Raw genomic sequence first — 111,391 nt, 5'->3', positions numbered from 1 at the left:
AGCTATTTCAAATCCTAAAAGATGCTGTGAAAGTGCTGCACTCAATATGCCGGCAAATCTGGAAAACTCAGTAGTGGCCACAGGACTGGAAAAGGTCAGTTTTCATTCCAATCCCAAAGAAAGGCAATGCCAAAGAATGATCAAACCACCTCGCAAGTGCACTCATCTCACACGCTAGCAAAGTAATGCTCAAAATTCTCCAAGCCAGGCTTCAACAGCACACGAACCGTGAACATCCAGATGTTCAAGCTGGTTTTAGAAAAGGCAGAGGAACCAGAGATCAAATTGCCAACATCCCTTAGATATCGAAAAAGCAAAAGAGTTCCAGGAAAACATCTGCTTTATTGTCTATGCCAAAGCCTTTAACTGTGTAGATCACAACAAACTGTTGAAAAGTCTTCAAGAGATGGTAATACCAGACCACCTGACCTGCCTCCTGAGAAATCTGTATGCAGGTCAAGAAGCAACAGTTAGAACTGGACATGGAACAACAGACTGGATCCAAATCAGGAAAGGAATACGTCAAGGCTATATATTGTCACACTGCTCACTTCACTTATATGCAGAGTACATCATGCAAAATGCTGGGCTGGATGAAGCACAAGCTGGAATCAAGATTGCCAGGCGAAATATCAATAACCTCAGATATGAAGATGGCACCACCCTTATGGCAAAGTAAAGAAGAACTAAAGAGCCTCTTGATGAAAGTGAAAGAGGAGTGTGAAAAAGTTGGCTTAAAGTTCAACATTCAGAAAACTAAGATCATGGCATCTGGTCCTATCCCTTCATGGCAAATAGATCGGGAAACAGTGGAAACAGCGACAGACTTTATTTTTCTGGGCTCCAAAATCACTGCAGATGGTGACTGCAGCCATGCCATGAAATTAAAACACGCTTGCTCCTTGGAAGAAAAGTTATGACCAACCTAGACAGCATATTAAAAAGCAGAGACATTACTTTGTCAACAAAGGTCCGTCTAGTCAAAGCTATTGTTTTTCTTACTAGTCATGTGTGGATGTGAGAGTTGGACTATAAAGAAAGCTGAGTGTTGAAGAATTGATGCTTTTGAACTGTGGTGTTGGAGAAGACTCTTGAGAGTCCCTTGGACTGAAAGGAGATCCAACCAGTCCACCCTAAAGGAAATCAGTCCTGAATATTCACTGGAAGGACTAATGCTGAAGCTGAAACCGCAATACTTTGGCCATCTGCTGCGAAGAACCGACTCACTGGAAAAGACCCTGATGCTGGGAAAGACTGAAGGTGGGAGGAGAGGGGGACGACAGAAGATGAGATGGTTGGATGGCATCACCAATGTGATGTACATGAGTTTGAATAGGCTCCGGGAATTGGTAATGGACAGGGAAGCCTGGTGTGCTGCAATCCATTGGGTCGCAAAGAGTAGGACACAACTGAGCAACTCAACTGAACTGAACTATGCACCATACAATTAACATAATTTCAAGGATGCTTATAGACTGACCATTTCCTAACAGCTCACTGTATCATTCTATGTGACTGTCTGTTAATAAAACCATGGCAGATTAGTAGTCCTCGTTCCTGAGCACTGTCCCACCACTGACTACAACATGAGAAACAGAGACAATGCTGGGCTGGAAATCCAACTGAATCTGTGCTCTGATATTTTTACTGTTGCCTTTTAATCTTCTATCTACGAAGCTGAATACTGTGATAACCATACACTCAATTTCCCCTTAAAATGAGTTTTTCCTTTGAATGTTTCCATGATTGTTGAATTTGACAACCTTAGCTGACTACAACGTTGTGCTAATGAGGTCAAAGTTGGTCTTCCATTCAATTCCCACATAGTCCAATTAATTTTGATCTGTTCTATTACCAAGGTCCCAACCTAACCATATTGCCTGAGTAACAAATAGGTGTAGTTCGTGAAAAGGAGGACCAAGGAATAATAAATAGCCATCCATCATTCTTTTGAAAAGTAACTTTCATTTTTATATGGAGATTTGTGCCTGGGAACTTGGGTTCATCTGCATATGTGTGCTATATTTAATAGCTCATCATTTGTAAAGAGTGAAGATGGACTCAGAGTCTCTTAATGCCAAGGGGAAGTGACCCGTCCCTTTCACAAACTGGCATCAATGGAGTAAAGCTCAAAACATAAACAATACAGAGAGATGGATGTACCTCAGTAAACCACATCCCTTTTTATTCATAGATGGATTTTACATCTTTCCTATTACACAAGACAAATTTTAATTTTAGCCTGGCTACATGTTTCCCATTATATCTTTAATGTCTTCAACTGGTCCATGCTTAGGAAATAGAATTCTTTTCATCCTAGCTTATATAAAAACATAATTAAATATGGTGTCAACTATGTAGGAGTGACTTTAAGAATGGTACATAATAGCTTTTCCTAAAAGTGGTACTTAAATTGTGAAGATTTATAATTAATTCTACATGGTACACAGGTGAACACTTCTCATTTTGATAATGAAGCACTTGTATCATTATAATTAGACAGATGCAACCTAAAACATCAAACTTAATTTCCCAGGTGTTATTGTTATGATGAAGTTTAAAATAAATATTAACAAAATTACTACAGAAATATTGCAAAAATATCTTGAAGCTGGCATGTGAATGTCTGAAATTTGGGAAAGGAATATATATCATAGTCTCAAAACTAAAGCTCTGAAATAAAAGTGATGATATTGGAAAATATGTATTTTGAAATTGCATTCCTATTTTTTTTAAAAGAAAAAGTTGATCTCAGGAACACCAACTGATTTTTACTTATTATTTTGCATGCAAAGCCACTTCTCTTTTTACCTATATGCTACCAAATCAGCTCACCTCAGAATGCACACAAAACGCAAAGGAATCAATGGTGTAAGTGGAAAGAATTTCCACCATGTTTTCTTTCCAACAAACAATAATCTGCATGAAATCACCCTCAGAAGGGCTCTTAAATGTCAAAGGTGCACCCCCTAGCTACAGTTCTGGTCCACACTCAGGTATCAGTAAGCAACCAAACTTCCACCTCATAGGCTCTGCCTCATAAAACCCCAAGTATCTGCACAATGAGAACACCCCAGGTGCTCTGCCACAAAGGGAGCCTGTAATAAGTGGCCAAAAGCCATCATGTGGCTTAACTCTCTATTTTCACACCGTGCTATTAGCTTAACATTTCAGGCAGAAGAGAGATGTGAAAATGCCTCAAGATAGATAAAGTCTCAGCCTCTTGGAGAAATTCAAGAGGACTGTGCAGTGGAAAGCGATGAGTAAGGGAAGATGGCGCTCCACATGGAGGCAGGGACAGAATCATGCTTGTCCTGGAGGTTACTGCAATGTGGTTAGATTTTAATCTCGGTCCAGTAGGAAGTCACAGAAGAGTTTTGAGCAGGAGAATGAAATGATCCTATTCTGATACACAAATTTCTTTCTGACTATTGGAGGAGGAGGAAGGCCAGAGGGGCAGAGGAGAGATTGGTCAAAGGCTGTTACATTCACTCAATGGTAAGTGATAGTGGCCTGGAATCAAGTGGTAGCAACAGAGATGGAGAGAAGTGGATGACAGTGTAGGGAGAATGCAGGCTGAGTTCTAGGCTTTCAGTGGGTTTTATAGAATTGATTGCATGGCCATTAAAGACTCAGTTTGGAAAATATGTTTAAGATACAATGAGATGCATAAATGGAAAGGATCAGTAGGCAGGTAGCTGGACATAAAAGTCTGGAGCTCAGAAGAGAGATTTGAGTTAAGACATAAATTTGGGATTTATCAGCATATATATATATATATATATATATATAGCATTTTCAGCCATGAAACTGAATCAAACAATGTAGGAAGAGAGTACAGACAGATAATAAAAGAAGATCCAGGGTAAAGCAACATAAACAGAGCAGATAGAGGAGAAGGTGAAAGTTGCTCATCATGTCAACTCTGCAACCCCATGGACTGTAGCCTGCCAGGCTCCTCTGTCAATGGGATTCTCCAGGCAAGAATACTGGAATGGATAGCTGTTCCCTCCTCTAGGGGATCTTCCCAACCCAGGGATCAAACCCAAGTCTCTCATATTGTGGGCAGATTCTTTAAAGTCTGAGTCACCAGGGAAGCCCAAGAATACTGGAGAGGGTAGCCTATCCCTTCTCCAGGGGATCACCCAACCCGGGAATCAAACCAGGGTCTTCTGCATGGCAGACGGATTCTTTACCAGCTGAGCTACCAGGGAAGCCCAGATAGAGGGGAAATAGGCGGCAAAGACAGAAGCACAACCAGAGAGGTGTAGTGAAAACCAGGAAAGCCCAGGATCATAGAAGCCAGAAGAGTGTCAATAGGAGGAAATGGTGAGCAAGACCAAGCGCCTCTACAGGAGAAGTAAGATGAGGGGGAGATGTTGCTGAAACAGTCTCTGAGCCCTGAACAAGAGCAGTTTCAGTCAAACAGCAAGGGGTGGAGACAGATTGGAGAAGGGCAAAGAACAAAAAGAAGATGAGGTAGGGAACACAGAGTATATAGACAGTTCTTTTTAAACATTTATTTATGTAATGGAGCTGAGAGGGGGGAAAGTGCAGTCAAGAGAGGTTTTTGTTGCTTCCTTTTGCGTTTTAGGATAGGTTGGCGGCATGGATTGGGAGATGTTGGTGCTGCCTCCATCTCCCCAGTGTGTTCATTTTCACTTTCTGTATCTGGTCCACTCTAACAAGCATCCAGTTCATCTACAAGCAGACAAACCTTCCAAGAGGAAACACAAGACCCATTAATAAATATCTGCTTATTCTCCCCCACCTTGATGTTTCTTCTTCGGGGCAATTATTTGGTTAATTAGAAGGCATTTCAATTTTGGTTTTTACAGATTGCATTAACTTATATTTAAAAACAGTTTACTTACTATCAGAAAATTTTCTCATCAAAATAGTGTCTTCCCACCACATTTTAGGTTCTAAATAGACCAAGGAATTAAGAAATGATTAATAAAGCCTTTGTTTTACACAAATGCACCATTTTAGTTTGTCAGGACCATTGTAACAAAGTACTATAAATTGGGTCTCTAGAATACTGGAGTGGGTAGCCTTTCCCTTCTCCAGAGGATCTTCCCAACCCAGGGATTGAACCCAGGTCTCCTGCATTGCAGATGGATTCTTTACCAGCTGAGCCACAGGGAAGCCCAAGAATACTGGAGTGGGTAGCCTACCCCTTCTCCAGTAGATCTTCCCAACCCAGGAATCAAACCAGGGTCTGCTGCATTGCAGACTGGTTCTTTACCAACTGAGCTATGAGAGAAGCCCGAATTCCATCAAATACTTTGATAATTTCTTTGTTCAAAAAACAAAGTGAATTCTCCAACAGAGCCACATTGCTTTGAAGCAGGAAACATGGGAGGAGGATGGAGCCTGACAGCGTGAGAGAGGGAAAAGGGAGAAGTCAAGAAGCTGGATGTCAACATGGCTTTTTGCCAAGAACTGGTCCTATGAGAGCTTCCAGAGGCAAGAATCTCAAAGGGACTTTTCAGATCTAATATTTATTGTTGATCATTTTCTAGGCTGCATGTTATCTCCCTTTGTTACCTCAAACCTTCAGTAAAAGTCCACACACACAGGCTTGGGTCCGTGGAACTGGGCTCCTCAGGTGGCGCTGGTGGTAAAGAACACACCCGCCAATGCTGGAGACGTAAGAGATGCAGGTTCAATCCCTGGATGGTGACAATCACCTAGAGAAGGGCACGGCAACCCACCCCAGTATTCTTGCCTGGAGAATTCCAAGGACATAGGAGCCGATGGGCTACAGTCCATGGGGTTGCAAAGAGTCAGACACAACTGAAGCAACTTGAGGTGTCCAGCATGTGACAAAAGAATGTAGAAAACTGACAGCCTCACAAAGATAAGATATCAGATTGGGGGCAGGGAGGGGTGAGAGTTTAGTGAAAACAGATGATTAACCAGAGGTGACCAAACACAGCGTAAATGTCACCAAAAGACTCTGAACATACTGGGAAGGATGAAGTGATTCCTTCCATTCCTTAGTGAGGGTTCATGCCACTTTTATCTAAAATCTGAAAGCAAGCTGGAGGACTCTGGGGACATCTAGGCAGCTGACACTTGACTTACCTAAGTGTCCAGTTTCCGGCACCTAATAGGACCTGAATACATCTTGGTGGTGGTTGTTTTTAATTTAACAATCCTGCAGAAATACAGAATGGGAAAAACCTCCCTTACAAGTAGTTTACATGAAAAAGATTAAGGGATTTTCGTTGCTGAAAAGATCAATATTAGTCAACAATGTTCCCCAAGAAAATAATGAAATCTTGAGCTGCATTAATAGAAGCAGAGTTTCCAGAAGCAGGGAAGTGTTACCTTCGTTGAATATTCCTGAGTCAACTCATTTTTACGTTCAGTTCCAGACCCTTAGAAAAGACATCGACAAAAGGGAATAAATACAGATGGGGACAACAAGGAAGGGATAAATCTGGGAGTCATTCAAATATGAAATAAGTAAAGATATTTTTGTATGCTAACCTTAAAAAAGAAGTCTTAGAAGATACGTAACATTTTTTCAAATATTTGTAGAATTCTCATATAGAAAGGCAAAGGTAGGCAAAATAACAGTCCCCCAAAGAGTCTACATCCTGATAATCCCTGTGAATATGTTGCCTTCCATGGCAAGAGGGACTTTGCAGATGTGATTCAGTTTAGTTCAGTTTAGTCGCTCAGTCATGTCCAGCTCTTTGCGACCCCATGAACCACACACAGCACGCCAGGCCTCCCTATCCATCACCAACTCCCAGAGTCCACCCAAACCCATGTCCATTGAGTCGGTGATGCCATCCAGCCATCTCATCCTCTGTCATTCCCTTCTCCTCCTGCCCTCAATCTTTCCCAGCATCAGGGTCTTTTCAAATGAGTCAGCTCTTCACATCAGGCAGCTGAAGTATTGGAGTTTCAGCTTCAGCATCAGTCCTTCCAAAGAACATTCAGGACTGATTTCCTTTAGGATGGACTGGTTGGATCTCCTTGCAGACCAGGGGACTCTCAAGAGCCTTCTCCAACACCACAGTTCAAAAGCATCAGTTCTTCGACACTCAGCTTTCTTTATAGTCCAACTCTCACATCCGTACATGACCACTGGAAAAACCATAGCCTTGACTAGTTGGACCTTTGTGGACAAAGTATTGTCTCTGCTTTTTAATATGCTGTCTAGGTTGGTCATAACTTTCCTTCCAAGGAGTAAGCGTCTTTTAATTTCATGGCTGCAATCACCATCTGCAGTGATTTTGGAGCCCCCAAAAATAAAGTCAGCTACTATTTCCCGATCTATTTACCATGAAGTGATGGGACCGGATGCCATGATCTTAGTTTTTGGAATGTTGAACTTTAAGCCAATTTTTTCACTCTTCTCTTTCACTTTCATCAAGAGGCTCTTTAGTTCTTCTTCACTTTCTGCCATAAGGGTGGTTCCATCTTCATATCTGAGATTATTGATATTCCTCCCAGCAATCTTGATTCCAGCTTGTGCTTCTTCCAGGCCAGCGTGTCTCATGATGTACTTTGCATATAAGTTAAATAAGCAGGGTGACAATATATAGCCTTGATGTACTCCTGTTCTTATTTGGAACCAGTCTGTTGTTCCATGTCCAGTCTGTTGGAACCAGTCTGTTGCTTCCTGATCTGCATACAGGTTTCTCAAGAGGCAGGTCAGGAGGTCTGCTTTTCCCATCTCTTTCAGAATTTTCCACAGTTTATTGTGATCCACACAGTCAAAGGCTTTGGCATAGTCAATAAAGCAGAAATAAATGTTTTTCTGGATCTCTCTTGCTTTTTCGATGATACAGAGGATGTTGGCAATTTGATCTCTGGTTCCTCTGCCTTTTCTAAATACAACTTGAACATCTGGAAGTTCATGGTTCACATATTGCTGAAGCCTGGCTTGGAGAATTTTAAGCATCACTTACTAGCATGTGAGATGAGCAACTGTGCAGTAGTTTGAGCATTCTTTGACATTGCCTTTCCTTGGGATTAGAATGAAAACTGACCTTTTCCAGTCCTGTGGCCACTGCTGAGTTTTCCAGATTTGCTGGCATATTGAGTGCAGCACTTTCACAGCATCATCTTTCAGGATTTGAAATAGCTCAACTGGAATTCCATCACCTCCACTAGCTTTGTTCGTAGTGATGCTTCCTAAGGCCCACTTGACTTCACATTCCAGGATGTCTGGCTCTAGGTGAGTGATCACACCATCGTGATTATCTGGGTTGTGAAGATCTTTTTCGTATATTTCTTCTGTGTATTCTTGCCACCTTTTCTTAACATCTTTTGCTTCTGTTAGGTCCCTACCATTTCTGTCCTTTATTGAGCCTATCTTTGCATGAAATGTTCCCTTGGTATCTCTAATTTTCTTGAAGAGATCTCTAGTCTTTCCCATTCTATTATTTTCCTCTATTTCTTGGCATTGATCGCTGAGGAAGGCTTTCTTATCTCTCTTTGCTATTCTTTGGAACTCTGCATTCAAATGGGTATATCTTTCCTTTTCTTCTTTGTTTTTCACTTCCCTTCTTTTCACAGCTATTTGTAAGGCCTCCTCAGGCAACCATTTTGCTTTTTTGCATTTCTTTTTCTTGGGAATAGTCTTGATCCCTGTCTCCTGTACAATGTCACGAACCTCCGTCCATAGTTCATCAGGCTCTCTGTCTATCAAATCTAGTCCCTTAAATCTATTTCTCACTTCCACTGTATAGTCATAAGGAATTTGGTTTAGGTCATACCTGAATGGTCTAGTGGTTTTCTCCACTTTCAATTTCAGTCTGATTAAGGATCTTGAAATAGCTTATCCTGGATCATCCAAATGGCTCCAATGTCATCTCAAGAGTTCTTAAAAGGTGGAAGAGGGAAATACAAGATCAGAGTCAGAGAAGGAGAACTGACTATAAAAGCGGAGGTGGGGGTGAGGTGGGGCCATGAGCTAAGGAATGTGGGCAGGCTGTCCAAGCTAGAAAAGGCAAAGAAATGAATTCTGTCCCAGAGCCTCCAGAAGAAACACAGTTCTGCCAGCCCATTGTAGACTTCTGACTTCAGAACTGAAAAATGAGGAATTCATGTTGCTTTAAATCACTAAATTTGTGGTCATTTTCTTTTTTACAGCAACAATAAGAAACTCGAGAGTTAAATACTCTAAGTCGTAGTAAACAGCATAAAGAGTGCACATAGATGGCAGTCATAGAATACAATTTGTGTGTGTTAGTCACTCAGTCATGTCTGACACTTTGCAACCCCATGGACTGCCAGGCTCCTCTGTCCATGGGATTTTCCAGGCAAGAATAATGGAGTTGGGTAGCCATTTCCTTGTCCAGGGGATCTTCCTGACCCAGGGATCAAACCCAGATCTCCTGCTTTTGAGGCAGATTCTTTACCATCTGAGCCACCAGGGAAGGATTCAATGCAAAAATCCCAGTCTCAGAGCAACCAACAGAAGTAGAACAGGTTGAACTGTGTACTTGGACCTCAATCATCATCACTAAGTTCCCATGAGGCGGGGCAAACCCTGAGGGCCAGAAGGATGTGCCTACTCCAGCCAGGCATAAGAATGAGAAAGTAAGACAGAAAAACAGTGAATGAAAAAATTAACACAGTTCTGGAAAATGGAAGCAAATGGAGGAGTGGCCATTGGTATATCAGCTGATTCGTGTGACTGTGAGGTATCAGGAGGCTGGTGGATAAAACTCTGTACTTGTAAAAAAAAATTCTCAGTAGATACATAGAAAACTAAACAAACTAAGCTAAAAACATTTGTAAACATTTTTTTTAATTTAAGGAAATAATAATTTCAGAGGAAAATACTGTTCATGACAGGATACATCATCATAGTACATGACTAGTTCATTTAGGTAAACGATATCTACAAAGTCCTAGTTAATGACAACACCAAAATTTTGCTTCCCTGGTGGCTCAGCTGGTAAAGAATTCACCTGCAATTCAGGAGACATGGGTTTGGCCCCTGGATTGGGAAGGTCCCCTGGAGAAGGGAAAGGCTACACACTCCAGTATTCTGGCCTGGAGAATTCTGTGGACTATATAGTCCATGGGGTCACAAAGAGTCAGACATAACTGAGCAACTTTCACTTTCACTTTCAAATATTGATTTAACCAAAACTGTGATGAATACTGGGAAAGGAAGCATGGGGTGGTTTAAAAAAGTTAAGTCCTCAGCTACTATAAATGAAAGTCAAAAAATGATGTCTATGCAGATATATCCAAAAAAATCATAAATTATTACCATTGTGAAATTTTGAGGGAATCCTAGAAGAAATGATAAAGAGTTGAAAATGGTTGCTTGTGGGGAAGAAAATTGGGGTCATTTTTCATGTGTTTCTTTCTTTACAGAGTTGCAAAGTAGAAAAAGGGAACACATTTCCATTCTGGGATAATTTATAAGACAAGCATACCAATATGAATCAAACTATTTCTTCTGATAGTTTGCTAATCAATGGGCTGTGTTCTTAAATGTAAGAGACAAGCAATCAGAATAGACAGAAAACTGGCAGCTAATGCTCAAGAAATAGAAAAGAACACAAGAGCAGCATCAGGACAGCATATATACAAACATACAGGCATGCTGCAAACACACACACACGTCCACGCATAGAAGAGAAAGGGAATTGACTCTCTCGAGCTCTGCTGTCTGACCAAGGGGAATGTCATCCACATGCTGCTGCTGCTGCTAAGTCGCTTCAGTCGTGTCCGACTCTGTGCGACTCCATAGACAGCAGCCCACCAGGCTCCCCCGTCCCTGGGATTCTCCAGGCAAGAACACTGGAGTGGGTTGCCATTTCCTTCTCCAATGCATGAAAGTGAAAAGTGAAAGTGAAGTCGCTCAGTCCTGTCTGGCTCTTTGAGACCCTGTGGACTGCAGTCTACCAGGCTCCTCAGTCCATGGGATTCTCCAGGCAAGAGTACTGGAGTGGGGTGCCATTGCCTTCTCCTCATCTACATGCGTATTCCTTACAATTATCACAACAGTTCCCATGGGATTGCAACTATTCTGCCCATTTTACAGCCAAGGAAGCTAAGGTTAAACATAGCCCGGGGTCACATACTGAGAAGGGTACAGAGCTCAGACACACACCCTGGTCTGTCTGATTTCTGAGCCTTTGTCCCTCCCAATGTCCACCTCACTTACTGTACTAGCAGTGGAACCTGATCTCCCTTTGGGAGATCGGAAGGGCCAGGTTCAAATAAAATAGGGAGCAGTGTTACTGAGTAATACAAATATGACCACGATCAGGAGAATCAGAGCCAGGGTATGGTTGTGAAGAAACAGATTCAGATCCTTAGGGCAAAACTGGTAAAGGCCCGGGCAGTCAGAGGCTTCAGAGTTTACAAGGACCAGACAGGGCATCCCTACTGCCTCTGCAACTGGTGCGAAAAATGAGCTGGAGTAAAGATTAATGTCCTAACTGGACCCACATATATCAAGGAACAATAACCTAAAACTTAAAGCCAGAATCTGAGCTTCTAGTCCTAGGACCACTGACATACCATCAAGGAAAGAAGCATTAGTTTCCCAAGAATAGGGAAACAAAGGACCTCAGATCACACGCACATAGTAAATGAAATTCTCCACCCAAGGAAGCCAGTCCATTTCATCACTATAGATTTCCCTCTAAGATGGAAAGCATCCATTTATCATTCTCTAAGCCACTAAGAATGAGATGGTTGGATGGCATCACCGACTCAATGGACCTGAGTTTGAGCAAGCTCCCGGAGTTGGTGATGGACAGGAAGCCTGGAGTGCTGCAGTCCACGGGGTTGCAAAGTGTCAGACACAAATGAGCAACTGAACTGAACTGAAGTCACTATGTACATACAGCCCATGTATGTACTCTTCCCTGTGAAGTCTACAGCAATTGCTAATCTGTTTTCCACCAGAATCATCAGAGGTCTGAGGAGTCCCAGCAGGAAAAGGTAAGGTAGGGTATGAAATGACATTTTCAAAAAGGTGAGGGGAAGGGAGCCAGGAATTGAGAAGGAAGCAAAGGAGAAGAAAAGGAGAGACAAATAGGGGAAAAGATGGCACTGCTGAATGCAGAGGAAGAGAAACAGGAGAAAGAAATTCATCAATAGGCCAGCCATGGAAGACAATTTACATTCATGTGTCATTTGACTCTCAGCTCCTTTATTTTGATATAAAAGCTCCTTTTTATTTTGTGTTGAGATGACCTAATTCCTAATTTTGCACTAAAGTGACATTAAAAATTCCCTACTTACATAAGTCTACTAAAGATTTATACCAACACAACTTTATTATTTTGCAATAAATTACTTTTGTAATATAATTAAGGTTGGGTGCTTCTTTTTCTCAGATGTTCCATGTTTCATACGCAGTAGAGTCCTAAGGAAATAGTTTTACTCAACTGATTTTTGAAAGATAATAGACTCATCAAAGTTGAGGTATATAGGATTAATATCTATCCTGGATCATTGACCACTTTCTCTGTAATTCAACTTTGCAGGAAAATGCACCACTACCCAAACCAAGGGATTTGAATACCTCTTCCAATTTTAATAAGGCTCTTTAGGCAAAATGCTATAAAATAGAAAAGATTTTGGGTAAAGAAAAGAGAACTAGATTTTCACAGGTCCCAAGTTATACCCAAATCGGTCTTTGTAATGAATTTGGCATAAAGGGATATTTTTGCTATCATACCACTCCTTTTCTGGCACATAAGTGATATAGACAGATGGAAAAGTCACATGTAGTTTCAGTACAGGGATAGACATTTAAAACAAAAGCATACCTCTACGCTTTCCATTTTGGTTAAATCATCCATTTCTTACCTTAAGTCCCTAATTTAGATCTCTCAGAATGATTGATAATCTATTTTGTTTCTCTAAAAGCAGTTGATATTAGGAGGTTCAAATTTTAGTCTAGTTTCCCCACCTTGACAAAGTTGCCTTTCAATTCATGCTGTTGAAATGAACTAACATATATCACCCCAAAACAGTAGTAAAATATCGAAATCTGAAAGGTAACTATTCTGCAGATCTGGAAATTTTTTTTTTAAATGAAGAAAAATTTTAATATTGAAAAGCATACCTGTCAAAGTGAATTTACTGCAGATAAAGAAGACAAACAAATGTAACCTTTTAAGCTTTTCATGCCTTATTTCTATGAGGAAATTTTTTTAATTAAAGAAAATGGTCTAAAAAAAGTCAATTACAATTCAGCTGCTGTTGTCCTGATTCCATTCTTGGATAACTTCCCTTTGGGCAGCATAGTGACTGTTTTCCACTGGTTATTCATGTGCTATATTGATTGACACCCTGAACCAAGTTATTAGATCCTTTTTAAATACATGGCTTTCCTGTGGGGGAAAAATAACTTTTAGAGACAAGTAATGTGTTTTCTAAAGATAATATGTATGCTTCCCAGAGACCAAAATAAGCTTCCTATTGAAGACATGCATACAAAAACTCAGGAATGCAAGTTAGGCTTCAGAATCAGGTATAACTTCTTTTTGATAATTACACATAATAATAGTTGCCAAACTCAGCCTAACAATTATAAATGCCCTCTTTTAACTATTTGCTTCTCTATTCTAGAACACATCATAAGTGCTTCTGTAACTGTGCTTATGCCAAAGGAGCTAGTTTTTCTCCCATTATCTCTTCATGGATGTGCAAAGACTATATTTCACAGCCTTCCTTGTTTCTAGATATATCTAGGTAGTTAGATTTCATTCAATGAACAAGTTTCATACAACATTTTGGGGGACCATCCTTAAATGATAGATAATGCACATTCTTTAATTTTTTTTGTTTTTCCTTCCTTCTTCCTGCTAGCTCGAATATGGACATGATTGCTGGAGTCTGGAGCAGGTATTTTGAGCCAGCAGGTGATTTTGGTAATGGAAATACATATGAAAGAGCAACCACATAGAAGGTGCTGGATCCCGAAGAACTTTGTGAAACAGACTTACCATATTAACATTAAATCACTTATCTATAAAACCTTTCCCTATCCAAGAAATAAATTTTAGTTTTATTTAAGACACTATGGGCTCCGTGCTGGCTTAGATGGAAAAAAAAAAATCCGCCTGCAATGCCAGAGACCGCGGTTCGATCCCAGGGTTGGGAAGATCCCCTGGAGAAGGAAATAACTACTTACTCCAGTATTCTGGCCTGGAGAATTCCTTGGAAAGAGGAGCCTGGCAGGCTACAGTCCATGGGGTCGTAAAGAGTAGGACATGATTTAGTGACTTTCACTAAGACATTACGATTTGGGTCTCCGTCACTCTTAGTAAAATCTAATCCTAAGTAATAATGTCCAATGGCAATAGAGAATTAAGGAGACAAAGGATTTAACTATGAAGATCCCCAGAAGAAGGCAATGGCAACCCACTGCAGTATTCTTCCCTGGAGAATCCCATGGACAGAGGAGCCTGGCAGGCTACAGTCCATGGGGTCCCAAAGAGTCGGTAACAATTTAGTGACTAAACCTACCTACCTATGGTGCTTTAAATGTGCTTTTTTGAGAAGATGTGTATGCCTACAGCATTTAGAGAATGATAATGTAAGAGTAGCAAATACAATAGATTATATTGAGAGAGAGGGAGACTAACACATAGGAAAACTGAGATTCAGAAAGGTTATGTAATATACACAAGGTCACATGACCAGTAAGAGTACAACCAGGATGAAGGAGACTAGACCAAAGAAATGAAACCACCGGTTCAAATGGTCCACAGCACCACATCTGTCATAATCCTCAGAGAGGAGAATGCCATCCTCAGACACATCCCTATTCTGCAAATGGATACTGCAGTAAGCAGGTGGCACTGCTCTTTCCTCTGAAATCAAAATGATATTGCCTCTATGTGAGTTCCTACTAGTGCAGTAGAGTCTCCAACCCAGAAAGATATTCATAAAATACTACTGCTTACTTCTCGAAACTAGCCATTAGAAATAATTTCTCTCTGCCGTAGAACAAAAGTTAAACTCAAATTATTAAAATGCTGTGCATTTTGCAATTCACAAAGGGAATTCTTAGATAAATAACTAATTTCACACACAGTCACCTTAAAATGCTAACAAAACAGGTATGATCCTCATCTTAAAGATGCAAAAAATTAAACATCAAAGAAATTAAATGACTTAAGCAATACAAACATACTTATTAAAAGATAGGGTCAAAACTCAAAATGCATCCTTACACATTTATTATTCCTTCAAGTACATCGGTGGAGTTCCATGACTTTTGAAATCATTTCTTATCTCACTAATAAGTCCAAAGCAATGATCATGCATATTGATAACATACCTAGGACTAGATTCCCCAAAAACTAATCTCGATAGTTAATCAAGAAGTTCCGGAAGTTTCATTATCTCTTTCAGGTTAATAAGATGATAATCAATGCATCACAATTTCAAATAGCTTTAAATCAGTCCTGGGGATTAGCATTAATTCTGCATTCAGTCACCTTGGTTTATAACATAGGAGCGCAACTGAAAACATCTTGCAATCAATGAATATCCAAATTTGGGAAATAAAATATTAAACTCTAGACTTGTAGAAATTCTTGGGGGCATCATCTAGTACAACTCTCTCACCAATGGGAAAAGTTATCCTACAGTGTTAGGTTTGCTTAATTCATGCTACCGGTGACAATCAGGACAAGAATTGGAATCCAGATCTCTTGGGGCTAAGTCTTATGCTGCTTGAACCACAGCTTGCTACTGTTGTCACAAATATGTGACAAAACACATATTTGTCAAGCAAGTTGTTGACAGCAGATATTATTGCTGATATATTGTTGGAGATATATTGTTGGAGTAGATATTTTTCTTATACTAAGAGGATTTCTCAGATATGTTTTCTCTCTCTCAACTCCCATTTTTTCATATTTTCTTTCAATAAAGAGCTCTATTACTTAGGATGTGCTTCAATTTATAAAAATTAATGTTAAATGCAGCTAATGTTAAATAAGCAAGTAAGACTCATTTTAAATGGGATTGAAGCCAGAGAAAGGGCTCACTCTGTAGCCAGTCACAAGTTAACTACACAATTAACCACCATATTCACGACTCAACGATAATGAAAGAAAATGAAATGCTTAGATTTGGTAAGTCACTGTCAAGTTCACTTCAGCTGTCCCACCAAACATAAAATTCTGAGGTTATATGACTGACATTGTTTTACCTAGACAGTCCTTTCAGTATCCACAGGGAATGGGTTTCAGGACCCCTGAGGATATCAAAACCTGTAGATGCTCAAGTCTCTTACATAAACTAGCATAGTATTTATATATAACCTACACATGCCCTCCCTGTATATTTTATATCACCTTCAGATTACTTATGATACCTAATACAATGTCAATGCTATGTAAATAGCTGGCAGCACGTGTAGCAAATTCAAGTGTTCCTTTTGCTAACTTTCTGGAATTGTTTTTAAAATATTTTTTTGGTCTGCAGTTGGTTAAATCCAAGGATTCAAAATTTGCAGATATGGAGGGCCAACGGTATACATATAATTCACATGCATGCATGCTAAGTCACTTCAGTCATGTCCAATTCTTTGAGACCCTATGGACTGTAGCCTGCCAGACTCCTCTGTCCATGAGATTCTCCAGGTAAGAATACTGGAGTGGGTTGCCATGCCCTCCTCCCAGGGATCTTCCCAACCCAGGTATCGAACCTGCATCTATGTCTCCTGCATTGGCAGGTGGGTTCTTTACCACTGGCGCCACCTGGGAAGCCCACATATAATTCACACAGCTTACCAGTTAGGTGTTCTCTCTACTAATGACACTGAGTGTATGCATTCTTGCCATGTTACTGTGGGATTCCCAAGAAAGCACTCACTTCAATGGTTACATGAGATATTTGAATAAAGACAGGGCTTAACCCTTATACCCTCAAACTTCTCAGCCCCACTCCTGCCCTGATACCAGCAGCACCCCTGCCACTGGTGAAGTACACATTTTTAAACTGAGCTGTATATTTATTTATTTCAAATCTCTTTTTACACGACCATCATCTTATTCTTAAGTCCCCTATCTCAATCCTTCACACTGGCAATTAATTTGAAACACATTCAAACTGATGACTTGTAAAAAAACAAAACAAGTTGCTCTTTCTCCAGAGAAGTTAAGACTGAGAGTCAGTCAACAAATAAGAGAAATCAAGAAATATTAAGTCAAAAAGCACTTTTCTTATCAGCATTTAAATAGTACTGCAGGTCTCAATTTCAGAAGCAAATCCTGGGTTAGAGATGGAATACAGAAACTCATCAACGTCCAATGACAATAAAGCCGTAGGAGCAGTGGTTCAATTGATTAGGGAGAAACACGCAAGGGAATAGAGAAATGGTGCTAAGACAAAATTTCACTGCTTAAAGAACACACCAAGAAAAGGAAACCCTCAAGACACTGAGAAGAAGTAGCTAAGAGATCCATATAGACTACCAGATTTCTAGATTAAGGATCTGGAGGATGATTACATTATTAGTGAGATGTGGAAGACTGAAGAGGGTAATGAGGGGCGAGGGATTGGAAATCAATGATTGTGTTAGTCATGTTAAGTTGAAGATGCCTGTGATCCCTCCAAATAGAGATATCAAGAAGATAGTGTGAATATTTGAGTCTATAACCCAGAGAAGACTGGAGAGAAGATGCAAATGTGAAAAGTTCTAGCAAATGTGTTCTTTGAAGTCATGAAGTTGGGGGAGATCACCTTTAAGGGAAGTGCAAAAAAGAATGAAAGCTGAATCAAGTCCTGTAGATTTCCAACATTTAGAGACTGAGTCGAAAGGAAGGGCAAGTAAAGGAGATATAGACTGAATTACTAATGAGACAAAAAGAAAGCCATAAGAGTGTGAACCCATGGAAGCTAAGACATAAAAATGTTTCCAAAAGAAGAAATTGATCAGCTCTGCAGAATGCTGCTGGGCCATTGAGTGAGATGATAACAGAAACCTATACACTGAATTTGATCAATCTGAGTGAAGTGGTAGAGATGCAAGCCAGATCCCAGTGGCTTGAAAACTGATTAGAAGGTGAGAAAGGGTGAGAGCACATGTAAACTACTCTTTTTAACTTTTTATTTTAGAATACAGCTAATTAACAGTGCTATGATGATCTCAGGTGGACAGCAAAGGGACTCAGCCAAATATATACATGTATCCACTCTCCCCCAAACTCCCCTCCCACCGAGGCTGCCACGCCACATTAAGCAGAATTCCCTGAGCTATAGAGCAGGACTTTGTTGGTTATCCATTTTTAGTATAGCAGTGTTAAACTACTTTCAAAGAAACGCGGCCAGGGAGAGCAGCAGAGAAATGAGAGACGAGGGGGAGCCATAGGCCGAGAGTGGAGGGAGGTGTGAGGTTAGCGGGCTTTTTTCTTTAAGAAGAAAAACATCATAGCATGTTGTTATACTGATGAGAATAATCCAATAGAAGGAGAGATATTCACAGTGTGAAAGATAAAGGAAGTGCCGAAGTATTTTAAAAGACAAGAAGGAATGCGATCCCAAGCAAAACTGGAGGGACTGGATTTTGATGAAGGAATTGACTCTCTTTCCACATTTCTCTGAGGAAGAATGAGACGCAGGTTGTTTATAGATTTAGCAGTGAGAGGTCTCCAATGACTATAATTTTTCTCTGTGATCTACATGGAGAGGTCTTCTGCTGAGGACAGGGCAGGGAAGTGGGGAAGGGTCATGAGACCTCTGAGGAGCAAGTAGACAGATAAAATAGTCATCTCGTAGAGTAGAAAAGTAAACTTAGCAGTGTAACTAGGATAGCAATTGTTGATGTACATTAATATGCCTTTCTCTTTTGCATTTCTGTGGATGTGTGTCTCAGAGACATACATCTACAAGGGAGTTGGAGAGTAGATGGCAAGGGGCATGGAAGGGTGAAGATGAGGACAATTATAATAAGAACAGAAAGAAAGCAACCAATGTCCAGTTGAATCTCTAGCAATACCACAAGTTTGAAAACTAGACTTTATCAGGAGAAAAGGGATTTTCTAAGCTCCGTAAACTCTCAATAATGTATCAAAGGCAACCTGGCTGACTTGACCATCACCTTTACTATCAGCAGAGAAAAAAGTCCCTTCCACAGAGAAGCCCAGCCAACCCAGCCCCGCAGGGGTATGGAAAGGAGAAGAAGAAAAAGCAGAGCAAGATCTTCGTTGTTCCGCCCCCCCACACGGGATTTCAGTAGTGGCGGGTGCTGGAACATTCTGAAAGGTAGGCAAACACTGGTGAACACTACAAATGGCAGACTGCTTGTCCAAGCAGAGTCTGGTGACACAGGCCACAGGCACAAATCCCTCGTTTGTTTCAGCACCACGTCCGATTTGCACGGAACCAAGAGCACACACATAGCTCGTACTCAGTCGTACCCAGTCTCTAAGCTGTGTCTGACTCTTTGCAACTCCATGGGCTATAGCCCACTGGGCTCCTCTGTCCATGGGATTTCTCAGGCAAGAATCCTGGAGTGGGCTGCCATTTCTTTCTCCAGGAAATCTTCCGGACCCGGAGATCGAACCCACATCTCCTGCGTCCCCTGCATTGGCAGGCTGACTCTTTACCACTGAGCCTGGGAAGCCTCCACGTGTTGCTACTGGTTTCTCAAAGCTTATGTGAAATACATGTGGACATAAAGGTGCTGAGAGGGCTGGCTGGTCAGAGGAGACCTGGCACCATAGAGAAAGAACCCAAAGCACGAGATCTGGGCAATCAGATCATTGGCTAAGACAATAGGTTTCACAAACAGATGCACACACAATACCTCCAAAATGCCACAAGAGATCGATGTACCTCAGTGGATTCCATGCAAAAGGCCAAGGATCAATACAGATAAGACATCTCTCCTCCCTAGTAAAGACATCTCTCCTCTCGAGGTCCAGAGTTTGAGGCTGAGATGCCCTTGTCTTCCATCATAAAATCAACTTGGAATTATCTTGAAAAGGAACTAGAAGGCAAAGAGATTTGGAAGATCAAATACCCAATTGTTACCCAAAACAATGAAATCTGAAATTGAGATTCCATTGATTAAATTTTATATCAAGTTTATATATCCAAGTTTCCCCTAACTTACTATCTCATCTCCCCAACTTTGGCCTCTGCTACTAATTAAGTGAGACCTGGTAGGGGGACATCACATCAGTTACAGAAAACAAATAATCCTTTTTTTTTTTTTCAAATCAAAGCAACAGCACATAATATTTTGACCCAACAACAGCAGGAAAAAAATCAAAAATTTTCTGGATTGTGTTTGAACCCATTTGAAGTTTGCGATCAAGAATTTAAAATTGAATAAGTTAACTTCACCTTGTGAATATTTTTCCCCAGTGTTCAGCAAGAGGGGATGGTTGGGTTTAATCAGGGATGAGCTTTTGCCAGTTAAATGTAACGGGGAAAAAGAGGAGCAAGGGAGTTAAGGGCTTTAGCAAGAGAGCAATAATAATGATGGACCATGACATTTATGCTGGACAAGAAAAGAAATGAAGACGGGGATAGAGGGAGGGGGTGGAGACTAATGGATCGGGCGTGAAGGCTTGATGGATTGGAAGTCTCCATGACATTGAAGAATTGTTTCAGTGGGTGTACTTGAGCAACTGAGCTAGGAAAATAAGTGAAGTGGTGGGAGTCAGAGAATGGGATATTTAAAGATTTTAAAGGTGATGGTGACATCATTCACAATATCTTGTATGTGTACAGTGGCATACATAATTCATTTATTTAACTATCCTTGCCTACAGAGAAACGGAAATCTAATAAAGAGACTAAAATTTCAGAAAATTATTTACAACATTTAAGAGGAAAATCTACATTCAAGTACACTAGGGAAATGTAGAAACAACCATGTAAATCCAAATACTTAAATACTAAACAAATCTATCATTTCTTTTCAGTGATATAGGTCTTGTAAAAAACTAAATCACTATTTTTATCCATTTACTATGGTTAATTAGCTGATTACTTAGGGAGAGTTATTCTACTAGTTTGTTTACATTTTTAAAAAAATAGAACTGCTTTTGTTTTTCTATATTTTCAATTTAGATATCTTCATTGAACTAAGCCAAATTTAAAATTTTTAATCCAAAAAACTAGATTTAAGGATATCAAATTGCATCATTACATGTTCCTTCCACTTAAACGCAATGACCAAATATTTTAAATTTTCCCATCATATCAATTGACCAGCAAAAGTCAGTTTATCACAGAAAGAGAGATTAAGTCCCCCTCTGCAGTTAGGCTTTCTCTCTTTCGATATCCATTTCAGTTTCTGACAGTCTTTTCTATATCGCCACAAAATGCAAACATTTCATACTCATAAAAAGGAAATATTCTTACATTTCTCTATTTGAAGTCTGAGACATTCAGAAGCTGATCAAAAGAATTCTATATATCCACTGTTAAAAGTGAAAATTATATTTTGATGGCCAATTAAATCAACCTTTAAAATGAGCAAACCTTGTAAAGTAATTAGCCTCCAATAATAAAAATAAATGAAAAAAAAATAAAATAAAATGAGCAAACTTAATTTTAAAACGTATTCATATACTTCAAATTTTAAAATAATGTTTTAGTTTGAAATATGTAGTGAAATGATAACAACACTATCTTTTTAACTAACATTAAAACAAAGGGTCACCACGTTGGAGGACAAAGGCCTGATCTGGCCTTCTCAACTCTGCTAAGCCAGCACTGTCTTCAGAAATGATTTGAATTTGAATACGTTTCAGCAGGACAGGCCACTCTGAAATTCCCACAGTATTCCTTACTCTTTGTTTTCAACTGGTAACTTTGTTCCTTGCTGATAAATGATTTTTAATTGGCGACTTCTGGTCTATGTCATTCTCTGTTTTGTATAGAGTCAGTTTCAACTGTATTGTTCTTGCTTTCATTTTTAAAATACTAAGCGATCTTAGATTTTTAAATTTAAGCTGGCCGTTTTCATTTTAAAAGTGTCTAAAACGCTTCAGTCTCTGCTAGCAAGGGTTTGACCTGAACGCCTTCAGTAAAAATATGATTGCCAAGATTTGAGACGACAAGATAATTCATGAATGTCTTCCAGTTTCAACCACAAAGAAGTTAACCCATTTTTTTCTAACATTTGAAAACATATATATATATTATTTTCTTAGATTCCACTTCCTTGAGGCATCATTCAAACTTCACATGAGGTTCAGAATGTAGTAATTAGCAGTGGGCTGCTTACATTTGCCAATATATTTGTACAAACATATGTTGGACTCGGTTCTATATCAGCCACACATCAAAGAAGGGTGCTGAGGAGGAATTATTCTACCTCGGGGCTGGATTAGTGTCTCTGCCTGAAATAGGCCTCATTTAAGGGCATGGTTTGGGGGAAATTAAAGAACCTGCATGGCCTGAGTATTGGAGTGAATCCATTAACAAAAAGCTGTGCTGAATATTTCTGCCATTCTTTTTCCATTCCTGCTACTATGATCCTGGGGCAAGTTGTAACCTCTTTTATCTTCAGTTTGCCAATCTGCAAAAGGCAGACCATATAATTCTCTCACAAGCACCTCACAGAAGGCTGGGCATGGCAAGCATCCTTCTGTTAGGAAAGCCGGTGCTTCCTTCTGCTAATATCCTTTCTCAGGTATGCACAAGCCTTCTCAGCGCCTCTCCCCACACCCTCCACACCTCACCTTAAAAGATGAAAGCCCTGAGCTCCCAGTACAGCCCCGACAAGCACCAAAGACAGAAAAATCTCCCTAATCTCACCTCCCAAGAAAGGCTGGCTTTCTTTCCATTGCTGTGAATTTTAATAGCACTATTGCCAAAATGAGTTCATATATTTTACAGGAAAACTAAATAACTTTAATAACATTAGGGCTGACAACGTACAAAGTTCTGTCCGTGTTTCCCCAAATTCAATCCTCCACAACAACACTTTAGGGTACCTACGATTGTCTTCATTTTGCATAGGAGGCAACAGGATTAGATTAAGTTGATTTACCCAAGGTCACACCACTAAGGCACAAGGCCAAAATTTTAACTCAACTCTAACTCCAGAGCCAGGTGACTTAATTGTTCTACCAGAGCTCAGGATTGAGGAAGAATCAGCACAAACTCATCAAGAAGAGACTGTCGTCAGTCAATAAGGTGCTAGAGTCATTACTCCAAAGGTGGGGAAACCAAGTGTTACATTTTCAGAAATTTTGTGATAGTGATAGTAATTATTCAAATTTAAACTATAGGGACTTCCTGGTCCAGTGGTTAAGACTCTGCTTCCAATGCAGGTGCAGGTTCCATCCCTGGTCAGGGAACTAGACCACACATCAAGAAGAATATTTTTTTTATTTATATAAGTGTGTAATAAAATACATTATATTAAAAACAGTGGTAAGAAATATTCAAAACTGTTTAGATAACAAGTGGATCAATATAGCCTCAAAAAGACCTTCTAAGGGACAAGTAAGTCATACTCCAGAGAGACTGATGCTCATAAACCCTGGGAGTGCAAGTTTTAAAAGCCTAGGTTTCAGTTATCTATTGCTGCCCAGAAAACTATCTCAAAACCCAGTAGATTAAGCAATAATCATTTTATCATATCTCATAATTTTTTGAGTTAGGAAATCCAGCAGCTGAATGTAGGCTGGACAGTTTATCTACGCTACATATTGTCAATGGAAGTGGCAGGTGAGCTGTCCTGGAGGGTCCCAGACTTCACTCACCTCTTGCCCTTTCTGTCAAGTCTGGTGCCTTGGCAGAAAGGACTAGAAGGCTGAGCCTGGTTGGGACCATGGACTGGAGTGCTTAACACATGCCTCTCCACCACAGCTGTCTCAAGGTAGTTAAATTGCTTGTATGAAGTCCAAGACGCCCAGAAAAATTGTTCCAAGAGACAGAAAGTGAAGGGCCTGAAGCCTGGCCCCTGAAGCTGCTACAGCCTCTCCCTGTGGTAGGATAGCCACAGAGCATGCCCAAATTCAAGGGCAGGGGACCTAGACCTCACCAAGTGCCAGAGCAGAATCAAATAATTGCTACCACTTTTATTCTGGGCTTAGTCACTCAGTCGTGTCCAACTCTTTGTGACCCCATCAACTGGAGCCTGCCAGGTTCCTCGGTCCATGGGGATTCTCCAGGCAAGAATACTGGAGTGGGTTGCCATTTCCTTCTCCAGAGATCTTCCTGACCCAGGGGTTGAACCCAGGCCTCCCACATTGTAGGCAGATGCTTTACCATCTGAGCCATTTTATCTATCATGTTTTTTAAAAATTATTATTATTTAGAGATACTGCTTAAATATTTATAGGTGACATGATATGATATTGCAATGTAAGGAGAGTGGATCAAAATACAAATAAAATAATATTGGCCATGAGGTGATAATGTTGAAGCTGTATGATGGCTGAATGGGGACTTATGCTATTTATGTATGTTTGAACTTCTCTGTATTAAAAGAAAACCTGTTTCAATGTCCATCAAGCAAAAAGCATTAATCCAGTTGCAAACACCAAACACAAGAAAGACTTAGAGTGCTAAATACAGTTAAAAAGCCACTGCTTGGAGAAATGACTGATTCTAGGACTGGGGCAGAAAATATGCAAAATGAGCCTGGGGGATCTTATAGCACTAGGAAGTAAAGAAGTGCTCAAAACAGATGCAGAGGCAGGGGCATGTCAAAGGGACGCAGGAGCCCATGGAGAGAGTCCCCTATGGCCAAAGCTAGAAAATTTTAAGAAACAAAGTAAAGTAGTCTTAAATTATAACCCAGAGTTAAAAATAAATATCCATAAATCTATACTAACATAAATAAGTAAATAAATGGGGAGAACAAGTAAACCTTTCAGCAAAAGAATGACAAATAATATATGTAGATCCTCCATTCTCAAGGAGATGGAGCATAACTCCCAATTTCTGCATCATACTGCGACATGGATAAAGGCTATAAAACTCACCCCTAAACATCTGTAATTTCTTAGTCTGTGGTGACAACCTCCTTTAGATGAGATGTGTGTAGTGACTTCCTCCCAAACAATACAGTAAGGAAAAGCAGGGGGAGAGGAATTAGTAATTTTACCGTGGACAAACCTGACAAGCTACCTCAATCAAGTGTTTGAAGTTAACGTCGACACTGACAAATCATGTTGACAGTATGTATCCTTGATATAATGTGATGAAAATGGCACTTTTCTCTGTAATGGTCATCCCAAAACCTCATGGTCAGAATCTAATCATAAGAAAAAATTCAGACAAATTCCCACTGAGGAGCGTTCTACAAAATATCCTACCTCAAAATCGTCAAGGTCATCAAAAACAAGAAAAGTCTCAAAAACTGTCACAGCCAAGAGGAGTCTCAGGAGACGTGATGCTTAAATGTAATGTAGTATGCTGGATGGGATCCTGGAAAAAAGACAATTGGGTACCAATAAAAATTAAGAAAACCTAAATATAGTATAGAGTTTAGCTAATACTCCAATATTAATATTGGCTCATTAATTGAAACAAATATACCATAGTAATATAAGATATTAATAATAGATAAAACAGAATGTGGGGTATATGGGAATTTTCTATACCATGCTTACAATTTCCCTATAAATCTAAAACTATCCTAAAATAAAGTTTGCTTTAAAAAATTATAAACTTCCTCTGCAGCCTTGATGGAAATCTGACAAGATCTAGAGCTTTGAAGTAACTTCTCTAGTCCGTATGTTAGAAACTTGGAAGCAGCAACAGAAAACTGCACTTTAACCCACACTAGCCTACTGCCAAATCTGGTTATTGGATGAAAGAAGGTAACATCAAGAGAGAGGCATCACTTAATGAAAGAGCTAGCTTCTTTCTCTTCCTAATATGCTGCTTTATGAGGATGCATTTCTGCCCTGCAGCACAAAAAATAAAGAACCAAGATCTAATGCGGCCTAAAAGAACAGCGGACGTGCTGAGGGTGGTGTCAATTACAAACCAAAAAATATACAATGGGCATAAAGAAATGCATCTATCCTCCAAAAATATCAAAAGAGCAGGGAGTTTCATAGACTCCAAGAAAATCTGGATTGACAGCTTTCTCAGCATCCTGGAAAGAAATAATTTTGGGCAAGCATAAAGATTCATTTTAAAGTGATCTTAATAATGTCACCTATCTTCTCAAATAGGTCCATTTTGGAGTTTTCTCAGGTTCAGGAGAAGAGGTCAGGTAATATACCCATCTGTCCCCATAAGCAGTTCTCACACTCCAAACATATAAATGTGCCATGACTGTGAGGTCAGTTCTTCCTCTCATTCTTGCAGTTATGAACAGAAAAGGTCCTAGAAAATCAGAGCATTCTCCCTCCTTACTGTACATTTGATGAACAGCTGTAGGCATCCCTGCTGACCAACCAGTTGCGGTGTCTGGTCAAAATAAACCTGCCTTGTGAGCTGAAATTATTTTTGGCTACTATCAAGAGGAGCTCCAACTGCCAGTAGAGTCATCCCTTCAGTGGTCCAGGAGCAATCAACACCCAAGTCTAGTCCCAGGCTCACATCTCAAGGATCACACCTCTCAAGGGTGCCATAACCACTTGTATGTCCTACTTGTGCGTGACTCTTATGCACTCGAGAGCACTGCTCCTAACACCATTCATCTGCTGCAAAGGGAAGCCAAAGCTGGCCCACTGGCCCACTAGCCCTGAGGCTTGCACACCCACTAGGCTTGGAGTTTAAGGAGTTTTCAGGTTCTATCTGCACTGTACCACAGCATACATTAAGCTATAGAACTCACCCCAAAACCCTTGTAATTTCTCTTGGTTGGTGATGATAAATTCCCCCTAGTAAAATGCACCAAAAACCCCTATACATCAAATGTGTGAAAAATTAAATTCCTTATAGAATCAACCATCTATTATTAGTATCAATGGAGGAATGTAGTAACAGGTACTTTAAATGTCCTGTTCATAAGATTATATAAATTTTGTGAAATAAGCATGATTGTCTTTTAGTGACATATTAAAATAAGCTTTTTAGTGACACATTACAATAAGTTTTTATCATCTAAGTGTACATCCAATGAATTGTTCAGAAACAGAAGCATCTTGGTTTGACTGAAAGATGGTATCTCACTTTAAGAACCATATTTACTTTTCACCATGTTCAGAGAAGCCAGACTCTCCTTTGAGGTGAACCAGTCAAGAGTAATTCTGACTCATCAAAAATGGCCAGCCAGGCATTCACGGGAGGGGTGAGCCACCTTCCTTGAAAAACAAATAAAGCAAAAGCACACCCATAAATTTCAAACATAGCTTTAGCACCTACATTCAATTTGCTGTAGTTTAATTAAGTTGTACCAGCCAGCCATCTGCAGGCTTTAATAACTCGAGAGTCTAGTCCAGTGACCAAAGAAAGTCTCTTACAAAGTGGCATTTAATTGAGGGCCCCCAGGCCACTCAAGAATATATTGTCCCAGAAAACACTCATCTAGGCAGACATGAAATTAAATCTGGAGAAATGGTTTCTCAAAGGCAGGATGCAACAGGAACAAGGGGAAAAACTGGCAACCATAGGTACATAAGATTGACCACAGAGAATCTCCATTTACCACTTTGATGAAATCTTAATCATGCTTTATTTACTAAAGAGAGGCTAGATTGAGTATAAAATATAGAGATGTATCTAATTGACATTTTATAAGTATTTGTTTTAAAGCAATATAATAAGTGGGCCTCTATCTGCCAATTAATTGAATCAGTAAAAGAAATTTTACTAACCCAAATGAATGACTTTTCTTAAATCTAAACTTTTACATGAGTGACAATTAATTTTTAACTGATCTTCCAGAAATGTTTGTAGTATTTAAGAAAAAAGAAAGCTTTCAATCTTACCAAGAAAGTCGTCATTTAGACATTTATATTTCCTGTCTATAGTAACAACTTCAGTTATTTGGGGAAGACAGTTTTGCTGGTGGAGAAGCACAACTTTCTTACTTTTTCTCTGCTTTTGAGCATTGCATTTAGATAGTTCACACTCCTAAGGCAAGTGAAAAAAGATAGAGAAGATAGAATTCATACTAATGTTTTTTGATTCCTAAAATATTCATGCCATAACCTAAACCCTCTAAAAACTATCCCAAGTTACTTTAAAAGTAAGAAAAAAAGTCTTCTTAGTCTGTCCCAGTTATTTTCCTTTGAAGGTATATAATGTTTAAAACTAGGCTTAAAATATTTAAATGATGTATTTAATTATTGGTTTCTATTTTTATAAATGCTATGCACAGTTGCATTTTAAATATAGCCACTGATACTGTTTTTCAGTGCAAAATTCAATACTCTTAATTTCACAAACTTGTATATGTTTCATGACTATCTTTTTCTCATCATTGCAGTTGGAAGCTAGATAAAGTGAAATGATAGTTTCATTTTCAAAAAGTGGTCATCTTAGGCAAGATTTGTTTTATCCTTAAATGCTAAGACTATAAAATATGTGCTTCAACATACCAAAAATATTCTTAAAATCCTTCGCTCCTTGCAAAGTTAAAATAAACTCCTTAATGACAGTGACTCAAACATGAAATCTCTGGAGACAGGAGATAGGAAACAAGGAAAGACAGGAAGGAGTAGGGAAGGACACAAAAAAAGGTTGGAATGGGGAAGAAGAACAAACTTTCTCTACTTCATATTTCTGTATAGGTCCAAGACAGTCCTTAAACAAATGTTCAGCCAATAATACTGAAAAATGTGAGCTCCTCTTTTGCCATCTCCACTTCACATTCTTAAATCATTTAAAAATTCACCCCTATTATGAAAACAAACTAATCCTCATTTTCCCATCACAAAATCCTATACCACTTGAGTCTCAGATCTGCCTATGAAATGCTGAAAATAAGTATAAACCAAATTGCATTTGGAAGGTTTCTCCCAGACCCTAACTGCCTTCAACCCATGACATTTATGGGCCATGCAGAAAGCAGGAGTACCACATGGTTATAACTGACAGTCATCTGAGAAGCAAGCCAAAGATCTGAATTGTGGGACTTGGGCATTGTTCTTTTCACAAGTAAATCAAACGTCAGCAACCATTTTCAATTAAAAAAATTTCATCTTGGATTGTCAAGATGTGTCCCAGGTTTCAGTTGAGGGCAATTTTGAAATGGTTAGATTGTAGAACCATCAAATAATAACTTGGTAAATGGAGACACTGATGGATTTTTAGCTCATAAAATTCTCCCACAGATCAAACTGCAAAGAAGAAATCCTCAGGCAGGTGGACCAAGGTGTGCTCCATTAAAAGGTCAGCGATTGCCCTGAGCTACAACCAGCTAGTCGCAGGCTGGAGGGGAAGACAGTCCGCAACTTCAAGCAGTCTGGGCTCCCAGGGTCCTGGTAATTGATGATAAGGGTCTGAGGAAGAGGAAATGTCACTGGTTTGGGTTCAGATGACCTGGGATCCAGCTATGATTGGCCACCAAGACTCTGTGGATCCTTGGGTAAATCGTCTGTTGAATTTTCTCCTCTCTTACAAACTACTACTCATTTCTCTGTTGGAAGCCATATGTTCCAGCCTAATGAGGCTTTTTAAAAAATGTGCCACACCTGTGTTCCAAGGTCATAACAAACCTGCGTGTGTAAAAATGTCTTGCCAGCCTGCACACACTCATTTTTAAAACTCTAATTCAGGTAACTACATGTCTAACCTTTCAATTACCTCAGGACATTTCATGAATAGAGGTCATAAAATTTACATTGCAAAATTTCACTTAATAAATGTTTCCCAACAAATCTAACCTCTTGAAAAGCTTTCATGAAAGGTCACTAATCGACCAACAACCTTTGAAAAATTGTTCAGCGATTAGAATTGCATTTTTAATATAATCCAAACATGATTGTGGAGAAACACCTTCATTTCTGCTTAGCCCTCAGCACTAATTTGCCCATGTAATTTGTTCTTTTACAACCCCGAGAGACTGTATTTAAAAGGTTGTACTGACAATTTTTTAAAGTTGCTTAATTAAGTGAGTGAGATTTTTTTTTTCCTTGGGAAAAATCCTCAGCCCATATCCAGATCTTGTTTTAAACCATGGTATCTTAAGGATTCTTTCAAGGTGTTTGAAGTATTCTTAATAGTTACTCAACTGCTATAAAACCCAATTTCTATTCTTCTAATCTCTATAATCAAATCTTTACTTTCAGGACTTGCTATTAAGCCTCTATTTTAGGATTATCAAACCAGATATTCATCTTCTGTGACTTGTTACCGTCAATTTGAAGGTGGTGTGAAATTTACACATACTTACTGCAGATACGCTCCTTACTCAAGAATAAAACATGTTCTAGCATTCTTGTAATGTTACTGGGAAAGTACTTTGAAAGACTGAATACCTGGCAGATAACTTGGTGAATACAATGCACAAATGTGCACCACTAAGCTTACAGATCAGTTAAGTGTGGGATACATACACTAAGAATCGTAGGAGAACTGATTACACCAACATCAGTAAGATCCATCTTTGCATACTAGGACTAAAGTAGGAGCCACACATAAAGAAAAGCCTGAAGAAATCAAAGACAAGTTCAGGGGATAAATATAAAAACAACAGTTGTATGACAATGTGACTGTACTTAATGCCACTGAACTGTACACTTAAAAAACGGTTGCAATGGTAAATTTCATGTGTTTGACCACAAAATAATAACAATAATAATAACAGCAAATATATGTGTGCTTCCTGTCCCAAGTGCTTCCTGTGAATTATCCAGTTGCTTAATCTTCAAAGCAACTCTATGAGGAGACACTGGTATTATCTTCTGTTGAAGGAAACCCAAAGACCACAAAGATAAAATAACTTTTCCAAGAGCTAATAAAGTAACTTTTCCAAGTAGGTTCTCACAAAACGAGTATGTAATAAAAGCCTATTGAACCCAAGTATTCTGAATTTAGAGTCTGTGATTTTTAACTATATCCAATATGACCTCCAAGGTAGTTCAAATGGGCTTCCCAGGTAACTCAAATGATAAAGAATTTGCCTGCAATACCAGAGACCTGGACTCAGTCCCTGGATCAGGAAGATCCCCTGGAGAAGGTCATGGCAACCCACTTCAGTATTCTTGCCTGGAGAATTCCATGGACAGAAGAGCTTGGTGGGCTACAGTCCAGGTGGTCACAGAGTTGGACATGACTGAGTGACTACCACACAATATGACCTCCATAGATGTTAAGGAAAATGCTTATTTTTATAGGGAAAGAGGGGTCATACTGAAAAGCACAGCCACCTCAAAATTTTAGTCAAACAAAAAGACAACTGGCTAAGAGACATCAATAATGTGAAGTGGGAAGGAAAATAGCTATGCTTATTTATTCACCTAGGCAATAAATACTTGGCTGTCTACGAGAAGCCAGTTCCAGGCAGTGGGAATATTGTGTGAATGAGGACCTTGCATTCCTAGAGCTCACATCCTAGGCGAGTAGAGAGATGGTTAAAAAAAGTAAATAAATTAATAAGGCTATTTTGACTCTCAGCAATTGCTACGAGGAGGTATTAATACAACATTGATGGCAAGAAAGCAATTAATGTTAGAGAGAGTAGGGGGTAGTTCCTAAGCTTGGCACACTCAACCGCATAGTCCAGATAACTTTCTGTTGTGTCTTGGGAGTGGGAGGAAGGTGTGTGTGTGAGGGGTGTGGGAGAAGGGTGCTGTCCTATGCATTGTAGAATATTGGCAACATCCTAGTATCTTCCCATTAGATGGCAATACCACAAAATTTCCTCTCAAGTTATGACAAACAAAATGGCCCAATGTCCCTTGGGGAACAAAATCACCCAGTTAAGAACTATAGCCTTAAGGGATCATAGGAGGTCCTCTCTGAAGAGGTGATGTGTGACATGATAGGGACAGTCATGAAAGATCTAGAGGCTCAGCATCTGGGATCAAGGCAAAGGAATGATAATGGCAAACATTCTAAGGTGGAGAAAGGGATCAGAAAGAAGACTGCAGTGGCTGAAACATCGAGAGGTGTGCCAAGAGTGGTAGGAGGAGGTATCGTACAAGTATACAAAGGTCAGATCCTGGGAACCCCATAGGTAACTGAATCCTTTCAAAGGTTTTAGTTTATCAGGAAAAACTGGGGACAAGGAAGACTTTTTTAAATTCTAAGATAGATGATTAAAGAAAGCATTTTTAAAAAATTAAAAGAAAGTACTTTCCTATTTTCTTTGAATTTCTTTAAAATGTTTGGTTAGCATTTATCACAAACTAACACCTATCTGGCATGAAACTATCAGCTCTACAGCCAGTCATTTCTTCATTCACCATGCAAATATTTATTAAGCGCTACTAAGTTCCAGACACTGTTTTTTAGGCACTTGGATACATCATTGAACAACAAAACATCCTGCTCTCTTGGATCTTATATTCTAATTGGAGGAGACAGATAAATGACACAATGGAAAATGGTTATACAGTGTGATAGAAGATGATGAGTACTATGTACCAAAAAAAAATAAAGCAGGATAAAAGGATAAAAATCACAATGGAAACACATAGACAAGTCTTGGAGAATAAAAATACAATAAATTCATCATTTTCTTAGGCAAACAGCTAATACATTTCTAGAAATTTCCATTTATTCTTTCATTTTCACTGGACAATCTGCAAAATCAAATACTTTTTGTCTTCCACTCTCATGAATGGACTTGTAAACTGACTGAAAGACACCTGAAAATGTAAATAAAGCCCAACCACACACCTGTGGTGAAGCTCAGGGTACCCCAGAAGGGGTATCAAACTGTTTGACAATCAATAATACCTGAGGAAACTCTGAGTCATTTTTGCTTGGGGCCTCAAATATATGAATATATCACCACTAGCATGAATTCCAATCAAGATGGATGAAAAGAAGCATCCAAAAATCTGTCAACTAATAACTCAGTCAAGTAACCTGTAAATTTGTACAATGCCATCCCAGACCAGGGATAAATTTCTTTTTGTTTTACTACTGAAAAAATTAACCAAGTGAAAGCTAAAAATCAATGGCAATTTTGAGCGCAGATCATAGTAAATACACACTCCCTAGAGCTGACTTTCATCAAATGACATTTCAAATACTAAGATGGGAAGAAGTTAAAATTCCCTCTGTTAAGACTAAGATGAATGTATTCGTTTCTGATAGTGACTGTAAGAAATTACCATAGACTTGGTGGCTTAAAACAGCAGGAATTTATTTTCTTAGAGTTCTGGAAGCAAGAAGTCTAAAATAAATTTCACTGGGCTAAAATCAAGGTGCAGCAGGGCCACCTGGCCTCTGAAAGCTCTGGGGGAATCTGCTGCTCACCTCTTGCAGCTTCTGATGGTCGCCAGGATTCCATCATTCCATCCTAGTCTCTGCCTCAGTCTTCATATGACCTTCTCTTCTGTGTGTCTAATCTCCCTCTGCTTCTCTCATAAGAATATTTGTGATGGTGTTTAGGGCCCACTGAGATAATCCAGGATAATCTTCTCATTTCAAGACCCTTAACTAATCACATCTACAAAAACAATTTTTCCAAAAAGGTAACATTTACAGGTTCTAGGGATTAAGACGTGAATATCATTTGGGGTGACCATTTCAAAATTTACCACAATGAATAATGTTCTCTTACTTAGAGGTAAGGGGGAAACCAAATTAAAGCATTTGGGAAAAAATCCTGTTCTCATGTATGCACTACAATTCATCACCAAATATCTTTTAAGCAGTAAATGCTGTTCTGAATTTCAAGTATTTTCTATTCTTCCAAATTAATTGGAAATGTTAAATGTAAATGACAGCATATCAAATATTCCATGACATTAATAGGTTTAATCTTCACTGACTTGAAAAAAGTTACTACAGATTCCAGGTATGGTCTTTTAGTTAAAGGAGAAAATGATTACAACAAAATGAAATATTTCATTACTATAGAGATATGTTTTCTACTCCAGTACTCATAGAATTGGGTATCAATTCTGATCTTTCAGTACAAATCAGTATTTAAAACAAATAGCTTTAGGACTCTTTATTTTTTATATTAGTACTTCAAGTTTGCTAAGAAAACGAACTCCTAGTCCACACTCAAATGCTAAAATCACATGACAAGGAGTTGTGTTCCCCTTAGAACTGAGAAAGCCACATGAGATTACGCCTTCGCTAACAACAAGAGAAAAAAAACACAGATAACCTACAAAACCATAACTCTTCTTGAGCCCAGGAGAGAGCTAAATTCACAGTTACAAGACAATCAGATGAAGTGAATTTGAAAGTGATAAGCTCCTCTGAAGAGATATGGAATGCATGAACCATTTCATCTTTGGCAGAGTATAGGAGGAAAAAAGCATCTGTCAATGTAAATGTGGAAGAAAAACACAAATGTTTACAAATTTTTAAAGGTCAATGGTGTGCTAAAAGGATAATTTAAACTGCTTGGGAGATCCAGACCCAAAGAGCACACATTCATTCTCCAGCTCTTTTCCGTGTACCTCCATCCTCATAACAAAGATTGGAGCATAACGGAGGATATGAGAAAGCCCTTCTTGGGAGGGAAAGGCATGAAGTCCTACCGTATCTCAGATCCTTCTCCTATATGAAGCAAAAGCCTAAGGCTCTGAAAAAGGAATAGAAAAGCCACGCTCCCAGGCAAAGACCCTCTGCTTCTGGAGGAAGGCAGAAGAAAAGCCACCTTCTGTTTGAGAAGATAGAACACCACACACCTCCACTCCCAGGCAAAGGCATATGCTACTGATCAGATCTGATGGAAATCTGGATCTTCAAAGAAATGAAAAGAATCAAAACAGGAAGAATTGGGATAAATATAAAAACATTTTCCTTATTTTTATTCATTTTAAAAGATAATTGACTAAAGCAACATTATTCTAGAAGTTATAACATGAGCAGAAATAAAATTTACGACAATAGCACAAAGTATGGGAGGGAAGGAACAAATATATACCATTACAAGGCTCTTAACATTCCATGCGAAGCAGAAAATATTATGTAGAGATGCACTTTGGTAGGATGTCTATACAGTAAGCTTTAAAGCAATGTCTAAAACAAAAAAAAAGAGTATATGTAACAAGCCAATATTATTCATAGTTGTGTCAAAATAGAATCATTTAAAAAATCAATGCAAAAGAAAAGAGAAAAAAGAACAAACAGATAGAAACAATAAAACAAAGAGCAAGACAGTAGATTTAAATTCAGGCTTATTGATGACTGCATTAAATGTAAATACTCTACACATTACAAATAAAAGACAGAGATTGTCACATTTGGATTTTAAAAAGCAAGACCAAAAGATGTGCAATAAAAGAAGCATGCTTATTAAAAGTAAAAGAATGAGAAGAGCTATATAAACACTAATCAAAAGAATGCTGGGCCAGTTATACTCATGAGCCAAAGTAGATGCTGGTACAAGGAATATTACTAAGATAAAGGGGAGCTGTCAATAATGCTGAAAGGTTAAAATATACCAAGAAGAAATAGCAACACTGAATGTGCAGGCACTTAATTACAGAGCTTTAAATACACAGGCAAAAACTGATAGGACTGAAAGAAGAAATAGAAAAATCTACAAGTATGGTTAGGGATTTCAAAAATCCTCTCTCAGTAAGATTATAGAATTAGTAGAGAAAAAAATCAGTAAGAATTTAAAAAATTTGAACAATATCATCAACTAACCACTCAACAACAGTAGAAAACATATTTTTAAACCACAATAGATTATACTCTGGGCCTTAAAACAAATTTCTCAACCCATTTGAGAGAACTAAAATCATATAAAGTATGACCTTTAACCAAATGAAATATGACATGCAGATTTCAAGGCCATAGGGAGCTCTAAGAAAGGCTGATTTTCATCCATTCTGTCAGAAGGAGTTGAAAAAGCTTCCATGAAGGAAATAGCATCTGATGTACAATTTTGATAAGTTGGAGGGAGGTTGCTTCACACTGAGAAAAGAATGTGAACCAAAGAATGAGAACAGGAAAGTAAAGTCATGAAAGTGATTCCATTTTCATCGGGGAAATATAAGGTAAAATCATGATGCAAATGGGGGCTTTTTTTTTTTTTTTTTTTTTTGGCCTGACCTGTGGAATCAGGCTGAGTGAGTGGTACCTAATTCAATCAGAAGCTGGCAATCCTCAAGATAATATGAGCATGCATGTCACTTGCCAGCAGAGTAAGAGAGAAGACTGGAGTTGAAGAGGCTATTATAATAGTCTAGACAAGAAGCAGTAAATTTCTCAACATGAATACTAGCAGTAAAAAAGAAAATAAATACAGAATTTTGGTGTGACTATATAAATGTTGAAACTGATTTAATTGGCAAAAGTGGGGTGGTTGTGGGATGGGCAAGAATAAAAGGAGGTTCTCAAGAAACATGGTAGGGTTTTGATTTGGGACAACTTGGAGGATGGTGGTGCCATTAAAAAATTATTTTAAAAAGTTATATATAAACTTGTAGGAAAAGTCAGTGGAAAGAGATAAAGAGAAATGATGAGTTGGATTTCCAAGAAGAATTTTTACATGTTCCCAATTCATCCAAATAAAGGCTAGAGAGAGAAGAAATCATTGTGCAGCTGGAGATGAAGATGGGACTAGGAATCTGAATTTAAAGTCATCTACATAGAGGTGGGAGGAGAAGATACAAAGAAAGAAGGGAAAAACATCAGGAGTAGGACTTGGGTTTATCTACATTTAAGGAGAAAGATAATGAATTAACAATGAAGATAGGCAAGGACTGTCCATCACTAGGGATTTTCCATTTGACAAAAAGGTTTTATTATCATTACACTGTACACTCAAATGTGAGCTCTTCAACTATTGCTCTACCAAAACAACAATAAAAACTCATTTCCTTTGCTGCTATAGAACAGGCTATTAAGACATTATTATGATCCATTAATTCAGCTCCATGACATACTGAAAACATGGTCAGAATACATTCTACTTGAAAATTTTAAATCACTCTGCCACATATCTTCTTTACATATAAGTTTAGCAGAATGATATTTTCTTTTAAATATCACTTAAGATCACTCAATTATGAGAGCAGGAGAGGTCCCTTTAGTAATAGTGTTGTTGAATATTGGAATGAAAATCCTTGAGCTCCTTGTCTTATGAAATAAGTCATTTTGTGTGCATAAAATATAGTTCAACATTAAGCATTTTCTACAAAATGGGGGACAAATCCCAGAATAATCTTCGTACAAAGTTATTTTAGGTGCCTAATGCCTGTAAAATTATAGTTGTGCCTTGTCCTAAAGTTGAGAGTCTTTCAACATTTCATCATAAACCCCGTTTTTCAGGGGCTTATAAGGCAACTATAGAAATTTGCTTCGGGATGAAACTTGGAATACCCAATTTCAATCTGATCTTAGTTATAACCAGTTGAAATAAAGACAGAAAAGTTTGTGTTATCTCTCTCCACCTTTGGCTCTAGGCAATTTTCAGTTTAAAGAAATACTCTCAGGCATTTCCACTAATTTCTCATTTTTCAAAAATCTTCATCTTTGGAATTTTAAAAATACAGCAAAAAGGATAAAAAAGAAAATTTAATGAGTAATTAGTGTCTCAAGAGAAGGATAAAGAGTTACTGAATCTTTCACAGCCAACTCACCCTCCAAAATCCAGATAAGGTCAGCAGATACTGAAACTCATTACAACATAATGACATTTATTTTCAGTGAAGAGCTCTGAATGAATGAGAACAGAATACCTAATAGGCCTACAGCATAGAAAGATATGTGAAAATTTAACCATAAGCAGTTCTCCATATGATGTGGTGATACTAGAGTTTTTGATGTTAAAAAAAAAAAAAAAACACAGCAAAACACTACTCTGAAACAATAGCAGTAGCTTTTATCTCAAACATTTACTTGTTTCCTTACACATATAACAAATTGCCTTTCCCTAATGAGAAGATGTATGAAGTTAGTGGATAAAAAGATATTCAAACATAAATAATTGTAAATTATTGTTATAATATTAAGTGCTGGAGAAGGTATACAGAATAGGATGTTTTAACAACCTGAGAGTTAATCTATTTCCCTAGAAGCTACATAGCTATTTGACAAGATGAGGAACAGCAAACGTGGTCATTGTTTGCTTTGGCTTTTCCTATAGTCCTGTTAAACACAGCCCGGTCTTCAGAGCAATACTTCTTCATTTACGGATTGCCAAGTATCTCTCATCTTCTGCACACTCCACCATCACTGATCACACACACCATCACAGTACCACCTAACATAACATAAAGTGGTCCCCAGCTTCCCTGGTGGGTTAGAGGGTAAAGCCTCTGCCTGCAATGCAGGAGACCCGGGTTCAATCCCTGGGTCGGGAAGATCCCCTGTAGAAGGAAATGGCAACCCACTCCAGTATTCTTGCTTGGACAATCCCATGGACTGAGGATCCTGGTAGGCTACAGTCCATGGGGTAGCAAAGAGTCGGACACAACTGAGTGACTTCACTTCACTTCATGTCTAGCAAAGAGTAGGGCCTCAACATCCCCTCCTCCCCCATTTCCTTTGCATTTCTTCCCTACTCCCCATGGTCAAGGACATCCATGCCCTATAACTCATCTTCAAATTCTATGTGCACTTTTGACGGTCTTTCATAATACATCTGGGCCAGATCTGATAGTTTTAATGTCTAAATACAAGAAGGAGAATCGGGTTGAAAGCTAAGGTGTACAAACTGACAGGTAATAAGTTTGGCTGAAAGGTAACAAGACGAAAACGATTTCAAATTTTAATCTCCATTCTGCTACCCGCCAGCTGCTCCTAACCTGTCTGAGCCTGAGTTTTCTTATGTGCAAAATGAAAACATTGGATCAAGAGATTTCTGAGATCCTTTCTGGCTCTAGAGTCTTGAAATTCTTGTGGAAAGTATTCAGTCCAGTTAGGTAAATTTTGTTGTTGTTGTTATCAGGCCCAATTAAACTCACAGATAACAGTTTTCTCCCCCTCAAAAGTATTTTGCTGTTCTGACTAAACAGGATAATGTCTGGGAAAAATCAGACTTGCTACGGAAGTTCATTGATTGTACATTAGAGGACTCCCTTCCCAACAATAGACAGCTGACCATTTAACCATTGCCTGGCTGCAAGGCCAAATCCGTAGGAGAAAATAAGGACAGATCCTTGATGAAATCCCTCATTCTTATAGATTTGAAACTAACTCATTGGAAAACCCAGCGGCTTTTGTGGGTGAGCTGCGCATGTGAAATACAAGCTTGTTGAGAACTTAAACCAATATTCATAATTCAGTGTCAGCTAGATTCCCTTTCTTTCCCATCCCTCAGTGAAGTACTATCAAAGAAGAGTTATAAAGATGAGAGAAGGGAGGAAATGAACCTATGTACCTTTGAATTCATCTCCACTCACTGTGAAAATGTGCAAGGTATTTTAAAGCGCCAGAGTCTGAAGATGCTAAGAGAATTTGGCCACTCAATTTTCCTATCCCAGTAGCTATCCAATTAGAGTGCGGTAAAAATTAAAAGATGCATGGTAAAACAGATTCAAACCTTCCCCACCTTCAGAACTGGGTCAGACAGTACCACTGTCAGAATCTCTTTTCTCTCTAAAAAAGAACTGCTATTGGTAGCTCTAGGAACCATGGCCCCACTCCTATTCTACCAGATAACTGAGTTAAGTTGGGGCTGGGCTTTCACATCAGGGAGGAAAAATATGCCGTTCGTGCATGTATGCTAACTCACTTCAGTTGTGTCCGACTCTGTGCAACCCTATGGACTGTAGCCAGCCAGGCTCCTCTGTCCATGGAATCCTCCAGGTGTGAATACTGGAGTGGGTTGCCATGTCCTACTCCGGGGGATCTACCCGACCTGGAGATGGAACCAGCATGTCTTACATCTCCTGATTGACAGGTGGGTTCTTTACTACCAGAGCCACCTGGGACGCCCAAGGATATGCCACAAAGTGCGGCAGTAGCTCCAAGTAGGAGGAAAAAGCAAGGGAACCACAGAAACATGCAGGGATCAGGAACTTTGAGAAATCAGGGGCATCCGATTCCACAGGAACTCTGACTCTTCCCCTCGGCGGAGTCCCATTTTGGAGGCTCTGCAGTGTAAGCCAAGATCCCGGACAGTAATGCGCCTCTAGAGTACATGGTAATCCTTCTTTACTAAGCAGCTTTGAGGTCAGGAAGTATAATTTCAATTCTGCATCAGAGTACAGTACTGAACACACTCTAAGGATTGAAAACAGAGGGAATTTAGTGTCAGGAATTAATTACACAGGTGGAATTGCTGACAAATCAAACTGGAGAAAGTCAAACAACCCAGAAATTAGCAAAAAGCAGGAAGCCACCCCGTGAGCTGCAGGGACAAAAGAAGCAGGGGCCTGAGGAAGGTGTCACCCGGAGGAAGCTGGACTCACTGCAGCCCGTGCAACAGGGGCTGGAGTCTAAAGGCCGGCAGCCCCCCCCTGCAGAACATACCGGGTCTGCTCCCTTCCCCCGCCCTTCAGTCTCCCGCCACTGTCTCCTCTTATCTGGAGCCAGAAGGAAGAGAGTCTGAGACCTGGAGATGCAGAGCAGGGCTGAGGAAGGACGAGGAATAGATCTGAATCCGCAGCACAGGAGTCAAGCACCAGAACGGGGATTCTCATCCACTCATTAACATGCATATGGAGACTTCACTGACAGCCCAGTGGTTAAGACTCAGCACTGCCCGTGCAGGGGACACAGGTTCAATCTCTGGTCCGGGAACTAAGATGCCACTGACCTTGCAGCGTGGCCAAAAGATTTTTCAAAATGCATACAAAGTGAGCACCTGCTATGGGTCAGGGAATTCTCACTGGGGCAGATATAACTAATGCAGTAAGTCCCAAAGGAGCTAAGATGTTTTGGAAAGGACATATACGTAAGCACATAATTACAATCCTGTGTGTGAAAAGTGATAAGATACATGAGAACTCAGAGGAGGGAGTGGTGGTCAGGGAACAGTGCTCTTTATATTATAAATATGCTCTTTAATTCCCTCAGGAAATATGTTAAAATGGTGTATCTTGGATTGGAAACACAGACTCTGTATTCTTATCGCAGAATCTCTTCTCTTAAAAACCCATAAAAAGGTCCTATAGAAATTATCGTTGCTCTTTTTATTTCTTGCTCTCCATGATCAAATGACTTCTGTCATCTTTGAGGGATTTTGACTGCCTCTGGAAAATGATGGCTAGAGTAACCCAACCAAAATGAATATTGTGGTAAGGAGGCCATTGAGCTGGAAAGACACACAGCCAAAAGCGCTCTGGTAGACTGCGAGTCAAGTAGGGGCTGAGGGGAACGAGAACAAATTCAGCCTTTGCAAATGTAAGGAGATTTTCCAGTAAAGCGACAATAATTTAATTACAAAAATGCTTCTGATACTGCTACCCATGAAATCTTTTTTGGCAAAACAACTGACAGGATAAGTGGAGCCGGCTAAGTGATTACTGATAGGTTTGAATTAGAGCCAGATTAAAGGTACTATACTGGCTTTCCGTGTAGGGTGCTTGAAGCAGAAGCCAAACGTTCAAGACTGAACCCTCTCACTAGCATATAACCCAAGGCTACCCTGTTCTGTCAAGGCACATTAACAAGTTTTAAGTTAGCAGGCTGAACATCAACATTTTTGTCTCCTGATTTATTTACCATTAGGACAAAATATTAACATAGTCTGATTGATTTCTATGGCGAGAATCAAATGTTAACCGCAATCATACTAGATGACATAACTACGGAATAATCATTTCTAAAGAGCAAATCATACTCACCATAAAGAACCACAGGACCATTTCACTTCTTCATCGCCCCACAGTGCTTTGTATTTTATAGCCCAAGTCTTAACAGCACATGAAGGCTGATAAACACCTTGTGTTTAATAGCAGACTAAGAATGTAATCATCATTAAGTGATTTTTAAGCCTGGGTGTGGCTCCCTTTATATCAATTCATTCTTTTTTTTTTTTTTCCCACTGATGCTTTGTATTTTACTGGGAACCATCCAGGTTTTTATTTAAAACAGAAATGCAAGGAGCAGGGTGGGGGTTGGACTGAAGAAAAAGAAAAAAAAAAAAAAACCTACACAGTTTCTGTTCTGGACCATTAATTTTTCAGTCAGATCTAACTATCATTTAATTGGTTCCTGATGCTAAAACTTGGATTCCACTTTAAACGCTTGAAACTAGAGCATATAGAATAATTTGTTATGCTGAGCTATTCATCCCAAATGTCCAGGGAAAATAAACCAATCTCAAAATAAAACTGGGCTACCTTCTGTGATGACACAAAATTAATAGTACAGTCTAAGAAATAAACCTGGTGTCTGTTTGCCAAAAAAAAAAAAAAAATCATTAGCATGTCTATGATGAAGTAATATTTAATTCATATTAATGCTTAATGTAAAAGGAGTTCTGTTCATTGAAAAAGCAAAAATTCCGTGAACATAAATATTAGAAAGTAACCTAATTTAACAAGAATCAAAATCATTATTCAGATAAATCTGCTTTTTATTGGGTATGTAAATGGGTTTTTATTATGTCTTATTTCTTTTAAAAATCAATTAAAATTAGTTCTGGTAATATTTATTTCTGTACTTAATTTCTAGAGACAAATTTAAACTTCCAAAGATTTCAAGGCAGTCTGCATTATTACTTCACAACTTGAAATCTAAAAAGGAAAATACTTTATAGACATGACTTTTTTTAATATAAGAATGGAAATAAAGAATTATTGGATAACTTAATTTAACCAGAAAAGTGGCTTGGAAGATTTGCATTGTAAATAGGTTTCTGTTCGCAGCAAACAGAGTCAATTTGTAATCTGACTCAACTAACCAGCTCAGAAAAATAACCTCTGAACAGGAATTCCACACATGCAAATAAGCACCAGTGAAGATCCTTGTGAAATAACTGCTAGTTCAGCATGAACCCAATGCAATTTGGTAACCAGCTTCTGGAGAGATGCCCAATTAGGTAAATAATTCCTCTAGCCTGAATGCAGTCCTATAGGTGCTCAAATCTAAAATTCTTTGGTTTTTTTCAAGGGTAGGTTGTAGGTCCTCAGCTGCTGCTGATGTAATAATACTATTAATATGTTTTGTATCTTCAGTAATCATGTGCTAAATTGTTTCTGTCATGTCGGACTCTGCGACCCTATGGACTTGGACCTGCCAGGCTCCTCTGTCCATGGGATTCTCCAAGCAAGAATACTGGAGTGGGTTGCCATTTCCTTCTCGGTAATCATAGTCTTTTGTAAATCAAGAGCTCTTTTTACCCCTGAAATGAGGTTTAAAGACAATAGAACCAAGTCATTTTCTAGTGGCTGAAATGGCAAGAGAAAAAGGAGAATTGTGACACACAATTCATTTAATTTAGGGAAGGTAGGGCATAAAATGGAGAAGGAAATGGAAGCCCAATCCAGTATTCTTGTCTGGAGAATCCCATGGATGGAGGAGCCTGGCGGGCTGTCGTCCATAAGTTTGCAAAGAGTTGGACACGACTGAGGGGACTTAGCACACACACATGCACTCAGGGCATAAAGTTTGCTTATCTTCTGAAAATATTTTTGAAATATATTAATAAAATTCATCCTGTTGCTGTTTTAACTCTTATCCCTAACCAATACTTTCATCCAGATACAAAGCACTAACTAGAGATGCATTTTTACAATTTCTTTTCCTAATCTGCTCCTGATGAGTTATTTCCAGTTGTTTCTTTTCCATTACTTTTGAGTTGCAGTGTCAGAAGCATTTAACTGTGCCGGAAATTTTTATCAGTTTTGTAATTAGATTATCATTGCCTGAAAGCTGAATTTGTTGTCCTTCCCTGAGCCCCTTACTCATCTTGTAATCTATGAAGATACTTTTGGCTGTATGGTTTTCCAGCCTAATGACGTCCCCACCAACAAATCAGAATTTTTGAGTTGATTTAACTATCTTCCCTTAGTTTCCTTTCTAACATCAGTTTCTACTGGCAAAATGATGCCTCGGTGCCAAGAATTCATCATCTTTCCTCCCCCCAAAACTTCCACCTCCGGTGTTACTCAGCTCAAAGAGCAGTGCCAGGTCACAAGACAGAAAACCGGCTAGACGTGAAGACTCCTCTTGCTCCCTCAAGTTCCACATCACTCACCCACCCTGTCCAGTGGACCCCAAAAGTGCTGCAGGTTCATCTCCTCATTTTCACCGTTTGCTCATTGCCTTTGCGTCTTTGTAAATGTTTGCCTGGACTATTACAGTACTCCTTCACCATTTTACTTTATCCCCTCTCTTCCTTTCCCCTTCAACTCTAACCCTCCAATCAGGCAGGTTCCTCTACTTCAAAAAGTTATCACTGGCTCCAAACGCCTACAGTCTAAACTCCTTGGCAGACCTTACCAGACCATCCGGCCCACATCTCTCGCCAACCTCCATGTTTATTTCAATTTGCATTTTCCCAAACTTTTCATTTTCTTTTTACCTTTGAGTTTGCTGCTTCCTCTCCATGGAATATCTTTCCCATTTCACCCTGTAAAATCTTCCTAGAGAATTCCTTTCGATTCAGATTCTTCTACCTCTATAAGGAACCTCCCACCTCCAGCCCTGGCAGTAAGGCTCTGTCTGGTCTCCCTCCTGGGCACTATTGCACTCTCCCAAAGACATTCACCCACGGCCAGGAAATTAGCAATGGAGGGAAAGTTACACATTTCCTAAGCGGTAGGATTTTTTTTTTCTTATCAGTTTTTGAATTCCTAACATTTAACACAAGTTCTGAGAATCTGAAGAGAGGAGGGCAATGGAGGAAGGAAAGGAAGAAGAGAGAAAATGGAGGAAGAAGGAAGAAAAGAAAGTAGAAAGGAAGAAACAAAGAAAAGAGTCAGAGAGAGGGAGAAAACAACTTAAATACCCTTACTAGAATGAAGACTTTTAGCCAATTTAGATATCAACTACTAAAAAAATGGCACAGTAAAATGTCCAAAGCAGAAACTAACGTGACATTGTAAATCAACTACTCTCCAATAAATTAAAGAAAAAAAAAATACAAAGAAAAGAACATATCCTTTAGCCTACACTTGGAAGTTTGTGGATGAAGCCTGAAAAAGATCTAAAACATAGTACAGTCCTTTCTAACATAACTGAGTCATAAGTTGAGATTGGTTTCTGAAACCAAGAGTATCTAAAAGTAAAGAATATAATGAATGCCTGAACAGTGTTTGGGGGTGGATTTTCCTCCAAAATACACCCTAGAGATTGCAAAGGGAGAGAGAGGATAAAGCTTGACTAGATGTGATTGAAGCCAAAAAAATCACCTTTTCCCCCTTCAAAAGGCATCAGAGAAAGGAAAGGGGGGTTGTACATTAATGGAAAAATATCAACCACTCTGATTAAATGAAACATAGTTTTTACTCAGTCAAATTTCAGAAGGTCGGGGGAGGGACCGAAGGGTGTGTTTTTACTAATGATTAATCTCCCTTTCTCTGTGTTTTCCAACCTGGTGACACTGTTGAACTGGGTGAGGGGAGAGAAGAATTAAAGTCAGTTTTCTCTGATTCTACTAGAACATGACCCTTAATGAACATTTCCCTTGAATGTTCATTTTCATGTACCCACTGAGATCCCTGCTTGAAAGGGTTTTTCTTTTATGCCTTAGCACCTAAACATTCTTCTTTGACTTACGTGGAAGAATCATCATATAAAGGAAGTTACAGCACAACATTATTGTCCCCAAAGCTATTTATAATAGATAAGGCATCCTAAGTTTTGTCTGGTTAAAAAAAAAAAAGAATTCTTCTGAGATGATCATTTGTTAAAATATTTGAGAAATATAATGAATGTCTTTTTCTAAAGGAGTCTGCTCTTCCTATATGGTGGCCAAAAAAAAAAAAAAAAAAAAGCCTACAGACACAGCAGGAATAAATAATTCTCAGTGATTTATTTACAGAGCCTGAAGTGTATGGTTCTGAACAAGATATTTCCCAGAGCTGCAGCAGCAAGCTTGAGGCAACACCAGACCCGTTCCAAGTTCTCAAACTACTTTTCCACAGACATTTACCTCTGTTCTCCATGCTATATTTTCTGCTCCAAGGACAGCAACTTATTTCATCTACTTTTTTCCTCTAACACATATGCCTCTCCCATGATGCTAAACCTCTAAGGTCTCAACTGCAGCGATGTAGGTGAGACTGACTCAGTGCCGTTTAATCACCAGGCAGTCAAACATTCAAACAGTACCCCCTATTTTATCCCTGACATACTGCCTGTCCCAAATAAGCAATTTACCATCATTCACTCATTCATTCATTCATTCCATATCCACGGAATGAGAAACGACTGTGTTCCTGGTGCGGTGCTGAGTGTGTGTATGTGCTCAGTTGCTCAGCTGTTTTAGCCTCTTTGCAATCCCAGGGGCTATAGCCCACCAGGCTCCTCTGTCCATGGGATTTCCCAGGCAAGAATACTAGAATGGCTTGCCATTTCCTTCTCCAGGGGATCGTCCCGACCCAGGGTTCGAAACCACATCCCTTGCGTCTCCTGCCTTGGGTTCTTTATGGCTGAGTCATCAAGATACAAAGCTTAGCACCTGCTGCTCTTCAGTATGAACCCATAATGATGATACTAAGTAACCAGTGCTATAAAAGAGGGAAACAGAAAATAAGGATGCAGAGACAGAGGAGCAACCAACACTAGCTCCTTTCTTCAAAGGAAACAGAAGTTCGCCTTCAAAGGAAAGTAACTATACTTAACCCCAGAAGTAAGTGCCTATAATGCCGATATGCCATTGGATTAAAGTTTATCACTTTTTGAAGAGCTGGGTCTGTAAGATCTTCTTCCATAGACAAAACTAAGAGGTAACTTGAAGAAATTATCTAGACACCTGTTGATGGGGATCGGAAAGGAGGAAGATTACCTAGGAAAGAGAGTAAACATGTATGAATTATTGAGAGATGAGCTTACAGTGTCTGTGGAAATGTAGTCCAAGTTCACATCTGTAGTTGAGCATTAACAAAACACCTTCACCAGAGGCCAGCAAGAGCAAGTTCATGGAGACTCATTCTAACTTACGGTGACATAGGATTTAATGATTTTCAAAGGCACTTTCACCCATGTTATCACCATGCACCCAAGGGTTCCTCATCCAGTGAGTATATTGAGGCATTCACAGAAAATATTAACAAACCATCTAACCAGGAAGGTTGAGAATCAGAGAGTCCTACTAGTAAATAGCCCACCTAGATGAGTTCTCCAGTCTTCTGAGACCTGAATCCCCTTCCACCAAGACACAATTTCTTGCACTTCACTGTGTGCAGAAACAGAACACAGAGTGAAATCTTAGTACAGAAACAGGCTTTGTCGTCAGAACAATCAGGTAAACGTGCCCACATCATGTACATGTGATACCAATAAAATGTATTTCTTTTTTTTCTCATTAAACTTTTTTCCATTGTGTCTCAAATGCCCGCATGTGACACCTAGAGTTGATTCTTTACTGTACTAGACATCACCCTGAAAAAGAATAAACTTTGGAAAACGAAAGTAGGAGCAGAGCATCTTTGTTAAAAAGTAGAGATTCTGGAGGTCAGTACTTTCTACCACAGACTAAGAGAGACTCAGGGGATTATGTGGAGGAAAATAACAGTCTTGGAAGGGATTATGAAATCCACTCGAGACCAGAGATGTTTGCCTTGTAAATCTACTCATCATCTCCAGAAATCTGGGATGGCTTTCCCTTGGTTAGCAAGAGGAAAATATAGGTGTGGACTAGGACTCAACACTACCCACCACTGGACAGAAAGAGATGCCAACCCCAGGGGAAGTCTCTGGTGGGAATGAGGAGGGTGTGAGTAAGCTCAGCTCCACAGAAAGTGGTTGAATCTGGAACTGGACTATGAGGCTTGGGGGACACAGCAATGTGAGGACTACACCCCCTGTATTCCTGGTATATTGGCTGGGTTTTGTAGTAGACAGACCTAACCTAACCATGTCTCAAGTAAGACGGATGTTTACTTTTCTCTCAACTGTCAGTCCCAGTGATCCAGCAGGTGTGACAGGTCCCTGGCACCAGGAACCCAGGCTCCTTCTTGCCTGTTGCTCAGTCCTAGCTGCTCCACCTGCAGACCTCCCACCCCACTGCAGCCAGGAGAGAGAAAGAGGAGAAAAAGGCGTGGCCTCACCCTTTAAGCATAAATCTCCAAGTTGCACATGGCACTCTTGTTAATATCTTACTGGCTAGAACACTATCACTGGTGCACACCTAGTTGCCCAGAAAGCCCAGCTAATAATTCTGCTACTACTACAAAAACAAGGAAAGCAGATGTCGGAAGACAGCCAGCTTTTTCAGCGACGGATCCAGCCCTGGAGAGTCAGTTCTGACAGAGCTTCCCCCTTCATCCCCCAACTCAACTACAACTCTTTTCTCACACTTTGTTGTAATAATGAGGCTCTTGCTCCACATGAACTGCAACCCCATTTCTGAAGCACTCTGCTAGGAATGCTGCAAGCTCAGAAATTGCTTATGAAGACTCCTCCGGAGTGACCTAGCCTCATGAATATATTACTGATATTCTTCAAGCACTTGCTCTTAAGACAAGTGTTAAGAACTAAATAGTGATTAAAAGAAACATTACCTTTAATAAGTAAATATCATCCCATGAGAAATAGAAATGGTCTCTGCCCCCCATTAGAGAAATCATGCACTTTTGGGCATACTAAGAATTGTGTGTGTCACTTTAATACTTAGGAGATATGAAAAGATGATGAAACCGTCTTTTTTAGTGATAGTTTGAAAGCAATAGTTAAGAGCACATTTCTCAATTCTCTCTCCACTTACCTATCTCAAGCTGTCACTACATTAAGAAAGGGAGAGGACACTAAATCTGAGGTTGAAATGAATCATACCCAGTTCTAATCAAAATTGGGTTAAATGTATACAAGGAATTTATTTGGATTAATATTACTCACAGCAAAGATTCCAAGAAAGACATCCTACATGATGGGAAATTTGAGGTTCTCCCCACTGTCCAGAACATGTATACATACCATCCAGTAGCTATGTTACATTGTAAGGGCACTGTCAAACATCTTGTATATGGCAACATTAAATATGGGTCTGGAAGCCAGTTAGAAAATCCCTACACTGAGTTTGTTTGAGGGCTTAATAATATAAATTGCAAAAGAAGAGAGAGACTGCTCTACAATGTAACACACCACCAACAGCCATCCAGAAACATATTTCATCAACTGAGTAAGATCCCGTGGCAGGCCAAGTCCCATGGGTAAGCTGTAGCATCTGTAACATCTCCAGCTCTGGGAGAAAGATGACATTCTCTGAATCCTGGAGGAACTGTAATTTTCTCTGCGAACAAAAAGCATCATGCGAGAGCACAGGCCTTGTCAACTTTATTACCACTGCCAAACCCCACCATTTCTCTTCCCGCAAATGCCTATTCAATCACACACGAACATACCCTCACACAGAGAGAGCGATCACTATGAAGAGCATAATTTCTAATAGGAATAATTACATTGCTCATTGATAATTTCCAGAGTCAAATAATTAAGGCCATCTGATCAGTGGAGTGATGAGAATCTTTACCTTTTCACTGGAAGATGAAAAATGCATCTGTGGCAGAGAATGGAAGTTGTTTATTCTCAATATCCTTCTTCAGAATAAAACTCTGATTTTCACCTGGGCATATTTCCCCCCTCCCCTCCCGGCACCCCCTCCCCACCACCCCGCAAATAAAGATTATGTTTCCCAGCCTCCTTTCAGCTAGGTATGGCCATGGGACAAAGTTGTGCCTAGTAAGTGGTTAAATGGGACAGTTCCAGCAAACCTGCGGAAAGGACCTAAGATGGGACAGCTTTTGTCATCCTGCCTTCCCTCTTCCTACCTAGCAACATGGATATAATGACTGGAACTTCCACACACAGATGCCCCAAGCAGCCACCTTGGACCACAAGGTGGCTTTGAGAGAGGTTAAGAAGCTGCAACAAAGAAAATCCAGACTCAGTGACTTAGAAGGCAGATTACTTCTCTCTTGTGTAATGGATTGAGGTGAAGGCTTTGGCAATGGGCAGTTTTGCTCCAATCAGCCAAGGATTTGGGCTCACAGTGACTCTGTAATCTTTGTTGTGTGGCTTCCAAAGTCACTCTAGCTATCCCCATCCAGACAAAGGTGGAAGGGAGGAAGGTGGAAGGTCAGGATCAGAGACTCCCTCTTAGGTCGGTAAGGGGATAGCTTCTCCCTCTTCACTGGCAAGCACTACATCACATGGCCACATCCAGCCACAAGAGAGACCAGGAAATTTGGCATCTACCCAGAAAGCCACATCTCAGCTGCAATTCTATGACTATGGAAAAAAGAAGAGAAACCAATTTTAATGAACAGATGCCAGACTCTGGACAGAAGATAAGGCAGGATGATAGGGGTCTGGGCCCTGATGGCACTTTGAGGGTGCATACTCTATTAATGACATTTACTTTTCTCATATTTGAGAGAAAAATCCATTTTTATGTTGTTAAACTCTTCAGTTAATGGAACATATCATTCAGCTAAACAATTATGGAATTTAAACTATAAAGGATTACTCTAAATGACATTGGAGAGCAAGGCTGAATGGCTTTTTCTTATCTATTTTATTATTCTTCTTTTACTGTACAATATACCATGTGATTTCTCTGTAGTTGAAATATTAACAATATTGGTGAAAATATATATTTATTTCAAAAAGTAAAACAAATTTTAGACTTAGCAATTATCTCATAGATGCATGCGAGTGTGCTAAGTCACTTCAGTCGTGTCTGACTCTTTGCAATTCTATAGACTGTAGCCCACCAGGCTCCTCTGTCCATGGGATTCTCCAGGCAAGAATACTTGAGTGGGTTGCCATGCCCTCCTCCAAGGGATCTTCCTGACCCAGGGATCGAACCTGTGTCTCCTGCATTGGCTGGCAGGTTCTTTACCTCTAGCGCCACCTGGGAAGCCCCATCTCATGGAGGACACCTATTTAATCCAGTTAAATTAACATATCATCTACTCATTTCTCCATTTCTGAATTATTTTAAAAACAGAAAAAATCAACTTATCTAATTGATAAATTTTTCTATGAATTAAAAAAAATTGAAAGCAAGACATAGATTTCCCATGTGGAAACAATCATTATCTAATTTCAAGTGATATAGTTCATTTGGTAATGTATAACTTTTTTCTTGAGATTGGTAAAAACAGCATTCAAACCTAAGAGAATCTCCCACTATTTTGAAATAGTTTTTGGTTGAGTCTGGGGGTTTTTGCTTGTTTCTGAATTTTTGCAATTAATGATCTCTTACATATCTTGAGTAAGGTCTCTACGTTTGTCCTAACCATATTTTGTATAAAAAGTACACATAAAACGTTCATTTGTAGGCTCATGAGTCCTCAATAAGCAAAAACTCAGGAAATCAGATTCTCCTCAATGCCTCAGTCAGTATACTAACCCTTTTAAAGTGATTACAGCTGCATTTAGCACCTCTCACCACAGTGATATAAAATTGAGGTGACCTGGAAATTTGAGGTGACTTGTTAATTTCAATGAGATTTTTAGGTATGGGATCAAAAGACATAGGTTCTGGTCTTACTGACCAAAAAGCCATTCTGATCTCCAACATGTCCGTTAAATGCTATGAGTTCACTTATCTGATTTATTAAAGCAAACAATCAAATCAAAAAATCTCTATAATTTTCTTCTACTCTACCCATTGTTTTCCCAGTTCTAAAACTCTCCTGACTCTATGACTACAAGGCCAAACTTGTAGCAGGGACAGCAAATGGCCTAACCACATAATAAAAGTCCTTAGGAACATGGGAGTAGTCACATTAGTCAGAAATGGTTACACGATTGTGTAAGTCATGAGGCTGTGTTTTCTCATCCTCCATGACAACTTTTAGTAGCATTGATAGTTACCTTTACAGAGAGTTGATTATTTGCCAGGCACTGTGCCAAGTGAATTACATACAATATCTCAGTTAATCCTCCTGACAACTCCAGGAGGGCAGTGATATTATCCCCATTGCACAGATGAGGAATCAGAGGCTTAGAGCAATTAAATCATTTGCCAGAGCCACACAGAGCAGGCTCGAACCCAGGGCTGTGTGGCTCAGGCTCCCGCCCACAGGCTTCCCAGTGCTCTGAGAAGATGATAGCAGATCGGGTCTTCCTGACAAACAGTTCTCTTGACCCCACTCAGGAGCCTGACATTGAGTCACCCATATTTAATGATGCTATGAAGTCTCCATAGTAAACATTCTCTGTGTCCCTCCTGGCTCCATCCCCTTCCTTCTCCTAATAAGATGCAAACACTAATTGAGCACTTGCCACTGCTCTTTAAATAGATTGTCTCATTTCATCTTCACAACAATCTCTGGGATAACTAATTAAATAAAATGATCTCCTCCATTCTGCAGAAGAGGACACTGAGGTATAGACAAGTTAAGTACATTGTCGAAGAGACCCAGCTAATAAGAGAAAAATAAATGTTTGAATCTCGTTCTAATTCCAAAGTAAATAAAAATGTGTAAAGTCTGGTCACATCCTAAATTCACATGTATTGAACCTTTCCAATGTGTTGGGCCCTGTGCTCAAGCCTCTCATAAGCCATCACATTTAATCCTATAAGATAGGTGTTACTGGTGTTGATGTCATTCTTCAGATCAGAAAACCCAGGCAGTCTTGGTAAGTCATGAAAGAAAATACAGCAAAGGCTGAAGAGCATAATGGTCACAAGATCAGGCTTTTACATCAATCAGGCTGATGGTTAGAACAACTAGGTTGTGTATTTGCAAAACAGAAATAAAGACACAGAGGTAGAGAACAAACACATGGACGGCAAGGGGGAGAGGGGGCAGGATGAATTGGGAGGTTGGGATTGACACGTATACACTATTGATACTGTATATAAAACAGATAACTAATAAGAACTTACTTTATAGCACAGGGAACTCTACTTAATGCTCTGTGGGGACCTAAATGGGAAGGAAATCCAAAAAGGAGGGGATAAATGTACATGTATAGCTGATTCATTTTACTGTACAGTGCAAACTAACTCAAAGTTGTAAAGCAACTATACTCCCATAAAAGTTAATTTTTAAAAAAGGTTTCAAAAAAAAAATAACCACTAGGTTGAGTGCTTTCAACAAAATGACTTAATCACCCTCCGCCTCAGTTTCCTTTTGTGTGAAATAGGTGTATCATGAGGATTAAATGTGTTAATATATATGAAGTGTTTGAAACAGCCTCTGGCTGTGTTAATGTATGTGAAGTGTTTGAAACAGTGTTTGAAACAGACTGCTAAGGCAAGACAAATATAAGTTCAGACATTGCCCTGTAATACCAAAATTGCCTTCTCTGTGTGTGCCACAGTTGTGCCATTTGCAAAATATAAATAATAACAGCACCTACAAGGTATGTGAGTGAGTAGGTACATATTAGTGCAGCGCATGGCACATACATGTTCAATAAATGCTAGTTTTCATTGTTGTCATTATTATCATTTTGATCCTTCTCCTAGTCACATAAAACACTCTCCTCTGCCTCCTGAATAATCAAGCCAGTCCTGCCAGCATCCTTTGTCCTCAAAGGAGCAGAAGGGATGCCTTAGGTGGTCAGCAATTTAGCTCAGATGAGGGATGTGTGTAGGTCAAAGAATGCTTTTCCCTCAGAACTCATCCTAGAAGGCCAGCAGTGATTCTCAGTATCTGGGCATGAAGGATTCCCCTCACACCATGCAAATATGCACATAATTACACCCTGTCTTGAAATATTTTCTAAGAAAGCTCCTGAATTGCATAACCACAAAGCTGTTAGGGCAGCGGCTTGACACGCATTGTTTTGATAATTCTCCCAGCACCAGGATGGAGTCTGAGACTGACTGCTTGGTTGATTGATTGATAGAACAACCGGCCCTCCTAGCCTCTAAGCTGAGAGCCCTGGTCCCCAGAGTTGGGATTGCACGACGGTTCCACACTTGCAGAGCCTGACCATCTGAGTTTGAAGCCTGCATCTTGCGTTTTCTGGTTAGATGAACTTAGGCAGTTTACATCAGTTCTTTGTGTCTTAAAAAGTCTCTAAAAGAGACATCATAATAATCTCTGTCCTGAGGGTTAGTTGAATTAATCATGTAAGTGCCTAGTAAAGTATCTTGATATAGCAAAGCCCAGGTGGCACTAGCGGTTAAAAAAAAAAAAAAAAAAAAAAAAACCCACTTGCCAATGCAGGAGACATAGGTTCAATCCCTGGGTCCGGAAGATCCCCTGGGGGAGGGCACGGCAACCCACTCTAGTATTCTTGTCTGGAGAATCAGGCTACAGTCCATAAAGTTGCAGAGAGTGGGGCACCACTGAAACAACTTGGCACGTGTGCATAATAAATGCTCAATAAACATTAGCATTATTGACTGGCTAACTCAGCTAACTGAAAGTCGTCCGACTTGTCCAATCCCTTCACACCATACAGCGTGTTTCTGTTTGAATGTAGAACAGAAGAGCGTTTCCCTCCTTTCATGAGTAGGGCCTGTCCATCCAGCAGGGAGAAAGCGTCCCAGAGCAGCTGTGCCCTGCCCATCACGCCGGCAGCAAGTGTGTGCCAAGCGTACATACCTCCATGAATCATTCTGGCTGTTAAGAACCATTCACCAACATGACCTTCTCTTTTCTTCTGGAGCCATGCTAATAGGACTGTTTCACTTGCCACCCACACAAACATACACATGCAAAAAAAGAATTTGTTTAATCTTGTAACAATTACATCATTAGACTTGTCCTTGGGCACTAAGAAGAATATCTGTCCTTTCTTCCCTTTATTCTGTGAATAAACATTCACTGAGTGTCCCACTGTCTAGACACAGAGTTAGGCACTGCAGTGATAGCAATGAAAATTCAGTTTTAGATCAGAGTTTATAATCTGAGCAGATGGGGGATGGTTGTGTTGTTGAGGAGGTGGAATAGGGAGAGAAGTAAAAAGGCAAACATGGAATCGTGTGGTAAGTAATCTCTGAGTTTTAGGAGCGATGTCAGGGGTTGGGTTTTCCAAAATTAAGCAGCAAATCAAAAATCAGAGGTTCAAAGAAGGTGGCGTCCCAAGAGAAAGTAGCATCTAAGCTGAGACCTTAAGCAAAGGTATGTTAATTCTCATAATTATTTCATTTTGTGAGTGGAGAAACTGAGGCTGGAAGACACGAGCATAAGCTGTAAAAATGTTTGAGAGTCTTAGGAATAAAACATTATCCTGTAGATTTGGCGTTCCTTACCTCCACCATCACACCATGCTCCCTCCCTCCAAAAGATCTAAACATTTTAAGTTTATGAGTCTGACAACTTCAATGGCATTCCTTACCCAGGCTATAAAATTCTAGCCCTGCCACCACAGAGCTGTTTTTTTCTGAATTTCACAAACTTAGAGATAACACTGACTCTAGTTTTCTGGCCAGAAACAGTAATGGAGCCCAGGACCTCGGTTTATATTTGAAGGCTAACTTTACAACTGCAAAAAAAAAAAAAGCTGTTGCCTGTGAAATCCAGACTGGGTGAAGGAGGGGGTGGAGGGGCTTGAGGATAGAGGAAAGGAGTTTTCTCTGAGATTTCCTGCTTTGGGTAAGCTAGAATTTCTAATTATTTTGTAAAATCTTGGATTTCCTTTCCAAGTTGTTTTTGGAGGGTTTTGTTTGTACCAATACAAGAAAATATCATGTCATAGCATTACCTATATGGTAATAGAAATGCTCTATCTTTTCGAAACTACTTTGTGTAAAAATTGTAAGTAACTATGATGCAATAATTTCTCATTTAATACTTACTACTTAGAAAAAGTAAAGTGGTGGGATCTACATGTCAGCTTTACACAAAGGCATCAACACATAAGCTGCCTTATGAAATAATTTATAAAGTAAGACTATAAGTAAGATTTTTTCCCTAAATTTTACATGTATGCATACATCTATCTTCTTGGCTCTGATAATATTATACAAGTTTTCATTAACTAAGGAACTTTATATGCCATGGTAAAACGTGTTCAACCGAAATAGTCAATGATGTCCTTTGCCGAGCACATGGAGGCTACTGCTCTGACAACCAAATCCAGCTCATTTCCATTCTTACAATCATGTAATTTGACAAATGAGACATCCCTACTCCTACCCTAACTCATTTGATCAGATTGATCCTACCCTATCAGTCCTTGTGTATAACAAAACAGAAAAATTGTTATTAGAAGAGAGAAAGATGTATTTTGGCATAATTATCACCGGTAACCCGAGGCGTGCCAATGTTAAGTTAATAAAGGTTATTTATAAAGCATGAGGTACTACAGTACTGTTAGGAATAAATAAAACCCAGAACTTCCATTCCTAACTTCAGCTAACAACTCTTTCCCAACCAAAGAAAGAATTACCTCTGAAGTTCTGGAAAGGAAATAGTGTCAACAGGCTATATTTTGCACTCTTTATTGAAAGAATATTTGAGAAATGAAATGTGATAATAATCAGATGTTTACTCCAACAAGAAAGAATGCATTCATATCAACTTTTGCTTCCATCATCTGACTGTAAACACTCAATGCCTGTAAAGCTGAATCTAGGCCAAAGAAGGATGTAGGCCAAAGTGCACGGGTAATACAGACAGCTTGAGGCTAGAAAGTATGTTCCCTCAGGGTAATTCTTTTTATTTAGTACTTTGAACTTTAAGAAGTTTGTTTTAATTTGACCAACACTCATCAAGTGTCTTCTGCATTGAAGGCATTATCTTAGCAGCTTTGGTGTCAGTGGCCAGCAAGGAGATCAATGTCCTGCCCCTACCATTTTATTTAATCCTTGAAACAAACTCACAAGAGACAGATGTTATCCCTATTTTATAGTTAAGAAAAGTGACGTTTAATAGGATTAAATGATCTTCCAATGATCACAGATCCATTAGGCTGAGACAGTGGGAAAAAATCTGAACTTTGTCATTTGACTCCCACACCAGTGCCCCGTAAATAAATCACCCCCACCCCTAGGGGGTGCCCGCGAGTTCCTTTGTGGCCATTCTAGCTTTTCCTATTTACACCTACTGTCTGGAGGACAGCTCCAGCAGTCCGCCGACTGACCTTTGAACAAAAGGTTGAAAAAGAAGGTGGCTCAGAAACTAGAGATGAGGGTGGGGAGGAAGGGGGTGATGTAAACAAGTGTGAGTAAGACCCCAGTCTCAACCCTTCTCTTCACACCAGAATTCGGAAGGAACTGTCATTATTTGAAAGCTGCTGCTAATTGTGATATGAATGTAACACGTTTTGAAAATAAATTTGGCTTCCACCAAATTTTATAGTTGCTCCAAAAAAAGAAAAAATGTTTAGCTGGTTATGTGTAGAGTGCAAACATTACTCCTAGATTCAAAAATCATTGAATATTCCGGCAAAATCATCCAGTAACACACCCCAGCCTAGTGATTAATCTTTAGGCTGTGGTTTCCAGCACCAGCTGAACATTATCATCCCCTGAAGAGTTTCTAAACATTGCCATTTCCCTAGGACACACCCCAGACTAATCAAATCAGAAGGCCTGGGAATGGAGCTCCAACTTGAGCTTTGGTTCAAAGCTTTCCAGGTCATTCTGCTGTGCATCAGAGCTTGATAACCTCTGCCTTTCACTGGTTCTCAACAGGCCTCCGTCCTGGAGGCCAGCAGCAGCCACATTATCTGGGAACTAGTTAGAGATGCAGAGTCTCAGACCCTACCCCAGATCTACTGAAGCAAAAGCTCAGTGAAGGAGGCCGAGCAAGCTGTGTCTTGGAAGCTCGCAGGTGATTCTGGCACATGCTGGAGTTTGAGAACCATTGCCTAAGAATATTCTGTTAGTCCAAGAGTTAAGATGTATCTAGTTAAGTATCTAAAAGAGCTCCTAGAACAGACTTTTGGACTCAGTGGGAGAAGGCAAGGGTGGGATGATTAGAAAGAATAGCCTTGAAACATATACATTACACCATCAGTGCAAGCCCGATGGATGAAGCAGGGCATGCAAAGCCCGTGCTCTGGGACAACCTAGAGGGATACGGTGGGGAGGGAGGTGGGAGGGGGTTCAGGATGGGGGGAAAACACATGTATACACTATGGCAGCTTCATGTTGATGTATGGCAAAAACCATCACAATATTGCAAAGTAATTATCCCCTAATTAAAATAAATTAATTCAAAAATAAAAGAGCTTCTAAGCCATTTCATTTCCTAGCATTAGCAAAGCTACACCTTGAAAAACAAACTTCATATTAAAAAAATAATGTCACAGTAAATGAATAATGTCACAGTAAATAATGTCAAAAAATAATGTCAAAATAATGACAAAAAAATAATGTCACAGTAAATAAATTCAAAATAAAAGATACAGAAATTACCTTTATCATTTAATTCATCTTTTCCAAATTTCCCCCCTATTTTCCATGGATTTTTTTTTTCCCTTCTGTTTCTAGCGATCAAATGTTAAAGTTTTCTGAGTGTTGGCCTCATGTACATGAGTTGCCTTTTGCTTTAATTGCATGAGACACACGTGAGCACAGAAATATGAGTTACAGATTTACATGTATTAGTCTCTGCGAGAGAGCAGCATTCTCCAAGTAGCATGTAAGCCTCACGTGATGGTCCTGGGTGCCACAGGCAGGCATAAGTTGTTTACATTAGCAAATACATTTCAACAAAAACACATGTTGGCAGTTAGCACTCTCTCAGCTCCTCCTAACAGTCACTCTGTGGGGAGCTAGACTTTGTGAGAAGAATCTGAATTTGAAAAGTTTCCCTTTATATTTGGTTCCTAATGACCATCTGAAGATCTCAAAACATTTTGTTTATGTTAGCTTTTCAACCCTCTCTACAACTACAAGGCGTCAACGTGACCAATCCCAAAATCATAGAATAAAGTAAGAAACACTATTCGTAAGCCAACAAGAACAGCCCAAGTTGTGGCATAAGCAACATAAACAGTCCAGATGAGGGCAATTCTGAAGAGCCAAAGTGAAAGTGAAAATGAAAGTCACTCAGTTGTGTCCTACTCTTTGTGACCCCATGGACTATACAGTCCATGGAAGTCTCCAGGCCAGAGTACTGGAGTGCGTAGCCTTTCCCTTCTCCAGGGGATCTTCCCAACCCAGGGATCGAACCCAGGTCTCCTGCATTGCAGGCAGATTCTTTACCAGCTGAGCCACGAGGGAAGCCCCTGAAGAGCCGAGGGAGGTCATTAAAATGACACGAGCTAAAAACAAGCAAACAAGCCACCTCCAAGAGGAAGAATTAATACTCAGCCTGCAAGGCCAACCTGCTGGTACGAATTGGAAAGACTTTACATTGATCGGTAAACAGTTGACGCTCTGAGCCCGACAGGGTCATCTGCCCGCCCTGGGCACCTCTGACCCTGCCCCCAGCCCTCCTGCCCACCCATCTTCATCCTGCAGAGGCAGTGCCAGGCAGAGCAGGGAGCCCCTGGGCCCTGCTGACGCAAGCAGCAATCTCCTCCGACAGCCGTGCCCACGTCACAGACTCTGCTGAGCGTGTGGAATGTCACCCCTGCATCTGTCTAGGCATCAAAAAATGACTCCAGAGGGATGAAATAAAGTTCAGCTGACTCACCACATTACTACAGGGTTTACCATTTTAGCTTCACATCAATATATTTCTGTTCTGAAATGAAACATACACATTTTTAAAAAGCAAGGATAGATTCCTGTGGATGAGGCCCTATTTCTAACAGTGACTTTGGCCTTGGCAGCGTACACAGGGGTCATTGTGGTCACAGTTGCGGGCATGCTTGCATTGACAGTTCCTAGCCTTGCTTCTCTGGTTGCATGCCTCTCCTAACTAGAGACTATCGGGGCCCCCAGACTGCAGGTTCTTCTTCTTCCAGAGCAAGGATTTTAAAAGGCACGTAGTAGCTTGGAGGGGAGAGGGGAGACTCATAAAAATCACAAATTTTAGCATTTGAATGTGAAATCTTTCACAGTCCCTTTTTTCACCCTTATTTCAAAGCATCTGCTTTGGCTATATTGAAAGAAAGTTGCTCCCAAGGCAAGTGTATGTCTATCAATGAAGGGTGCTGCAGATTTGAAGCAGGGAGTATCCTCCTGATTGACTATTTCCATCCTTCTTTTCAAGTGTTTTTGACTAATCAAGAGAGGAAGGCTTGAGGAAGCTTGTAGCACCTTGCAGTCCAGCACTCCTGCCTGCCTATCTGAAGCAGGCTCAGACACAATCACAGCCTCTAAAGCCTTTTTTCAAGCCCCCACCTTTCAAACTTGTTTGTTCAGTTTTGCTGTTGTCTGATCCACACCCATCAATTCTCTGCAGCTCCGCGTTTTCATTCTCTGCCAGCTCCCTTACATGACGGCTTTATCAGTTTACCAGTTCTCTACTTCCTGTTCTGCCCTTGACCCCGGTGTCCCATGGCATCATGCCCTGCGACTTTGGGACAGTCACTCCCACACACCCAGCCCCAGGTCCCCGAAGTCCAGATGGGCAGAGCCCCACGTCCCACCCACTGTCCATGCCATTGTTTGCTGGCAGGGAGAAGAGCGGTTTTGTCCACATCAGGAGGACATTTTCGCAGGGGTGACCTGAAGATCATTCACTCACCACCACCTTGTCCTGACATTTAATCAGCTAACTACCTCTAAGCCCCAGCTCTTTACAAGTTACCTTCTCACTCTGGAATTAGCGCTTTACCAGGACTTAAATTATTCATAACATTAGTGGTGAGTCAGAATAAATATAAAAAAAAAAAGACATTTTAAAATCTTTGAAGAAAAAAAGGATTCAAATAAATATGAATACCTAGTTTGCACACTTTATATACTTTCTCAGGTAGCTGCTAATAAAGAATTTCTATTCAAAATAAGCCCCACAGGCATGTATCCTGTGGAAAGTTTCATTTCCCTTTTTCAGGTTATTCATTTTAAGAAACTCTTGAAAATGATATTAATTTAGTGTCCAAGACTTTGCTCTAGCCTTGAGTCCTCTCATCCAATTCTGATAAGGTTTACTATGTAAAGAGGATTAACTTTAACATTTAATTTAAGCACTCTAAGGATTATATTATCCATAAATGTCAGTAAATAAGTATTATCTTTATCCTTTGGTATACAAGATGTAACACTCTTGCACTGCATTTGTTTTTCAACAATTGGAAAGTTTACTGTGGGGTGGGACTTTTTAAGAAACTGGTGTGTGAGCAGCAATACAGGTCAAAGATCCATCTGGCCCTTAAGTGTCTTCATTTTCTCCCATTTACTCTAGCCTTATGTAACATCTGTTCTTTAGTTAATCAGCCCCACAGCAATATTGCTAATTCTTCCCCAAAGCAGACATCTTTGTCTTCAAACATATGTATTCAGATTTTAGTATTTCAAATACCTTCTTTATACAAAACCCTGCTAGTGAAAAAGAAACACTAAATTAGACCTACCTTTGTTGTTCTTTAGTTGCTAAGTCATGTCCAACTCTTTTGCAGCCCCATGGACTGTAGCCCGCCAGGCTCCTCTGTCCATGGGATTTTCCAGGCAAGAATACTGGAGTGGGTTGCCATTTCCTTCTCCAGGGGATCTTCCTGACCCAGGATCAAACCCGTGTCTCCTGCATGGCAGGCAGATTCTTTCCTCCTGAGCCACAAGGGAGGCCCAGATCTACCTTAGCAGCGGGAATATTCAGTCTAAACAACTGTACTTACCAGTGTGTTCTTTATGAGGTGAGCAGAAGTAACGCAGCTTAGATTAGGAGTAGACCTTCCTACTTGGTACCACTGTTTGCCAATTAGGACCAATTAGCTTTCACTTAATACTGACCACTGTTTGCCAATTAGGAAATTAGGAACGGGGCGGAAACCCCCAGGAAAATCCCGCCCGCAAAAATTTTGACCAATGAAATTGCTTTGCAAACGTGTAACCAATCCTCTTCCCACCCTATAAATTTGTGTAACAGCTTGGGCTCCGGGCTCTCTGACCCGCACCACTGCGTTGGTTGCGGGCGGAGAGTCCTGGCTCGAGTCAGTAATAAACTTCCCTTCCTGCGAGTTGCATTGTCTTGGAAGCCTTCTCTCTTCCCGCTCGGGGATTCGGACATCGGGCATAACATTCTTTACTACAGACATTTTCATCTGCCTTCTTCCTGGTTTTATCACCATTCCTGGATACTATAACTCTGCTAAGAACCAATTATAAATTCACCAACTTTAGTGCTCTGGAGAAATTACCTATACAATTCATTATCTCAGACCACTAGCCTAAATCTCACCTCTACGAAATTACCAACTCATTGAAAAGACCCTGATGCTGGGAAAGATTGAAGGCAAGAGAATGGAATGACAGAGGACGAGATGGTTGGATGGCATCACCAACTCAATGAACATGAGTTTGAGCAAACTCCAGGAGATAGTGAAGGACAGGGAAGCCTGGCGTGCTGCAGTCCATGGGGTCGCAAAGAGTTGGACATGACTGAGTGATTGAACAACTAAATTACAGTACAGAGAAAAGAAAGAAAACATTAGATTTCCAACATCACCCAAAGTTCTTACTTTGTCAAATATTTCATTTTGCGGTTATAGTACAATATTAACACCGGGCTTCTGCTTCACTTACAAAATGCTGGCAGAGCCTCCAGTGACCTTATGTAGAAACAGATCTACAAAATCAGATAGCATGTTAAAGATGTTGCAAGGCAAAGAACTGGAATACCTAAAAGTAAAAGAAGAGAAAGAAAACAGCCAGGGCTCACTTTCCCAATGTCCCAAATCAAGATTTTGAACTTTTGAAAATAGCAGACTATAAAGACCTGCTCTTCCATGAATTATCTTTAAAACTGAAAGATTTCAATCAGCTCCCCTAAAAGTATATTAATAATAATAACGACCATTAATTACATCATGGTATCAGCCACCTCTTTTAAGTGTATTGTTGATGCTTCCTCCTGCCCCTACCTGTTCCCTCACTCCGGTTTCCCTAAGATTGTGCTCCATTATTAAGTCTCTTTATATAAAAGGGGCTGCCCTAGAGCTTTTGCTTCAGTTTGTCTGCTTTCTGGTAAAACCTGGTATATTAGTGAAGCATTCCTGCGTCACACAGCTATCAGATCTCGGCGGCAAAGGACACGCAGCATTGAATTTTGACTCGCAGATCTGCCAGATAGGAGCGCAGCTTCACTTCGGGGCGAGGCTGAGGAGGTGCCTCTGCCCAGAGCTGTGGTTCTGCCCAGGCTGGGCTCCATGTCCCGGGCTCGGCTCCAGTCTTCTGCGTGGATCCACGCTATCCGGGAACTCAGACCGAAGGAGCAGCAGCCACTGGAGGAAGTTCTTTTCATATCAGTGGCACAGAAGCAAGATGGAGACTAGTCCCTGCATGTGTCACATCTCACAGACCAAAGCCAGACATGTGACTGAGCTCAAACGGAGAGAGACTAACTGCAGGATTACAGGGCAAAGGATGCGGGGGTAGAGAGAGGTGAAGAAATTAGGCCAATGATTCAATCTACCCTACCAGGCCGACGCAATCACTCTTGTAATTTGAAAGGTTATCTCTAGTTCATAGATGAAGAAATAACCACTCAAGAGATAAAGGAATTTTTCCAAAGTCACAGTTAGGACTGAGCCAGAAAGTCAAGTTTATCAGGCACAAAAGTCCATTTATTCAGAAATTGCAAATGAGTGGCCACTATGTCCCAGGAAGGATATGACAGACAGGGCCCCTTAGGCAGAACTCTTGCTTCTTGCTCAGAACAGTCCTCATTTTTCACATTTCTCCACCAGAGCACATTCCTCTTTTCTCAACACAGCATGTTTCCTACCTAACCATCGTGTTTGTTTCTCCAGAACATCTGTATAGTTAGAGCTAGGAAGTTCCTGCATGGTAATAATATCTCACTGTGTAAGAATAAATGCCTTGGACTCTGTTTATGGGAAGATAGAAATGGGTATTTTCCTTCTCCAACTGACATTAGTTTCTTGAATAAATAACAAAAGATAAGGTAGACCTTTCTAACACACCTTCATTTTCTCAGACTTTGGGCTTACATTACTGCTTGTAAGAACAGTCACCAAAGTTACTCTTTTTCAATTCAATGTATAATGTTATTAATTCTTAAGGTAAGGCTTTATTATATTGCACAGCACAAAATGTGCTGCAGATATTTACATCAAGATAACTTACCAAATATTATGATTTATATTTTTAGCTCTCTTCCTGTAAATTATTGTCATATTTGTTCAGAATACTTATAATGAAATTATTAATAGCAATAAAATGAAACAAGATATCAGAAGAAAAAGTATGTCCTATTACCAGTTACCAGAACCTGCATGAGTGGTTTTTCTGTCCTTGGTCACATAGCAGAATCAGAATTTATAAAAATATTGATGTTCAGGCCCATTCCAGACCCTTGGAATGGGGTCTGGACATCATCATTTTATCAAAGTTCCTTCGGTGATTTTAATGACCAGCCAGAACTGAGAAACATGGTTCTTCTTATACCATCAACCTACATTTTTCTTATTATGACTGCAGTTATTTCCTTAGTCTAAAGCTACAGTTTGAGCTACTAAGGTATATCCAGAACCCTTGTTAAAACTGTTGTTTTCATTCATTCATTCAACAAACATTTGCTAAGTGCCTGCTATTATAAAGGGGACGTAAAGAATACAGACCAAGAGCCATAGTCCCTTCTTTTAAGGAGATTATGAAGCAAAAAGCAAACATTTAACAAGAAAACAAAGACAATTTGGAAAGTAAACTAAACTATTAGAAGTTATAATAAGTGCCATGAAGGAAATGCCTATCTGTGAGGGTGTTGTACACAAGCTGAGACTTAAAGGGTAAATAGGAGCTCACCAGACAGTCAGGAAAAGAGTGTTTCAGGCAGAGGGAACAGCATGTGAGAGAGTCAGGCTCGTTCAGGGACCTGAAAAATGGTGCTTGTGACTGCTGCAACCTGGGGTGGGAGAGAGGGGTCAGGCTGAGAGACAGGGGTCACATCATTAAAGCCTTAAGTTTTATTTTAAAATATGTATTATATTCTTTGAGTGTCTGTGTGTATGTGAGTGTGTGAATGGCTCCATTTATTAAGTATCTTGTATTTTAACTGTTTTCACACATTGTTGTATGTAGTTATAGATTATTTATTCCCATTACCATATCATGTTTTGTTGTGTGAATGTATAATTAATTTATCTACTCTACTGTTGAAGAAAGGCAATGCCAAAGAATGCTCAAACTACCGCACAATTGCACTCATCTCACACGCTAGTAAAGTAATGCTCAAAATTCTCCAAGCCAGGCTTCAGCAATACATGAACTGTGAACTTCCAGATTTTCAAGCTGGTTTTAGAAAAGGCAGAGGAACCAGAGATCAAATTGCCAACATCTGAAGGATTGTTGAAAAAGCAAGAGAGTTCCAGAAAAACATCTATTTCTGCTTTATTGACTATGCCAAAGCCTTTGACTGTGTGGATCACAATAAACTGTGGAAAATTCTGAAAGAGATGGGAATACCAGACCACCTGACCTGCCTCTTGAGAAACCTGTATGCAAGTCAGGAAGCAACAGTTAAAACTGGACATGGAACAACAGACTGGTTCCAAATAGGAAAAGGAGTACGTCAAGGCTATATATTGTCACCCTGCTTATTTAACTTGTATGCAGAGTATATCATGAGAAATGATGGGGCTGGAAGAAGCACAAGCTGGAATCAAGATTGCCGGGAGAAATATCAATAATCTCATATATGCAGATGACACCACCCTTATGGCAGAAAGTGAAGAGGAACTAAAAAGCCTCTTGATGAAAGTGAAAGAGGAAAGTGAAAAAGTTGGCTTAAAACTCAACATTCAGAAAACTAAGATCATGGAATCTGGTCCCATCACTTCATGGGAAATAGATGGGGAAACAGTGGCTGACTTTATTTTGGGGGGCTCCAAAATCACTGCAGATGGTGATTGCAGCCATGAAATTAAAAGACGCTTACTCCTTGGAAGGAAAGTTATGACCAACCTAGACAGCATATTAAAAAGCAGAGACATTACTTTGCCAACAAAAGTCCGTCTAGTCAAGGCTATGGTTTTTCCAGTAGTCGTGTATGGATGTGAGAGTTGGACTATAAAGAAAGCTGAGCACCGAAAAATTGACGCCTTTGAACTGTGGTGTTGGAGAAGACTCTTGAGAGTCGCTTGGGCTGCAAGGAGATCCACCCAGTCCATCCTGAAGGAGATCAGTCCTGGGTGTTCATTGAAAGGACTGGTGCTGAAGCTGAAACTCCAATACTTTGGCCACCTGATGTGAAGAGCTGACTCATTGGAAAAGACCCTGATGCTGGGAAAGATTGAGGGTGGGAGGAGAAGGGGACGACAGAGGATGAGATGGCTGGATGGCATCACCGACTCGATGGACATGAGTTTGAGTAAACTCCGGGAGTTGGTGATGGACAGGGAGGCCTGGCGTGCTGCAATTCACAGGGTCGCAAAGAGTCGGACACGACTGAGCGACTGAACTGAACTGAACTGAACTGCTGATGGGGATTTGGGTAGTCTGCCGTCTGGGGATGTTTCCTACAGTGCTGCTGTTCCTGTACAACCTTTTGTTTGGTTGCAGTTTTTTGTTGTTGTTGAAGCATCATTGATTTACAACATTGTGTTATCAAAGGGGAAAGAGAGAGAGGGGTAAATTCAGAGTTTGGGATAAAATAGATAACCAACAAGGACCTACTGTATACCCCAGGGAGCTCTACTCAATATTTTGTAATAACCTATAAGGGAAAAGAATCTGAAAAAGAATGTATATACATACATTGTATATACATATGTATACATATGTATACATACATACATTCTTTTTCAGATATATATATATACAAATATATATATACATATATTTATATATATATATATATTTGGCTTTCCAAGTGACAAAGTGGTAAAGAATCCACCTGCCAATGCAGGAGAAACAGAAGATGTGGGTTCCCAGTTGGGAAGATGCCCTAGAGGAGGAAATAGCAACACACTCCAGTATCCTTGCCTGGGAAATCCCATGGACAGAGGAGCCTGGCAGGCTACAATCCATGGGGTCACAAAGAGTCAGACACAACTGAGTTACTGAGCATGCACACACATATATGCATACATATATATATAGTAAGTTTATATATGTATTTTCTATATAGCATATATAACTTATTTATAACTTTATGTATAGTATATACAGAATATTTATATATATATAGTATATATATAGCATATATATACTAGTATATATAGTATATATAGAATATTTATATATATAACTGAATCACTTTGCTGCACAACTGAAAAAATATGTATTATAACCTAATACATACTAAATTCAAGTACTCTTGGCTGGAGAATCCTGTGGATGAAGGAGTCTGGCAGGCTATGTACGGTCCATGGGTCGCACAGAGTCAGACATGACTGACTAATACACACACACATATACTAAATACCATAGAAAGTGATTCAGGTAGTGGGGAAAGGAGAATAGAAAGGTTTATGAGATCTACTTCATCCCAGTTAACAGGGCAACAAGTCTTCCTCCCTAACCCTACAGGTGACATTTTGAGAGTAGAATTCTCACAAACTAGTGAGTCTCTAGTTGGTGGAATAATAGAGCGTTTATGAAAACAAAGCACATATTTGTAAAACATAAGCACACGGAGCACCTAACTAAGGTTCATCCCTCCCAGTGGCAAATCAGTTCAACATACTTATTGGCATATCAATATTCAGCTATCCTGTTTCTTTTACTGTCTGTCTGTGCTCAGTCACTCAGGCGTATCCAACTCTTTGCAACCCCATGGATTGCGGCCCACCAGGCTCCTCTGTCCATGGAATTTCCCAGGCAAGAATATTGGAGCAGGGGGTTGCCATTTCCTACTCCAGGGGATCTTCCTGACCCAGGGATCAAACCTGCATCTCCTGCATTGACAGGCAGATTCTTTACCACTGCGCCAGCTGGAAAGCCTGTTTCTTTTAATAACTGACTCAATATAGTGTTTGCCATCCTGTAAGATTAATACATGGTATTCATAACCATTCTCTTTACTGCCAAACCTGACTGTTGTTTCTTGTTGCTATAGAGCCTGAGTTCCTTCTGAAGACAGTGAAACACTTCATCCAGTGCCCAAAAAAGGCAGTATCATTTTAAGTGAAAGCTGTTAATTTGATTTTCATTGATGAACATTAGCCAGTTGATAAATCTTCAAAGACACACTTATACCTACACATAAGTACAATGGATTTTTGATGTGCTAACAGGAAGAATCCCAGTAAGGATAAATATACTAAGGCAGAAAATGACTTTTTTCTAAATGACAGATTAATGGTTTTAATGACTTCTTTCAAGTCTGGCATAAACACAATGCTCAAGAAGAAATATCAGGTCTGTGTTTAAATTTCATTTTATGACTTGGATGAATCTCCCATTTATTCATTCAAAAAAATATGTTACATGAAGCATATAATGTTATAAATCAATGGCCCCGCAATAAAAAATAAGACTGAATTCAATGTTTTAAAATCCTTATCCTTTGTATTAGTTTCTCAGGACTGTCGTAATAAATCCTACAAATTTGGCAACTTAGAACAACAGGAATGCATTCTCACCTATCAGCAGACTCGAGGGGAAAGTCCTTCTAGCCTCTTCCAGTCCCAGTAGCTCCTGGCTTTCCCCGTCTTGTGGCCGTGTGACTCCAGCGTCTGCCTCTCTGTGTACCTGGCCCCCGTCCCTGTGTCGCTCTGTGTCCCAAGTCCCCTCTCCTTCCTCTTATAAGGATACATCATGGGATTTAGGGCTCAACTTAATCCAAAACAATCTCTTCTCGAGATCTGTAATTTGATTATATCTACAAAAACCCCATTTTCAAAATAAGGTCACATTCATAGGAACTATGGGTACGACTTGGTATATGAATATCTTTTGAGGGGATACAGTTCAACCTACTGGGCTTCCCTAGTGGCTCAACAGTGAAGAATTCGCCACCAATGCAGGTGTGATTTCGATCCCTGGGTTCGGAAGATCCCCTGGAGAAGGGAATGACAACCCACTCCAGTATTCTTGCCTGGGAAATCCCACGGACATGTAGCCTGCCAGGTTCCTCTGCCTATGGGATTACAAAAGAGTAGGGCACGACTTAGCCACTAAACAATAACAATTCAAGCCACTACACCTGTGTAATCATCATTATTAGTATTATGATTAGCTGCAAAAGAAAGAAATCTCAAAAACATAGTAGCTTAAACAAGAAAATTTTATTTTTTGTCAAGGCAAATCTCAAGCAGAGAGGACAATGTTGATCTAGTTCCCCAAGTTGTCAGGGACCCAAACTGCTTTTATCTTATTAGTAAGAAGATGCCCTTGATCCTTAAACTTACCTCATGAACCAAGATAATTACTCTATCTCCAGCCATCACTTCTGCATCCCAGCCATCTGGAAGGTAAAAAAAAAATAATAATAATAATAAGGAAAAGAGTATATCCTCTTTCTTTAGCAAAACTTCCCAGAAAAGTTTCACACTACTACCATTTACATCCATTGGCCAGAATTTGGCAAACCAAATCATATAGCAAACCTAGCTGCAAGAGAAGCTGGGAATATCAGTTTTTATTTTGGGCAGCCATTTGCCTTACTAAAATTCCAGAATTCTACTGCTGAAGAAGTGGAAAATAATATTGAAGGATACCTAAACATCCGTGCCCCAAGGGCAAAATAATCTTCCAGGATTTTTTTTCAAGGGCTGAATATCCTGAATTGCTAAATTCTAAAGAATCAATGCCTGCATAGAACCTAATTTTACTCTAATCTTTGAGATAACCACACTTTCCCCCTTCACTATTTTTCCCTTCTTTAGTACTGTTCGTTTATTTGGTCTCTACAGACAACTGTGATGTCTATACCAAATGCACCAATTAAAAAGTTATTACATTTATTGACTACTACAAAGTCATCAATACCCTTGATTGCTAAGCTGTTATTAAGATAAAATCCCACTATACCTTATCATTGAAGTTGCTCTAAAAGGGCTTCCCTGATAGCTCAGTTGGTAAAGAATCTGCCTGCAGTACAGGAGACCATGGTGGGATTCCTGGGTCAGGAAGATCCACTGGAGAAGGGATAGGCTACCCACTCCAGTATTCTTAGGTTTCCCTTGTGGTTCAGCTGGTAAAGAATCTGCCTGCAATGCAGGAGACCTGGTTAGATTTCTGGGTTGGTAAGATCCCCTGGAGAAGGAAAAGGCTACCTAGTCCAGTATTCTAGCCTAGAGAATTTCATGGACTGTATAGTCCATGGGGTCGCAAAGAATCGGACATGATTGAGCAACTTTCACTTTCACCTTATTCTAAAAAAATGTCATGAATGGAAGGTGCCACAAAAGCAAAGGAGCATGATTTGAGTAATAGCGGACTGCATCTAGAAGAAGGAAACGAGTAGACTTGGGAGGTTGGGGATGGAAACAGATAAGCATCACCAGCTTTCATTTCAGCAGGAATTGAGCAGTCCATTTCACCTCCAAATGTGGCAAAAGAACAGCCATTCAGAAAGAACAAAAACATAAGACCAGTCAGTGGTCATCAGAGAGCATCTCAACTGAGCTGATGGAACAAAGAAATGCTTCAGGAGTTGCTATAGTGATAATTTTCAGAGACAATTACAGACCACAACCTTGACTAGAGGAGATACCTTAATGCAATATGAAGGAGATAGGGAAGGAAATTTAGGTCTAGGAAATAGAGATTATATAAATGAGACCAGGAAACAAGCTTCAAAAGTCAGTTGCCCCAACTTGCTATTAGAGACCAGAAAGCTAAGAAAAAGAAATTCAGAAATGAAAGAAGACCTGAGCAGAAGAACGACAGACTGTCAGATGACTTTACCAAGGACAGATTCAGAAAACCCTTGTCAGATACTGCCAACCACTACCACAGAACACTGTATCCTCTGGAATTATGCCCCAGGGAGCAAGCAGGCAGAAGATAATAGTCAAATACTAAGTGGGGGAAACATATCTCAATACTTTGATAGGCGAAGTTCCAGCCCAACCTGCTGGTGACATCCATTTACCAACAATGAGGTAAGAAACTGACCACTACTTTCTAAAATACATGTACATTTGTGATATAAGTACCATGTTAATTTCTTTACTAACCCACACCTGAGGGCTCCAGTGTAAATCCTAAAAACAAGATTATTTCTGTGATAAAACCCACAGCTAACTCAATTTAAGCCTTCAAATTTTCTGTTTCTAGTCATAACATCTTCTACCCTTAACAATGGAACCATTCTTTATAATACCCTTGAGTATAATTAACCAGACAATCCTCCTATTCTGAACCACTATATAAAAAGGAGTAAACCAAGTCTCTTGTTAATAAACCAATAAAAGGAAGTCCTTTGAATTCAGGCACTGGTAGAAGAATTCATGTGTTTTCAAAATGGTAAACAATGAAAAGTTTTTTTCAATGTCATAAGGGTTGGCAGTCATAGTCTCCAAGACAGTTAAAAAAAAAAAAGAGGAGCTTAAGTATTTTCCCAACCATCACCAAAAGTGGTAGAAACAGTAATGTGATAAAAGACAGAGAACTGTCAACTGTTATCGGATTAGACACCTATCATCTGACCAGCTATAAGTCAGATGATTTTTTTTTCTACCTCTCAGAGTGTCCTCTTTTTCCCAACATTTGTTGTAATCCTCTACAAACATCATATATTTCATATAAAACTCACATAAGGAAACAGATGTGAAGGCATTTTGTGCAGTATAAAGTAGTACGTAGATGCAAGATGTCCGTATTCCTACAAGCATGAACACTTTCTTTTAAAGGAGTGTTTTGCTCACTCTGACTCACCACAGGACCAGGGCAATTTCCTGAGTGTTGGGAGGATTTTGTTCTGTGTTCATTGTTATATAGTTTGTGTCCCCGTTTCATCTCTGAGGTCTTTATCTTGATTCTTCAATTTGTTTGCTGAATTTTCATTTTGCTTACTGGAGAATAAAAATCTTCTGTTTAGACTTTTGAACTCTGTGGGAGAAGGTGAGGGTGGGATGTTGCAAAAGAACAGCATGTATATTATCTATGGTGAAACAGGTCACCAGCCCAGGTGGGATGCATGAGACAAGTGCTCGGGCCTGGTGCACTGGGAAGACCCAGAGGAATCGGGTGGAGAGGGAGGGGGGAGGGGGGATCGGGATGGGGAATAAATCTATGAGTAAATCTATGGCTGATTCATATCAATGTATGACAAAACCCACTGAAAAAATAAATAAATAAATTATTAAAAAAAAAAAAATCTTCTGTTTATGATCCCTCCACTGTACAACTTTCTTTTTCCATAGTATGGAATTGTTGGTACATGCTTAAAGGCTTCTGTCCGGGGAGCACTTGGGTTTGAAGTGACTTCTGATGTTCTTTCATCACTGATTGACTTATGAAGTTTTAGAAAGACAAGAGAGCAAGTTAGCTCAGTGGGTGAATTAGAGGTAGAGGGGAGCATGGGTCCTAACCTTGCACTCTGCTTCCAACCCCTGGAAGCACTTGAGGTACCTACTTAGACACAGAGGTTTTTTTTCCTTAAGTAAGACTCCAGTGACTTCCCCAGTGGTCCAGTGGTTGAGACTCCATGCTCTCAATGCAGGGGACTTGGGTTCCATTCCTGGTCAGGGAGCTAGATACTATAGGCCTCAGGGAAGATCCTGTGTACTGCCAAAGGAATAAATAAAACATTCCATCCATTTTAGCCTAGGTTTTCCTGAACAATGATAGCCACGCTGATGTTTTCAAGGGTCTTCAACAAATAAGAAGCCTGGAACTAATGAGAAGACAAAAGGGTCAACCAATAAGCAAAGCCATCAACTTTATTACTGACACAGACCAGGTCAGAGGACTGAGCTTACTGGGAGAATCAAAACTGACCTGCTCACTCCTGACATTCAGTCTAGTCCTCAGACCAGCTCACTTGAGGGAAGGTTTGAAGACCACAAGGTAGACATACTTGCCAAGTCAGTGTCTCCATTTCTCTAATTGGAGTGTGAGAAAGAAAGATACCACATTCCTTCATGCCCATGGATTTTTCTCAGTCTAGCTCCCCACTATCAAGGAAACTGGAATAATGGCTGTCACTAGGCAAACATACCACCAAAAGAATTAAGAAATTGATCAAAAGGTTGGGAGTATGTACGGGTGATCCTTCCTCATAGAAGTCAAGAAGCAGAGACATTTCTTTCTAACACATAATGATAGCTAACATTTATAGTCTAAGCTTCTCTTACGGCTCAGTGGTAAAGAATCCACCTTCCAAATGTGAGAGGTGTGGGTTCAGTCCCTGGGTTGAGAAGATTCCCTGGATAAAGAAATGACAACCCACTTCAGTATTCTTGCCTGGGAAATCCCATGGACAGAGGAACTTGGCAGGCTACAGTCTGTGGGGTCGCGGAGAGTCGGACATGACTTAGCAACTTAATAACATCAACGTTTATTGAGTTATCATTATGTCTCATGCACTGCTCTAAAAGCTTTACTCAGATAAACACATTTCATTCTCACAACAAATTTGAGAGGAAAGCACTATTATTGCTCACATTCCAGTTGAGGAAATTGAGGCACAGAAAGGTTAAGTAATTGAATGAGAGAAAAGAAAATCATGTCCAAGTATTAGTAGAAGGCGCGACAGGAGGTGAAGCAACATTATATCACTTATAGAACTCATGAGAAAAATACAGCCATGATGGGAGAGTTTCTTTTCTTCTATATTTAGGATTTATTCTCCCAATACATCTGGGACTTTAGGAAAATACCTACACAGAACGTTGCTCATGAACTTGGCTGGACTTGATAGAGTACGACAGGAAGGAAAGGAGGAATGTTCCTCTCTCTCCTAATGTCTCCCCCTCGGGCTAGCACGGAACCTGCATGAAATCCCCACTGACTTTTCTCCTGAAGTTAAGATCTAAGATGAGCAGTAAAAGATAAGTGTTATTGGGACTTCCCTGCTGGTCAAGTGGCTAAGACTCCAAGCTTCCGCTGCAGGGGTATGGGTTTGGTTACTCGTCAGAGACCCCGCATGGCCTACAGTGCAGCCAAAAATAAAACAAACAGTTGGGGTGGGGTGGAGATTAATATTACTAAAACAGAGAAATGATGAGTTAGGGGCTTCCCAGATGGCACAGTGGTAAAGAATCCACCTGCCAATGCAGGAGACGCAAGAAAAACCAGTTCAATCCCTGGGTAGGGAGGATCCCCTGGAGTGGGAAATGGCAACCTGTTGCAATATTCTTGCCAAGGAAAACTGCACAGACAGAGGAGCCTGGGGGCTACAGTCCATGGGGTCACAAAGTGTCAGACATGACTGAGCATGCACACACACAACAGAATTATAATCAGCCTTATTTCCGTGCAACAAATTAATCTGGGGGTGGGAGTTAGGCCTAGGGAATAAGCCCCGAAGAGGTGAGACAGAGGTTGGAGAAGAATTAGTACACGTGAGGGGAGTAGCTCAGTGAGAAGGGCTCACAGGTAACCAGTAAGCCCTGTGAGGACACCAAGTTCTGAAAGGGACCGAACACAAATCCAAGGAAGGGTCTCTCCCTCTCTCAGTCCTTCACTTTTTTGACCTGATGTTCCCAACTTTTCTTTGGGGTTTTTTTTTTAATAAAATCCCTATGTTTTGTGGAAAGATCATTATTGCCTGTCTGTATCACAGCAAAAACATTCATCTTTCCCTGCAGCCCTTCCCCTGTCTCCTCCCATCAGCAGAAACCCACATCCCTTAGCGTGTGTCTAGTCAGGAATGATAGAAAGGACAACCATTCTATGATGTTATTTATATAATGCCAGGGCCAGAATATCAGCTCTTCCCCATGTATTTCCTGCGGCTGTTACAACAAATTATCACAGACTAGGTCACTGAACACAGAAATCTATTCTGTCACAGTCTGGGAGGCCAGAAGTCAGATATCAAGGTGTTGCACCTTCTCCAGAGGCTCTTGAATCTTTTCTTGCCTATTCCAGCTTCGGGGGTTGTCTGCACTGCCTGCCTTCTTTGGCCTGTGGCCACACCTTCCCAATCTCCACCTCCATCTTCACCTCGTCTTCTCCTCTGTGTTTACTTCAGTCAGCCTTTGCCCTTGATATTAAGATACTTGCCACTGGATCTAGATCTGCCCAGCTAATCCAGGATGACCTCATCATATCAAGATCTCAACTTAATTACAACTTCAAGCACCTTTTTTCCAAATCAACTGACATCCACAGGTTCTAGAGATTAGGATGTGGAGGTGTATTTTAGGGGGCCACCACTCAACTATATTCCATCAGAAGGACAAGTGAGAACACATGGGACAATACAGGATGAAAAAATGTACACTATTTTAGAACTCACCTCATCAAGAAAAATGCCAAAAGAAGAGGTTGTACAGTGATACTCTGAAAAGCATGCCAGAAAAGAGCACTGGGTACCTGTCCCAACAATGTGATAAGCATGCACGTGATCTTGGATGATTCTCTTATCCTTTCTGGATCTCCGTTTTTTATCTATAAATGAGGGATTGCTCAAATATTCGTTGAGGATTCTTCCAGCCTCAGCATCTTATGTTTCTACAGAAAATTCCATGCATATCTGAAGGCCCAGAATGCCTAGTTAGGAAACAGACAAAAGTAATATTATCACAGCTAGTCTTTCAATCAGCAAACGCTGCTGAGTGCCTTCCTTTTACCAGGAAAAGGAAGAGTATATCGATAAATAAGCCATCACATTAACTAAAAAAATTCTGTGACGCTGAAATTAACAAGCCTCCAGGAAATCAAGCTGGTTTACACAAATTCTATCCTGTAGAAAAGAAGGAAAAGGAGGAGAAAAAGAAGAAAGAAAGCTGGCATAACTAATCTGAAGCAGAGCTGCCTAGTTACCACTAGAGACGCTTGATTTTGTTCTGGGCTAGGGGGACACTGTGCTGGAAAAGAGTGTGAGTTTTGCATTCAGCTCAATCTGAGATTGATCCTAATTTTGTGAGATTGAACAATTCACTTAACCTTCCAGAATCTGCTTGTTCATAGGGAAAATGAGGAAAAATAACAATAATGCATACTTCACTGGAAAATGGTGAGGCTCCAACTTGACAAGGTATAGCAGGAATTTAGTGGCAGCTGTCTGGTATGTGTCATTTCCTTCCATGTGCCCTGCCTGGGAGAAAGTAAACAGATCGGACCTTAAACAAGATTGTAAAGTGTTTAAAGTTCACTTTTCACCTGCTTTCCAGTACTTTTCTTTTCCCTCTTGTTGGTTACCTTTCCAGGCAAGGAACTTGTCATTGACAGTTGTTTATTGGTTGAACTGAAATGATTCATCCCAATATGTTGCCTGAAGCAAATTTCCAATTATTTTGTCTCTAACTGCAGAATGTATGTCAAAGAATATTTGAATATAAACAGAAAGATGAGAGGCAATCAGGATGGGAGCAGAGAAGCTGATTCTGAGGCCCCCTGAAATAAGACGGGCCTCCTCTCCAGATTCAGAAGGGGAATCTCATTAGACATTTGGGACATGCGTGCAAAGACTGAATGCAATGGTACATAGACTCTTGTATTTCTCACCAAAGCCAGGCTGAAAGCTAAACTCTCTCACTCTAAAGATGATTTAGAGTGCTACTAAAATAAAATAATGACAGTTAATAACAGTGCATATATTCAAAGCCTATTCCATTGTCACATTCACATTTACCTATTGTGACTACTTCCTATGTCCCCAAGATACTAAGATGCATAATGAATGTTTTCTGATGTAATTTGTGTTTTGTTAATATTTGATGTTTTTTTCATGCCCAAGCCTTTCCCATAGCTGTTATCCAAGAAAATACCCCCAAGGCTTCTAATTATAATTATGAAGTTCCTGAAAAGTGCATGAGCTAAAATTACACTCATCATTGACAGAGGCAGTTGGAGTGTGTACATTTGAATCTGGAGTCAGACAGGCATGTGGCTGGGTTTGCATCCCAGCTTGTAGCTATTTGCTCACTCTCTGTTTTTGCAAGAACTTAGGAAAGTTACTGTCCCTCTTTAAGTCTTAGTTTTCTTATCTGAAAAATGGGAACAACAGTACCAACATAATAAATTGCTTAGCAGAGTATACCCACTACATTTGAGTTATTATCATCATCCAAAGCATATACACGTGAAAAGGAAGGCTGATTACTTCAATCTTGAGGATGAGAGAAGCATTAGTCTGAATTAATGAAATATTTAACTGAAAAATAATGTTAAGGAAAAGGACATAAAAGAGTCCCACACTATTGCCTGGTATAAGTAAGACATATTTGGAGATCCGTATAACAGACCTAAGATGGGTAATTTGACTTCAGTGAAACATAAAACTTAAAAAAAAAAAAAAGGTTTTTTAATGAACTAAGTTGCCAAAACAACAGCCCAATGCAGTTATTATTATCAAAATTGCCAGATAGGTCATTTTCAGTCCTGTTTATTTTCATCACAAGGATGGTTTGTCAATTTGATCCATCTATTCTTCTATTCCACAACAGCAATTGTTGATATCAGGGAAATGTGCTAGAACACAGAGATTGATAATATTTAGCCTATGGCCTCCCAAAGCTTACAAGCATGTACTGGGCAGCAATAATCATGCAAGTAGTCTAGATAATCATTTGGAAATTTAGGTGATTTAATGTTTTTCATCTTTATAATAGAAATAGTTACATACATTCCTTATTTCTCAAGATTACTGGTAAAATTAAAGAATTTGTTAAATAAGATCTTTAAATCTTTGACCAAACAGCATATGAAGTATATGGTTTATTTTGATTATTTTTATTTTGACACTGTATTAGTATTAAAGCTATTTTGAAGACAATTAAAAATATAGGAAATTGATAGAAATATAAAAATTCTGACTAACTTGAATGAGCTCTCAGAGCTATTGATTAGATTCATGTATTTGTCTCTATCTGCATATCTACATATTTATTTCTTCTCTGTTACAAAAATTAAGCTGAAGCGGCACAAGCAGCTCCAGGACACAGCACTTAGAAGCCTAACCCAGGTTACCACATGTATACTTGAAAGAAAATAAAACAGCCTTTCTTTCAAAATATTCTTTAATTTAGACTTTCACTAATGGGCCCTGTCATTCTACCTGGTGTTTTGTTGTTATTTTTGTTCTGTTTTTTTACAAGATAGCCCACTTAGCAAGCTGTTGCCAAATCACTTAGGAATTTTCTCTTCATTATGACAGATGACAACAAATCATATTTTTAATTTCTCTTCATATAAATAAACTTTAAAAGCAAGTAGCAAAAAATAAAAATGAAGAGTAAGTAGCAAAAGAATATAACCCAGAACAGTTAATGTTCTTAGGGAGAAATAAAATTTTTCATAAATTTCAAACTTGCTGCACTTTCAATACAGTTTCAGTACAATACAATAATTACCCAGCTCCTTTGACAGAGTATTTGGATGAATGAAAAGGGACTATTTTTACCTTCCCAGGGCCAAAACAGTCTAGTGATTGAAACTGGCACATGGTACCTCATCTAAAAATATTTCAACATATCATTTTATACTACCAAGACCATGTCACTTATTTTTTTTAACTGGCCTGAGACAAGGAGGTTTTCATTACCTCTCACCAACATTATTCCAAAGAAAAGTCAGCTTCAGATTAAAGCCATATACTTTTTTAATTACGTGTAACTATGCCAAGGTGTTCTCGGGGAGGAAAAATAAAAAGCTCCCTTACAACCCTTACTAAGAATCTTACCATGGGGACTTTACTCTTATTTAAATTAAGAGTCAATCCTTTATTAAATATATCCTAACTAGCTATTACTATTATAGGAAAATCACCTCTATGAATGAAGAGATTAGGGGTAGACGCTGCAGGGAGAGTCTGAACTGGACTGCTTGTTGCCTTACAGTTCATCAATACTTCACAATGCTTTGTAAAAATATAAGGCATTATTTTTACATTTAAGCATTATCCTGTACTAAATGAGGTATGCAGTTAAATTTTGTGCTAGAACTTAAACAAGCATTACACCAGTTCACTAGGGGGTGAGACAACATATTTGATAAATAAATTGTAAGTGATATAAAAGAATTTATATTTCAGTGCTTTGAATGATTCAAAGAGCTTTCCCAATTTGATTATTATTTATCTCATTCTTTTTCTTTGTTGTCAAAATTATAAGCAGATAGGACTCACAGGAAATGTTGATATATAATGTACGTATATATGTACATAAATATTTAGACACACATTTATACAGGGTGGCCTATTTAAAATCATAATACTTTACATGGACCTCTATTTAAAGGAGGGAATATTTAAACACATATTCATTTCTCTATGTATAGAACACAGAGTAAATACAGGGAGAATATATTCATAATCATGTGACTATTTTAAACCATTTTTTAATTAAAAAGGATAAAAATTAAATGAAGCAAAACTCTATCATAAAGTTTAATTGTTTTACTTCTAAGTAGAATAAAAATATCTGATTTAGCTTTCTTAAATGTTTTGTGACAGCTTAATTCTCCTAAGTGTTTTTATGTAGGTATGAACTCAAATATAAAGGAAAAAAATTCTGACAAGAATAAAAAATTCAGAAAAATCCATAGTTCAAAATAATAATTAAAACCACAGTCAATGACTTCCAACAAGTGAGATCTTTTTCAGTTCAACTAAAACCTAATAGTAGTAAAGAAAAAAAAAAAATGTGGCTATTATATCACAGCCTGGTTTTCAGTTGTTTTGAAGATCCAGAATAACATCAATTTCACAGTTTTTGAATATCTGCTTATCACCTGAAGTGGGAAATCAGACATAATGAATCAATTAAAGTCCATGAATTTTATCCAGATCAGTATCCCATCCTATTTGAGAGATAATATATATTTTTTTTAATTTTACAAAGAAATGGTGGCTTTTGTTGTTTTCTCCCACTCTTTGACTCCGCATATCATGTCTTTGTATTCCACTATCAATGGGGCATAGCCAGGCCTGCATAGGACAATGATTCCCATCAGTAATAAACAGAATATAGAAGCACGTTCCTGAGGGAGCAGCAAAGATTCCTGCACCTGGTAATAGAAGAGGAGCCTTGAAGGTCCCACTACTTCTATCCCAGCTTCCTTCCTCAAGCTCCTCTTTCCCAGAACACTCCTCATTCTACTGGGGCTGTATGACCTCCAGACTTGGAGCATCCAGGATGTACCCTTTTGGGAAGAACTCTCATAAATATCCATATCTGTGTAAGATTCAGGTTTGCTGGTTTGGTAATAAAGCAAAACAAGAGCAGGCTTGAACCCGATCCAAATCCTCCTGCTTGCCATTTTTCATACTACAGGAGATTTCTGAGGTCAGGACTAGCTCAGCAAATTAACTGTAGCTTTTCAGTGAAATAAACCTTGGAAGGGCCTGGGAGTAGTGTACTTTCTTACTTTTCTTCAAATCTCCAAAAGATGTATTTAAAGGAAAAAACTAAGATAGCAACATTTAAACTAAATCACTGTATTCCTTACAATACAAATAATGTTAAAGAGGTGAGATGTTAACTTCATCTGAAATTAGAAGTAAATTTTCTATTTAAAAATGTAATACTATTTAAATTTAATCTGGGAAGGGAAAGACTCAGCAGTCTCCTAAATCAATTTGCAAAGCAGCCGCCTCTAATATTCTCTCATCTTCGCCCAACCCTGCACCCTACCACATCTGTTTAGCCATCTCTCTTTTCTTTTTCTGTGATCATTTGCATATAATTAAAAGATTTGGTTGGCCTTTTTAAACTCAGTTTATGCCCATTAAAGATCTAGAAACATATTTCCATCATTCAGAGCTCAGCTTAGCAAATTACCACAAAATGAACCTACCAAATTAACTGAATCATCTTGTTGAACCACAATCTTAGATTCCTCCTCTCCTTTCTTCTCATTTTAATTGAGTCATTCCTTTTCCTCTTGTGATTTTTTTTCTCTGTATTCCACATATTCTTGTGGATTTGGAAAAGGTGGAAGATGAGGAAAGAGTATGATTTATGTCCTCTTTCTAAAATATAAGAAAGCAATAAATAAATCCTTCCAGATAAAAAGCATTATTTTCCTTTTCATTGACTTTTGTAGACCCTAATTGATTTCTGTAAATCGGAAATCAGTTGAATGACATTAATGCTTTGGAAAAAGAAGTATGAGTTGCCAACTGTGGCAAAAAGAATAAAGAACTGAGAGGAGGCAGCTTTAACCCATGCGATTCACAGCTGCTCTCCTGTGAGAGAGGAAGATGCTCTCTTCCAGGAAATCCATCTCTGAGATAAAGAAGAAATAATTCAGGGGAGAATAAGGAGAGCAAATATCAAAAAAAGAAAATGAAAGGACTTCCCTGGTGGTTCAGTGGTTGGGACTCCATGTTTCCAATGCAGGGATTACAAGTCCTACCCCGGTCAGGGAACCAAGTTCCCACAGGCCACATAACACAGCCAAACAGAAAAGAAGGGAAAATAAAAGAAAATGAATAAGAATCCTTCTGGTTATATTCAGGAAAAACAACTCCCCACCCCCCACCAAATTGTGGAATAGGTGAATTTAAAGAAAGAAAGAACATTTCTATCCAGATAAGGAAAATGCATGGAAAATCATACTTGGCCCAATAATACTCCAACATCTTCTTTCAGGAAATTTAAACATTATAAAATAAATCAGTGACTTCAGTATCTTGAAGTCAGGCTTGGGAAACAAAACTAAATACATTTGTGAGAAAACACACATCCAAACAAAAGGGCAGTTTACAACATCATGAGTGACATGAACAAAATGATCAACATCCTCCCAAGGGACAGGATAAATATCAAACGTGCTAATAAGTGGAGACGGTCCCCTCGTGACAAAAGGTGTGGTGTGTGTACAGTTACCACATAAGAACAGAATCATGGCACTTAAACAGTGGCAGCACTGTTGGTTACATGTGATATTTGAAAAATATGACAACCATCTCAATCTACTCAAGTAGCACTCATGGTAAGGGTGAAATTTCATCAACATTGGTTAACTTATGGGGTATTAAAAAGCCAGCAAGGAGATAAATTGATGGATTAAAAGATAAACTACTCACAGGCAGACAAACAGAAGGACAGATAGAGTTACAAACAAACGTGTACTTTATTCAGATAGAAAGATAATAACCAGGCCCAAGAAGTGAGGTGACTGCTAGGAAAGCCTTGAACATAGAATTTTCTGACTTTGTCTTTAATTTAGTTCTTCCAGCGCCATGCAGCACAACCAGGGATAACTCTCCAAAAGTCTCTGTGATAAAGTTATATGTCTATTAAATGAAGCTAATATTATTTTCATATCATTTTTTGAGGATAAAAGACCCATGAAACATTTAGAAAGGTCCTCCATTCATGCCCTCTATTCATTGGAGCTACTTGACATGATATCAGTCTCTTCAGACAGATACACAAGGTATATGTCAAATTGTGAAGCATCCAAATGCGTTACCAATGGACCTTAATGTGCTCTATGCTGTAAAGAATAACTGCTTATCTTTCTGGGAGTAATTTAAACATCGGAGGAGGGCACCTTCTAGATCCTTTCTAATTCTTTATTCCTTTGAATCCCAATTTCTCTTCCCTGTTGAGGAAGAAAATACTGTGAGACCCACAGGATAGAGATGAAAAATAAGAGTGTGTGTCCTCAAATTTTTCTTTCAAAAATACCACGGCATTTACGGGAGATAGTCTGGATTCCTGTGACAGAATGAGCTGAGATCCCGCTTGAAAGGAACTCACATGCCACTTTCCTTTATATGAACTTACTCTTCATGCTTCTTTATTCTACACACATCCCAAAGGAATGAGATGTTCATTGCCAGAAAATAGGAAACTGGATTGATTCTTCCCTTTTTTTTTCCTTATATAAAATTGGGACTCCATGCATACACTTACATGTATGCATATCTCCCTCCTGGAAAAGGCCACATGGAACCAATTGTGGCTCATTTTTGACAAAGAGACAAACTTGAATTGGGAATAATCTTTGGGGTCAGTAACAGGCCTGAGGTGATGAAATGGTCCTGGTGGAAGGTTCCCTGGCATCCTCTCCTGGCTAATGTTCTACCAGCAACTGGTCCAGTGTTGTTCCCACAGACAGTGTCCTTGGGATCGTTATTTCTCCCCTTTGTTTGTCTCCTGACACCCCTCCATTCAAGCTTTCTTCTTCAACACAGGAAGTCATCTCATTTAAAATTTCAAATGACTTGACTACAGTAATAGAGCTCTTAGGATACAAACCAGACAGAGGCAGGTAAAGATAGGTAGAAATCCAGTTCTCCTTTGAGCCTGGCACAGTTTAGCACTTTAACCAGATTCCTAACAGGTTTTTCTAGATGTCACTCCCCACCCCACTTGCATGCTGTTCTTATTCTTATTACAACATGGATGCTCTTATTACTCAATCCTTACATTCATCTCTCTTTGGTTCTGGGATAAAACCACTCAAACCTTAATTTAGATATTTTATACTCCCTTGGAACCTCTGGGGAAAGAGTTCTTATAAACTAGATTCCTAGATCTTATTAGGCTCAGACCAACCTAAGTATTAATTTTCCTACTGTTCACAAACATCCCTGAACTTCTTTCTCTTTCCTGGGATGACTTGCCCATGACAGATACTGGAGTTTGGCCTTCCTGCTGTCTTTTATTCAATCAATACTCTTTTCCTCCTCTCTCACACTTCAGACATTTCCTTCTCTATCCCCCAGGTAATACATTTGCTTTTCTTGTTTCTGCAGTTTCCTTTTGGTTTTTGAAATATTCCACATGGAAGTTCTGTATTTCTTTCCCTCAGAGGCTTCTGACTCGCCAGTTATGATTATCAGTGTACTTGTTAACATTTGGAACTCTGAAGACAGACAAATCTAGATTCAAATTCCCACTGTGCCACTTACTGCCTACGTGATATGAAGTAATTTCCTACTCACTCTGCACTCTGATGCTTAGATACTCTTGCTCTTTTCAGGTGGGTGACCTTGGGCCAATGATACAATCACTCCAAACTTCACTGTCCTCATTTGTAAAATGACAGTACATACCTTACAACATCAGTATGGAAAATAAATGTGATGATCAATACAGTGGCAAAATAAACTAATCACTCTATAAATATTAGCTGTTACCATTATTAGCAATTCAATTTGCCAGACCCATTTGGTATGTATCAGGTTTCCTGACTTCATTTTGTTCTCAATACAAATGCTATTATTTCTTAAATGTGGAATTTATCAGCCCTCATTAGCCAGAGGCATTTTCTCATGGTCCACATGAAGTTTAGAGAGCTGGGAGAGCCAGAAGCTTTTACACAGTTAATGCTATTTAAACATGTCTGAGTCCTGGTGAGTCCTCACTTGTCCCATTTCTTCTGTGTGCTAGAGCTTACTAACAGAGCAGTTTTCACCTAAATGCATCAGAACCTAAATGTGGAGATTATGACAGTAAGTGTGAGAACTACAACCAAAGAATATCACTGAACCAGAGACCTATAAAACAACCAGCCTGGTGCAGACCACGATGCAGGACTCCACACACATATCGAGTGCTTTGGGATCCCAGAGTGAGCAACTTAGTGCTCCAGTTAAAGAGAAGGTCAGGGTGGGAGACCTGACCGCTGCATCAGTCCCTCCACTTGACTCAGGCTTATTTCTGCTGAAGTGTCTGATGACCGCCAAAGCCCCTTCCACCTTCATTACTCTACAGGCCACTCCCCCAGAAATGAGAACCCAGCAAAGAGCATATCCTCTGTGAGAAAAGCTATTCCTGATGCTGCAAACTATAAGCAAGTTCACAAGGTACATTTGTAGGATGACACTAAGCCAGATGTATTTCAAGTACCAATTATTATACAAAAAAGAGCTTACTTTTTGTATCTGTGGTGGTGGTGGTGATAGTGGACACAACCCACTCCTCAAAAAGGAAAAGGAATGCATATAGTAATACTAATTATTATTACTTGCAAAATCAAAACAGAAGTTCTGAAGGAAGTAAAAACTGAGGGCTTTTTTATATTAAATTAAAGATTTCTGTTATTTGAAAACCAAGATTATCCTGGCAGGAAAGTCTACTTCAGAACAGTAATTGAACTTGCGCTGCAGTGAAGATAGATTCAAACAATGATGTGAAGTCTGGTGAGAACTAACAAACCCCAGCAGAGAGTCTCAAAAGACCATACGCAAACAATATTAAACCCCTGAGCTTACAGAAAGCATCAACTTAAGGGGTTTACCCCAGTTCACCATTTCATATGGCCCTACTTTCTAACGTTGCTATAAGAAATTAAAAGAAATTCTGTATAGCTGCTTTAAATGGGGACTCAGATCAGTAGGTGTACACAGAACACATAAGGCAGTTTGTGTCTTATTTACTCCCACTATTATAAACAAAATCAAACCACTGAGATTTGTAGACTTTGGGGCATCTTTTTTCACTGTTGAGCCCAAGGTTATTTCTCCTCTTTAATACCAATAACCATGTTGACATATTTTTCCTAACTCTGCATATATTGAAAATAGGTGGTTGCCAATAAAACTCAGAAACATCACTAGCATTCTAAGAAAATGACCCTGAAATTATTATTTTCACTGTGGCTTTATCTGATGCTCCATGGTGCAGTCTCCTGAGGGTCTCCTGCTTGGAATGATTGAATGTAGATGATAACCAGAATTGAATGAGGAATCCTGAAATTGGGGATTCTGACTCCTAATGCAATCTGTATACCAATCTACAGCAGGAGTTCCTCTTTCTTTACCATTTGGTAAAGACTGTAGGTGGAGATGTTGTGGGCACATGGACACAACCGTTCAAACTGCTTTGAAAGAGGAATGCGTAAGAGAGAGAGATCCAAGTGCAAATAGGCAGGCATTTCAGATTTCAAGAGAGAACTGAACAGGGAACATCTGTTGCATCCCCTGGGTTTGAGGGCAGTCTGTGTAACTCTTCCTATCTCTGAGAGTGTGCACAAAGTGGAGAGGGTGGAGACTTCCAACCTCAAATCTAAAAAAGATTGAGAGATTTCGGAAGGCCCAGAGGCGCCAAAGGTCAGGGGGATCAATATACAGACCCTACCGAGGGGGGAGGGAGGGGGAAGGGAAGACTCGTATTGAAAACCGCTGCAAAAGCGAAGCCAATGAGAGGGAAGGAAGTTTCTGAATAATTAAAAAGTTCAGAATAAGCAAACTCAGTTGCCACGGGGGAAGGAGGTGGGATGGGGGATTTTAAAAAAGCGGTTGATGTGGTAATTAAGAATTTTGGTGAGAGCCTGGGCAGGTCACCTCCTTTCTCAGATCAGAGCCCCATCAGAAATTCTTTCAAGTGTCCTTCTGCGTCGCCAAAGATGACAACAGCAAATCAATAAGTGCTTGAAATGAAAGGAGATGTTGGCGAGCCCCCAGGCTACAGATTTCCCGCCGCCAGCCTGTTCTGAACTCCTAGCATGCCTTTGCACCGCCTCTCTTAAGAAGAGCTACCTTTTATTCCAATTCTCAGGACGAAGGTAAGTGCTCAGTTAGCATATCTATTAAAAGTCGGCTCTATTTCCAGCTCTCTCTTCGGGCCGAGAGAGCGCTGCCTCAGTTCGCCAGCCGGCCGGCGAGGCGGAGGAGATGAGCGGGCTGGCCAGGCCGCCGGCGGGGCCACACACCCCCCGCGCTGGCCCAGCTGGCCCCAGGATGGAGCGCTTGTAGGTCCGAGCTGGAAAGTCCTGCCACAGCAAACGGCCTGAGCGACGGAGGCCTCCGGAGCGCTTCTTCCACTTCATTTATTTACAAATAAGCACAAAATCATTAACAACAGAGAAGGGCCCGTGCTCCAAAATTACAACTTGGAATCACCGGAAACTCCGTTCTGAGTTCCAGACCTTGGTCTGTTCCCCTTCCAATAACCATCTCTCCCCTAATATGCCTTGATTTAACAATCTTTCCAGAGCCCAACATCAGGAGACGTTTTAATTAGGTAATTCATTAGTGAGTCAATACAGACATTGATATATTCTTTTAGCTCAAGTGGTTAAGTACTAATTTCGAAATGATTATAAAACACCGGAATAGGCAACGCATCGTAATTTTAATTTATATGCAAATCAATTGGTTCATCTTTAACTCCCTTATAAAAAAAAAAAAACAATTATTGTATTGTAGCATCCGAGGTAGGATCAGACCTCCTGAATAAATTTGGAAACAAGACCTGGACTGGGAAGAAAATTTAGAACCGCCAACAAATCAATAATGTTTGAGGCAGTTAAACATCTCTAGCCATTGGTATTTACATACTTGCTTGTTTTCAGATAAGGAGCTGGGGAAATTGCTTGCCAGAGCTGAAATCATAATCCAGAGTGAAAAAAGTAAATGGTAGCATGCAACCAGTCACCGCGGGCTTGAAAATAATACTGTACCTTTCCTAAATCCTAACTCCTGGGTGAGAGGAAGTTGGCAGAGGTCACCCCACACTTGTCCTCGGTTTTGCCCTGCTTTGATTACAAAATGCTATGTCCTCCCTGAGTTTCACAATATGCTCTTTATTCTAACAGTTCTGTCACTTGCTTCAAAGTGTTAGAGAGAGGGGCATAATTCAGAATCTCACTAGAACTTTTCTGAACCCATGTAACCAGCACCACTTTTCCTATGCTGACTTATTGGGGGAAGGGGGTTACCTTATGTCTAATTATCTGTCCCCCCACACATTAAACCTGATCATCAAAAAAGACAGAAGGAATGGGTGGTGAAAAATGGTGCAGTGCACAGGTTTAATGGAAGGTTATTACCTTTAGACACAGTTCAAAATTTTGGAAAATTGAAAAGAACATTTACCTCTGAGGGAAAAAAAATTTTAGGATGTTCTCCAACTGTGAATCTCACCAGGCAATCTGCGCTGGAGTTGTTTATGTAAAAGTGTAACATCCTTGAAATTCACTGATACATAAGGTCAGTGTCTCCCCACCACGGCTCCCAGCCAGGCGATCTGGCCCTTAAGGAGCTGGTACCTTTGATGCTACAATCTTGTTTACATCTGCAGGGCAGGGAATTGCTTGCTTCGCTTGGATGCTCCCTCCACCCTCTTCTAATTTGAAGTAATCGGAATCTAAATACAATCGCCAAGGCCCACTCTTCCAGTTCTGCTCCGATGAGAGAAAAACCTGAAATCCACGTCTTAGATCAGCTCGGTGGTTTGTAGCGTGTGCGCACGCACACACACACACACACACACCCCAGCACCCTGCCTATCCTCTGCATGCCTAATGTATTCCCTGGTGGTTCTGGGCATTAATTAGTTGTTTAATAGGAGTATGACTAAAAATGTAAAAGAAGGATTAAGAGCGTGAAACGTATGTCCAGCTCCTTCCACACACTCGAGGAGGGAATGAGAATCATTCTGTATCTTCTATTTCTCCAGGAGCCATTTGCATTTCCCACCAGCTGCTCACTTCAGCTGCACTGGCGCTGGGCGAGGCGAGGACCCAAAAGCTCGGCGCGGTGTCTGCGGCGGCCGGGACTGGGGTTAACCAGCCCCTGGCGGGCGAGACTCCAGACAGAAGGGGGGGCGAGGGATCTGTGAGCTTCCCAGAGCCCCTCCATCCCAGCCCCAGTTTGCAAACCTCGGAATACTGAAAGGGGGAGGGGGTGGCACGCGCTTATCTGCGCGTATCTCCAGCGCAGTCCCTTTCTCTTTCCCTCCTCTCCCCGGGCGTCTCTGACTCTGCCTCTGGTTTTCTCACTCTTTTCCCACTTTTCCGCGAGATTCTCCATCCTTGCCTCCAGATGAAGGCGAGGCTGTTCTGCTCTGAGCATCTCTTAATCTCTATAAAAATGAAAAGAAAAGAAGGATACCGACATTAACCCATAACTCAGGGGGCTGGGGAGGCGGCAAAAAATCTTTGATGGGTAGAGAGGAAAATGTCTTTCTTGGACTAAATTATATAGTATGTTGTGACCTTAGATTTCAGTCGTGGGACTTGGAGAAATTTGATTTTATTGCCTCAGCAAGATTTCAGAAATCAGAAATAGAAATCCTCCCAGACAGAGGGGAAATAAAAGTAAAAACAGCACGTGGGCATTTCCCCCTCATTTCTCTCCCCTTAAATAAAACTGTCTTGAATTTCCACCGGTAAAGAGAGAAAGTTTGAGTTTTCACGGATGTTATGTGGAGGTTAGAAATGGCTTAAAAATCTAGACCTCTCGTCAGTTTTCTTCCTGGCTGAAGAGGCTAACCCTTTCCATAAAATGAGTCCATCTGTCGACTGTTAGCTATTTCAAAGTGAAGGGATTTAGCACTCAAAACAAATTGAGCAAGTTTGTTTGCCTGTTTTTACTGCTAACTCAAATGAATTCAAAACACGGAGTAATTCAAGAAAACACATAACATATTCCAGACAGCTCCCAAATGTAGGGAAAGCCCAGCACCTATATGGTGACCTGGGTTATTTTAAACGCCAGGCTTTCAAAGATGTACATATTTCACACACATTCTCCGGGCATCATTATATTTTCTTAAAATTGCAAGATTTGGTATATTGATGTAGAAAGAGCAATACAACTTTTAGAGGGGATTTTATCCTCTCCTGAGACCCAAAGATTGGGGGGGGGGGCTCTCTAATGCTGGGCCTGGTTGAGTTTTGCTCCTATGCAGGAAATAATATTGGTGAGAATATAGGACCAGGAGCTGTGGTTATTTTCCCACACTTTCCAAAAACCTACATTAACAGGATGCCCTAGAGACTGAAAGAACTTTGTCCAATATGCCTGGCAGAGCCTTCCCACCTGGTCTTCCAGAGAATCATGTTTATAGTCCTACCACTCAAAGGCAGGGCACAGCGAAAATATCTTCTGGCCACCAAAACACAAGCCCTTGCTGGGGTCAAGAAATCGGAAAATCAGGGTTTAGAAGTAGGGCACGCTTCGGGGAGCGAGGGGCAAATGCCCCTTCTGTTTTCACACGTTCTTCGATTTTTAGGAGCAAATGTGGATTCGAGCGGAGCTTCCCTTCCCACCCCCACCGCCATCCCTTGCAATTTAATACCATGCCCGCCAGGAACCTTAACCTCGTCATTTTAAAAAATGAGATAGCCGTGACCCGGAGTGAACTTGTTGAGTGTAAGTACAGCGGAGGAAATTCTAGACTCCACGAGCACCCGAACCTGGCCCAGCGCAATGCCTTAGTGCACACCATCCGGTGCGCGGCCGTGCCCACCTGCGCGCAGACACCGGGCGCTGTGCGCCCGGCCCACTCGCCTTGACCTCGGCACGGTGTCGCCGCCGGCGGTGCCGGGCCAGGCGTCCTGGCCTTCCGCGGACGACGAGCCGGTAGCTCCCTTCTAGCTGTCTCCCTCCTACCCTCTTCCCAGACCCAGTCATCCCACCGACCCCCTGCTCATCCCACTTTTCCAGATTTCTCCTGTCATCCTCTCTCACCCCCTCGCGCAACCTTCTCTGCAGCTTCCTGCCTTCCTCCGCAATCCCTGGTTATCTAGGAACTCTCTCTCCTCACCCTTGCAGGCCTGAAAGAAGGTCACACACAGGCATATTCGAACTCACACCCTACAAGCCTCGCCCCCAAACAAACCCAGGCACACAGTCCTTTGTTCCATTTCTTAGGCCACTTTCTCTGTCCCTCCCTCCCTCCCTGTCCGGGATTCCACACACACACACACGCACGCACATACACACACACTCCAGGAGAGCGTGTCTCCCCGACGCCTTGCCCTTCCCGTCTGATTTATGAGAGCTCCTGATCTGGCGCAGGTTCCTTTTCCTTCTCCTCCTTCTCATCCTCCCTTCTCGTCCTCCTTTCCCCAGTGGGAGTGCTCGCGCCTACTGCGCCGTCTGCTCCTGTCTAAGCGCCCTGCCCGGCTCCCGCGCCTGGTTTGCTTCCCCGGCTCCTCCTCGGGCTCCCGGCTCCCGGGCCCGCTGGCCTTCACCTCCCGCTCCTGCCGGGCTGCCCGTCGCCCCTGCGGGCTCCCCCCGCGCCCTCCCGAGCGCCGCGCTCGCTCCTTGATCGGCCGCCGCGCTGCCGGCTCGGCCGCCCGCCCGCCCGCGCGCCCGCCACTGTGCAGTGGAGTTTGGTGGAATCTCTGCTGACGTCACGTCACTCCCCACACGGAGTCGGAGCCGAGGCCAGAGAGAGGGATGAGAGCGAGGGAGGGGAGAGAGCGTGCGAGAGCGAGCGAGCAAGCTGGAGGACAGCGGAAAGAAACTGCCAGTGACGGCTAGATTCCGGAGGCCGCTGCGCGCCCTTGGACCCCCCTCGGAACTTGGCACCCTCGGGAGCCCCGCAGTCCTCTCGGCCCGGGCTTCTCGGGCGCCGGCGGTGCAGTCCGCGTCTCGGTTCGCTGGAAATCTCTCCGGGACGCGGCGGGACGCGCAGACTGCAGCTCTCTCCCGGTAGCCGGTAAGTGGAGGCCGTCTCTCCCGCAGGGATGTGAGATAATGCGAGTTTGGAAATTTGTTCCACTTTGGAGAATCTTCACCGAAGGTGATTTGTGGCTTTTGGGGGCTGTCTTTCCCCCCGAGGTAACGCAGTTGGCAAACAGACCTTGCAAAGCCCTGTTCCTTTGGTCCCCAGCCACAGACACTAGCAATCTATGGGGTGCTGAAGTCGAGTGGGAAGCGAGACCATGGCTGGCATTTAAAAGGAGGTATCTTCCCTTAAATCTTGGTGCCAACACTGCAGGGACAAATCCTCAGACGGAGGATTAGCATTCTCAAGATAAAGGGCCGGGTACAAAGTTTCAGCTACTGGAAGATTAGCCCCCTTCCCATTGTTACCAATTGGAAAAAAGATTCCATCTTAACTGGCAGTTAGTGACCTCTCAGGCCCAAGCGAATTACCTGGGAGCCAGGCCTGAATGCCAAGCTCACACAATTACTTCGGATTATAAATCCTTTAAATTGATTACCAGTCAACTCCAATCTTGCACTTTGGGAGATACATTTTAAATGGATACAGGGGAGACGACTATTTTCCACCCATCCAGTAAGGAAAAAATTATGATTCTAAATCTGAGAAATATGTTCCTCTTTTTATTACAATTTAATGATTTTATTTTCCTTAGCAATTTAGAAGTCAAACCATCATAGGGTCCTGTGGTTTTTATTTTATTTGTGCAAGCAATATGTCTTATTAAACTAAATTTTTAAAAAAACTTTTACTACCATGAATTAAAATAATATTGGAGTTCATACATTCTAAAATATGTTATGAAAAATTAATTTGATTTAGAGATATTTCCTCACATTCTTTTTAGGCCAGTAATAAGAATTAAAGTTGCTTTTAACATCATTTTGGAGGAAATCCATCTAAAAATACAAATACCAGTTATGTAAAGGAAACAAAGCACTTAAGCAATACAGGCTGAGGATTTCTGTTGCTATCACATAAAATAAGCATACAAAGTTTCAATAATCAAACTTTGCCTAAAAATGAAATAGCTACTTCATGTATGGAATGTTCTGCTCTACCTCAGCAAAACAACACTTAAATTATTCAGGGGCTTTGTTCCTCAAGTTGAGTATGTTTGTCCCCAAGTGTTCCTAAATCACCAATATTAATTGGTTTAAATGAAGGCTTAAACTGCTAAAATACAGAACTGCGTTAAGCAGTATTTTAATTTCCTTAAATGATTACCCACTGCAAATTAATTTACTGACTAATCTCACTAATTTAGTTCATTTAAAACATATGTTCTTATCATGTTTATTTTTAAACTTTCAGTAAAGATTTTGCTATAGGATAACAATGTGAATGGAAAGGAGGGAAATGTGAAAGAACATAGAATTATTAGGACGTTTCATTCCTACAATTTCATCTTATGGCAATCATCAGAAATTATTTTTAAGCAAATTGTTTTATTTCTTAGGGCTTGCCTGCTTGTGTTAGCCAGTGTGGTTCAGGGTGTTCCCATTAGCTGTGTTGGGCTTTTTGGTGAGCTCACAATAGAAAACTCAAGTTGACCAAAACAAGATTGCCTGGCTTATACCTTCCAACCAGGACATGAACTTTTGGGGTGAGAACAACTTTCCAACAGGAAAAGTTGCTCATCTTAATTTGTGAGATTAGCCACTGAAGCCCATCTCTAAATCCGGCAGCCAAATTTGTCTTGTAAGACTTGTCTTGACAGGGCAAGTTTAAGGATCAGCAGGCGGGAGGGAATTGGAGGTCTCTTTTAAAAAATTACCTTCCCCAGTTATTTAGATTCAATTCATCTAGCAGGTTTGGTCATTATATGAAGGGAAAAAAGTGCAAATCTCAGGACTCATTTTGACTGCAAAATAAATCCCCAAGTCACAAGGACATGTAGGAGTGAGCTAAGGAACATGCCTTGACCTTCTTTTCAGTCTTTAGAGAGGAGTTCTTAAAGATTTGTTTTGTATTGCTTTGTTTGGTCTTCAGCACTGAAGCGTGGGAGTTGGGGGGGGGGGGGAAGAATGTGTAATAATCGACTGACTTTACACTGAGCAATCCGATCTTTTTCTTTTGTAGATTTTACTATTTTTAAAAATAAAAACTATCTGCGGTTACCATCTGCAAAGCTCTGACTACCGGCTAATAATGCAGCCAATTCAGAAGTTAAAAAAAAAAAAAAAAAGATTATCGAAATGATGATGACATGCAAATTTTCCCCGAAATTATCATAAGTAAACATTTGAAGTCTGGACTAATAAAATCCCATCTGTGTTACTTCATATCGAGTTAGTAGAAAGCTGTGATAATGAATTTTGTAATATCTCACGAACAGACATCTCAATCAGGGACTAATCCTGTGATTTTACTGCAGAATCACTAAATCTGGAACCGCCAAACTGCTACTTCTGGGCCCCCGTGCCTGCCAGGATCCGCAGAGCCCCCGCCCGCGTCCACCCGCGTCCCCAGGCGGGTGGGGGAACCGCCTGGAGATCCCCACCCCTTGGATCCCCAGGCCGCTGCGCTAGGCAGCGACCTTGGCCCGAGGCCCCTGGGTCCCTGCTCCTTCCTGGAGAGGCCGAGGAACGTAGAAATGCGACTTAGGCCAGAGCCAGACCCCCCAGCTCCCTGGCCAACCTATGCCCCTCGAACAACCCAGCAAACGCCCGCCCGAAGCCCCAGCCCTGGATCCGAGCGAGAGGTGCCCTCCCGCCGCCGGCGTACCCTGGTTAGCGTGGAGCGAGGCAGGCGCCGAGATCCGAGGGGCCTGGGGAGCTGGGACCTTCATTCTTTTCTTCTGTCTTTAAAGCAGCCGCCGCTCTTCTACCCACCCCGACAGAGCCCCCTCGCCACCCACCTCTCCCGGTTTGCCCGTGGCGGAGAAGGGGGCGCACATTAAACGCCTGGCTCGCTGCGTTGTGGTTGGAAATTTAAAAAAAGATTTGGTTTGCCGGGGAGGAGAAGGGGGAGAACTGAGGGGAGCCGTTCTCTCAGAGCTATTTCTCTACCCTTGGCGGGCAGTAAACCCTCCGGGGACGTTTGCCCGCTCTCCTCAGTCTAACTCATTCCACCTCGGTTCCCCTACTCTGCGATCTTAAATCATACTTTAGGGTAAATAAATGACCGGCTGAGTATCTCCAGGGGAAAGTGTGGCTAAATATGGAAAAGTGGCTTCTGATAGAGGAGAGGCCCGAAGCCAGTCCGCTCTGGAGCATCCTAGGCCTTGGAGTCCTGTTTGAGTCAGAATTACAGAAAATCGAGGCGGGGGTGTGTGGGGGGGGGGGTTCTATCTAGGACAGGAGCAAGTTAACTCTGACACTATAAATGTTTACTGAGCTTCAACCAACCGACAAGCACTGTGCTGGCCTTCGCACACAGCTCCCCACGGAGAAAGTCCTCTTCACCCAGATTTTGTATCCCCCCCCCCCAAGGTTATCCTCGTGTTCAGGGCTTTTAACCCGTGACACGGGGACCCCTGTGAGTAGTTGCACAGCTTGGGTTCCCAGAACGCGGTGGCTTTATCGGCTACGAGCCCCTGAACCCATTGGCGGCAGCTCTGTAGAGAGATCCAGCCCCCCCTACACACACTTTGGTAAACAGTCGGATGTCCAGGAGCCGGGGCAAGGGTGGGGATGAGGCCGGGCTCGTGCTGCCGGAGACTGTCAGGTCCGAGAAACTCTCCTGAAACCCAGTACGGAGGGGCGCCTGATGGCTGCTGTTGAAGTCGTCTGCCCCGCAGGTCTGCCCCTGCGAGCCCCGTGCGCCCGCCCGCCGCCGCTTCTCACTGCCCTCCTTCTCTTGTTTTGCAGGTAACGGGGAATGGAGACCAACTGCCGCAAACTAGTGTCGGCGTGTGTGCAATTAGGTAAGAGGCGTTTCTTCCGCCAGGGTCACCCGACCTGAGACCGCGCCACGCGAGGGCGGCGAGAGGGCACGGGTCTTATGGCGAGGCCGCGCGAGGGGCGCTTCCCGGAGGGCCCGGCCAGGGCAGCAAGGAAATCAGAACCTGGACGCCGGGGGACTCTCCTAGTGGGGGGCTGTGGGTGGGGAGGGAGCGGCGCGCCGTGTCTCCAAGCCTCGGGCCTCCTTTTCGCCGGGGCCGCTGGTAGCCCGGGAGGCGCGGAGACAGAACCTCGCCCTGCGCCGGGTTGCCCGACGGTCCGGGAGACTGGCCCGTCCTCCGCTCTTTCCTCTAACTGGGTCTCTGCTCTTTGTCCTTCTCTCTCCTCGCTCCTCCCCACTCTCTTCGACACCCCGATACTTTCCCCCGCCGTCCTGGGCGTCTCTCTCCCTGCACGTGGGGCGGGCGCGCGTGGCCCAGGCGTGCAGCCGGCGGCCGTTGAATGCCTCTTCTCCAAAGACTCCGAAATCAAAAAGGTCGAGTTCACGGACTCTCCGGAGAGCCGGAAAGAGGCGGCCAGCAGCAAGCTCTTCCCGCGGCAGCATCCCGGCGCCAACGGTAAGACCTGGAGCGAGGCGCAGGCCGAGCGCTGGGCGCCCGCCTCCCGGCCTCCGGGGCTCGAGTGAGGCGCACGCGGGCGAGGCCGCCAGACCCGGCGCGCCTGCTCGGAACTTAAGACACTTGGCCTCCGATTGGGACGGCAAGCAGCCGTCCAAGGAACGTTAATTCCTTTCCCCAAATTATACTGCACTCCTGAGACCCATCACCTCTCCCTCTCCCTCGCTCTTTCCTGATGATCTCCTGATGTGTGGCCTGATCTACGCACACCCCGAGCTACCTCTGCGCCTCTAGCTGGCGTGGAAAAGTGGTCCAACAGCGACCTCTGTCGCTCACTACGTCCCACTGCACGCAGCACTTCAGGGCCCACCCCGTCCCGGCGGCCCTGGGCCGCGCCCCGCCCAGGCTTGTGGGTGCGGGGTTTACCGCGGGAGGCCGGCGCGCGAGGCTTGGGTTAGCGTAGGTTCGCCCCGGTGGCGAGGTGGAGGAGCTGACAACAGCCCTACGGAGCCGGAGGGCAGCGACTGCGCGCAGCAGCTGAGGGTTGAATGGAGCGTGTGACCCCGTGGCTCCGCCGACCTGCGGTGCTGGTGGCAGGGTCTGGGTTTTGGCGGTGCGATCGATGGTCTGGTTTCACTCTGGAAGAGTCGAGGGCTATTGCTGCTCGAAGTCTGCACGCTTGTGTAAAACTTAAAACGTCCTCTGCGCACAGACCTTGTTAAATTGAATCGTGGTCTTTAGGGGTGTGTGTGAGAGAAAGAGAGAGACAGAGAGGGGTTGAAGGGACAACCTTTCCTTAGGAATACAAGAAAAGCTCACATTTGCAGTTCGTCTATTCTCCCATGTTTTCCAGGCTCCTTAATAAGTAAGTGCCTATTCTTAGGAGGTTGTTGACCTTTGATTATGTGAGGACATAACCACACACACACACACACACACACAGACCTCCGCCCCTAACCACCACTTTCTGGATTAAAATGTAAAGATACATATGTGATATGTGCTAGACGGGGGCGAATTGGGTCCCCCGCCAAGTAAACTTGCCAAGAAGAAAACAAAGGCTCCGCATTGGGCTTCCCAGTGAATCAGAGAGAAAAGCACCATTTGTTGGAATAAAACGCTCAAAGTGGTATGGAGCTAACCGGCCTCGACACCGCGAAATATCGCTAGTTCTCCTGCTGGGCCAGTTAAACGCTCACTTGTCCGGGATTAACCCCATGGGGTTAAATGGGGCCTTGCAGAGATAACGTCGGGTGATTTCTGTCATTAAGATTGTGTTAAATTCTTCTTCTGTTTGATAATCGGTCGTAAAAATAAATTATTACACCGGAGTATGTTTGGGATATGGTTAAAAATCAAGAGCAGCGATGCCTCCCGGAGAAAATGCTTTGTGCGGGTTGAGCCCTGCCTGGCTCCGGCCGGACTAGGGGAGCTTCCCAATGCGGCTTCGCACAGCGCGGGCTGGCCGCCGCCCAGCGAAGCTGACATTTCTCCTGCTTTAGGAGCCGAGAGATGTCTCCTCCTCTTCTCACCCGCATATACCCGTTTCTTGCCCCGGGAATGGTTTTGAGGACAGGTGGTTTCCACGGGAGTTTAGGACCTCTTAACAGAGAAGCCTGAGGTGGGGTGTGGGCTTCCTAGGTGGGCAAGAAGTAGGGGAGAGCCGGGGAGTCCTGTTTGCTGCAGTCACATCCTGGGCAGGTGGGCCTGGGTGTTTGCTTTTAATAATTAGCAAGTAAATAAAGAGCTAGAAATAATAAACAATTTTTCTTAACCCTTACATTCAGGCTTGGATTATTTTAGTGCTGGGAAAGGCTCTTCTCCACACAGCCAACAGTGTGTTTTCTGCCTTTTGAACTTTAGAAGAAAATTGCTGCCCAAACATGTTTAATGCCATTAATTAAGAGACACGTGATAGGAAAAAATGCTGAAAATCTTGATGTTATTGGCTTTTAGGGAATTGGGTAGATCAAAAATGTCACACGAGTGGGCAAAGCTATCTAGTGCCACTGAAGGAAGGTTGCCAGAGTCCCCTTACTGAATATAAGTAAATTTAACTTATGGAATATGCAAACTCCTAGCCACAGCTTCCTTTTAATAAAAAGAAAAGAAAAAAGAAAAGATTTTTTTCTCCTTAACTTTTTAATAGGTTTTATTTGCTTTTAAAAAGAAAAAAAATGTTTATAATGACATGCGATTTTCAAAAAGGGCCATGACATCCTATTATTGACACTACCCTCTCATGTCCCCAAAACACGCTGTCCTCACTGAAGACTGAAAACGTTCTCTGAGTTGACAGGGTCGACCTCCTGGAGGCCCCGACTCTGTGTCCCATCCCAGTCGAGTCCCCATTCTCTTGATACCGGTAGGAATGACCCAACGTCTGGCTCGAACCCTTAAACGGGAGCGGGCAGGAAGTAGGCTGGAGACCTCCTAAAGCCAGAGGTTTGAGAGAGGGTGGAGAGAGGAGTGGCTAGGTGTGGAAAGTGGAGAGAAGAAGAGTTGACAAGTTAAACAGGACCCTCCCCCCCTTCCCCACCCCCACCCCCCTTACCGAAGGGGCAGAGGCCCGCTTCTCCCTGGGACAGACGTCCTTGGCTTTCCTTCCCTTTGGGTGTCCCAAAACGAGTTTCCGTTTGGAGGAACTCAAAAAGTTGTCTTGACCTTCAGGAAGAGGATGGGATGAATAAATTTCGGGGTAGTGACCCTGGATTGGGGGCTGTAATCCACCGACCTGCCGAGATCGGTCCCGGGGCCTGGCTTCGCGACCAGACCTGGGGCGGGTATCTTCCCCGGGCCTCCCTCAGCGACTCGATTAATTTTTAAATCATTCTGGCAAAGCAGTTGAGCTGAAAGTGTTCGCCCCGGGCCTCTGGTGCGCGCAGACTTCCTTCCCTAGGGACGAGGACTCCAAGGCCCCAACTGCGACACACACCGCCTCCCGAGGCAGTAGCCGGCTCCCCGTCTTCCTCGGAGCACCCGGGGTGACCCCGACGCCTTGACGGCCGCAGAGCCCCATTCATTCAATCACCAAGCGCTCGCCAAGCACATTCACCGCTGATTCCTAATGTCCCCCAAAGCAAATCACCCGATTTCTCTACGCCGTTACCAAACGACTTTAATGCTAACAAGCAGACCGGCAAAAGCAGCCCAGACCACCTCTAGCAAAAAGCAAAATCCTGCTGCGTGGGGCGGCGCTTGGACCTGAGCTTGGTCAGAGAGAAAGGGGAGTAATAAAAAAGGGGGGGGGTTAATCTTAGTGCTAACAGGGGGCAGGGGACCAGGACGCGCTGGAGGACAGTGAGGAGGAGCGGAGCTGGGGAAGGAGAGCATTCCTTTTTTTTTCCTACTCACAACCCACCCCGCGCCAGATCTGCAGTTTATCCGCAGAGCTGCCTCTCCTTTGTGTATGTGGATGTGTTTTCCCCAAGAGGGGAAACTGTCCGGAAGTAGTCAGGCCCCAGCGGTAGGCAGCTTTGACGGGTCGCGTTCTTCGGTCCCGCCGCGGTGCGCGCTCCAAGGTGCGCAGGGCTGGCTCGGCAGTTAACCCGCACCGCCCGCCGGTAATATATGCAGCAGTTGTTAGAGCGACTCCGGGGAAAAGGAAATGTATAACGAAAGCTTATTCGTGAGCAGGAATATACTAATGGAACAATCTGATGTCTTCTTAATCCTATGTAAAAAGCTTTGTCGTCTTCCTAATATTGACTGAATGGGTAATTAATGGCTCTTCATCTAGGCGAATACCCTATAATCCAAAGATAGGCGAAAGACAACAAGCGCAAGGTAGAAGACAAAAGGCCCAACTGCGGTCGCCACCCTCCTCCCTCCCACCCTCCACTCAGGGTCTTCAAATGGGAAAGTTTCCTCTCAGGAGAAAAAGGCAAGAGTAGGAGAATATACATACCTTTCCCGGGCTAGATTTAACCACAGAACCTGGCTGCCCAGCTCCATACTCCACTACTCCGTCTCTCCCCCACCAGCCCTTCCCTCTGCGTTTTTCTTCTCACTTCCTCTAGAAAGTCCCCCCTCATTGTGGCCCAATTCAGCACCTTTTCCCCCACGGCACCCATTTTTCATTTAGGGAAGCGATTGATCACGGAGGACCAATATACGAGGTCCTCTGACTCAGGCAAAGAATTGAATGCCTTTCTGAAAAAGATAAGAGATTCCATTCTTTTACAACCCAAGGCAGACAATCAGTGAGGACTAAGGTAGTTGGGAGAGGAGGAAAGAAATGAACAGAAGGAGAGGTAGTAGGCAGAATTATGTATACATGTTAAAGAGTGATCAGGAGTGATGGAGTCAACTCCACTGTGAGGCTCTGACATGAAGAATGCCCAAGATTCTCCCAGCGTGTTTTTAACAGGCTGACATTTTAATTTAAACCTTTAGAAGTAATATATTACTTGGGTTACTACAATGAGGTGGGTTCCTTCTTTTTTTTTTTTTTTTGGTCAGCTGACAGCTTTTAAAATATTATTTCGCTAGGGAAATAAAAGCTTCATCTCAGATTATAGGTGGGTATTTTTGGATTTATGTGATTTATGGTCACCATGACAACTAATGCTGAGTGTTAGCTACCAGCATGTCTGGGAGAGGGGAAGACAGAAAGAAGGGGAACAAGAGAAATAGAAAAGGATACAGACATGAGCAGGAGAGGGAAAAATAGAGAAAAAAATAAAGAGAGAAGCGTTTCAATCCAGTTTTTTAAAAAGTGACTTTAGTTAGTCCCATGTCACTTCTGTCTCTCTGGACCTAGATATTGATGTTTATTCATTCCTTGTCTCTCTTATATCCCACACACAAGTATACCATGCTCTTTATTTTATTTTCCCACCCGTAGTTGTGTTCTACGATTAAATGAGCACCTAATAAACCTGTAGCATTAACGGTCTGCTGTGGAAAGGCACCACAGCTTGTGGGTTTAGTGATTGCAACATCCCCTCTAACACAACCCAGAGCTTCCTCGAATCTCTGGCTCTTCTCTTCCCCTGCCAGTGTGGGGTGACGAGAACCCCCCAGCCAGTTACCACAGACTTGAAGTGGTTGTGTGGGGGACAGAAATGTGGGTACCCTTCGCAGGGACCCAGAGAGGGTGGGTGCTGCTCAGCACCTCTACGGACTTCTGATTCTGAAAGAATCTGCTACTTTTTGCTAACCTACACTTTTAAAAATTGCATTTAGGGAACTGGGGTGGGGGGTGGGTCAGCCACAATAAACCTTGAATTTCTGGGTGTTCCAGCTGCATGGCTCAGGTCAGGGAAAAGCAGAGAGGCCCTTTCCAACATGATTTGTGTGCAGAGTAAAGCCAGGCAGGGGAAGGAGGCAAGGCAGAGCCATTTCTCGGGCAAGGTGCAAGGTCTCCCTCTGAGCTCTGCACCTTACACCGAATGCTCATGCAAGCACACACACACACACACACACACACACACACTCATGCCTGTCATGAGCCTTCGAGCTGAGTCTGGTAGGATCTCATCCTTGAGCTAACCTGGACCGTAGCAAGACTCCCACCCCTCTATGGCCTGACAGCACAAGGAGACATCTAATTTCACTATCTTCCAGATGAACTTTGAGGACAAACTCCCCCCCCCCCCAAAGTCTCTAGTCACTCGCTTGGGTCCCAGTTCACATCTCTGCTGCCCGCTGCGGAGAGTTTAGTGGTGCTGTCTAACCCCCTCATCGTGATGGCCAGAGGGCCGTTGTGCAACTAACACTAAAGAGTGTGAAATTAAATAAGACCTTAAGACTGGTAATCGGTGGCAAATACCAGCTAGAAACATGCCTAACCCTGTGTCACACATTTCCCTCCTCAAGGGTCTTTCTTTGAAAGAATAAGCAAGAAAACCTGATCAAAATGATATCTTCTGAGTGGAAAATCCAAACCCACACTAGGCTTCCTGTCCTCTCCCCACCCCAGCCGTGCAGCTTCCCTGAACCAACTATGCTGATTTTTCTTTTTTTTTCTGGAATGACAATTTCTGTGATGGCTGCTGAAGACATACTCATTTGTTTTTAAAAAATGTTTATTTGTTTGGCTGCGCTGAGCCTTGGTTGTTGCATGTGGGATCCAGTTCCCTGACCAATGATCACATCTCGGCCCCCCTGCAGTGGGAGCACAGTCTTAGCCACTGGACAACCAGGGAAGTCCCACAGTAATTTCTAGAACCAGCTGAAGAGTGGGGTGGGGGATAGGTCACATAATAGTAGTGTTGAACTTGCAACATACCTAAGATTCCCTTACTTCCAACTCCTTTGTTACCTATACTGCCTATACCTGTGCACCCACAAGCTTTTTGTAGACTAAATCTAAAAATTGCCCACCACCACTACAGTTTTAACTGAAAAGTGTTTCTTGTACTACATACTTGCTTTTCCTTTTCTAGACTTTTCATGTTGGAGCCCCCCTACCAACCATGGAGTGAATATGTTGGGCCTGGAAGGGGTGTCACCCAGTATCAATGTGTAAAGTGATTTGAAGATTAGGAGGGAGTTGAAACTCTGGCTAGAAAAATGCAAAGAAATACCTCCCCTGCTCTGTTGGCGGGGAGGGGAGGATATATTTTGTACATTCATTTCTATCTGTAGAGAGGTATATGCATGATTTTGTTTTCACTTAACCAGAGTTCTTCAAATAATTTATCTTTCTTTATTCTCCACTTGAATTTGCAGTGGATCAATACAGTTTAAGATTCCTTATCTTGTTAGGCTTTCAGGCTGATCACCAGCACTTGCAACATCTCCTACACTTTGGCACTATGAAGAGCTCTCACTCGCCCTTGGGTTTTTCACCCACTTTGGAGTCTAGGTTAGGTCCTTCATATGTGTGTATTTGCCTTGGGGAAAGTTCTGTTCATTGACAAAGCCAATGAGCTTAAATCAAAATTCTATGCATTTAATGAGAGATGGGCTTAGAAATCTACATGGCTTTGCGGAACCTCTCCGCTCTTCTGAGTTTTGAAAACCACTCAGAGCCTTCACCAAAAACTGTAACTCCAGGATTTGAAACTTGAAGAAACAAGGAAGAGAGTATGTTCACTATGGAGGAGAATCTTTCATTCTCTGATGTGATGGAGTTTCTTTGTGATATGAAGGCATGAGCATGTGCTGTTGTGGGGACTGCAGCTATGCCGGAGTTTAAGAAAAGGTATTGGAATATGATTTGTAAACATATTGGGCAGAAAAGAGCTGGATTCATATTGACTTAGTTATAGGTCATCGGCTGTCAGTGCAGTGGGAGGAGATATTTACTTTACGATATACTTTATGATCTTGAGGGAATTAGAGGAAATTCAATAAGAAAATGGCTAGAAACATTTAAAACCCTTATTTAAAAGACTTAAGCAAATTAGAGTCTTATCAGATTAAAAACCACTACAAATGTAAGAGCATTGTCTTCGGTGAAACACTGGGGGGTCTGAGAAGGAGAGTCTACCAAATCTCAGGGATAAAACGCGTCATTTAAGCACCCGATAATGAGCAGAATGTAAATTAATTTAACCTTCTTTACCAACAGGCTGCTTATGTAATATGTATAATTTAGTGATAAGATTTAAGAACCTAATATAACTGGATGGATGAGCCTCAGCTAATGCAGACCTGTCACATGGGGATGTGTTCTGCTCTGAGCAGGTGTGTGTGTGCATGGAATGGGGTTAACCAGAATAAAAGGTTAAAAAACCAGAAATGCTGATTTAAAGCATCCTATGAAGAAAGCTCCTCCTGTTAGCTAAAATCTTCTTACCCTAGAATGATACTTTGGGCAGAGACTAAAGAATTCTCATTTGGTCCTTTGGACTGCTCTCAAGCTTGTTTAAGATGGGGGAGGAGTTGCAGATACCATGAGGTGGGGGAGCAGGGCAAAGGAGAGACACATAAGTTACAAACATATTTGTTGTCTGCTTTATCCACTCCACCTCAAACTGAATGAGTTTCTCAATCTTGGGAACAAGGACAAGGAGGGAGTTTTTTGAAGATACCTCATACTGGCGTTGCAAATCATTGACTGTAATGTCAAACAAATACACATTCGGGGATGATAACACTAACTCCACAATAAAGCAATCGTCAATGCAGAAACCCAGGGGAGATTAGTTTGTGCTCTTCAGCTGACCTAAGCCAGAGGACAAAAGGACTTTCACAAATTATTTTGAATGATATCTTTGGATTTCTTTCTTTAATTTCTGTGGAAATAGTGCTATAAAGATTTACATGTCCCCAAAGGTGTTTTTTTCCTTTTGTCTCAAATATATGAACAAGGCTTTATTTTTCCTTGCTGAGTGTCCTTCTAGGCTTTTGCCCTTCACCCACAGCCTACTGTCTCTGCCTGCTTGGACTCCAACAATTCAAGACAGCCTTGAGCTCCCTAGGAATAGAAAATGACTTCAAAATTATCCTTGAAATTGGTTATTTGGCAACATTCTTAATTGTATGGAAATTCATTAAAAGCATATTTTATATATAATTAGCTCAAAGTTGTTGATTCTACAGGCTTTATGGATTTGAATCTGATTGATAATAAAGTAAACAAGAGAGTCAAATTTAAAGCAAGATTCTCTGTTGCATTAGGAGGTGCTTAATACAGTGTACAAGGAATTTGAAAGCCCTAGGATATGTGTCTTAATCAACGTTAAGTAGAATGGATAAGCTTTCAGCATTTTGAAAACGCTGGGTTAGGGTTTCTATTCTATTGTGTGTTTTCTGTCTGGGGACTAATAAGCATTACAGAGAACGTGATCTGAGGCGACTTTTTATTCTTGTATAAATTCAGAGTGAACCACCAAACAGTTGTTCGTTTAAAGTCAAGGTAATTTTCTTTTGACGGGTCCATTTGCTTCTGATTTCTAATTTATTAGCCTCTCTTCTCAGGGCTCTGTCTTCTTTGCAATTAAAGTAAAGCTTCTTCAGATTAGCGCCGCAGCATTCACTTGACAGGTTGTTTGGAAAATTTAAGATCGGAGAGATGATTTGTTGGGGTTTTAAATTTTTTTCTGGTTTTAAGTAGTATGTCTCCTTTCCTTGCAGGGGGAGAAAAACACCTCTCGGTAGGGAATGGATGTAGCGAGACAGAAGGGGAGGGGCGTGCTGGGTGCCTTGTTGATCCTTGTACCCATCAGCCTTCGACCTTTCCAATTTTTTCCAACGAGCTTTTTACTCCCAACCTCGTCTTTCCACCTCCCCGCCAGAACTAAAAGCCGGATCGTCTTGGGCCGGGCCGGAGCAGAATTCCCGGGAGCCGGCGGGTGTAGACTCTGCGGGCTCCCCGAGGTATTAGCCCGGCCCCGCACATCTGATAGGTGCAGACAGGATGGGCCCTCCGTCACGGCTCGGGGGCTCCTGATTGGTGTGCAGCCACGTCACTCCAGCCGGCGAAGGGTCTGGGAGGAGGCGGAGGCGGGGAGGGTCGGGGAGGGTTGGGGAGGGCAGCGGCCGAGTGACGTCTCGGCACCAGGAAGCCCGCCTCTGGTTTTAAGATGTTAGGCCAACAGGGAAGCTTGGAGCAGCAGAACTGGTCCGTCGCTCGTCTGGGTGCTGGGAGCTGAGCTGCGACGAGGCCAGGCTCGAGATCTGCTGCCCGAGGGGGTGTGCGTGTGAGCACCGCGGAGGGTGCGCCCAGAGGCCCGCGCCGCCGCCGCCGCCGCCGCCGCCGCCGCCACGGGAGATCTAATATCAGCTACCTGTCCCTGTCACTCTTGACACTTCGCTGTCAGGGCTGCCGTGCGGGGGGCGGGCAGAGCGCGAACGGCGTTAGCTTTCCTTATTGGAGGGGTACGAGGGGGAGGGAGGGAGGGAAGAAAGGGGTCTTTGCCCACTCTTGTTTCGCTTTGGAGCTTGGAAGCTTGCTCCCCAAAGACGCTCCGAACCATTCTCTCCTACCCACATCCCCATGTCTCTCCATTGACCCGCTGACTTTCGGCCGCTGGATCCTTTCGCTTGAGCCTACGGAAGGAGTCGGGGGGCGGCTCGGCTCCAGGACTCCGCGCGGGTTGTGTTCCCGGCTCTGCCCGCGGCGGCCACCGCGAGGAAACTCCGCGCCTGGAGCGGGAAGCGGAGCAGGCGGCTGCGGCGGCCACGGGGCTTCGGCGGGGCAGCAACCCAGGACTCGTAGGGCGGCGCGCTCCTTCGTCCATGAACTGCATGAAAGGCCCGCTGCACTTGGAGCACCGAGCAGCAGGGACCAAGCTGTTGGCCGCCTCCGCGTCCTCCTCCTGTCACCATCCTCAGCCGCTGGCCATGGCTTCGGTCCTAGCTCCCGGTCAGGCCCGCTCCCTGGACTCTGCCAAGCACAGGCTGGAGGTGCACACCATCTCTGACACCCCCAGCCCCGAGGCCGCAGGTAAGGCGCCGCGCGGCCCCGAGGAAGTCGGCCCCTCCTGGGGGAGGCGTGGTGGGAGTGGTCGTTCGGCTCGCTCCCCGCAGAACTTCCGGAGCCAGGGTTGTATGTATCCCGCGTCCCTTCGCTCTGCATCGACTGCCCGGCTGGGGTGGCGCGAACCACGCGAGTCCTTCTGCACCGCCCCTCCCCCCATGACGACCCTGACCTCCCTTCCTTTTTCTGGGTCACAAAAATCCCAGCATCTCCGTTCTAGACCCTCAGAGGCCGCCTTCCCCCCGCCCTCCCCAACCCTTACGCGGTCCCTGTTCTCTCGGCTTTCAGTTCCCAAGAATCTCCGCTTGTTAGAAAAATAGTTGTGAGACTACGCCTCAGAACAACAGGCGTTGTTGTTTTTTTTTTCTTCTTCTTCTTCTTCTAAAGGGCAGAGGAACTTGGGTGCCTCTCCGAATCCCAAAGCGTACTTTTCCTAGCCTTTGGAAACCGCATTGATATCTGAGCTTTCTACCAGGGGGAGTTCTGTAAAACACGCGCGTGTGGGTGCCCCGAGAGGTTTGATGTGTCCGCGCAGAAGCGCATAAATACACTTGAAAGCACAGGCTATAAAAATGAGTGTGCCGTCGCAGTGAGATAAACATGTAAATAAAACGTGCGGCGCTGGGGGAGGGGAGGAGATGGGGCGCGCACACCCACACTCACGTCTGCACACCCCGCAGACGCAGCGCTTTCCGTGGCCCGGAGCGGCGGCTCGCACACTCCTCCCCCGCCAGACAGCCCGGCTCTGGCCTCTGCCGCCTGGTCCAGTTGGCGTTGGCGGGCAGCAGGTGGGCATGCTGACGGGGACTTCTGTGTTTCGTTTTCAGAGAAAGATAAGAGCCAGCAGGGAAAGAATGAGGACGTGGGAGCCGAAGACCCGTCCAAGAAGAAGAGGCAAAGGCGGCAGCGGACTCACTTCACCAGCCAGCAGCTGCAGGAACTGGAGGCCACTTTCCAGAGGAACCGCTACCCGGACATGTCCACGCGCGAAGAAATCGCAGTGTGGACCAACCTAACGGAAGCGCGAGTCCGGGTAGGAGCCCGCGCGGAGCCGGGGAGGGCGTTGCTGGGACGCCGGCCTGTTGATCGGGAGGGAGGGTGAAAGGCAGAGCCGTCCGGGAGGGCTCGGGTGGGTGCCTTTTCAAAGGCAGAAGGCCTCGCGGCGGCCCCAGTTACGAGGTCACAGCTCCCCCTTCCGAGACCAGGCGCGGGCCCGGAGCAGGCGCCGGGAGCGGCCCCGGCTCACCGCCCCACCACACAGCGCGCTCCCAAACGGGGCCGCGTGCATTCCGCTGCACAGGGCATTGTGTTCCCGGCTTGCATTCGCCAGACGAGCGCTAATAAAATCCCTCCCAGGCCAGGAGCTGAGGACAGGCTCCGACCTGCGCGCGTTTAACAAGGAAAACCCGCCTGAGACACGCAAGGGTTGGCCCTCCCTGGAAAACTTTCGCGCCCGGCCCAGCCGGGCCTTTTCTTTACTCGGCTCACCCTCATCACAAGGTCTTTGCGGTTTTTCTGCCACTCAGTTCTCTCCCACACCCTATCCTCTGGTTTTGTGATCTGCGGAAGCAGTTTTAATACAGAACTGCTATCCTGCCAGTCCTCTTAGAAAGAAAGGAAAAAAGGAGAAAGACTTTTCTATTTGGTTTATTTATCTTCTCTCAGGAGACTGTTACTCACACCCTTCCTCCCAATTATAATAGTTTTATTAAAGAAAAGGCTTACCTTTGTAGCAAATCTGTACTTAATGAATTGGCAAAAATGAACTTGAATAAATTACACGGTAGCAATATCCTGGTTTGTGCTGGTCGGTGGAAAACTCCAAGTTTGTTAGGATTCTGGAAGTAAACACATAGCAGGATCCAGAGGTTTTGCTGTTAAAAAAAAAAAAAAAAAAAAGCTCTGGATGGAAAAAGAGCCCCCAGTTAGAACCGAGAAAGCACTGTATAGCACTAATGATGAAAAGAATAAAGACCAAAATGCACTCCCAAAGCAGAGAGAGGAAGGCACTCTCTGAGTGGCATCTGTGTAGGGAATGAGGCTAATCTAGTGGATAAAGGAACCAGGATGAAGTTGAAAATGGTTTTAGTTTAACAGCGCAGACCTATGTTCAGGCCCGGGCCGCGTGGTTTTTGCGCAAGGTCAGTTTCTCGTTAGCTCTCCTGCGCTCCGGGGAACGGGCCTCGCACATAACTCTTCTCGCCTGGGCAAAGTTTAGGAGGCCAGGGTAGAAAAGGCAAGTAATTTAAATGAAAACAATCCATGGGGTCTCCGGAACCCTGCGGAAAAGCCCTACCCCACTCTCTTCGGCTTTTCAGCCGTCCCTCGCTAGTTCCCTGCCGCCGCCGCGCTGGGCTCTCGCTCCCTCCGCCTGCCTCCTTCCAGGCCCGCTGCTTGTCCAGCCAAGTGGGGGATGAAGCTTGCTTTTTATAGCTGTCGGGTGCAAAGAGCAAGGGGGATAAAAAGGAAATCGAGAATGAAAAGGAAAAAGAAAAAAAAAAAGCGGATTAGGCGTCTGGGCCTGGCTGAGATGTGTAATGTGAAACATCACCGGTGTCAGCTCGGAAATCTCGGGCCAGGCCTCGCTCCAATACACAAAAGCCGCCGTCTGGGGCGACGGGCGGGCCCGATGTGGATTGAGAACGGGGTTGCGTCTGGGCCACTGGAGGCGGGTGGGGGCTGGCCGGGCTGGGCGACCGCCCGCAAAGCCCTGCAACTAGGCCGGGCCGGGCCGGAGCAGCGCCGGGCGCGCGGGCCTGGCCTGGGTGGGCGGAGAGTGTGAAGGAGCGGAGCGAGGGGTGGGGAAGGCTGTAGAAGCGCAGGGTTCCCGGAGATTTACACGCCAAACTCACGGAGTTTAATGAGCTGTCGGGGAGGTGGGCTTTTGCTTTTTATTTGGTTCTTTTGGCTAGGCGAGGAAGGGGGTCGCGGCCGGGCGCCTGATGAGGGCGCTCGTTCTGTGGAGTAGCAGGGCGGCAGTGAAGATCCGAGAGGGGAGGAGGGCTTGTGGGAGAGAGCGCGGGCCTCCCAGCCCCTTGTCTTCATCCCTGGGTCTGTGGCTTTGAAATGCAAGCAAGTTTGCAAGGTGGCCGGGGAAGGGTTGGGCAGAGAGCCCGCTGCTCCGCATTCATTTTGCAGTAAGTGTTTTTGGCCCCTGAGGAGGACCGGGGTTAGTGAACACGCCACCCGCAGGCCGCCGGGCGTTGGGCTGGGGTTTGTGGCGCGACTCTGAGCCCGGACTCGCAAGCCTGAACTGGTCGGGGCCTCTTCGTTGGGACGGGGCAGCTTGGGGCGCGGGGCAGGGGAGGACGGCTGGGGAAAATTGTGGCGGCGAGAGGGTACACTTATGTGTCGGAGGTGGGGATCGCTAGTGCTTTCCGGGATCAAGGTTTTACTAATCCGATCTGTGGCGTCTGTTCACTCCTTGCCCTCCATCCCCAGGTTTGGTTCAAAAATCGCCGGGCCAAATGGAGAAAGCGGGAGCGCAACCAGCAGGCCGAGCTGTGCAAAAATGGCTTTGGGCCGCAGTTCAACGGGCTTATGCAGCCCTACGACGACATGTACCCGGGATATTCGTACAATAACTGGGCCGCCAAGGGCCTCACTTCGGCCTCCCTGTCCACCAAGAGCTTCCCTTTCTTCAACTCTATGAACGTCAACCCCCTGTCGTCGCAGAGCATGTTCTCCCCGCCCAATTCCATCTCGTCCATGAGCATGTCGTCCAGTATGGTACCCTCAGCGGTCACCGGCGTCCCGGGCTCCAGCCTCAACAGCCTGAATAACTTGAACAACTTGAGCAGCCCTTCGCTGAATTCCGCGGTGCCGACGCCCGCCTGCCCTTACGCGCCGCCGACTCCTCCGTACGTTTATAGGGACACGTGTAACTCGAGCCTGGCCAGCCTGAGACTGAAAGCAAAGCAGCACTCCAGCTTCGGCTACGCCAGCGTGCAGAATCCGGCATCCAACCTGAGTGCTTGCCAGTACGCCGTGGACCGGCCCGTGTGAGCCGCGCCCCACTGCACGGGGATCCTAGGACCGTGGATGGGGCAGCTCTGCCCTTGAAAGACTGGGAATTATGCTAGAGGGTCGTGGGCACTAAAGAGAGAAAGGGAGAGAGAGAGAAGATATAGGGAGAAAAGGAAACCACTGAATTAAAGAGAGCTCCTTTGATTTCAAAGGAACTTTCTCAACGTCTGACATCTTTCACTAAAAGTATTTCCAACAGTTGCGAGGACACACAAATGTTTGACTGGATATGACATTTTAACATTACTATAAGCTTGTTATTTTTTAAGTTTAGCATTGTTAACATTAAAATGACTGAAAGGATGTATATATATCGAAATGTCAAATTAATTTTATAAAAAGCAGTTGTTAGTAATATCACAACAGTGTTTTTAAAGGTTAGGCTTTAAAATAAAGCATGTTATACAGAAGCGATTAGGATTTTTCGCTTGCGAGCAAAGGAATGTATATACTAAATGCCACACTGTATGTTTCTAACATATTATTATTATAAAAAATGTGTGAATATCAGTTTTAGAATAGTTTCTCTGGTGGATGCAATGATGTTTCTGAAACTGCTATGTACAACCTACCCTGTGTATAACATTTCGTACAATATTATTGTTTTACTTTTCAGCAAATATGAAAAAAAATGTGTTTTATTTCATGGGAGTAAAATATACTGCATACAAATTGGTCTGGATTCTTTCTGCCCTCCTCTGTTGCCTGGCCAGGGTTTCTCAGTCACTACTTCCTAAACAAACCAGTTCCCTCTGCCTGCCTAGTTAAATACACAAGGCAGCAGTACTTATTTAAATTTGGTAGAAATAAATTATAGTCATTCATCAGAAACTCAAAAAAGAGGCACTCAGGAAAAAAAAAAAAAAGCTGCAAAGTCTGTTCTCTCCCAGATTTTTCTTTGGCTTAAACCCAAGGGATTCCATTATTGCTAGCTAGCAAATAATAGAAGAGAGAAAGAAGAAAGGAGAAAGAAATGTAGAAAGTACCTTAGCTTGGAATGACTCTCAGCTTTGCTCCTTTGGGGAGGGAACCAGCACACCCAGTAAATTGTTCTGGAGAAGTATGTGTGTATGTATACATGTACAGTTTATATACATTCCTCTCAAGAGGAATAGGTCTATAAGTTTACAAGGAAACACCTC

General features: G+C 41.9%; 1 protein-coding gene and 2 long non-coding RNA genes across 6 annotated transcripts; 1 reads left to right on the top strand and 2 right to left on the bottom strand.

Moving 5' to 3' along the window:
- Positions 1 to 25,261: 25,261 nt before the first annotated feature.
- Positions 25,262 to 94,448, bottom strand: LOC122422300. Of its 2 annotated transcripts, XR_006263771.1 has the most exons (4): positions 94,117 to 94,448; positions 76,033 to 76,127; positions 69,325 to 69,380; positions 25,262 to 25,365 (listed from the first exon to the last, which is right to left on the bottom strand). It is a non-coding gene; the product is annotated as an uncharacterized LOC122422300 (long non-coding RNA). The 2 variants fall into 2 exon arrangements; XR_006263770.1 differs by lacking the exons at positions 25,262 to 25,365; positions 69,325 to 69,380 and adding an exon at positions 75,471 to 75,580.
- Positions 90,797 to 110,921, top strand: PITX2 (paired like homeodomain 2). 3 transcript variants are annotated; one of them, XM_043438708.1, is made up of 5 exons: positions 90,797 to 91,380; positions 95,202 to 95,257; positions 95,714 to 95,851; positions 107,051 to 107,256; positions 109,665 to 110,921. In XM_043438708.1, the coding sequence occupies exons 2-5, from the start codon at positions 95,212 to 95,214 to the stop codon at positions 110,226 to 110,228; spliced, it is 954 nt and encodes a 317-aa protein (XP_043294643.1). In that variant the 5' UTR covers positions 90,797 to 91,380; positions 95,202 to 95,211; the 3' UTR covers positions 110,229 to 110,921. The 3 variants fall into 3 exon arrangements, with proteins under 3 accessions (XP_043294643.1, XP_043294644.1, XP_043294642.1); XM_043438709.1 differs by lacking the exon at positions 95,714 to 95,851 and having other exon boundaries at positions 90,807 to 91,380; XM_043438707.1 differs by lacking the exons at positions 90,797 to 91,380; positions 95,202 to 95,257; positions 95,714 to 95,851 and adding an exon at positions 103,023 to 106,190.
- Positions 97,287 to 108,455, bottom strand: LOC122422299. Its single transcript, XR_006263769.1, has 3 exons — positions 107,949 to 108,455; positions 98,406 to 98,515; positions 97,287 to 98,324 (listed from the first exon to the last, which is right to left on the bottom strand). It is a non-coding gene; the product is annotated as an uncharacterized LOC122422299 (long non-coding RNA).
- Positions 110,922 to 111,391: the final 470 nt, after the last annotated feature.

This window comes from Cervus canadensis, chromosome 19 (genome assembly GCF_019320065.1).
Source record: "Cervus canadensis isolate Bull #8, Minnesota chromosome 19, ASM1932006v1, whole genome shotgun sequence".
NCBI lineage: Eukaryota > Metazoa > Chordata > Mammalia > Artiodactyla > Cervidae > Cervus > Cervus canadensis.
This window is presented reverse-complemented; position numbering and strand designations above follow the sequence as displayed.

Bases quoted from the DNA above. Each gene is read 5' to 3' on its own strand.
- PITX2 (XM_043438707.1), top strand. From the start codon at position 105,983: ATGAACTGCATGAAAGGCCCGCTGCACTTGGAGCACCGAGCAGCAGGG. The intron at 106,191-107,050 runs GTAAGGCGCCGC...TTTCGTTTTCAG, and splicing joins CCCCAGCCCCGAGGCCGCAG to AGAAAGATAAGAGCCAGCAG. The intron at 107,257-109,664 runs GTAGGAGCCCGC...CTCCATCCCCAG, and splicing joins TAACGGAAGCGCGAGTCCGG to GTTTGGTTCAAAAATCGCCG.